The sequence below is a fragment of the Tauraco erythrolophus genome, chromosome 17 (genome assembly GCF_009769465.1).
Source record: "Tauraco erythrolophus isolate bTauEry1 chromosome 17, bTauEry1.pri, whole genome shotgun sequence".
Lineage (NCBI taxonomy): Eukaryota > Metazoa > Chordata > Aves > Musophagiformes > Musophagidae > Tauraco > Tauraco erythrolophus.
This window is the reverse complement of record NC_141481.1, coordinates 15,053,830-15,195,522: the sequence shown is the minus strand read 5'-3', so window position 1 is coordinate 15,195,522 and position 141,693 is coordinate 15,053,830. Positions and strand designations below refer to the sequence as shown.

Genomic DNA, 141,693 nt, shown 5'->3' with positions numbered 1-141,693 from the left:
ATGGGTTGAGATAACAACAATTTAATAACATAAAATCAAAAGTGATAATGATAAAATAATAATATTATTACATGAGTATATATACGAACAAGTGATGCACAGTATAATTGCTCACCACTCAGTGACCAATGCCTGTCCTGTCCCAGCAAACAATCCTGAAACAGATAAGTCCTGACATCACGATCCTGGACAAGTGAGAGGCCCAAAAAGACAGTATGAGAGAGAGAGAGAGAACTCCAAGAGACCGAGACTTTGAAAGACAGCCCTTGGAAGAGCATTCCAGAACTTCCTGGTCAGCCCTCATCTATATACCGGGCATGACAATGCATGATATGGGATATTCCATTGGCCAATTTGGCCCTCAATCCTAAATCTGAATTAAAATCACAAGGGGAGTTGTGGGCCCTTTGTCCCGGCCATGCCCCCCCCAGCCCGTTGCGCTCCTGCACACCGGCAAAACACGGGAAGCTGGAAGGTCCTTGATGTCTCAGCACCAACTCTAAACATCAGTGCACTATTAACATTCTTCTCACAATGAATTCCAGACTAAATCCAAAACCCAGAGCTCTTCTAGCTGCTAAAAAGAAAAACTAACTCTGTCCCAGCCGAAACCAGGACACTGCCCAGTCCTGAGAGTGTCAGGAAGCAGAGAAACATCGCTGCCGTCTTACAGTGAGTGGGAGATCTCCCCCGGGTTTATTGTAAAGAAAATTATCTGCCAGAATCCCTGGGGCACTAAATGCTGCGAGACGTGGCTTTCACCCCTCGCATTGTCTTCTGAGCTCTTTGCATTAACGCGCCGGTGGTGGAAGAGAAGAACCCCTTCGTTACAGCACAGCGTTCTGGCACATGGAAAACGCTTGTGCCTCCCCTGTCTTTGAAGGGAAGATCATGGCCTTGACGCAAAAGGAAGCAGTCATGACTTTTTCTAGGCTATAAAAGGGTAAAAAAAAAAAAAAAAAATAAAATCAAGTCCTTCAGCACACAGAGAAAATTCTCACCAGATAAATTAATTTTCAAACTTTCACGGCAGAAAAAACAGCAACTTTGGATTTTCAACCTTGCCACTTTTCTTTTAGAAAAACCTTGTCGTTTGATAGGTTGAGAGTTAGATGAATCTTTTGTCTAGAAAAGTGTTTCAGTACAGGAATGAAATGTCATTTCCCCACTGAAGATAAATCAGTAGAGCAGCTGGGTTGTTACTTTGACCTTTGTGTTACTGCCCAAGTTCTGGACCCCATATCTTGGTTCTTGACCTATGCCTCTTCCTTGGGATACGTAAGGCAGCCCCGGTTCCTCTCCAGCCCCACCACCCATCCTGTGGCATGCAGATGTTGAACGACTGGTGTGATCTCCACTGGCAGCTGTGCTGAGCTTCTGCCTTCGCGAGGACCTTCCCTGGGCAGGCGTAGGACAGGCTGGAGAGTCAGGCCATGGGCTTTGTCTACAGCAGGAGGAAGGATGGCTGGAACTGGGGATGAGAAGGGACATCCTCCCAGCCCTTGGAGCTGGGTGTTCCAGCCTGGTACTGCACTAAAGCTGCAGAGGGACAAGCACGTTTGGGCCCCTCACAGCTGTCGAGTTCGCCTGTGTGCAACAGAAATTGCCATAGATTTTTACAATTCTTAACTCTTGCTGCATATAGCACTTTCTTTTTGTGTCTCTCTTACAGGCATGCAATTTTACAGATGAAGCATCGAGGCCCTGCTTTTGCTATGTGACAGACTACTGAAAATGTAACTTTGCAAATTTGTGCAAATGGGTCTACTGGTTATTTCACAGCAGAGAATGGGAGACATTTAAACTACTTCCAGGAGAAGTCTTAGGTGGAATCTTAGCGCTGCCTTATGAATCAAGGTCAGCTGGCGTAAGCCGTGCAAATGTTCCAAGCCTCTGGAGCTTAGGAAGGAATTTAGGAGGCTTTGAAGTGCTCTTGATCTTCAGAAGGACATCTGCAGCTAATGGTCTGTACTAGCCCGCCACGAGCTGTAAGGTTACAGTGCTGCTGTCTGGAGCCTTCTCAGTCCCAGTGGGTTTCCAGGGCCCTTTAATGCAAGTTCAGAGAAAAGCAAGTTGTAAAAAATGCACTTTCAGGCCAACAGCTGATAATCTAGTGCTGGTTAAGTCAGGTGTAAAATGTCATACTAGGGTTTTAACTATGGTGTTTAAACGCGTGGTAAAGTACGGCACACGGTATTATAAGGATTTCAATGAAAAGTGAAGTAAGCAGAGTCCCCGCTACGCAACTAAAGGTTGGTTTTGTAATTGTATCCAAATGGACAAATATCTGTTTATTAGATGTGCAAAGCAGCACAATAGTTGGCCAGATTGTTTTAGTTCCAACCCTAATAAGCAGGAAAAAAAGCTTTGCTGTGAATTCAGGATTGATCCAGGTTTTCAGGAATAGCTTTTTCATCTGGCTCCCTTCTCTCATTAGCTGATGGTGCCAGGAAGTTCTTTGCTAATGAAAGGCTGCACAGTTCTGCAAGGCCTTCAGATTAAAACACCCGCAGAAGCGCGGCACAGGGTACGGTCACCTCTCAAAGTGCACCGCGTGATACCAGCCAAGACACAAAGGCTTTGCTTGGTTGGATTTGGCTCAGATCTGGGGCTGTGATCATCTCTTGGGGGTGGGAGAAGGTTCTGCCTTCAGTCCTGGAAGTTACGTGTCGGGCACCTGCTGAAGCTGCACTGAGGTCCTGGGTGGTGTCTCTGGGACACAGACGGGTCCATGACACAATCACCACCTTCACCCTCCGTCACAGTGTTGGGACAGGAGGAGAAGCCCTGTTTGCTGCTACCTCTTCTCCTGCTGCAGCTGTTGCTGAAGCTGCCCTGGGCAGCTCAGCAGTGGAGCAAAACATGTTGAAGCCAAGGTGGGGTCTGTCTGGCTCCAGACCTCCTGCCCTGCCCAGGGGGTGGTGGAGACTGTGCCCAGCTCTGGCTGAAGCAGGAGGTGCCTTTGTGTCTGGTCTCAGCAGGTCTCTTGAGCAGGCTGGAAGATGTTTTTGGCATGGAAGGTGGTTTTTGCACAGAGAGCCCAGCCAAGGCTGTGCCACTCTGTCCCTGTCCCATGGATGGCTCCCGCAAGGTGCCACAGCATGGCAGGGCATGCTGGGTGCCGAGGAGGGGGATGCGCTGTGACAGGGGCGACTTCTCAACCCTCTAAATTCCAAAGTGGTGCTTTATTAACTAAGGAGAGCGTTAAAGATGCGCCAGGGCACTGGGCTGAGCATCACGGCCCGTGACAAAGACAAATTGGACAGCTGATGGGCGATGCGAGTGTCACGTTTCGGTGACAAGCTGACAGTGTGACACCACGGCGTCAGTGTGAACGGATTGCTCGGTGGTTCCTGAAAGGTCACGTTGTCAGCGTCTCTGTGGGTGGGGGAGCGGCCGGTCGTCGCTGCCAGGTGGGAAGTGACGGGGGCTTCGCTACCCGGGTTGGTAGCGATGGGCTCTCCTGCGCGCCCCGAGCGCCCGTGTGAACTGTGAAGCTTCTCGGTGACGCTCCGAGCAGCTGCTCGTTGGTCAGAGTGGTGGCGAGTGCCGCGTGCTGGCACGAGGCATGGGCTGCGGCGGGGTCCCAGGCACGCGCGTGGCACTGCACGTGGTGGGCAAGCCCCGGGAATGTTCTGGGAGTGCAGAGAGGGGTTCTGCAAACAGTGGTGAGTGCCACGTCCTCGCACCTGGTGCCAGCTGCCACGTTCTGCCCAGTGTGCCAGCAAGCTGCTGCTTTTCGTTCAGATGGTAGCACTGGCCACGTGCAGCCGGGCAGGGAACAGGCCAGCGGGTCTGCGAGCTCCGGCTGCCTTGTCTCTGCCAGGACCTGCTGCAGGAGCCGAGCACAGCGCGCAGAGGCTGGCCTCTGCCCCGAAGAGCCCACGCGCCCCGTCCACCCGGCATCCTCCCCGTCGGACCGTGTCTGGCTGTCACGCACCGCGTCCAGGCAGCCGTTTTTGGTGGTGGCCCCGTGTCGCAGAGGGAGCAGCTGGTGGGAGCAGGACGTAGAGAGGGGTTTGGGCTGGCATGCAGAGCAGAGGGAGCCGGGGAGGCTGTTTGGCTGGAAACAGGAATGATTTGTGAAGAATAAGGTGCTGGAGGCCAGGGTTTAGTGCGAGGCCTTGATCCTGCCAAAACAGACGCAATGCCGTGGTTATCGGGCGCTCTGTGGCTGGTTTTGACTGGGGATTGTAAGCGAGGACAGCACGACCCAGCCGCCCTTTGGAAACTGCAACTGGGGAAGGGAATCACTTCCTGTAGGCAAGAAGCAGTTACAAAAACCGTGGCCTTTTGAGATGCCGCTTGGGAGCCTCCGCAGCATCCCCGGGCTGTGCGTGGCTCTCCGTGGGACACACCGCGTCTGCGGGAAGCCCGGCTCCGCGTCTCTGTGCTGCGCAGCCAGCAAGACCCGTAATTAGACTGTGTTTGCTCTGAGCCATCAAAACTTTAAAGCGGTTGTCTACTCTGTCTTGGGAAGTGCTGGTTTCTGTCCCACCTGGCCTGTTCATCTCACTGCCAAACTGATTTTCTCTCGGGAGGGACCAGTGCCATGCACAGGGCTATCCCAGGTCAGCACCGTTTGCCCTGGAGTCTTGGGGAACCGCCGGCTTCACCGCGCTTCCCCGGGTCCAGAGGAGGACAAGTCAGCTTGGTGGCTTCACAGCAGAGGTCCATCTGGAGTGTTGTGCCCATGGCATGGCAGAGCTGCCCCTCGGCCGATGGGCTGTGTCCCGCCGCGTGCCAGCGAGGCACTGGGGCTGTCCCTGCTCCACCGCCTCGGGAATGCTCATGCAGGGGACAGTCACCCGGGCTCAGAGCCACGTCCTCTCAGTGCCAGAAGAACGAACCTTGAAGCCACCTTTGTTTTCCCAGACAGAGCAGGGACCTGGCTTTCTTCGTATTGGAATGTTGCGAATGAGGACAATCTTCCTTCGAGCCATCGTCCAAATGAATGCGGAGTGTGCGGGCACGTGCGAAAGCTGGATCAAGTGCGCCGAGAGAAACCTGGCTGGGTGGGAGAGCTCAGAACTCTCTAGACTCTTAAGTTCTTGTCAAATGGTCACTGGAGGGTTAATGTAATTTTGGTTTTAATTACATAGCTGGAGGGCATACTTACCCAAGGGAAAAGACATAATTACCAAGACATTTTATTAAGATATTATTTAATTTTATTGATGTGTCACAAGCAAAGGCACAGCAATGTTCAAATCAATATATACTTACATCAATGTTTAATCTACTTTCAGCATTTTTGCCTGTTCTATTTATGCAGTTACTAGCTGATAAATTAACTTACTAGGAATATGTGGGAAATTAATGAATTTCCAGCAAAAGCACATCCTGTGTATTTGTTTCAGCAGGAAACCAGAACATGAACAGGCTTTCATCTTCTCTCAACAGAATTTTTCGACCTCTCTCCCTTGCAGTTCACCATTACTAGGTCATGTGTGCTCTGCTTTTTTTTCTTCATCATCTTTTTCAGAGCAGGTTTTTAGACCTTGCAGGTCAGGAGCCCCGGTGTGCAGGGCAGATTAGAGCTGGGCAGCACGTCATCCTGCTCCAGTCCATCAGCGAGGCCATTCATCCTCCGACGGTGCGGGTGGAGGCTCCGAGCTGCTCTGCTCTGCCAGGTGGGAAGGTGGCTCCAGCTGAGCTGCCTGGCCGGTGGCCCTCTCCCACCAGTGCTGTACAATAAACACAGTTCTGGGCATTTTGTGGAGCACCTGGGACTGAACTTCGCTGGCAGCAGAGAGGCATTTATGGGATGCGAGGATACAACTCCATTCGTCACATTCCAGCAGGCAAAGTCTGCTTAGATCTTACAGAGAAAACCCAGCCAGCCCAGGGAAGGGTTGCACAGGACCTGGCCCCTGAGCATCTCGTGGTGGTGTCTCCAGAGCGAGAGTGACGGGAACACGAAGCCACGAGACCTGGCAGTGGCAGAGATGCAGGACGGGGTTCAGAAGGAAAACTGAGCTCCTGGACAGCTTATGGACCAGGGTCCGGTACTGAATCCTGCTTGCTGTGCTCTTGATGCTGAGGCTGGTGCAGCACAAGGTTACGCTCAGATATAGACAAATTCAAGTTCATGATGGATTACAGAGCAGTGAAAATAAGAGCTTATTTTCACCCCATGTTTGCAGCCTGGGAGAAGAGTAAAAATAACCTGAGTGGTCAGAGATACATAGTCAGAAAGAAATGGATGTCTTCATCCCCATGTGGTTTCTGATCTTTTTCTCCAGCTTTTCTTTTTTTTTTTCTTCTTGAAGTCTGTCTTGTCTTCTCCAGTCCTAAGGCACAGGTTATGGAGAGCCAGCCCAAAGGAGGGACTCTGTACTAGGTCTGTCTGCCCTTCCTCTCCTTGCAAAGCAATCGCCCTTCTGCCTCTCCAGTCTTCTGGGACCTCACTCGTGGTTTTCCCGGGGCTGTGCTGCTCCTGTGCATGGTACCTGTCACACTTGTACCCTCTGGCACGGCACGTCTCCACTCATTGCCATCTGCATTCAATTGCCTCGTGGGTGAGAAATCTCTGATGTAATCTCTGATCCAGCCAGCTGCTGAATTACCCGGACTCCAAACGATTTGTCACCAGTGGAAGGATTGATGTTGGGAAGCGCTTTTCGAGATGCCTTTTATCTTCCCACATGCCCGGTGCCGCAGCACAATTCCTCTGTTGTCTTCATCTATCAGCTGCCCCAAGTATATATATTATCTACTGGTTCAGCTGCTCCTGCGCCCTGCACGAGAGCCTCCCGCTCCGCGCTGCTCTCCGGGGCACGCGGATGACGCTTGCAGTGACAGACTTGGTTTCAGCTTCCCTGTGCATGGGTGGGTGGGTGCTATGGGGGCTGATTTTCATTAATGCTTCCCAGGTGCCACCTTGTATGGTCAGTTTTGCGGGAATCCTGGCCGTGGCCCTTCCCTTGCTTTCCTGCTGAATTGAGCCATCTTTTTTCCCAGGCAGTAGCTGCCATCTGCACCAGAAGGTTAATTTGTTCCTCTTCCCCATAAGTGCATTTATCACATGGAAGTGGCTGTTGTGGAAAATATTGATCAAACACCGGCTGTTCCCTGGCTGGACTGAAAGGGAGTGTAACAGCTACTCAACTGCTGGGCATTTGCTCTGTGTGCGGGCAGCTGCAGAGTGTGTGTCCGTGTGCACACGTGTGCATGCGCGTGCACGGCATGTGCAGACCAGGCAGCCGCTGCTGCAGTCTCTGGTTCACTCTCCAGTGTTCCCAGCAGCGATTTGCTGGAGCTGGTGGTACGGCTGATCCCTTTGTGCGGAGCAGGTTTTTTCCAGTATCCAGCCGGAGCTTCTGGGCCGGCGGCGGCTGTGCCTGCAGAGCCCGCACACGCGGCCGGCAGGAGGGAGGGCGGCACTGGCGTGTTTAGAGGAAACGGGGTCCGGTGGTTGGGAGCAGAGGGCGGGGGTGTCTGTGCCTCAGCAGTGCACCCCGCTGCGTTCGAAGCCGTGCATTTCCGAAGGCGTTGGGACGTGTGTCCTGGCCAGCAGGAATGCTCTGGCTCACTCTGACGCTCAGCCCTTTGTTCCAGCCCGGTGCCTGTGGCAGCCCTGGGCCATCCTTCTCTCCGAGCTCTCTCTTGCTTCCCAGCACCACTGCAGACGATAGCTACCAGCCTGCGCACCGGAGCACACTTGTCTCTCTATTAAAGAAAAATACAATAATAACAACTCCTTGTGGCAGCTGCACAAATATATGCTGTTTTGACAGCACCTTATTTCAGCACAGTGCTCTGGCAGGCTTGTGGGAACGTTTCTTGCAGGCAGCTTCACGGTGGGAGAGCTGTGGCACAGCAAAAACACGAGTCACCCATTTAAAAATCAGCGTTTTTAGCACCGGGACCTGTCTGTGCTGCTGGCCGTCCGTCAGCGGCTGCTCTCGCCGGAGTGCTTTCCGGGCGTGCGTTTACCGAGGAGATAATGGCTGGGGGCCCCGGCCCTGTGGCACCCTCGGCAGCGCGCAGGAGGCGCCAGCCGCTCGCTTGCCACGACACGTCTGGGCAGGGGGCTGCGGCCGGGCCGGGCTGCGCGTGGCTCCGGGTCCCATCACGTCGCGAGGCGTCAGCGGCCTCATGTCGTGGCAGAAACAAAATGGGCAGCCAGGAGCGGTGAGCTCGTGCGCTGGGCTCCTGTTTGCGTCCCAGGGTGCGGAGCAGCACCAGGAGAGGCGGCAGCAGGTTTTTTTGGGGAGGCTAAGGCCAGTGCAGAGCCCTGGTCTGGCAAAGCGGGGGCGGGCGCGGGACCCCCAGCTCGGTGGGTCACGGCGAGAGGGAGGCCACGTGCTGTGCAGCGGGTGCTGCTGGGGCCGAAAAGGGAGCGTGAGACCGACTTCCTGACATGTGCCCAGGACACTGCAAACTGCTGCAAGGTGTTCACCTCCCTGCAGCAGGGTCAGCCGTCTGCCCGTTAAAAACACGCAGAGGAGCCCTCAGCAAGCGAAAGGAGCAGCACTAGGAAGAGAAAGCCCCTTGGCTGCAGGTGTAGCCTGTTAGCAAGCAATGGAGAACAAACTCAGATGCAAAGCTACTGCATCGGTGCGCACCCAGCAGACCAGTGCCCTGCTAACCATCAGCCAGGTCCCTGACTCCATCTCCTTCCTGTCCTTCAGATCCGCTCAGGAAAGCACCGTGCCGCCAGAGTCACGGGCTTCTCCTTACGTCTTTTTTCCTGATTGCAGTTTTGCTGTGCAGAGACTCAAACTCCCCAGGTGGTGCGTCCTTGTGCGGAAGCAAATGGCAGCTCTGGGGAGCTTGTTGCCGCGACCCCGCTGTGCCCTGGGACCCCGCTGTGCCACGGGACCCCGCTGTGCCGCGAGACCCCACCGTGCCGTGGGACTCCGCCGTGCCGCGAGACCCTGCACGCCAGCCGCGAGCAGACGCTGGTGGCCGCAGGCAGCTCGAAGCTGCTCTTTTTCTGCACAATCTGGCATACTGTCCAATACAGATTCACAGGAAGAGCTGTACTCTGCCAGTATATTAAAATTTAATTAGGCAGTAAATGCTTCTTGCTTCCAAGCCCTGAGGCTGAAGAAAGCCAGAATGTCTTTTGGTTTCTTAATGGGGCGACTGTCCCCTCCAATAGGCCGTAAATGGTTTTAGTGACCCTGGGCAGAGCCTACCTTCTGTTTTACCTTTGTGTAATTGCTGACACCCCCAGTTCACCTCCCCATGCAGCGGGTGTGCTGGGGGGCCCAGCTGGGTGGAGGTGGAGGGAAGGCTCTGGAGCCTCACCCTTCTCTGGCTTCAGCAGGCACAGATTTTCAATCCTGGCCACTGTGTACTCTACCCGCACTAAATTAGGCACGGTCCCTTCCTCAGAAAGCTCAGAGTCTGGAATAAATTATAATGCAAAATAACAGTCTCCTGTGATGGGGAGAGCACAGGTCTGCCAGAGTCCCAGCTCACACTGCCCGTGCTGCAGCTCGGGCAGAAACCTCTCCTGCCTTGAGTCTCCTTACCTGGAGACTTCTTGTTTGTAAATTCTGAGTGTTTTCACAAATTTACAAACAACTGGAGAGTTGTTTGTAAATTCTGACTATTGATTCTGAAACTGCAGTTCTGCCTTGTAATTTAAAGAAACGAAGAGATTCTTAAGCACTGAGAAAGCTCTCGGTCCTTTAAAACCCTTTCAGCTTAAAAGTATTAAAAAATGAAGCATTTTTTACACATCTTGGTGTCCCTTTGGGTGAGGGCAGGGGAGGATTGTGCACAGCCTTTCCGCAGGAACCTGAGGGATATGTGTGTGTATATATATAGTGGGAAACTCATTAAAACACATTTCCAGTATCAAAGGGCTGTTCTTAATCGCTCTGTGGCAACCTGCTGCTTCAAACAGCCTCTCCAGCCTCCCAGCTGGCGCGTTCGCTTCTGGGACATCTCCTGCCCCGTTCAGTGCTTGTTCTCCTCCCTCGTTGCGGGGCCACGTGTCATTTACATCTTGATCTGAAAGGCAGGAAGAGCTTCAGAAATAGATGTCGAGCAAAAGGCTAATTGCGAGCAGCGGGGGAGCTGCTGCCGCGGGCTGCACGAGTGCAGCGGCATCGCTGCACGGGGACGCGCCTGCTGCTGCTGCGGGCTGCGTGTGCGATGGGCTGGGTGTGCGATGGGCTGGGTGTGCGATGGGCTGGGTGTGTGATGGGCTGGGTGTGCGATGGGTTGGGTGTGTGATGGGCTGGGTGTGCGATGGGCTGCGTGTGCGATGGGCTGGGTGTGCAATGGGCTGGGTGTGCGGTGATGGGCTGGGTGTGCGATGGGCTGGGTGCTGTGGTGGGCTGGGTGTGCGATGGGCTGGGTGTGCGGTGATGGGCTGGGTGTGTGATGGGCTGGGTGTGCGATGGGCTGGGTGTGCGGTGATGGGCTGGGTGTGCGGTGGGCTGGGTGTGCGATGGGCTGGGTGCTGCGGTGGGCTGGGTGCTGCGATGGGCTGGGTGCTGCGGTGGGCTGGGTGTGCGATGGGCTGGGTGCTGCGATGGGCTGGGTGTGCGATGGGCTGGGTGCTGCGATGGGCTGGGTGCTGCGGTGGGCTGGGTGTGCGATGGGCTGGGTGTGCGATGGGCTGGGTGTGTGATGGGCTGGGTGCTGCGATGGGCTGGGTGTGCGGTGATGGGCTGGGTGTGCGGTGATGGGCTGGGTGTGCGGTGGGCTGGGTGTGCGATGGGCTGGGTGCTGCGGTGGGCTGGGTGTGCGATGGGCTGGGTGTGCGATGGGCTGGGTGTGCGATGGGCTGGGTGTGTGATGGGCTGGGTGTGCGATGGGCTGGGTGCTGCGGTGCGCTGGGTGTGTGATGGGCTGGGTGCTGCGGTGGGCTGGGTGCTGCGGTGGGCTGGCACTGGTGAGACCGTGCACTGGCCTGGGTGGGGAAGTGGAGTAAGAGGCGGGAGCTGCCAGACTGCCAGCTCAAAAATTGGCACTGTTTTCTTCTTTCATTGTAAAACAGAAAATATTGTGACATTGGGGCAGCTGGCGTGCGTTAGGGGTGTGCTGGCGAGGGGAGCCCGGGGGTGAGCGCTGCTCTGCATTCCGAGCACAGGCAGGAGCGGTTCCCAGCGGCCGCGCTCCCTGGACAACAGCATCTGCTCATGAACCTTCCTTCATCTTTGAATTAAGGGACCACGAGGAGCATCTGGGAAACCCTGTGCTCAGCTCTGACTATTCCCGGGCTGCTGAGGCTCTGCAGGTTGCTGCTGAGATCTCACTCCTTGCATCTGTTCCCGAGACTTCAAAAAGAGCCTCCCCCAGCTTTTACGATCAACATTTGAGACACTTGTCGCTTTAAGAAATGTATTCATTATTTTAAAATGAGGTTTTTGAGAGAAGCCGTTGTTATTTATAGATTTCTGTCTGCTATCAAAGCGCTTATCACTGTCATATCCCAGAGCCTCCTTGCAAATGCCGTGCTGATGGCCACTTTGGAGATGCAGCTGGACAGGGAGGGCAGTCGCTCCATGCCCCTTGCTGTGGGCTGCAGCTCCTGCCGCGCCGGGCTGGTGACACCCTGGGCTTTGGAGCTGCGCACTGGGAGACAGGGGTGCAGCCCGTGGTGCTTCCGTCGGGGTGAAAGCCCTGGGAGGCATCATGGCCACGTCAGCAGGGGTTGTGTTCGGGACCGCTGCTGTAACACGGCCCAGGACGTCTGCGCGGTGCGGTGTGTGGTGCTGCGCATGGTGCAGGCGGCTGTGCCAGTGGCCGGGGGTGCTGCTGGATGGCGGCTGCGGGCGCTGTGCCTGTGGCACTGAGAATGCTGGTGGGGACCCGCATGCCCGTGCCTGCGCCTGGTGCCCAGGGCTGGGTCCGATCCCCGGCGGGATGCTGGGGGCACCTCAGGTGTAGCCTGGGGTGGAGCTGGAGCCTGGGAGGGTGCGGGGTGCTGTGCTCGAGCAGCTGTTTTCCATCCAGAGACAATCAATTCTCTGTATGAAACAGCCTGTTCGTCACCCCGGGCTCCGACTGGCGCTCCGAAATTACCTGCCGGGAGAGCGACTGGGAGGGGTTTTGCTGCTGCGGTGCCTCTTGCGAGCGGGAGCCTGTGCCTGCATCTCATGGCCCGGTCTCCCCGGGAGTCCTTGTCTGGCCGTCTCGTACCGTGCGGAGCGTTAACGTATAAAAAGGAGCAATAAGCATCCACTGGCTATTAATTGCCATTTGCATGGTCAGCTGGAACAGACTTCAGCTCGGAGTAGGGTTTGATATGCCTATATTGATTTTCTTTATAGATTAGTGCGATTCAAGCAGTTATAAGGTTAATTTCAGATGATTAACTTCACCATATTGTAATATTTGATTTAGATTGGCTTTCAAACACTTTCCACTTATTGATTTTCAATATCGTACTTTTAGCACTGCAGCCAAATGTCATTTAAATACAAGGTTGACAGAGTAGAAAATATTCACAGCAGACCAGAAAATTCCACCACGCACCAGCCTGGACCTGCGCCGACACAGCCCGGGCGAGGAGCACAGTGCGGAGCCAAGCCCGGCCTCTGCTGAAGGCCCCCGGGGCGACGGGTCCCTCTGCCACAGCGGGGCATCGCTGGTCCTTGCCCGCCGCGGGGTTCGCTAGTGCTGCCCTGCACAGTCGCCACCCCCGTTCCCATCCCAGGAGCCGCGGCGACCCTGTGTCAGTGTTGTTGGCAGAGTTGTTGCTGCTTTGTTTGTGACATTAAAACTCCTTCCTGATAAAAATCGCACCATGGAATTGTTGGATATGAGGAGAAGCCTGACCTGCCAGTTTCTGCTCCTGGCTTCAGATAATCCTCCTGTCCTGGGGGGATGTGCCAGGGTCTGATGGCATAACCTGACTAAGAAGATTTTATTTGCATCAGCTGGAAGTGGCTGGGGATTTGGAGACTGTAGGAAAATTACACTTATGTGATATCATAGGGAGCTTCGTCCTAAAATATGCAAATGATGCATTAACATATTTTCTTGCCAAGGGATCCTCACTTCCTCACAAACCTCCTGGCCCAAGAGGGGTTCCCAGAGCTAAAGTTTCTGATAAAGGCACCAGAGATGTGAAATACGACCAGGCAGGACCCAGCTTCCAGCACCGCTGTTGGGCAGATGTTTCTGCTGCCGTTACTGGCATAGGGCCGTGGCGGGGCCGTCCTTCTCCCTGCAGAGAGCCGGGACCGGGCTTCCCCTGGGGGCAGCAGCCTCTGGAAAACACTCTTTTTTGTCTGATAATGTCGTGATCTAACGACCCATCAATGTCATGTGGATCTGGAGTCCGACCAGCCGGACATCTCACCACCAAGACCTGACACTCTCACGGCAGGTCGCCCCTTTCGCTGTGGCCGCGTTCCTCATCCTCGGCATTTGCAAGACTTCCAGCCAACTCTGCTTAAACAAAGAGGCTTTTTTGTGGAAAACCTCATCCTTGTGTGGTGGAGGATCTTCATCGTCCCATCCATGCCAAGTCGTGTTCCTGCTCCAACCTGCGGTCATGGGGACAGGGTGGGAAAGGCATTACTTCCAGTTGTCTTGGATGATGCTCCTCATTCTGACATCAGGTAAAGGAAAAGCTCTGTGATTCTTCACCGTTGAGCACGATGTGGTGCCCTTTATGTCCCTTGAGACCGGACTGTAAAAATAATAGAAAACTGACATTTAAACTTATCGGAGGCAAGCACTGGGGCTTTCTATATTAGATTGTTCTGAGCTAAAAAAATCACCAAAAATATGCTGCTTCTTGCCTATTTTACATGTCAGTATGGATGATACGTGCACATCTCAGAGCAGATGATGTTAATGTTTCTGAACATTGATGAGCCCAAACCCGCTAAGAGCTGCACACGGCAGCTCGGAGGTGTGGGAGCGACAGCGGCGCGGGGAAGTCGGAGCGCAGGAGCTGTTTGCTTGGTTCACGGCTCGCGTCTCCTCCTATCTCTCACTTTTATTTTCAGGGCCTGTTTTCTTCTTCACTTTTTGGAGACGTGCTGAATACAGATGAGGCACAAGGTACACAGAACTATTAGAATGACACACACTCGTTTTGTGGTTTTGGAAAAAAAATAACCCCCTGGTGGGGTTAGCCTGGCATGGCCTGACAACGATGCGAGACACCTGGCAAGCAACAGCCCCATAGCTGGTGGGAGCCCTGCTCCGCTGGCGAGCGCCTGTGCCAGGCAGTGCCAGTCCGGGCTCGGGCGCACCTGCGGGTCGCGGGTGCTGCAGGTTGGAGCTGAGCACCACGGCCGCGCGCGTTTGGCCGTGCCGGCCCACGGCCACTGTGGCTCCTGCCCCTGCGGCCGGGGCTGCCTTCGCTCCGGCAGCCTCTGGAATCCGCCCGCCCTGAGGCGCAGGAGTCTGACAATTTATGATCTGGCCGCTTCTCTCTGTGCCTGCGTGTCCTGAGGTGAAGTGATATTTCTTTCCATAAATTTCAGGGATTTCCATGTGTTCAGGGAACTCTTTACAGAGTGCCAGGCTGGCCACTGTGGTTCGGGCAGAGCCGATCAAATACTTATTTGTCACACGAATTGTCTGATTAATTTTGTCATTTCAAATGATTTATTTATAAGTTATCTGCAATAACAAATATTTATGTTGCCTCCTGATCAACAATTATTTGCCCTTCCTGATTATAAACTACTATACACCTGCGGCAGCTGATGCTCACGGTCTAAACTTTGGAACAATAATCCAAGAACGTGAAGATGCACGCTGTAATTCCCTCAGCAGTCTGCAGAACATTCGTATTATCTTCAGCTCTTTTCCAGAATTCTTCCACATACACTTTTTGACAAACAGAGACTGCACAGACCCCACGAAGGTCAAAGCTATTAAAAATCTTTTCAGTGAGCAGTGCTGCAGATCTCCAAACTCTTGCAGCTCTCCAGGGAAAGTCTGAACTTGCGTTTTTCACCTTCAGTTGTTCCAGTCCCATCCGGCACCCACCAAAAGAAACCAGTGTGGAAAATAACTTTCTGAAGCACCTGTGTCCGTCAAAGCAGGCTTGATGGAATAGCTGTTGTATGGTACCTGTTGAACCTTGAGAGGTAGATACATCTGTTCAAGTAATTTACGTGACTAAAAAAATATAGGGCATGCTAGATGCAAGACATTTTAAAATACAAAGGAATGTTTGTTCAATATTTTTTCAGGTATCTGTTGAATCTGTATCAATAAAGGAAGTCACGGGGCTCTAGTAGACCTCACAGTGGCTGCTCTAAGACTGCACGTATTTGGCAAGATTTCGTTGCTCACTATCTTGACCAGCCTTCACCTCACTTAGTGAGATGCCTCGGAAGCTGCCTTCAGGGCTGCCGGGTTTGAGTGATGTAAACAGCGGCGTCATCTGTGTGCTGTGCTGAATTCTCATTCTACCTGCTGCCTCACTCTTGGCACGAATGTTAAATGAAAGGAGCTCCCATACAAGTCAGGATGGCACCCTGCCTTTGTGCTGCGGACATCCGGGATCTATATCTGCTTTCTGCTCCTGCCTCCGCGGTCCCAGCCAGGGCTGGATCCGTAGGGATGCTGCAGAACTTTGCTGCGTATGACCAATAATGTCACCCTCATGCCTGTGATGTTTCAGAGAGATGATGTGAGAATGACATTGCCTGCAGCCTCTCTGTCTGAGCCAATTAAACAGAGAAATTAAACAATGTCTGAGTCAATTAAAAAGAGAAATTAAACAATGTGACAAACAGGAGACAATGGAGACAAAGCTCGCTGCTAAAGTTCACGTAAGGAAGGACACCAACTGCGTGTACAGCAGCCAGCGTCTGGCCACAGCCTCACGGTGCCTTCCCCAGGTCTTTGCCATTGTCTCACCGGACAGTGGGAATCGTCTCCCGGTGGGGGTGGCAGCTGTAACTGCTCTGAACCCACTTTTCAGGAGATGTCACCTCCTCGGTCTGGCCTCTCTCCCTGGCACTGTCTCTCCTGTGCTGGCAGTGGAGTCCAGCGAAGCCCTCTCCTTCTGGGGCACTTGGGCAGATGTCTTCTGGCCTCATGGGCCGGGTGCTTGGTGAGGAGCGCAGGGACTGCGTGGGGCTCGCGGAGCTGGCTCCGGCACGGCCGGCATCTCTCAGACTCGCAGCAGTGCATAGCCTGTCTGGAGCTCAGCGATGGTACAGACCAGCTCTGCAATCTGGAGCCACTGTGTATGGTCACAGACGCCATATCCAGCTTAATGCATGCCAGGAATCAATGAGAAATTCATCCAGTGAGCTCGTATGTTTGGTTAAGCGACAGCATTTCTCACTGAAAGATAACAATCCAAGACTGAAAACTTAAAAAAATCCTAAGTGTTCCTCACTGCTCCCCTCACCCTGTGAGCAGAAGGGAGAGGCTGTCTGGAGAGCAGGACAAGCCCCTTCTGGAGGCTTGAAAGGTTCAGCTGAAATGTGTTTTCCCAATAACCTTTGGGAAAATTATAAATCAGCATCGTAAATTCAGCTGTGCTTTGCTGGGTCAACACAGAGCAGCTAGTGCAGGTGCTTGGTGACACACTAGCAGGAGCAAAAGCCACTGTATTTCAAAAACCCCAACGCTTTCTCCACCTTGGGAAATGGTTACTGGAGCATCGAGAGCTCCGGCACTGTCACCAGTCTCACTTACAGGTTCACCCACGAGCCTTGGGAGGTCTCTGTCCGTGGTGCAGCTGGCCACACGCTGCCTCTGCGTGCGGGAGTGCAGCTCGGCAACGCGCTGCCACCGCGGCTCTCAGCGGGCAGGTGATGGGCAGGGGGCATCCCCGCGGCCCCCCAGCAGACCCTGTGCCATGCTGTGCCAGGAGCTGGGCTCCCACTCCGGGCTCCCCTGGGGCTCTCGGGACCTGCTGGAGGAGCCCCTTGGGTCTGCAGAACCACACAGACAAACGGGACTTATCCAGCTCGTTTCAACACAGCCCGAGGTGTGAATAGTGTTGAGAGTGTAACAGGCACAGAGAGGTGTGGAGTACCCTCAGGAAGGAAGGTCGATGGACAGACTGTCATGACTTCTCTCCCTGTCCACACTGTAAGCAATCAGGCTTTCCTGATTTTTTTCCTACGGTCTATCAAGTGACTTTTCTCTTTCAGAGCTGTTAACAGAAGCAACTAAGCCAGACTATGTCTTTGCTGTATCTAATTGGCACTTTCAACTGTAAGTAAAGTGATCTACTAATCATTTTGATCTCTCTTCAGTTCTTTGATCTAGCTGTTGTTCTCAGGTGCATGTAGTGACAGCACAATTAATTAATTGCAAGTTTATAATTGTGCAGCTGCAGCATGCTCTAATTCACACTCTGAGTTTTACTAGTTGAGTTGCCAGGGTTTGTCATTAATTCTGGCAAACAACAGTGATCCAAAATACCATTCCTTGACCTTTTAATTTTCTCTAAGTCCACCAGCAGAGAGTACACACCAGGGATGTGCTTCAGCTTCCTGCAAGGGTTCCCTGTGGCAGCACTTGGCACCCAGACCTGGCTGGGGGTGAGGGGCCCAGTTGCGGATCAGCGTTTCCTGGAGCTGTTTGATTATTTATTGGTAAGTGCTGTGTGAAGCACGGAATACAGCTTGCAGAAAAAGGGGAGAGAGCAGGAGAGCACTTAGGGGAATAACCCAGAGACCTTTGCTAGCATTAACTATTCTATATCCTTCAGTTTGAAAGGGAATTAATTAAACCTCCTGCTGCAGGGTTTTGATCAGCCCCTGCTGCAGGACAAGATGAGACCTAGCAGAGGAGCAGATACCCTCCGTTGTATGCTCTTCTCTGAAATGGCTGGCAGGGAAGTAAAGCAGATGCATCACAAATGTGATTTGTTTGTGCTGCTCCTTTGGCTCATCTGTTTTCCACACCAAAGAGGTGATGCTGCTCTTCTAACTCAGCACCAGAGCGGGTGGCATGACCTTGCGCTGTGGGCAGAGATCTACGCAGTACCTGAGGATAAGGTAGGTCACGTTGTGGGAAAGGGCCAGAGAACCTGTTTGCTGACGCTGGTGGCTGAGGGACCTGCAAGGAGCAAACTGCAGCCCTTTGGGGCTGGGCACGCTGCCGTCAGAGCCAGCTCTGCCACTGTCTTGTGCTCTGACAGGGCTTGTTCAGCTTTGATAGCCTCGTGCTCCATGAGCCGTCAAGTCTCTTTGCCAGGAGAGCCAGTGGACAAAAGAGCCTCATCTATATATTTTGCCTCCCTTAGAACAAGGCAAATATTTCAGTATCTGTTGAAGAGTATTTGCATTTTTATGGATAAATTCAAGAAAAAAGGCACCACGCAATCCCAATTTGCATCCCTTATTTCCATAGAAACTACAGGAGCCTTGATTGCTTTCATGTGCTTTTGATGAAAATTGAGTGGGGTATCTTTATCCTGCCATAAGGTGGGAAGAAAAATTGGCATTCACAATAATATCTAATGGTTCAAAGGATACTTTTGCAAAACAACTTGCTGTGATTTATTAAATAACTTGGTGTTTTTCAAATAATTGAAAAAAAAAACCAAAAACAAAAACTTTATAGAAAACTTGTTGCAAGCCTTTGCCAAGCTGCTGTGGATTAACGCCTGCTCGTGTGGAACGAGGATTGTTGCTGGTAGGCGAGTGCTGCTGGTGGAATTGAGATCGTTCAGCTCCTAATCAGAGCTCGGACCCCAGCAGGGAGCAGTAAGGAACTGGGATGCTCTAATCTGCGCCAAGTGCTGCTACACTGTAGGGGGGAGGCGGCTCCGCCGGAGGAGGGACGCGGCCCGACGGGGCGGGCACGGCCGCCGGTCGCTGTCCCGCCTCCTCCGAGCCGCCCTGCGCGCTGTGCGGGGCTGGTGATGGGGCTGTACAAACACTCGTTTGACCCTTTTTCGTTTACTTTTCGCCGGGCCGGTCGCTCTCCCCCGTGGCCGTTCCCAGCCGCCGTTACGCCCGGTGCCAGCGGGGAGGGTGGGGGGTCAGCGGGGCCGGGCCGCGCGGTGCCCGGGGCAGGGGGCTCGGGGGAGCCCGCGCTGCTCGCACACGGCTCGGCCCGATTGCCGGGTCCTGCTCGGGAACCTCTTGGAAGCGCTTTGGTGCCTGATCTCATTAGCGCGGTGCGAGCGCTGCGGTTCGTGTCTCCTGGAGCAGGGTGGCTCTGCCGTCCCTGTGCCGCCCGCCCTGACACAGGGCCATTTATATTTGATGGTGTTTGGATGAATTATGCACATAGCCACTAAGAGAAATTTAATGATGGGTTTCGTCGTCTTTTTTATAGATTTCAGCCTTTGAATTAAGCACCAGTTCACTCTCAGTGCTACAGGGGATAAAGGGAATATTCCAGTCCCTGCATCCATCACAGCTGCTCTGCCAAGCAAAGTTAACAAGTAAACAGTAATCACCCACAATTATTGCCCATTATGTGCTCTCTTCACCTGAGATCACACAACAAAGCATGAGTGTAGAGTCGCAGGAGGAGCTGGGTGGCAAGGAGCTGTCAAGATGAAATAACAGCAAAAAGACCTGTCAAACGCTGGCTCAGTGAAAGACCTAAATCCTCTCCTGATGGCCCCTCGGTGCAACGCACAAGAGCTACTTCTGTGTAATTATAAATTGTCTGCAGGGCTTATCTGAGAGGTTCAGAGTTGACATTACAATAATAGGGTGGGTGAGCTTTATTTAAGGGATAATGTTCCTGGCAGTGGTGTATACATGGCAATAAATGAGTGTGGCAGATGATTAACACCAGCACGGTGATTCCTGCTGCGTGGCCAGAGGCAAAGGGGCCTGGCAGCTCCCAGGGGTCCAGCCAGGCTCCGTGCGCGGTGGTCCGAGGGTGCCACAGGGCTGCACTGCGGCTGTGGGGCTGCATATCCAGCCGTGGGGTTCCACGCCTGACAAGGGGCTTCGTGCTGGGAGGGTTGAGGTGGATGCACAAGGGTCGGACAGGGTCCCATCAGGCGAGGCGAGAGGGAGGATTCATGTTGCCGAACTCTGGACGCATACCAGTGCCGCCTCTTGGTGAAAGCTGTCTGCCTGGACTCTCTTCATAGCTACGAGAGAGGGAAAGGCAATTTTTTTGGTGTGGTTTACCTAAGCTGCTTTAGATGCTTACTTTAGGATGAATTGAATTGTTCTCAGAATTGCCTTTTCTCTCCATTTGCTATAAAGAAGCAGAAGATGATGTGCTCAGATGTGAACCTGCAAGTCAGGAGGGATTGATCCTGTTAGAAATACCTTACTCTGGCCAATGTTTTCTCAGTGTGCTTCTCTGGTTCTACTTTATTTTAAGGATGAATTTTCTACAGTGTTTCCATAGAAGTGTAAGTTAGAAAGGGAGGGTGCAGAGAACAAGCCTTGCACCTGTGCATGCAAGATAATTTTTTTGTTTTCTTGAGCCAGATTTGCCCTGAAGGTAGACCCGAGCAATACTTGACCCCCTGCCATCCTTGGGCAGGGCGCTTTCTCCTGTCTCCTCACTCCCGCCCTGCAGAAAAGGCGCAGTAAAGCTGAGAACGGGGGGGCTGCTGCCAGTCCAGCTGCTGGCAGGGAGATCGAGGCAGTGCCTCGGCTGCCCGCAGCGTGACAGCAGTGGGATGGGGCCGGCTGCAGCCCTGCCTTAGCCCCACAGCCTGCATGCAGAACGCTTTGGCTTTGGACTCAATAGTTGAATCTGATGCTTTGTCTTAGGGCAAAAAGAAAAAAAAAATTAAAAATTGCAGATCCACAGTCTCTGGCGCAACTGTGTCTGAAGCGTCCGTGGGAGCTCAGTGCCGGGAGGCAGCTGTGATGCTCTTACAGCTGAGCACTGTGGGAGGGCAGCTCATCACTGGAGCTCTGTTTGGGGCAGCAGCCCCTGAAGTCTTCATGTGAACTGGTGGGTTGCAGTAAATTCCGGGGATCCATTACTATTTTAAGGGGAAAGGAAACGTCCCCACTCCGGAAGGCACCAGCGGTGAGGGGGCAGCGGGTACCTTTGGGATGAGTTCTCTGCGGAGGAGGCAGACTGCCCATCTGCGCCGCGCACTGGGAAGCAGGAAAAGGGCAACGTGCTCCTTCGGTGAGCCCTGATCCCATCACCAGTCAGAGACTGATTTAGATCGATGGAGCTGCCAGGCTGGTCCCACTCAGGAGAGTTAGTGGTGATATTAACCGGAGGAAATTCTACAGAGTAAGTATTAGCCTTGTGTTATGTAGAATTTTTAAGTGCTTCATTAATTTACAATTCCACTTTTTATTAAATTAATTTGCATTTTAATGAAAAAAATAAGTGGATCCAGCTCTCTTCTTGGAGTAGCAATGACATGCAGCTCGAGTGTGAATGAGTGTGCCTGAGCAGAGGGCGAGGCAGCTCTGCCTCCCCAGGTCCCAGGAGCTTCCACCCGTGCGAGGGGGCTGCCGCGCTCCCTCCCAGCGCCACGCGTCCCCTCTCCTCTCTGCGTCCTTGAGGAAGCCTCTGCGGTCGGTCTGGCTCCTGTGCAGGGGCTCTAATGCAGACTAGGGGCTCCACCAAAGCGCAGGGCTGAAGGCTCTAGGACAACACAGGAGCAGGATGCAACGATCCTGTCTCACCACGGGAAATGCCTCTCGCTGCAGCCGACGTGCAGCCTCGCCCCTCTCGACAGAGCCGTTGTGCATCCCAGCTCTCAGGCTCTTCTCTTCTCCTGCCCCAAGAAATAAGGGCAGTGACAGAGAAACACGTCAGGACTGAAGAGCCCCTCCATCCTCTCCTCTGGGCATGCTGGGCAAGTTGAAGAGTTTAGCCGAAGGTAATAAAAATTATAAATGTCATTGGGAGGCACCCTTTGAAACGTGCACCCAGTGCTCCCCTCTGACCTCATCAGCCAACGGCCCTGACAAACCCCCTCAAAAGTTGGGCGTCTGTTCCTGGTTGAGGATCATCGCTCTTCAGGGAGAACGACGTCAAGACCCCCCTTGACTGGCAGGTGTCAGTTCTGGAGTGATGCCGAGCGTGCTTTCGTAAAGCAAATAGCAGAGATCATTCTGAAATCACTCGTGTCGAGCAGCTTGGCTAGTATTTAACGTGTGACAAAGTGGCATTTTTCTTTGCAAGGGTGGTTTGGTTTTTTTACTAGAGAGAATTTCAGACACGGTTACAACCAGCAAAGTGAAAAAAAAAAAAATCTACCAGCCTCTTTGCCCCATGCCTCTGGCCCTCAGATCAATAGAAACGTCTCTGGTGCCTCCACAGACTCCTAAACTCTTTACTAACATACAAACATTTCCTTCAAGGTCCTTCTGCACTGCTTCAGAGAGTAATAATTTAATGATTCTATTCTTCAGGGCTTTACTAATATAAGTTGAGATGCTCTCCACCAAACTGTCTTTGCTTCCAATCTCTTTTATCATCAGATTTGCTGTTAATCTCCCCGGCTGCAATCCCACATGTTCCTTTTGCTTTTTAGACAGGTTAATATAATAAGCCTTTTAATGTGGTGTGTTGGTTTGGTTTTTTTTCCCCAATAGCATTCACATCTCTGCTAAGAGAACTCTGACTCTATTACCTCATGGCTTACGTGCTGCGATGGTTTCAGTAACTGTAAGCCACAAATGTGGATCTTCTTCTGACCTACGCAGCTGGTAGATGACAGGAGCTTCTGGACTCCAGGAGCCCACAAACTCCAGTTCCTTGCAGCTTAGCGGAGGAACACCAGGGGTATTGTGTGTGTGTTTGTAGAGTTTTTTTAGAAAGGAAAATTGAGCAATAAACATCCAGAGAAATGAGACATTTAAACATTCAAAGTAATTGATATCAGGAAAAAAATATGATAGGATGAAATCTGTTCCTGCAATAAACTGTCCATTAGTTGGGCCATCAGCATAACCCTAATCTAAAGTTACGAGGATCCATTACAGATATAATCAAATACAATTTTCTATATTCCATGAATCAAAAGCACCATATGTATTAAGAGCCTAGTTTGTCTTTTTGTTCCTGCCTTCTCCTGGAACAGCATATATCTGATTTCTTGTGTTATATTGCTCTGATGTCTGCTAAGGGCACCATGCCCTAGAAATTCACATTAAATAACTGAGAGTGAGCACTAGAAATGAAAAAAGTGAAATACTATCTAGACAGCTGGAAGTAAAAATATGAAAAGTGTTGCACTTACAGAAGGAAAAAAAGCCTATTTTTATGACTTGAATAGACAGTTTGGTATAAAGAGAAATTCCTCACCCGAGATCAGACATAGAGCTTAGCTGCAGCAGGCAGCTGAGATGTTGTAATCCGCACTGTGCCAAGGTGCAGTCCAGGTAGCAGCTTCAGCGAGCAGGCGAGGACGTGGGTACAGATGTGGAGCACGCAGAAGCACAGAGGTTCCCAGATGTGCGGGGCTGACAGCCGCTGCCATCCCAGGGCAAGTTTGGGCGTCACGCGCATGCGTGCATCTGCATCGGGCTTTTCACGGAGACACTACAGGGTCTGCAGCCAGATGTGGTCTGCAGCCTGCAGACATGTTCTCTCCGACACCAAAGGATGCTCCTTTCGTTCTCAGGGGCCCGACTTCCAGCTTGTCCTTTCTTTCCCTTTGGCAAATCTTTGCGTTTCTCGCCACCCACCAGCTTCCCTCCTGCAGCAGCCCACTCCCAGGTCCCTGCCTCGCTGGCCTGGCCTCTGCTCAGCGCAGGGTGTTTGTGTTTGGGCACATGACAATCCCATCCTGTTCAGCTCATGGACATGTCTTCAGTCTGACTGGAGTCTCAGGCTCTCAGTACCCACATCACACCAACTGTCATCTTTGGAACACGGAGAAATTCAGAGCTGGAGTGACTTCTGGAGTGGTTTCAGGGAGACCTGTGCTGTCCACCACTTTGGCATTGCCCTTGGCCCAGGACCCCCTGTCCTTCAGCTCCGCGTGCAGCAAGGTGACCCGCTGGACACACCATGCACCCTGATTTTTTTTCCTTCCAGGCACTGGTCAGGGGCTTTGCTTTGATGTGAAGTGTCTTTGCTGATGACAGAGAAACCAGTGGCCAGGGGACACTCTCAGAAAAGCCCGGAGGGAACTGTCTCAGTTTGTAAGGGCTCATGCTTGGCAATGGATTTAAACTGAAAGAGGGCAGATTTAGGTTAGATATAAGAAAGAAATTTTTCACTCTGAGAGTGGTGAGGCACTGGAACAGGTTGCCCAGAGAAGTTGTGGATGCCCCATCCCTGGCAGTGTTCAAGGCCAGGTTGGATGAGGCTTTGGGCAACCTGGTGTAGTGGAGGGTGTCCCTGCCCATGGCAGGGGGGTTGGAACTAGATGATCTTTAAGGTCCCTTCCAACCCAAACCATTCTGTGATTCTATGATTCTATGATTTTCTTGAGTGAAGCAGGAGCAGCAGTGGATCTTTCACACCAGCGTGGGGATGGGCTTTCAGGGCATGCTGTAGGCTTGCTGCTGGGTTCCAGGGCAAGGAGCAAAAGGTTATAGAAGGATAATATTCTCTTAGTAATTAGGACACGAGTTAGTGACCCTGTAATCAGCCTGAGTCAATTAATGGATGTGAGATGCTGAGAGAGTCCCACTGCAGGGGATGGGAAGGGAGAGCCCGCTGAGGGCATGGTGTGGAGAGGGATCGCATCCCGTGGCTGAGCGAGAAGCTGCCTGCAGCTGAGATGGGAGAGGGAGAGGCAAGAAGGAATGAAATCTGGTTTTGGATTTCTTTGCCTGGGAGCTGGGGATCAGCAGATAATGAGGCTGCAAGTTCTGAGGCAAAGGCAGAGCTGGGGACGTGGTTAGCTGCTCATTAGCAGCCAGAGACGTGTGAGCTCTCAGCACAGTCGCCAGCTCTTTGCTCCGGCCGAGCCTTTGAACGTCCCTGGAAGGAGGGCTGGTGCGCTGCTCCCTGCGGCCGCGGCTCCCGGCAGCCGCCGACCGCTCCAGAGCGGCACGACAGCAGCTCTGAAGCTGCTGTGCTAAAGGCTTGAGAAATTAATTTTGCCTGTCAGAGATTCAAATGTGCGTGTGTGAACTGCGGTTCGGTAGGCGAACCCGCCTGGCTGCGCTCCAGCGCCGGAACGCCGCTCACCGCGGGAAGGGAAGGCCAACAAGTACCTGCCTGTGTAAGCTGGTATTGTCTTCCACATAAAACATGCCCTTAATTAATAGCTAGCATGAACCTAAGCCACTATCTCTGTTATCAATTTGTGGATGTGGTTGGATCGTCTGTCTCCCAGGACAGTAATATCCCTTCATCTTATTGCAAATTGCTCGCAGCATCCTTCTATTACACAGGCTTAATGCTTGAAAAATAGAGATTTAATATTCCACCATATCAGACTAAGTGAGGTCAAAGCAATTCATATTCACGATCCCACAAAGCTCCTGATAGTGTTTCCTGGGAGAAACGCGGATGCGGCGCTGGGGAAGTGGGGAGGTCTTGCCCCTGCTCCCGGCTGCCCCGCACCAAGGGGGACCGCGGCGGCCCCCACGGCGCGAGCGCTGGGGCCGTGCCCCGGACAGCGAGTGGTGCGCTGGGTGCGCGGCCGCGGGGGACAGGGGGCTCCGGGCTGAGCCAGCCCCCGCCGTGCCCCTGCCCGTCCCCACGCTGCCACGGCCCCTGCCTGCCTTTTGCCGTGTTTTTCCGCAGCAGCACGTGTTTTCTGCGCGCGATGCAGCCAGGGTGTGCAGCGCGTGTGTCCAGGGCGCTGGCCGTTCCCGGGTGTTGGGTGGTTGATGTGTTTTTAATAAGCGGTTTGTAAGTCGCCTGCGAGTTTCCTGCAAGCTGTGAAGGTGTCACCTTGCCTCCTGAACACAAAGCCTGGGAGTAACACATCCTGTATGTGCATGCTTATTTTCATCCTGAAATGTATATATTTGGGGAGAAATTAACAGCTGGTGTGTGCCAGCCTTGAGGGTTTCCTCCCCAGCCAGAAAAGATTTATCTCCAGGGATGACGTGTATATTGCCAGGACACATTCCTCCTGCATTTGCTTTTATGTGTGTGCCAGGACATGGATTTCACCTGTAACTCATGAGGAAATATCTAAGCACATAAAATAAATACGAATTTTAGGTTCAGAGGGATTTATGTGCAGAAATTAAACACAGGTTAGGAGAAATATCCCTTTGCCTTGCACAAAACCAATGTAACAGACAGAATTCTCCTGGTGTGAGCTGAACGGACCTGGAGCTGCCTCCTTCCCAAACTGCAGGATGCTCTGGGGCTGATGCACAGTCTCACCGGCTGCACCCCGCGCTTCGGAGGGTCTCACCTGAAGGTTGGGGTATGGGAAACAGCCTTTGGTGGCACAACCAGGGTGGTCTCTGACAGCGTGACGGCTGTTTGTGACCTTCCACGGGATGGAGGTGCAGCGGTTGCTGCCAGGCCGTTGGGCCAAGGTGGCCACCCAGGGTATGAGACATCAGTCTCCTGAGAGGGGACAGGAGGCAGAGCCCAGAGGTACCCGGGGGCAGCAGGGGGGTGAAGGACTGTCCTGGGAGAGGGGAGGATTTTGTTTGTGTTTTTCCATTGCTGTGTCTAAGGACTGTTGCAGTCAGGGGCTTCTGATGACCGGACCCATCCCAAGGCTCCTGCCATCCGCGGGACGCTGGATGCTCTGCAGGAGGGTTGTTTGCAGAGATGCTGGGAGCTGCTGGCAGTAGCAGGGTCCACCATGGCTCATCCCCGTCCGCTGGCTGTGGTGCTGTCGTGTCATGCTAGAGGCGGTACTGCAGAGGCTCCGAGCCTCTTTCCTGGCCTTAAGAAGGTTCCTCTAAGGGAAATTGCCTCTGACCTTGAGAATAGGGACCTCTGACGTGTGACTCTTCGTTAGTGGACAACAGAGGGAAGGTTTGTATCCCTGTCTCCAAGATCTGCAGGAGTTCTAGGAATCCTTTAAGAGAAAGAAACTAAAGATGATCTGATCATAGACTATATTTTACTTGGACAAAAACCATAGGCTATGTAGAAAGACTACTACTTTGCTTTGACACTGAAAAAGTAGGATTTTGGAATCCTGGAGGTAATGAGACTGTGATAGGGCTGCACTGGAGGACTGTCACGAGAAGACGCGACCGGAACTTTCATCAGCAAGACGCCGGACGGGGAGCACGGCTGTGTCTGCTCCGCCTCAGAAGAACACGTCCCACTGGGGAGCAGCAGCACTGCCGTGCCGGGGTGGCTGCCTTTCTGCTGGCTTCGGCACAGAGAGGGCTTGGTGTCACCACGTCACTAAAACACTACTGGTCACAAAAAAGGATTGTTTTTAAGTCTGAGGAATTCTTAGAATGAAACTACTGGACTGAAAGTAACTGGCTCAGCTTGCAGTGAGGTCTACAAAAACACCTTGATTACAGGAGGAGAAGTGGCTGCAGAAAGCCACCGAGGTGTCCCTGCCGGGACCGGTCTGCTGGTGACCATGGGTTACGCCGACACGATGGTGAGCGGCACCTCTGCAGCAGACGCTCCCGGCGAGGCGGCTGCCAGGAGCGCGCGGTCTCATCTGCAGCAGCTAGGGAAATTGGGTGATAGTACTGGACTTGGAGCACTCGTCTTCTGGAGACGTTGCTGCTGCAAACGTGCAAGCCTGCAGCAATTCGTTCCTTCCAGGAGCAGATGTGTGTTTGCTCAGTGCACGTGGCTGCATGCGCACGGGTAAAGCCACGCGTCTGTCTGAGCAGAGCGTTTGCAGCAAGCGTGCGCGTGAGCGTACGTGTTTGATAGCAAAGTGTTCCTGCATTAGCACCACAGCAACATCTTCTGTTAACTGTCTGCTTTCCCTCCGGAGTGATGTAACTCTGCTCCATGCAGCAGAGATGGGTCCAATTACTCGGATGGATAAAAGTGGTTAATGCACCTTGGAGAAGCGTAATTTAATTGGAAATGATTATGACATGCCGCTCCGATGTAAAGAGTGTGAGAATCGGCACTAATGGCTCCGTTACGAACATGACTTGTAATTGCTGCCTGGTTCTGTGATTTAAGCCTCTTTCTGGGTTTGCTTTTGTTTCCCAGGGATTTCAGGTGGGATGCTGATTGCAACGGCACACTGGGGACATGCACGGCACATCCCAGTGAGTTGGGGCTGTCAGTCCTGTTTGTGCTGAGCCTTAGGTGGAACTAGAATCGCTGATTTGCCTTTGAAATCTGCAGGATGGGCTGTTCGCAGCATGCCAAGGGCTCCTGGAGGCACCAGCCCACACCCTGCCTCCTTCCTCGCTGCCGATTCCCCATCTGGCTGAGGTTTGCTCTCCAGCAGGTATGCCCAGCGAGGCAGAAGCTGTTCTCTGCCACGTTGTTTGCCCTGCGGTTTGGCGTTGCCTTTCTCACCACGTCTCTGCTGATTCAAATGTAATTTGTAGGACGTTGCTGCTTCCCTCGCGGTGCGCAAACCGCGCTGGGGGCGGTGCAGGCAGGTAGGCTGTGCCGAGCAGCACGTGCGCCGCGGGCAGCTCTTTGTTACACCCACGTAGGCTGCGGATGCCGTGGGATTAAAGCTGGTGACGTTGGTGGTAGTAACTAAGCTCCTGTGCGTCCCCCTGCCATAGTACAGATTGTGTTCAGGGATGTTCACCCGCGGAGCTAATGAGCAACAACTGGATGAGAGATGGATAATTAAGCCTGTATAACCTGCAAAGACGACAGCCAGCTGAGGAAGGGAAACTTTCTCCCTGGCAAAGCGGTGGAACGCTCCCAGCTCACAGCCAGCTGTGGCATCTTCTGCAGCCCCTGGGGCTTTGCTGCAGCGCAGGAATGGTGCTTACCCAGATGGTGCAGGTGCGTTTTTGTAAAGGCATGGAAAATGTCTGTGAGTAGACATCAGGCTGTCACCAGCACAGAGGTATCTGTGCATTGTTTTCCTATTTTGCAGACTCCCAAGCAAGTGCCGCTACAACCAACAATTTTCCTGTCCTTTTTTCCTTTGCTTTTACAAGTGTCTTAAACCAAACCTCACCTTCCCAGCGGGAACAGAATGTGTTGCTGAGTATAGAATAAAAAAATCAGGATTTTGAAGCCATCAGGGAGAAACAGGGGAAAAAGTTTCTGTTGGACGTAAACCCAACCAGTGCCCACTGATCTCCCTGCGTCCCCCTGACCGGCCTCTGCCCCACACCAGGGAGCCAGGGGTGCCCGTTCTCCCTAACCCTGGAGAAGGAGCAGCCTGGGCCCACAGCACTGTGCCCCTGGCTGGGCCCAGCTCTGCCATGCCAAGCTCTGGGCAAAAGCGAAGTGGGGAGTGAACGTGCGATAGGACCTCACTGCCCTTTCCCTCTTGCATGGGATGGAGTCCCCTGCAGGGATTACATTGACCCTGACTGCTGCGGGCTGAGCGCAGGTCGTGGCCAGAGCACGTGGCCGGTGCTGGGAACTACGTCCGATGACTTCGTCCTCTCCCTCTTTCTGTCTCCTCCGCCTGCGGGTGAGGTGGCAGATCTGCTGGAGCCGGAGGAGCGCGGGCAGACTGCCTGTCCCTGGGGTGCACGTGCAGGGTGGACCCATCCGGTGGTGACCATGGTGTGACGGACTTTACCCAGTTGTCTGGCTGGACCATTTTTTTGGAACGAAACACATTCAGAAGTGTGTCTGTGTCAGCGGCACGGGTGCATCAGCAGAGCGAACCTTGCGTGTTGCCTGGCTGCACTGCAGATGCTCGGGTCTAGTGCCCTTGTGCCCCCGTTTAGGAGCACTAAATTTGTTCACAAATCTGAAAGGAAACAAAAGGTGCTCTTTTAAAGTAAAAATGCCATTCACAAGTTCTGTAATACGTATTCTATTTGAACTTACTTTAAAAAGTGACCTTTAAGCATTTAGTTCACTCACTTTGATGTTAGATACAATTTTCTCCAATAAATCTCATTTTAGCTGTCGCTTTAAATTAAGTAAATTCTCCACCTGCAGCGCTGGTAACCAGCGGCCACATCTTCCACAGATTTTCCAGTTGTTCGGTGGAAGTGCAATGTGCAGATCCGTGAGTATCGTTCACCAGCCCTGAGCCTGGCTCAGGGAGAGGACTGGCACCAGCGTGGTGGTTCTGCTTTTATCCTGAGTGTAGAGGGGAGAGGGAGGGACAGAGGGGGCGGCGGATGTGAAGCGGTCCGCAGCTCTGTGTTTTTGCCACCTCTGGGGCCATTCCCAGGCTGGCGTGTCCCTTCCACCGCTCAAGGACCTGTCAAAGGAGTTGGGAAAGGCACAACCTGTAACTAATGAAGCCCAAGACACTGTATGTAAATTTAAGCACAAAAGGAGACAGCCTGTGCGGGCGCAGCGCCTGCCTTGGCTTTGCTTTCACTTGGCACCTTGAATTTCACAACGGTTGTTTTCCTCGCTCGCCGTGATGTACGGCAGAGGCGGAGCGCGCGGCTCGGCGGGATCACAGGCAGCCCCCAAAGCACCGTCTTTGCCATGCAGGATCAAACCCAGCTCTCGTTATTTATTCACCACAGAGAGCAAGGGACTCCTGAACCACGGCGAGGAGGAAGAAGGGGGTGCGCGTGTGTGCGCGGCGCGGGAAGGGCACCCCACAGCCGCGCGGCTGGGACCCTCACACGTCAGTCCTGGAGCGTGCCAAGCCCGCCAGCGCCGACAGGAGCCCGGGCAGTCCCCGGGCTCTGCCCTCCCCTCCCCTGTGCAGCCCGCGCTCCAGCCTGAGGAGCTGATTGTTTGTTGAAGTGCATCCGAAGCGTGCGCAGGAAGTCCCCCCGGACCCGCGGCATCTTGGCGGGCTGGTGCCTGGGGGGTCCCAGCCGAGGACGGTGGGGGCTCTGCCCAGGCGCGGGAGGGTGTGCGGGACAGTTGTGCCTCCCGGCAGGGCACTGCCCTCGCCTGCTCCCGTTCCCGCTAGGGCGGCATGGGCGATGCTGAGGGGCATGTCCTGCTCCCGGGCAGCCCTCCCTTCCAGAGGGCTCCGGGGGGGCTGGGCTGTGATGCTGCCAGCACATCCTCTGCCCCTGTATTTCCATATTTTTGCTTTTGGCTTAGGCTGACGCCAGGGATTGGTGATGCACGTGAAAACCAAACGAGCCGCCCTGCAGAGACATCGCCTGAGCCAACGGGTCTCATCTTCCCAGTGCTGCTTTTCATTGTGCTCGTCATCTGCTGCCCGAGGCGGAACCATTTCTGGAGCTGCCCCAGGTGCGAGGGAGGGCTCTGGGCTCCGGGCCCTTCATCACGCTCATGGGAGGAGGCACGGATGCTGCCAGCCCCTGGCTGTGGTCCAAGGCTGAGCCATGTGGATGCCCACTCTCCTCGCGCCTCCGAAGATGGAAAGGTGGCGGAGACGGGCCCGGCCTGAGCGATCCGATGTGTTTCCCGCAGCAGGTCAAAGTAAGCATTGGGCTCCAGCTGCAGGCACATCGATCCGCCTCCCTCGGGACCATGTGCCGATACCGACGGGAGGGAAGGCGGTGGCTGCGGAGCATGCTTCCGTCCTGTCCTCGCAGCCGCGGGGGGCGGACGGCGGGTGGGCCAGGTGGGCATGGTCGTTGTGTCTCCACATCTGTCTCTTCGCCAGCGGGTGCTCAGAGCTTTCCAACCACACTCTCCGTCAGCAGAGATTCCTTTTAAAACAGCAGGGGAGCTGTGAGCCCGGGCACTGCACGTCTGTCCTTCTGCAGGCGGGACAGGCTCGGCCCTGGGGCTGGACCGGGGCGGCAGTGGGATGCAGGGGTCCCACCCGCTGCTGCCAGCCGATGGGGCAGGGACCCGCCGTGCCGCTCCTCTGAGCGCGCTTGCGAGCTGAGCTGATTTAATAAACAACAGGAGTGTTTTCCCAGACCACATGCTGAGCTGTATTCAAAATACATTTGTACGAACATCAATTTTTAATGCAATTTATGCCAAATGTTGTTGCAAAAAGCAGCCGTTAACATGACATTAATTCAATCACTGGAAATACAGTACGTGCTGCTAAATGAAAACACGTTATTAGTCAATTAGATTAACTGGATGTAACTCCTCCAAAAGCAATGTATTACGGTTTCTACATGGTTAATTACGTTGTACAAATTACCTGGCAATAAGGCTTAGCACTGGACACACACATGCAATTAATACATAAGCAGAAAAAACAGATTGCAATTCACAGTTGCACTCTGTAAAAATTATTTGAAATATAAATATCTTGCAAGCTTGAAATAAAGAGACAGAATTATGCTGATATTATAGTGGGAACAGGGCAATTTCTAAAAGAGCCAGGAAAGTCTTTGCTGTGAGATCACAGATGTTCATGGTTGCTTTCAAAACGAGTTTTAATCTGCTTTAAAAAGACCATTTTCATTTTAAACAGGAATACTCCTGGCCCTGGTGGAGTCCCTCTCTGTGCAAGAATCTCTCGGTGCCCACGCAAGCGACGACTTTGCTGCCTCCTCCTTTGTTTGTGTTTGAGGATGAATTTGTGCCCACTCGCGGGGAATCGTGCCAGACTTTGGCACCGGGAGCGGGCATCGTGCCTGGCAGCCGCGCGACATGCCGCAGGCACCACAAACCCACCGCATGGCATATGTGTCACCGCAAACAGCGGCGGGGCTGGTGGCAGGCGGCCGGCACGGGCTGCAGCGTGCTGCATGCGTCGGGGGATCCCTGGGCGGGGGGGGTCCACAGCACCCACCCGAGGGGCCCTGGGAAGAGGAGGTTGTCCCGGGGCCTGGGAAGGGACGTGGTGGCTGGGAGGGCAGCTGCAGCCCGGTGAGCCGGACGCCGCAGGAGGCAGCCCCGCGTCCCCGGTTTGTGGGAAGGGGCTGCGCCACCCAGCCGGAGCTGCCCGCGGACCCCTGCCCGGGGGGTGGCTCTGCACCACTCAGGTCCCAGCAGAAGGTCGCTGACATCCTGGGAAGAGCAGAGTGCCCGCAGCCTCCCAGATGCGCCAGAATCCCAGATCTCTCCAGAACCCTGGGGAAACCCCGCGCGAAGAGGAGAGCCGGTTCAGCAGAGCAGCGCGCAAAGCGGAGACACGGCTACCACGGAGCGCTGCAGACCGCGAACGCCGTGGCAGCTCCCGCGGGCTGACACGTACCTGCGCGGTCCCTCGGCCAGGGGCAGGGAGCCCTCGCCAGGGCCGGGCGCTCCCCTCCCTGGGTCCCGTCCCAGACGCTTCCCTGCGTTTCTCCTGCCGCTTCCCTGCGCAGCCCCTCTGGCTTAACTGGCAGCGTGCTCTGTGCCGAACCCGCCCGCAGGGGCCAGTTCCCCCTCGCCTGCTGTCACGAGGGAGGTGCCCCCCCGCCCCTCTGCCAGCCCCGTCCGCCTTCCTGGGGGGCTCCTCTGCACTCGCAGGGGCTGGTAAGTGTGCTCCAGGCTGTTGTCCATGGGGATGTGGGCCATGGGCTGGCAGCTCCCCATCCCTGGGACCCTTGGGACACTGTGCTGCAAAAGGACCCAACTGCACATCGTCCTGCTGACGGGCACGAGCAAGCAGGTGGTAGAGCTCTGGAAATGCGTTTTTATTGTTATTGTTGCAGTAATTATCACAGTTCATGGAAATGTGACTCTTTTCTCCTTAGATATTCCATCAGTAACCTCAACAGCGATGCTCGAAGGGCAGGAGAGCCATGGCCAGCTGCACCAGGAGCGTGCTCTGCCCAGTGCCGGTGCCTCTGCGTCGCAGAAACAGCCCCACGGCCGCGGGGCTGGACGGGATGTGACCAGCAGCGTGAGGGGGGAAGGAGAAGCAGAGTGATGATGGTGAAACACCAGGCGCAGCCGGAGCAGGCTGTGCTCGCGGGCTGCAGGGGGGGAGCAGCACCAGCTGGGAGGACGGGCCGGCCCCACTCACAGCTCTGGGTGCCGGTGCGGAGATGAGGTGTCGGGCAAAGCCGAGGAGGAGCTGTGCGGAGCACGGGGCAGGGCAGGCACTGGGGTGCTATGGGACGTGATGGGCAAAGCCTTTCAGCAGCGCCTGTGCCAACAGACGTGTGCCGAGAGCAGTTTTTGCATCGTGGCACGTGGCCAGCAGGGCTGGCTGGCGCAGGAACGCACGGTCACCGGAAGGTGTGCGGAGAAACTGCTTCACCTTGGCATGAGCCAGGGCACGGCCGTGCACGCAGCCCCCGGAGCAGCAGCGCCTGTGCTCCTCGAGCCCCTGCGCTGGCGCTGCCAGAGGCAGCTGGGCTGGGAGGCGATCCGAGCCAGGGTTGGCACCGCTGACCTGCGGCTCCCCACGGCCCCCGGCCCTGCCACAGGGGTTTTTGGGTGCTGAACTGGCAGCTGCAGCCCCAGCTCCTGTGGCACCCACCCCAGCTCCAGGGATGCCCGGGAGTGTGCGCAGATATTGGCAGTCTGCTGGTGATGGGCTGAGGTTTAATTTGACATAACTGGGGGGTGCGGATCGGGAGCGAGTGGATGCAGTGGAGTATGGCTTATTGGTTTCACTGGGAGCGGAGAGTGATTGGAGCAACCTCTGCACCGCCGGCCCAGACACACACCACCGCACTGTTGACTTAGCAGCCGCTGCTGACAGAGAGAAGTGATAAAGCTCTTGGAGATATTCCTGTCTCATCTGTCTCGGGTAAATCAGAGGAAGGCTGGAAACATCAGAGGAGGCAAAATGCAAAAGCAATAAAAAACTCCTGACTCTCACTGAAGGCTGAAGCTGGTCCGACATGACCACTGGCAACAGAAAGATTTCACATGATCAGGGGGTTGCGTACTTGAGGAATTGTGGATTATTTAGTGGCTGCTTAAGGGGCTGGGGGAAAAAAAAATCAAAGCTCCTGCTGTTGGCAGGTTGATGAAAGGACTGCGTGCTGCCCCTCTGCAGCCCTTGTTTACCACCAGCCTTACCTGCTCGGAATAGCTGCAGAGGTTCCTGCCTGCTCGGAAAGAAAAGGAGCCCGGGAATCAATCATTTGTTTACATTGTATAACTTGTTGAAAATCAATTGGCTCCACATGTTGCAGATCTGATTGCATTTTGTTAGCGGTCACAGGGAATGGTTTTCCCTTGACATGCCTGTGTTCGTGGTCTCTCCAATGCATCAATTGTACCGAGCTTTTAGGATAATTGAGACCGAGCAACAATCCCCTTTATAAATATTAACTCTGATATGCTTGGGAAACTCTGCCTCTCTTGGATGAATTTTTAACTAGCTTTTTAATCTATTGCTTCTTGTTAGAAAAGCAGGAGCGTTTCTTGGTGCCTGTTTCTGTCTCCGCGGCTCTAGGAGAGCACCGTCCCTGCACCAGCTCCCACTCCCGGGGCCCGGAGCCCCTCCTGCCCTGCCCAGCCGGGACCGCTCCGCAGAGCCGGTGGGCTGCTGTGCGCAGGGGAGGGGAGAGGGCTGATGCTCACAGCCCTCACCACCCCCTGTCCCACCACCTGGGCCAGGGGTGCCCCAGAGGGGACACACTGCCTTTGACATGGGCACGTGCCTGTGCCCGCACTGTGCCTGTGCCCGTGCTGTGCCCACGCCCGCACCGTGCCTGCTGTCCTCCCTTGGCCCCTCTCCTCTCCTGCTCCCCCATCTCCACGTGGTGAGCCAGGACACCTTTCTGCAGACCTGCTGGGCTGCGAGCAAGGGGCGAGTAGCACAAAGCACCTTATGGCCAGTGCTGACCTGGGCACGGGGCTCGGGGGGCCGGGAGGCTGCGTGCCGCGGGCACGTCTCTCCCTGGCAGGGGCTGGAGCTGCAGCGCAGGACCAGGACCCGCGCAGCCCTTCTGTTCGTCGGCGCTTGCCCGGCAGGTTCTGCAGAGCAGCGGGTCAGAGTCCAACAGCTCTAACTCGTCCCGATTAAACTGCTTTTCCCCCACAATCAGATGTCGCCCTCTTTAATATCATCTGCAAGTCTGTCAAACTGTGTATATTCTTGTGAAACCTCAGTACAGAGTGAGACAAAAGGAATCAGGGATGCAGTTAAAATGAAAGCCCTACTTTACATTTCAAATATTTTAACAGATTCTCCTCTTGTTTTTTTTTCTTGGATCTTTAATAAAAGCTTTTGAAAGACTTTTTTTAATGGCGATTGCGTGCCAAGGGACGTGTCTCTGAGGGTGTGAGCGAGACGGTGCAGTCAGAGGTTGCACAAGTCACTGCCCCAAACTAGGCTCGACTTTCTGGGCCGGTGCTCGCCTGTTCCGGCTGAGCGCTGCCCGCCTCTCGGCGGGGCAGGCGGATGGATTGCCTGGATGGATTGCCTGGATGGATTGCCTGGATGGATTGCCTGCAGAGCCCCGGCATCCGCTGCCAGCATTTGCCTAATAGGCTCCTCGGAACTGCATCCTGGGAGCTGTGCCTCTGAGCAGCAGCTGTTTCTCTCCAGTAAGTATGTAAATCCATCCATTCCCAAGTGCAGGAGGTTGCTGTCGGGCTCCGGAGGCTGCACGCTGCCACGGGGGCTGGGGGACCCCCGGGTAAACTGCGGTGCATTGTGGTATGAGCAGCATCGGGTGAAATAACTGTTCTTGGGCGCTTGCTTGTCCTACAAGGTAATACTTTTTTTTAAACAATCTGTATAATTCCATGAATATTACTAAAATGTTCTACCACTCAGTAGAAGTGCAGCTTACTGAAGAGCATGCAGAAATTTAAGTACAAGAAATACATTTGATGTTCTCACAGACCACGCTGGGGAGACCAGCGTTTATTCTATGCGGAGAAACAGACCCTGGCACAGCTTTGCCCCCCATCCGTGCTGTCTGCCACTGCCCAGGGGATGTGAGCGGCAGCCAGGAGCTACAGATGCTGTGTGAGGGGCGCACGCTGTGTCCCACTCACTGTGCTTGCTTGACTCCCAGTGTGGGGGTAACCGGCTGCCGTTGGGGTGCTCCACGGCCGTCCCCGGCTGTCCGCGGCACACTGCGGGCTGGAAAACCTTCACAGCCTCAGGGATGCTCTGAGCCCCTCTGCCCGTTGCCCCAGCTGGCAGCGAGCGTGGGGGCACCTCCCTTGCAAGTAGGAAAATGAAATTCCTGACGGAACAATGACTGCAGAGCTGTCTGGGAGCCATTCCTGGGCGCAGCGCCGGCCGGGGGAGCTGCTCGCTGGCTGTCGTGCCCGCAGCCTTACCCATATTTCAGCGCTCGGGGAGGGCAGGTTATTTCCCGGCTACTTGGCGTGGCTGCAAAATTTAGTGGAAAAGCTAAAACAAACAGACTGTGGAGTGTCACATTTTGTTAGTGCTACGCGGAGAAGGATTGTCAAACTGCAAACAAGACACAGGAAAAGTTTGGAATCGGCACAAAAGCTGACGTCTGTCTCCAGTGAAAGTGCTCCGCTGCGAGCGGCCGTGGAAGCAGGGGCTGGGGCACCTTCGCTCGCTGCCAAACTTGTGCTGGGGTCTGGAGCACCAACCAAAGCTGATGGAAGTGCATTTATTGAAATTGCCAGGATAAATTAACTTTTAGAGCCACAGTGAAAAAGTCTTAAAAGTCTGTGCTGCAAATCAGGGGCATGAATATTCAGGCACATGCACTCATTGAATTAGTTTGTTGCAAACATATTTGGAGGCAGCTGTTCATTTAATAATCGGGGATAATCACAGAAATAGACGACCGGTTACTCCATCTAAATTGCATGGTTAAAATTATAATTTTATAACTTTATCTCAGCAATTAGATTTAATAGCTATGAAAATCCAGCAAAACCCAGTTGAGGGAAAGCTGTTACTCTTTTAATGCAGAGAAGCCAAGGTCAGGCTGGGGCTGCCCCTACATCTGACCAGCAGCAGCATCTCCAGTGTCCGGGTTGTTCCCGACGCCGACCAAAGTGCGGAGGTGAGACTTCTGGGCCAAACAGTCCAATGCTAAAACCGGTCCAGGCGGGGGTTAATTTTCTTGGCATTTCCTGTCTTCATTACAATATTTGTCCCAAGAACAGATTAATTCCTCTCATTCTTTTTGCCTTTCCAGCCTTTTGTCATGGGAATGCATTTCACGGGACCGTAATGTTTGATACTTGCTCTGAGTTATAGCTGTGCCGTACGCTGTAAAAGTTTGACTCTCTCAGTATTGTACATTTTGATTCTACCCCTGCAGGCTATAAACAACCCAAATTACCTCTTTCTTTAGCTTCCAAGAGGACTAATCCCCTGTCTAGTGCTTTATCAGTCAGTTGAGAAAGAGTGAGACCAACCTGCCAATCCAAACAGAATATATTGAAAAAATCATATTACCACAATGCAGAACCTGCCGTAACTCACCCAGCAGCTCAGCCTGCAGAAGCCCGACGCCGCGGCCGCCTCCGCTGCGGTAATGAGACCCGCGGCAGATGCACCACCCGCCGCCCGTCCATCCTTCACGCGCCCTCAGCCTCTCCTAAGGCCCCGCACGGAGCAGGGAGGGGCAGCGGGCGGCAGGGGCGGCAGCGGGGTAGGAGCATCACAAACCCCGTTCCGATGATGGGTGCTGTGCTCTGGCGGGCGCCCGTGGCCCCTCCACCCCTGGCTGGGGTTGAGCCCACCGTGGGCTGCAGGAGCGTGGGCTGGAGTGGGCGGTGGGGCTGCACAGGGGATGCGCCGTCCGTGGGGCCGGGAGCTGCGTCCCGCTTGTTGCTCCGTCCTGGTCAGGTCCTGCTGGGTGGGTCTGGGGGGTCCTCCTGCATGTCCTCCTCGACGCCTTTAGCACTCCCCCAGCTGGCAGGTGGGCTGTTGCTGAACGGCGTCCCGCGATGCCCCTGCTCAGCACCACCCTGGCTTGTGCTCAGACGAGCCCTGCCCAGGCGAGCTGACCACCCCCAGCCCCTTGCTGAGCCGGGGGGCTGACCGGAGCGGTGCTGGGGGCCTGGGCTGCTTGTCCCGAAATCGCCACCCCAGCACCCCTGGCAGCCCAGCTGGGGTGCAGCGCTGCCGCGGATGGGCAGGGGGTGCCTCTGCCTGGGGAGGGGGCTCTCCTTGGAAAGGGAAGCCAGAATTCGTCAGAGCTGCTGCGGGAAGGGCTGCGCTGGCCCGTAATGGTGCCCTCCAGCCCGCGGCAAGCGGCTCATCGGCTCAGCTGAGACTCCTCTCGTCGGGAGCACCGAGGGCAGTGCGGGTTGCTCCAAGGTTTAACGCTTTATTAGAAAATGAGAGGTTAGAGCATGTTCCAGAGGAGAAGGAAATTTATTGTTGCCCTGGCCCTGCAGCAAAGCAAAACTCAAATAACCCAGGTGCAGGGAGGACTATAAATCCCCCGATGGCAATCACACTGCTAAAAGGATGGTGACAGCCACAGCAAAGTTTGGCCAGTTAATATTTCTCATATCTGAGTGAGAAAAATACCAATATTTAAACCGATATCTCTGCTGAATTATGCAAGGATAAAGAAAGCAAGCTGCCAGCCCTTCTCAACACTCTGCCACAGGAGGTGCAGGTTTGCAGAGAGCTCCCGGGAGCAGCGCAGGGTCCCGGGGGTCTCCTCCCCATCGCCCTCCTGTGCCGCAGGGCCCCTCTGCTGCCTGCAGGCAGCCCCGGGCAGGGGAAGCCGCCCTGCTCAGCCCACCCCGCGGGGTTCCTGCCTTGCGCTGGGTGAGGCTGACTCAGCCGGTCTGATCCGTTGTGAACCGGAGAGCACCATGAGCAGAGAGGATGAGGGGAGAGACACGGGGAAGGAGCGAGGGCTGCGGCAGGCACGGGGCAGGTGGATAACGCACTCCAGGGGTGCGGGAAGGTGGTGTCACTGGTGTGCTCAGGGCAGCGACTGCCTGGAGCCTTCCTCGCCCTGGCGCCTTCCTCGCCCTGGCGCCTTCCTCGCCCTGGAGTCTTCCTCGCCCTGCAGCCTTCCTCGCCACCCAGACGGCTGTCGGGTGAGCCAGCACCAGCTCAGCCGGCGCGCCGCAGGGACAGGTATGAGGAGGGGCTGCTGCAGGTGCAGTTCTTTCCAGCTCTGGCCGGTACCTCTGCAGCGGGATGGAGAGCATCGCCATCATCCTCAGAGCTCTAACTCTTTATTCCATTTAAAAGCTTTATTATGAGAAACTTTTACTTTCTAATTTTTATTTCCAGGCAGTCATTGTTCTGAAGTCATACTTGTCCACAGATTACAGGTCCTCAGCTGATGGTCCTGGGAACCACAGGGAACACGGAGCTAAGGAAGCATTTTGGCTTGATAGACCCTATAAATTTCCAGCGTGTGTTTTTGTTTTATGCTCCAGGTAGAGGGAGCAGAAGTCACCAGTTCTCCCTCCTGGCTGACCGTGAGCTGCTCACGTGTGGGCAGGCCAGGCAGCATCTGGCTGAGACACCCTGATGAGGATGGAGGTCAGTGAAGATCCTGGGCTGGTTTGGTCTGACAGGTTTGCCTTTAAAAAATTATTTTCTGTAGGCAGAAAATGCAAGCTGCCGAGGGCATGCCAGGAGGGGATATGTGGACCTTTCTGGTCTGACATCTGAAATAACTCGCCGTTAGCCTTAGGAACGCCCCGGCACAGGTGTCGGCGTTGGCTCCCCCTGGCACAGCCACCCGCTCTCCCCGCAGCCACACGATTCATGAGCTTTCACTGCACCGTCATTAGCCCGTTAATCCAACACCTTGCTCCAGCTTCGCACCACGGTGAGGATTTATGGTTCTTACAGACCAATTTCATTATCCCGGGGGGAAAATCAGCATCTTGTTATGGATAAAATGACAATAAATGAAACGGCCATTAATTTGCGATCTTGCCACACAGTGGCACTCAAACAGATTCCCATTAATGGCGTGTTATTATCACCTCCCATACAGGGCTAATAACAGTGCACGGGAAAACCACACCTGAGCCCGGGGAAGGCACTGGCTGCCATGTGTGCGGGACCCCCGGCCTCGTCCCGCAGTGGCAGCGCGGCCCCCAGCCCCGCGCCGCGGCCGGCAGGAGCTGGGGAGAGGCTGGACGCCCGTCCCGCCGCCTCGGTGGGAAAGCAGCAGCCAGTGCCTGCTCTGAGGCCGGGGAACCCACGGGCTTTCTGGAAGAAGAGACATCTCAGCAACAGATGCTGATGCCGTCCCTGCCCATGGGAATTTTAACTCAGAGCCGTTTTTTGCAAAGGCGAATGAAAAGCGCAGCTGGGCCGGCTGCATCCTGCTGGGAACGGAGGGACCGGAGGCACATGGGTGCGGGGCTGTGCTGGGTGGGGAGGGACATCGTTCCGCTCCTTCCCTGCGCAGTGCGAAGAGTCCCGGGCAGTTACTGCCTGCGAACCAGTCGCTCCCGCGGGCAGCCATTTGACTTTCAGTGCATTTTAATCCCACTCGTGGCAAATGGCTTTGTGGACTACGGCGGGCTGAGGGAAGCGGGATCCCGCCCGGGTGACGGACGCGGCGATGGGATCCTTGCAGTCCCCTGGAGCCCGGCCCGGCTGTTGGCATCAGGCAGTGGGAGGGGAGCTGGAGATGGATCGGCCGGGATGGAGGCTGTCGTACAGAAAAGCTGCCAGCTGGGAGGGCGTCCAGGGGAGTGGTGTAAAAAGCTGATTTTTCTGTTTGCTTGTGGCTCAGAAAACCCAGGATCATTGGCTTGGCATGAAACAACTTTGCAAAAACTTCAGCAAAGTGAAAAGCACTGTAAATATGAAACAAAGGGTAACCTTTCTATGTGGTCGAAGTACTTAGTTTAGTCCAAAATGAAGGACCTAGTTTCCTTACTGAATTTGTACTTTTTAAGAACATTAAATGGCATCAGATGGAAACCCCCCAAACTTCTGCTTGAAATATTGTCCTTTTAAAGCCAAATAACCAAACTCAAACTCAACCTGTGAGAAGTTTCAGCGTCATCAGATTTGCTTTTTGCCACAAAACGTTTCATTTGAAGAACTTCCTGGCGGATCTGTCACGCCTGTGTGGTCCATCCGTGTGCGGGGACCACGCAGCCGCACGCCAGGACGTGATGCTGCCGGAGCCGCGGCCCCCGGGTTCTGCTGCAGCTCCCGCCCCGCTGCCAGGGGGGCGGCTGGAGGGGGCACTGCCAGGGACGGGATGGGGGCAGCGGGGTCTGCACCGCCGCGCTCTGACAGCCGAATCCCTGCTGCTGCTCCGGGTAAATTACGTTTAATGTGTGTTTTGCTAAACACATTTTTTGCATGAGAAGTAAACACGCTAGGAGTTGCTCTTCATACACACGTTTTTACAGTAGTATAGCAGTATAAATAAATGCTCCCAGTGTCACTTTTATTTACATTTTAAGTGACCTGTTATTGCTGACCCCTCTGCCATAAACGCCTAATTGAGAGGAGGCCACTGAGCAAGCAGGGCCCATGTGAGAGTGCATCATGCTAAATAATTCATAACGAGTTGTGGTTGTTGCAGTGATATATGTAAATAGGGGATCCTTATTTTTTAACTTGCAGTCTGTGTTGGTTTATGAATTTTAAAACGAGAAAGTCTTCATTCTCCAGTGCAGAACTGAAGAGAGGTTCTTGTTCCCCGAAGTCCCATCCCCAGCGGCAGCTTCACAGGACCGACTGTGATGGGAAGAACGTGCTCAGCGACCTCCTCCTGTGTTACCGCACTTTGAATCCGCTTCTGCCTGTGTTTTACCTGTGGCTTGGGGACTCCCCGTGGGTGCCACCTGCAGACCCAGGGGACAGAAACTGGCACCCGGCGGTGGGAGCACAGCATCCGCATATTGGGCACCAGCAGAGGACTGTTCGCTGGTGTCCAGCTGTAGAGACCTCAGCCCTCGAAACCCGAGTCCAAGTTTTCTCCAGCTCGGTGAAGATGCCTCTCCTGCAGGGAGGGAGGCCTAAGGGAGCCAGTTTGCAGCCTGGGCAGAAGCCGTGCGGGGTTCCCAGGCTCTTCCTCTGCAGCCCTGGGCTTGAAGCACTTTGCACTTGCTGGGCAGGGCAGAGCACCCCGGTGCTGAGATTGAGGGACTTGTTACCGCTCACAGGAGAAAAGCATTTCCCTTTATGCCACCTTTTAATTCAACATCGTGTTTTCTCTTCCTTTGTTATGAGAGTGGGATGAGAGGAGCTCCCAGACTGTCTCTTCAAGACCATTTATTATTTATTCATTCTGTTTCTACCTTGTTTTTCTGTCTCTCCTTATTTGAGAATTTTTCCAGTCCTTGATATTATTCTTGTCCCTCTCTAGTTCTCATCTATTCCTACAATACCCTCTAGAGATAGGGTAATCACTCCAAGAAAATTGACTTACATTCAATGGCAAAAAGCTTCATTAAAACCCAGTTAAGGTTCCCAAAGGTACCTTCTGTTCGTCAGAAATATTCAGCAAAACTCATACTTCCAACAACGCGAACTGAGGAGTTTCGGTACCACCAGGCAAGGCTGCAACAGCGAGTGGGCTCCTCTGCCCTCTGCACCAGCGTGCACGTGGAGCGAGCTCTGCACATGAGCGCTGCTTGGGCAACCACCCTCTGTAAACGTGGTGGTCATTTTGCTTCCCCAGAGCTCAGGATGCTGCCTGCGAGCCTGGGGGCTTTGCTCCAGGAGACCCTCTGGGAGTCCTCTGGATCCTCCCCCTGACTGCATCTGACGGGGCATTTAGCAACTCTGCCTCCTGGCCAGGAACGCATCGCAGCTGCGGGCACAGCGCTGCTGGACACACCTCGCGGTCCTGCAGTGGGACTCAGCCCGCCCTGCCCGTGCTGGGGTCATGGTGGGGCGTGCTGCCAGATGCCCGGACATCTGCAGGAGCCAGGGTGATCTCCAGACCTTTGCAGGGTCTGCACACACACGATCAGTCTCAGGGGGCAAAACGGAGCTGCTGTGGAGGGGGAAAGGAAGGAGGAACTGGGAAAGAGAGTTTCCCCTCTGCTTTGGCTGTTCTTAATGGTACCAGATCGTTCTCCTGGGGTTTGAGTGCCACTCACTTGGGTCCCTGTGCCACTCACTCGGGTCCCTGCAAGCAGGGCAAAGCAACCGTGATGACGATCAGAGCGTGCATCATTTAGATACAGCAAAAGTCTTAAAAACGTCGTTAACAGCGTGACCCAAGTGTCCAGCCCGGCCCCTCCGGTTTCTGCTCGGCTTTTGGAAGGCCGACGCGGGGTGGGCAGCCGGCGGAGCAGTGGCACAGCTCAGCCGGAGCCGGGGGCTGCCCCACGGGGGGGCTGCCCCACGGAGGGGCCGCAGCTGCTGCCCATCAGGTCTCCCCGGAGCAGCTGCTGGGCTCGGCTTACAGAAGGGGGAGGGAGCGCTCCCGGCTGCTGCCGACGGGCTGCTCGCTCCCGCTCGCCCGACGGCCGGTGCTGCGGGGGACTCGCTCGCCAGGTAGGACGCTGCGTGCGTGGGCGCCCGCCGGGCTGTTCCCGGCACGGTGAAGGGGTCCCGCTTGCCGGGGGGCTCAGCGGGAGCCGTGTCCTGCCAGGGCCCCCGGGGGTTGCCGGGCTGCGCAGCTCGCTTGCCGTGTTCCGAAACAGCCAAAGCTGGCAGCGCCTGGAACAGTGTGGGCTCTGCAGGCGATGCTTCCCAAACCCTGAGCTGAGGGTGCTTCAGGAAGAATAACTTGTGCTCGTGTAGTGTTGCCCAAGAAGGATGAGGCTGGAAAACTCGCCTTAAAATAACATGGAAAGTCAGTCTCTTTCTTCCTGCAGCAGAGGAGTAATTACCACTTTGTAAAGCTTTTAATTTTTTTAACATTGCATATAAATACTGCTGCTCAAGAGTTCAGAGGCAGGGATTTTAAATCTAATCCACATTTAACAAGGCTATTAAAGAAAATGTTTAAGCTGCCAGAATTTAACTGATTACAATATTTAATAAATCTTACCCGAAAAAAGACGTCTGGAGAAAAAGAAAAAAAGCTGCAAGGAGCCAAGATCACATGGCTTTTATATATGCACTACTGAGAATGCTTTAATGGGAAATGGAAACCCAAAAGATGCAATAATCCTGCCAAAAGGCCCAAATGTATTATAAAAATGTTTAAAGCTCCATTTGAGTTTTTCTAATTAACTTGATAATGACACCAGCATCCTCTCTCTATCAGTCTCCTGGAACATCAGATGCTTCTCGATTGTTAGAGCAATAGTGAGAGTGTCAGGAAAAGCACGGGGTTTTTCCCTTTCCCTGGGTGGTCAGGGCATTGCTGTGGCTCTGGGGCTGTGCTTGGATCGGGCTGGAAATGTGCACTCCAGGGAGGAGCTGGCCCCGTCGGGGCCGCCCGAGTGAGGGATGTGCCTCCCCTGCCCCGTGCCCACCACAGCGGTTCTTTCTGCTGGCAGTCAGGGAAAGGCAATGGGCAAAAGCTGCCGCTTCCCTGGAGTACTGGGCAGGAGCCAGCAGTGCTGGGTGCTGTTCCCTGGCTCCCTGGGAGGCTGCGGTGTGCCAAGAGCTCTGCTGATGCGGGTGTGCGGCCGTCTCCCCTCCTGCCCAGCAGTGCCCGCTGGCACCCGTGGCGGAACAAGGTGCGCGGCAGCCCAGGCACTGTGCCTGCTCCACTTGAGGGGCTCACTCTGGGCTCCTCTCCCCTCCGGGCGGTGAGGAGGCTGTCAAGCTGCTGGCACAGAGGTGCCAGAGGAGAGCGTCCCAGCGTGCGGCGGTGTGTGTCCCAGACAAACGTGCCCTTCGAGGGCCAGTTTCTGCAGACGGAGCAGGAGGAAGAGCCGTGTATGGAGCCAGAGGGATGCTGGGGTGAACTGGGAGCGAGGGCAGCTGGGCTGTGGGATCAGCCTTTCCTGGAGCCATCTGGGACCTGGTTCGTGGTGAGTGCGATGTCTGCAGCATCGCCTGTGGCTCATGGAACAAGTCCCATCCCAGGGGATCTCTGAAAGGAGCAGGACCCCACCAGGCAGCCCCACATGAGCTGGAGCTGCTTGTCCCTTTTCTGCAGGTCCTGTCCTGTTCTCAGACAGTGCAGTGTTCCTCCGGGCAGGCATAGACTCTGACAGGGCGTCAGTGCCTGGGTGGGCTGGTGGGGACAATCCCAGCGTGCCAATGCGGGCAGGGGGAACCGGGTATCTGCAGGGAGTGTCAGCCCCGACGTGTCCTCCAAACACAAAGGTGTGCAAACAGGCCCTGTGCCAGGCGCAGGAGAGGACCCTCACTGGAGCCCTCCCTGCAGCAAGCAAGCATCTGGTCGTGGTGCTGAGGCTGCTCTGAAAAGGGGCAAAGGCACGCCAGGGAATCAGCAGAGATCGGCGTTTTGAGATGGCACTTCTTGTTGGCTGAGTCAGAGAAATGCCCCTGAGCTGCAGTGTATGTTCTGTGGGAGACGTTAACTGCAGAAAATCTGAGGTCAAGGTAGAGTCGTACAATTTCATGGTTGAAGACTCTGGGCTGCAGCAGAAACTGTGCTGATAAGGTGTTGGGTGCGGTACGGGAAACGTCACCAAGGGAGCGCTGGATGCGCTCGGGGCAGAGGCTCAGCCCGAACACCCAGGTGCGTGTCCTGAGCTCCGAGAGCAGCGGGGACGGACCCGCCGCTGCTCCAAGGATCCCCTCGGGAGAAATGCTCTGGGGGTCACAGTTCTCTGTGTCCTGGCTGGCCCACGCTGGGTGCCTGCTCCTCCTGATGCTAGTGCCAGGGCAGCTCTGCTCTTGCTGTCAGCCTGGGCAGGAAAGGGTGGTGCCGAAGCCGTGCCGAATCTCCAGACGTCCACCAGAATGGACCCGAGATCACGAGCTGGGCTACCCGGTGTGTCCCGTGCAGCGGGACTGCCTGGTGCGTCTGTGCCGGTGACACGGCTGGGCAGTGTCCAGCCCGTGCTCGGCCCTGAGGGGCCCAGATGGCTGTTGCCTTCCTCCCATCTGTGTGGGCACCTGTACTTCCAGTTGCCTCCTCTGCCTCCCTGGGAGACAGCAGAAGCCTTTTAACCAAAATTGTTGGTTTCTGCCTCTCCAGTCACCCGCCAGCTGCTCAGGCGCAGCCAGACTGGGGCTGTGGAGGGTGAGGGGGTGACACGGGGCACTGGGACCAGGCGTCCTCACCGCGGAGACGGCGCATCGCTTGCGTACGTCAGGTATTTCCATAAAGTGCCTGCAGCCCGCGGGGGATGTGCCCGTAACAGCTGTGGGGCATGCCCGGTGTCGGTCACAGCGCTCCTTTGCAGGTCTTTAGTGACAAGTGCGCAGACACAGTCTCGTACTGTACAAATTGTCTGACGCTTGGAGCTGTCAGACACAAATTCGTTGGCCCGGTATGTGCTGAAGATACCATCTCCAGGAGCCAGCAGTGCTGCCTGCAGCCTGACAGCAGCGGCACCAGCATCTTGGGGCTCTGCTGGCTGCTGCCCCCCTCACCCTGCGCCTCCTGCGCCCCCTCACCCCACACACCCTCGCCCCGCACTCCTTCACTCCGTGCCCCCCTTGCCCACCTCGGGGCTCCCGCACAGCAGCAGCCCCCCCCTGCCCTGTGCTGTTGCCTCGCAATAGGGTTTTATTTCTCTGCTTTCTCCTCCAGCTCGGTGAAATTTGATTTGCTCTGCCACATCTCTCAGCAGTGTTAATCTGCATTATTAAAACAGAGATTTACTACTACTTAAAGTTTTAATTCAGAAGCTTTTTCTAGGGCTGCAGATCTGTTTCCTTTCAGTGTTTCAGCACTTCAAGCTGTGCCCAGGGCTCGGGGCAGGTTTGGTCCTAATCAGACTCTCCTTGCCCTTCCTCAAAGAGCGGGTTTGTGCGATGTGCAGGCTGGCACAGCTCGGAGTGGGGAAGGGTCTGCCGGCCCGGCAGTGTCCGGGCGCTGGGTGTTTCTGACGTGGGTCGGAGGCAGCTTTGCAGCATCTCTGCAGCCATTTGACAAGTGCTGCCAAAGAGAGCCCAGGAAAATGGCTCTGGGTCTGCAGCACGTGTTCGGGTAGGCTCTGGGAGAGGCACAGGCAGAGCAGGGTCAGCGCTGAAAGCAGCGGAGAAGATGACTGCTATTTATGAGCATCTGCTGTCTCTGTCTGGGCGATGTAAAGCAGCTCTGACAGCACGTGGCTGACTTGACAGCCATGGAGGTGTTCACCCAGTGCAGCGGTTCCACAGCTTCAGCAGGGTTTGTACGACGTGCCTCGACATTCCCTGAATCGTTGCAGCAGCACACGGAACCCCGCAGCGGCCGGGGGCGCGGGCATTCCCCTCACGGTAATAACTGTCTTTCCGAAGCGTGTCTCCCGCCGCGCTGCGCAGGGCCCAGCGTGGACCTTTTCCAAAGTAAAACCTGCCGAGGAGCGTGCTGCACCCCGTGCCCCGTGCCTGCCAGACCTGGGGAGCGGGGCCAACCTGAGCTGCAGGAGGACACCTTGTCCCGTGGCACTGCCCGCGTGCCCGGAGCGGGGCTGTGCGCGGCAGCGGCGTGATGGGAGGAGGGTGGGAGCTGGGGGAGCGCAGTTCCTGTGTGCGGGGAGGTTCCTGCCCGGGCACCCCCTCCCTGCCCAGCACCCCCACCTGCCCGCCTGCCAGAGCTGAGCGGCTCAGTGCCCCCGGGAGCAACCTGGGGCAGCGGTGCCACTGGTGAGACAACACCTCTGCCACCGGCTCTCCTGCTGTGGCTGCTGCATCCCATCAGGGAGAGAAAAGCCCCGTTAACCGTTCCTCCTGGAGGAGAAATAAGCCTTTTTAGGGATCTGTAAAACGATGTCGTTTTGTGAAGTGGGGATGGTGAAGCTGCTGTGTACTGTCTTGCCCTACGCTGGTACTGGTGCCCTGGAAGCAGCAAGTCGTGGCATGTAAAGGGCTTTTCTGCTGGGGGTCAGCACAGGAGTTGGGAAATGAATGGACTGTGTTCCCTTCCTGGGGATATGTGAGATCTGCTGCTGCTGGCTCTGCTGTCGCTGCTGCGGGTTAATCACTCAGCAGCAGCACCTCGCTGCTCTGAGACAAAGATTTGACTTGTGCTGAGAAACAATAAAAGACCAACAGAGGAAAGCGACTTTGAGAACAGTAGGCAAAGGAAAATGCTAGCAGTTTTGCATTTAAAAAACCAAACCGTTTTTTACTGAGTTCTGATATCTGTCTGTGGAAAATGACCGTGGAAGCTGTGGTTTCTTTGTTCTGAATTTTGCCTTGAATAAAATCAAGCAAATATTGCAGGAAGTTTAAAAGCAAAAAGCTTTTCTAAAAAGCAGAGGTTTTTAAACCAGAATGTCACTGCCAGTGCCACCTCCTGTGCAGGGGTGGGCGGGACCTGTGGCTGGATGTGGGTCCTGCTCCCTCTGCACATCTGCACCCCGGGCAGCGGCCACGTCTCAGCTCTGTGTCCGGATGCGCTCCAGGGGGCCGGCATCTCTGCTGGGCTGAGCACCCCCAGGGCTTTCCCTGTGGCTGTGGGAGAGCGGGGCGCTCCCCTCGCTGGGACGTGCTCTGGGGGCCTCCAGCCCCCTGGACCCGGCGGTGAACCGTTGCCTCCCAGACCCGCCTGTGGCATTCCCCACCCCGGCGTTACCTCCTGGGGGGTTCCAGACCGTGCTCGTGCGTGTTGAAGAGGCTTCACGTGTTGTACAGGGATAGCTATTTTGAAAAACAAGATATTGATGCGAGTGTTGAGCCACTTTATTGGCTCGTTCACTTATTAGCGGACGTGACTCCCTTCCTGCTGTTTGTGCTCAGAATGGATTTTTATTGCTTAATTCTCTGTAAGCAAGTGCTAGCAAATTGTAAAATCCTATTGCTTAACATGTAGCATTAAGTATTGAACTAGCAAAAGAATCAATTACAGGTTTGGTCACTGATTAGCTTGACTTTTTATGGAATTTAACGTCAAGTCTCATTATAATTCTGCTCTTTAATTCAGGAAATAAAGCACGTGTTGGGGGGTAATGGCTGTGAATGGCTTCGTTCCAGCTCTCCTGCTGCTGGGATGCTCAGCACCATGCTGGCAGGAGGACCTGCAGAGCCAGCGCTGCTCTGGAGCCCGCTCCCCCCTCCCCATCAGGACAGGGCCAGCCCTGGGTCTCTTTTGGGGTCTCCCAGTCCTGCAGGAGAGTCCCTGAGAGTTCAACTCTGTTTCTCTGCCCTCGTGTTCTTGCCTGTGGCAGTACCAGGGGTCAGCTGTGCGGTTCAGGACAGGGGCTGCCCCGTGGGGCAATGCACCTTCCCACTGCTCGCCTCGCGATTCCCTGCGGGCTGGTTCCTCGCTGAGCAGCTGAAGAACCAGCTCCCCAAGCATGGGGCAGCGTCCCACCTTGGACCTGGGGACCGCTCGCCTCGTGGGCTTTGCCATCTGACTTTCAACATTTCATTACTCCCAAAGGCTGGGTGTAAAGTAGCTTACGTTTGGCATCTGCAATAGGGATGAGTCTTCCGAGCCTCCTGCCTTGGGGGAAGTGGGGTAGGAAACGGCTCTAAGTGGTTTGCAGGAGCCTTCCAGCAAAGGGCCGAGCCAGTGCCGTGCGACAGAAGACTTGAGTCTTGGTCGGATCACTGGAGTCCATCAAGGACCTTACAAAACTCTGTCTGGCTTCTGGTAAAATATCAATGTAATGACTCAGGGCAAGTGAAATATGAGGAGGTATCTGAGCCCAAGTTAAAAATCCAAGCAGAAATGTTTAAATCAATTGTAATCAGTGTCTGGTCTCTCCTGGAACACCTCCAAGGAAGGAGGTGCAGGGAAAGCCCTGCTTTTCTCTGGGAGACAGGGTACCGGTGTAGTGTCCCAGCAGACCTGACGGGGATGAGCCGTGCAGGGCTGTGGGGGCAGCGCACGTGTCCCTTCCTGCATCGCCCGGTGCTGCCTGCGAAGGTGGGGAGGGCTTGTGCCAAGCTGCTTCCCCCTCCCTGCTCTGACTGCTGGCAGCACTGGTCCTGCACGTGGCTCCCGTGTCAGTGCCAGTCAGTGTAAAACCCCTCTGGGAAAAGGGCATGGACCACAGCTGGGTAAAGAGGCTTTGCACTGTCCTGGGGCTCCTCCTGCCCCGCATGGGCTGGGGTCCCATGGGGCTGAGCCCCCCCCTCCCCTGCCCTGGCGCTGTGGGCTTGGATCTCCCGCAGCCTCCCGGCTCCCCTCGCCAGTCACTGCCTTTACTGATGGACAAGTGCAATTGGATTTTCAAATTACACCAGCTTGGATTAGATTCAATATCCCTTTTCTCCAGCCAGACAACCCTTTAATTCCTTTTCTTTCGATTGCGTGGGGACCCTTCCGTGCATCTCAGACCCTTCGGCAGGAAATCTTTGCTGCACAGAGGCTGCCGTGTGCTGCCGCTGCAATAAACCGGAGACACGGAGCTCCAGCACAAATAGCGGGAGACCAGCGAGTTTTCCCTTCCAGCACTGAGATTTCTGGAGGCTCCTTCTTGTCTGGCTGAGCTTATCCCCCTTCTAGGAGAAGCTCTGCCAGCATACTAATTTATAGTGTACTTGAGCAGTCTCCCTACGTCCTGAGCAAGGATGGTTTGGGAAATTAAAGTTTGTAGGAAATGCATCAAAAATCTGATGTCCTCAAGCAAGACATCTGTTTTTCAGGCACCAAAAGGGAGGCTGTAACTAGTGGCAGCGACTCGGGGTCGGCAGAGATGGGAGGGGGGGAGAAGCACACTGCCTGGGCTCGGGGCGGGGGGATGTGGTGATTGCGTCCTGGCGAGGGGAGCTTTGGTCAGTGCCCGGGGTGTGTTGGCACGGGGTGCACGCCTGGAAGCCGTGTTACGCTGTGCCGTGTTGGGCATGTTCCTGGTGCTGGCGAATAATAAATAACGATAATGATTATGAAAGCGCTGTGCATGTGCCCCTGGGGCTCTGCAAAAAAACTTTTACATCAAAATCCAACCGGAACGTTTTCCCCCTTGTCTAATTCATAAAATATGCCCATAAAAACAATAATTTATCTGTACAAGGGCAATTCTCCAGGTATTTAAACAAAGATTGATAGCTGCTGACTGTATCCCCTCCTAGCAGAGAGTGAGACCCAGTGGAATTCCCCGGGACTTTGCGCAAATGCAGCAGTGTTTTGGGTTTGCATATTCAAAAATCATTAAATGACATGATATTTACTACTTGGGATTAAACTCTGGGATAGGTCTGGTCCCACCCCCAGCTGTGTCTCCTAACTTGCTCATGATGTCCCTGGCCTCTGGGCCTGGCTCAGCTCCGTTTTTCAGGAAAGGAGCTGAGAGCAAGTGCTTCTTCCTGTCTCCAGCTTTGACTTTCATATCATGGCTTTTCAACGCACTTAAATCTGCGTGGTGTTTAAAATTCAGCTATGTTGTCGGAATTCAATTACCCCTGAAGATTACACAAAGATTATCAAAGTTGTAAACAGCAGAATATGCTCAGAGATCAATGAAGCGCAACAAAGACCATATTTAACAGGAGAAATAAAAGTAGGAGCGTGCTGGCAAACTCTGACAGCGGAGCGTAATGTCGCATCATCGCGCTGAAGGTTGGAAAGTAATTGAAATCTGTTATGGCACAATATATCCCCGCACCGATTTGCAGTCACGGAACACAATTCCAGCTCTAGTGCCCGAGCAGTTCGTTTGGTTTAAGCAGACCCGGGTGTTCTCATTAAGCATCGGTGCGGAGCACCCGCAGAGGCTGCACGGTGGCAGCGGTGCTGCTGCCCACGCGCGGCCCCTCCGCCCTGCACCCTCTCCCGGCAGCCCGCCGGCAGCAGCAGCCCTTCACCAGCGGGAATCTGCGGTTTGGGGGACAGGAGAATCGTCCTTAACACAAATGAAGCATCTTGCTGGTTTTGTTTGGGTTTTTTGGTAGGAAGGTATTCTCATCTCTGCAGCCACATCCACGGGGCATCGCTGGGGCAGGCACTGGGCTCAGAGATGTGCTGGCTGCCACTGCGGTGTGTGGGCACGGCTGATCCCTGTGCTGGCAGAGCTGCCCTGCTCCGGGGCAGTGCCCTGTCCTGGGGTAGTGCCCTGCCCTGGGACGGTGCCCTGCCCTGGGATGATGAGCTCGAGGTGGCTGAGGAGCAGCAGGAGGGACTAAGGATGCCAGGTCCTGACCCCCAGCCCCTTGGCCCGGCATGCAGCTGTCCCCTCCATGCAGAAGGGCTCCATTTGCTGCAGGGCAGTGGGCAGTGCCCCATGGGACTCCCTCCCCACGAGCACCATAGCTGGCCACCACGGCTGCCTCGCAGTGCCCCGGCAGAGCTCTCCCCCGGCCAGCCGCATCTCCATCATGTTTTGTGGTTTTCCATTGTCATTCCGGAGGCAACGCAGCCAGCTGATTTTTCTTCTCTGTAATATATTGCCACTATAATACCAAGTCTAGCAGAACAATGAACTCTGGAGGATGGAGATACCTTCCTCCTCTTTTGCAAACTAAACATAATTTTTATTTGTGCTCAGATTTGCGGCTGCTGCAGAGGGCAGCGCGGGGCAGGGAGGGGGGGTGATGCAGGTGGGGGCCAGTGCTCCATCCCAGGGTCCTGTCCCGGAACAGAGCACTCCTGCTCTTGGTCCCCACGGGTCCCCGGCAGCATTGAGATTCAGAGGAGGATGCCTCCTTTTGTCAGACACCGCGGGGGTTTCAGAAGAAACCCTTCAACCCAGATTAATTACTGTTATCTGTACCCACTGGGGCCCGGTCCACCTGCCTGTCTGCTGCAGCCAGAATGGGCTGAAATTCTCATTCCCTTTCTGCCTTTCTTTCTCTCTCTCTTTTTTTTCCCTTTTCCTATTTACTTCTGCTTTAATCTGCATATTATCATCAGTGCAAAGACCTCTGAAATAACATCTGACAAATGATGCCTATTAAAAAAAAACTCTGCACTGTCCTCTTTCACCGCCTTCCAATTTGGACTAGGACTATAACTATGCATCAATAGACAAGCAATATTATGTTAAGAACATGATAAAATACCAGCAGCTTCATAATGGCAGCAGCCAAATGGTAATTTCTGCTTCAGAAATTGGTCATTTATTTTGCTGGTGTGTTCTTATGTTCAAATTAGATGAAGTTTAATATACTGTAAAATTGAATGTATTCTATCCTTTTCAACAAATATGGCATGTATGAAATGATTTATGGGTCTTACAAACCTTAAAATGTTAAATAATCTCCTTTTTCCTGTGCCTTAAGTCAGTGGTGCCAAATAGTTTAAGTACAGAGAAGCAAAACTTTATTAGCTCCCATCCTGATCATCACTTTATTTTGCTGCATTTACAGAGGCAGGAACAGTATTTAACATATTAGACTGAGTTTTAGAAGAAGCCGTATTAATTGGTACATTAATTTTACCCTATTAACTGTAATTGGTAGGAAAGCGATTCTTCCCTGGTGAATGTCGTAATTTGTGTTTTAAATTTTTAATAAAGTCATGATGGCACTGCAGATGCCTAAACGAAGGTGCTCTTTGCGGCTTGAACCTCCGGCCGCCACTGGGCCCCCCGGCCGGCACATCGCGGGGCTGCCCCGTGGTGTCCGGGAGCACCGCCCGCGGCTTCGTCTGTGCCCCACAGCGTCCCCAGCCTCTGGCTCTGCCCCCCGCCCACGGTACCCTTGGCATAACCCTCGCGGGGACGTGCCTCCCTCTGTGCATCCCCTGCGAGCAGCCGCCGTGCGGGGCGCGAGGGGCTGGGTGGGCGTGAGGGTGCTGCAGGGCTTCCCCTTGACCGGCTGCTTGCGGATCTTTCCGAGGTTTGCCCCGGTGGGATGTCCAGCCCTGACAGAAGCAGACGTGCCAGCTGCTCCTTGCACACACGCAGCCTTTGCTCCAGCCCCCGCTGCCGCCCTGTGCAGGACCTGTCCCACTGCTGTAGCTCTGCACACTTGGGGCTGCTCCAGGAGCTGGCAGAGCTTCTTGCAACACCTTCCAGCTTTGCACGCATGTGCGTGCCACGTGGCAGAGTGGGCAATGAGACCCTCCTGCAGTGATTTGGATGCAGCAGCCCTTAGAGAAATCCTCGCGTTCCCTGGAGGTAGGAAGTTTGAGTCTGAGCTGAGTCTGATCTACAAGTGTCTTCCAGTGCAGACAAGGATATCCGCTCCGTAACGGCGTAAGGAGAAGGGAGACAACCTCACCCTGGCTGACATTGCCCTTCACAAGTGCTGCCCCTGGGCTCCCTGCCAGCCCCCGGGCAAAGCCAGCTTGCACAGCCCCTGTGTCTGTGATCTGCCTTGGAGGCAGGAGCACGAGGTGCCTCCGTCCCTGCGGAGCCAAACCAAGCAGGGCTCTGGCCCTCCCTGCCCTGGGCGGGCTGCTCCGCGTGGGAGATGCGGAGGAGCAAGGATTGGCATTCTGGATGGGTACCCTAAAAATTACTGACATGTGCAAATCCCACCTTGATCTGCGAATCGGCGTTTATACCTGTTAAATTCAAAGTTTTCGAGCGTCTCGTGGCGTCCAAAGCTTGCAGCAGTAGCGCGGGTGTATTCCGCTTCCTGCGGGGCTGGTGCAGCAGCTCCCGCAAGGTGCGGGGAGGGTGATTGCTGGAGGCTGCCTTCCCCCCAGGGGATCTGCTTGGCTACGGGTCAGGAGACAACTCCCCTTCCCCAGCCCGACGGCACATTAAACCCTCTCCTAAGGTCTGGCCCCAGATCCCAGGGAAATCGCTGGGGCGACTGCCCTGGCTGCGGGGTGGGGTGATGGATGATGCAGGATCAGCCGAGGAGCAGAACGAGGGTGACTCCCTCCTGGCTCGTAGTTATTTAAAAACAACTTGTCTCCTTGCCCTTAGCCCTTGCGCTGTTTCCTGATCTGCAGCTTGTCCCTGAGGATAAGCCTCAGAGCAGCACAATCTCCTGCAGTCCCCTGGAGCTGCAGCCCTGTGCGCCAGGATAATAGAGGAGCCTTTTATTCTGTTTATTTGCTCTATATAATTTTTCCTGCTCTTGCTGACCCTTCTGGGAAGCGTTCCACCCTTCAATCTCTCTGCTGGGTGCCAGAATTGTTGAGCTTAGGCTATATTTGCATTTCATATCCTAGTTAAACCAACATCATCAAGGTCAGAACACACTGTTGAATTGGAATAGGCTCCAGGACAGCGTCCCCCTTCATGGCACAGGGGAAACCAGACCCCCACCCCTGGGAGCACCCGTCCCTGCCCCAGCCCTGCGCCTGGAGGGGTCTGGGTAGGGGCTGCTTCGCGTTGTGTCCTCAGGGTCCACTCGTGGGCGGGCGCTTGGCAGGGGCAGGGGCTCAGCGCTGGGTTCGCTGCTCCGGCTCGAAGGGCAGAGCCCTTCGGTCAGCACCCCCTAGATGGGGTGCAGGGGGGATGTGGGGGTCTTAGGGAAGTGCTGGGGGACAGACTGCCTGGCTCTCCCCTGGGCAAGGCCAGCTGCTCCAACAGTGTCCCCTGTCTCTGGGGGTCTCCCGGGCACTCGGGGGCTCAGTCGGATGGTCCTGGCCAGCTCTGAGTTCCCTGGGGGAGCACCCACACCTCACTCCCTCCCCTCCGCCCCGCTGCTTGGCCTCCACAGTTCCCAGTTCCCATCAGAGGGTCCGCTGGGAGGTTTCGCTGCTGGGGCTGCCCTGGCTCAGAGCAGCCCACCCTGCCAGCCCACGGCGCGGTGCGGCCACGCGTGACGGTCCCCGCGGACACGGCACAGCGCCCACGTTTGAACACTCCTGCAAAAGCGTGTGAGGAGAAACAGGCAGAACGAGAAGAAAATTCAAGAAACGTAAGAAGTAACCCTCCTGCTCCCCGAAGGCAGCTGGGATCTGTGCCCCGTTTTGGAGCGTGACCTTGATGTAGAGATGCTGATGTGCCTCTCCATGTGTGCATGTGTGTTCATACAAACAGGCTTTAAAAGAGCCGCTGTGCAGAGCACAGAGCTACACCATAATGATTTTTACATCCATGCACTCAGTCTGTCTTTCCTTTCATTAAGGAACATTTCTTATGGAAAAGCAGCTGGATTTCTGATGTGAAAAAACAATTCTGCTCAAGACTGAGAGCTGTTTAGAATAAACGCCAGACACTGTGTGATGGAGACATTGCATGGAGACTTAATGCTGGTCACATCTCTCTTCTCTGCCAGTAAGTCAAGGATGTGTCTTTGCTATTGTATTTGGTGACTCATCTTTCAAATAATCATCTCTGGAAGAATTTTGTGCCAAGATGAAAAAATGCCTGGATCCCAGAAGTGTGTGTGCCTTTCCGTGAGCACAGCCTAGGAAGGAGCTGCAGGGCAGCTCTGCTCGTCCTCCCCCATGGGGCCGGGGCGGCAGGCACGGGCTGGCACGGTCCACGTGCCAGGGCAGCGCCCGCTTCGGGCACGGCGTGGGGAGAGAAGAGTGCCAGTTCTGGCAGGAGGTAGTGCTGCCTCATGTGGGTCCCACTTCCGTGGTCTGGCTGGAGAACAGGGTCTGGCAGGCACCCCCAGGCCACCGGTAAGCCCATGGTGTGGGGCAGCCGGTGGCACTCCGCCACGCCTGCACGTGCCCACCTGCCTCGGGGCTGGAGCCTCGACCGCCGAGCATCCTACCAGCATCTGGGGGGTTCCCTCATCCTTGGAGCGAAATATGCAGATTAGCTGAGTAAGTGAAGTGCTGTATGCTAATTAATCCAACAGACTCACTGTTCCATAACATCAAACCTACACAAGGAGGATGTGCTGGAATTAGCTTCCCCTGGAAAACATTTCCTCTCCGCTTAACAAAAAGTTACAGAAACTTATTAAACACTTCACAAGAAGGTGAACACCAGAGAAGCTGTGGGTGCTGCGTGGGGTAAATCCGAGCAGCTGTGTCCACAGAGAGCACAGGATTCCTCAGTGGCACCGGGAAGGCTCCGGCAGCAGGTGTGCGCCTGGTGATGCCAAAACGCGCCAACAGCATTTTATTTGTAACCCAAAAGAAACTCAGAGTGTAAAAGGCCCAGGAACCAGCACAGCTGGCACCGCGGATGGCGGGCACCACCTCCGTCCGCTCCGCGTCTCGTCGGAGTGGCAGCCCCGTGCGCAGCACCGTCGGTTGGCTCACGGGGTGATGGAGCTGTTCTTCTCCAGGGAGCTTGAAAAGCGAGTCTGCAACCTGCTGCTCCCAACGTGCGTGCCAGGGCAACGTATGCCCACAGCTGAGCTGAAACCAGCCCGGACCGTGTCTGCTTGGGCTGCTCCGTGGTTTAGCAGGGATAAAGCAGCCCTTAATGCGAGACAGGAGCTGACACCGTGTGTCTTCGTTGGCAGTGGGAGCACCATCCCGGGACATCGCTTCCCTCTGCCACCTTCCAGCTGTGTGTGCGGCTCCTCCTGCTCCTCCTGTCCTGGGACATGGGCTGACACCTCCAGGGCACGCAGATGTGTCTGGACCCAGACCGTCCAGTGCTTGCCAAGGGAATCCAAAGGGAAGTGCGGGTATCACCCGAGAGCACTACCAAAATAACTGGCGGGGCTGCGGGTGCTCACCAGGACACAGAACAGCAAAGCCGTGCAGCAGCAGCGTCTGCAACCACCCAGGCACAGCTGGGAAGCGTGGATGGAAGAGACGGCTTCAAAAGCGAGGAGGAAAAGGCTTTAGCAGAAAGGGTTTGACAGCTGCAATCAGGCCAGGGACTGAAGGAGCTGAGGAAAGACAGACGCAGTTGGGTGGAGGAGGAAGGGCAGCAGGCAGAGCACGGCTCCGAAGGCATCCTCGGCACGAGCACACGCGTTCCAGTCTCCAGAAGCCCTGCGCTCCTGCAGAGATCGCTCGGCCAGCATGAGCACAGGGCTGTGAGGCTATTATTTGGCTCTTTGCTTATATTTTGAAATGCAGAAATCCTTTCCCACCTGAAAAGGGGAATTCCACCCAACTGGGGCCAATGGTGCAGCTCTGCATAGAGGGGCCATGGGTTCCCACTCCGGCTGTGCAGCACACGGCGTGGATGGGCACACAGGAACGGCCGAAAAAATTTTCTTCCTAGTAGCTGGTATGGGGCTGGTTTGGATTTGTGCTGGAAACAGCTTTGACAACTCCGGGATGTTTTGTTACTGCGGAGCTGGGCTCACACAGCCCCAGGGCCTCCTCTGCTCCTCACCACCCCCACACCAGTGAGCAGGCTGGGGGGGGCACACGGACCTGGGAGGGGGCACCACCGGGACAGCTGACCCTGACTGACCCAAGGGATATTCCAGATCATATGACGTCATGTCAGCATGCAGAGCTGGGGGAAGGAGGGGAACGGGGGATGTTCGGAGTGATGGCGTTTGTCTTCCCAAGTCACGGTTACGTGTGATGGAGCCCGGCTGTCCTGGAGCTGGCTGCATGCCCGCCTGCCCATGGGAAGTGGGGAAGGAATTCCTCGGTTTGCTTTGCTTGTGCATGCGGCTTTGGCATTACCTATTAGGCTGTCTTTATCTCAACCCATGAGTTTTCTCACTTCTACTTTTTTGATTCTCTCCCCCACCCCACGGGGATGGGTGGGCTTGGCTGCCAGCTGAGGTTAAACCACGACAGCATCCAGCACCAACGCCCGACCTGTGTGTGTTACGGTCATGATTTCGGCTTATATTGCTGTGCAGCTCTTGTTTTCTGTGTTTAAAATAAAAAAGTGGATGCTCAATTTTTGACAGGACTTTTTGGTTTGAGAGCTCTACTGCTGCAAACAGAGCAAAACAGATGGATGAGCCAGTGGCATATGCCATTCCCTCTCTGAATTGCATGAAAAGACATTTTTCCCTGATAGAATGAGTTTAAAACTCTCAGTTCTCAGGGCATTAGAGTATTTCTAATGTATGTCTCTGGGAACACGGGCTTGGGTTTAGGTTTTTTCTTTCCTTTCTGAGAGTAATTCTCTTACTGTAAATCTAACAAATCTACTTTGCCACATAAGTTGTCATACCTGGAAGGAAAACACCAGACTTACGATTTTATTATTAAATCTTGCTAGAAGACAATGTTAGTTAAACTATTTTTCTTTCTTACCCTGTGGGGATGGGCCCTGACCAAATGGACGAGATGTGTTTGCTGCTGTGTACACACTCCAGCTCAGGAGCTGCAGCTCCAGACGCTGCAAAGCCCCTCTCAGCAGGACCTGCCCTTGTGTGCGCTCGGACAGCTTGTGTGAACTGGAACGTGGCCAAATTGCAGCCCGGGTAAAGAGAGCCGTTCTGCACAGCCACTAACGAACTGTCTTTGCAGACTGGCATCGCGCGCGGCGGAGGCTGTCGTGGTGCCAGTGCTCAAGATTAAGAAATTTCCACAGGTGGCTCCGGAGGCGCAGTGGGCTTTTAAGACAGAGCAAACTCCCGGACAGTGAACCTTTGCTGGACAAATCGGTCAGCCCACAAAGGGCAGCCAAAATCCTTGGTGCCAGGGCAAAACATGGTAAAGTGCCCAACCTCCTTCCAGGAGATCATCTGCAGAGAGTGGTTCATCCTCGCCTGGGGCCGTGTAGTCACGTACTCCAGCAGCGCCTCTGCCCACGAGTGCTTTCGAAGCCACGGGACAGCGCGGAGCAGACGGTCGCAGTGCTGAGAAGCTGGATGAAATTAGCCGGAATTAGCCGTGATGAGACACTTCTTTCCAGGTAAACTGGGAACACCGAGGAAGCAGGGCACTTCTCCGTTCTCTACCATAGTGCTGGACCAGGGGAGAGATTTCCCATGCTGGCACATCATCCAGCCCGGAGCGGGGCTGAAGTCTGACCCCCGCACTGAGTTCTGTCCCCCAGCTCGCACTGGCTGAGCGGGGGGAGCTGGCGGCAGCGCAGCCCCTGGCGCTTTCTCAGCTTCTGCACCTGCCATCCCGCAGGGTCCGTCCTGCAGGGTCCGTCCCCACAGGGTTCATCCCGCAGGGTCTGGCTGGGAGGGCTGCAGCAGCCCCGCTCGGCACTGCGGGCAGAGGGGCTGCGCAGTGCCCTGCCCCGGGCAGGAGCGAGGTGTCACAGCGAGCCCGGGGTCGCTGCACCCTCCGCGTCCCCAACATGCGCTGGGCTTGGGACACGGCAGAAGCAGAGCGGGCAGAACGCCCAGGTGCAGTGGAGCCCCTTCTTGCCAGTCTGCACGCATGGCATGGTCCCTGCTGTGAGCAGCCTGTCTCTGCCTGAGCCCGGGCCATGGGCATCGCTTCCCAGAGTCCTGGGAGACAGGAAGCACGGCCGGGCTCTGGCCAGTGAAACTAAAAGCCGCAGGTCACAGACACAGTGAGAAACCTTAAAACTACTTCTCAGAGGGACCAATGTCCAGAGAATTGTCACGGGAATAGAAAGATTCCCTGGAAAAGGCTGAATTTGTCAGAGGACTTGCTCTCAGCTGCTTATTCTGCTCAGACAAAATCCTGCAAGAGGGGAGTGCAGCCGCCCTCCATGACCTGTGTATTCCTCTCTCCTTTGATTAACCACAACTTATTCTGCGGGTAGGTTTCAAAGATAAAGGCAAAAATCATCCATGAGCTTTCCCTTGTTAAAGTAGGGCTGAACCCCAGCTGAGCCTGTCTGCCTGGCAAGGCTGGGCGCTGCCAGGGACCGTGGGGAGGGGGAAGGATGTCAGTCCCCAGGGAGGGACACCGGAGCGGCGGCTGACCTGCCAGGGGCTGCGCCGGTGGTGACTGCGGCAGCCTGACCGGCGCCCAGCGGGGTGACATGGGTGCTGCCCGGTGCGCTTGTGGCTTCGTAACCCCTCGTCTCCTCCTGGGAAGTGCCTCCCTCTGCCACTGCCGTGCTTCATTTCCCCAGCTCTAACCAGGGGCCGCGAGCCCGGCAGCTCTGTCGTACCCGCTGCTCAAGCGCCCAGCACCAGCCCTCGCTGCACGCTGACCCCACCGCCTCTCAAGACGAGCTTTGAAGGATGCTGACACTATTAATGGGGTATATTTATAACTGTTTATCTCTGTCAGTTGGGTGGAAAATTGCCAGATGTGTTGCTTGCCTTCATTACACAGACATCTCCCGCGTTATCTGGATCAATGCTTCCAGCAGTGACACTACCAGGGAAAAGCTCATTTCTTCTGCATGGTGTCGTTTGTGGGATCTGCCGTAGAGCGTATGGAGAGCAACACCCTGCAGGAGAGTGTCCGGACGGGACGGAGCTCCGTCCTCCGCTGCTCTGGATGTTAGTCCCATGGAAGGAAAAGGGAGCAGCAGGGCCGGGAGCCTCCCAGCCAGGGTCGCCTGGGACGGGCACTGCAGCCTTGGCAGCGGAACCCTGCCCCTCGGGCTGGCTTGCCAGGCCAGCTGTGGGCTGGCTCTGTGCCGTGGGGCCCAGCTGGCTCTGGGCAAACGCTGGCAGGTGTGGGAGATGGGTGGAGCGGCCGGCACAGAGCGGGGCTGGCGCAGCTGGGCTCGGCTGGCCAGACAACGGTTGCCCCTTTCCAGGGCTGTGTGCCCTGCCATCACCATGCCAGTGCCTCAGGGCAGGGACCCTCCTGGGCTGCGTCCTGTGCTCGAACCTCCATGCTTCAGCGGCGTCAGGAAACCCACTGGACAGGGGATCCTGGAGAGCACAGGGGTCCCATGTGCAGGAGGGGTAACACAGAGTCCCAACACAGAACAAGGGAGAAAGGTAAGAATGGCTTAAATAGAAAGAAATTGTCTCCAAATAAAATGTTTTTCCTTGTTCCCATGATACAGTGAAATTTCTTCACGGACAGATAGTCAAGAGTCGAGTCCATTACACTCCACGCTTTTTGCCTTGAAACATAAATAGCTACATATCATGTAAGTGTTTGTTATGAGGAAATGTGTATGCTGGAAAAAGTCAGACATTAAATCATTACTTCATGCAGAAAGACATTGCTAAAGGGAGAGGATTACTTACTATATTAATTCTGTCCTTCAGCTACCCGTACATCTCTCTGCACATAATGACTTTAGTCACAAAATGTATTGTTGAAACAATCCCAGTTCCTCTCAACTCCGATTTCCTCGGAGACTGCACCCAGAGTGCCCCCTCCCTCCCAGCCCGTGCCTAGGGCAGCGCGGGGGGCAGCCCACCTCCTGGGCAGCCCACCCCGGACAACGTGAGGAGGGGGGGTCTGCAAGAGGGCCCTCCATCCTGCCTCTGCCGACGGGGCGAGGGGAGGGGGTCCCGCGGGTGCCGACCCTTTCCTTCCCCGCACAGCTGCTGGCCTACGGGGGCAGCCCCCGCTCGAGGGGCTCCTCAGCCGCGCACCCCAACTGTGAGCCGACAAACCACCCTCCTCCGGCTGCACAGCTGTGCTGCAGCACGTGTCAGCAGCAGATAAACGTCGTCTTCCCAGTGGCTGAGGTCTCAGCCGTGCGCAGCCCCCGCGGCCCCCATGGACCCCACCGCGCCACGGTCCCGCGAGGTTCCCAGACCCCCCCGAGTGCCTTTGCTGGGAGGTCAGGTGGATCCTCTTTGACATGGTGAGATGTGTCCTGTCCCACTCAGAGCAGCTGTGGGGCCAGGCGCTGGCGGCATGGGGAGTGCTCTGCATTATTCTGCAAAGCCCCAGTGTCTTTCTCCTCTGCCATCCCAGAGCATCACTGGGTTAGAGCAGAAATTCCTGTCAATCTGTAGGTAGACCCTTGCATGGAGAAACCTTCTGATCTGGCAGCCTCTGTCCTTGCATGGGGTGCATATGGGCAAATGCTGATATCTATTGGGCTATTAGGCCTTGCGTTGCACTTCAAAATTTCCAAAATATCCCTGTTGGTGCTATAAAGTACTAGTGAAGTGACGCTCAAATTATTTCTTCTGATTTTAAGTCTTTTACTTGAAGTCGGAAGAGCTTCTTAAAAGGCATCACAAATTTTCTAATCAGACTTTTTTCCAGCAAGTGACTCATAGAGGGATGGTTTCTGAGGCCAGCAAAAACAAAAAAAAATCCAAGGAAAAGGCATCAAGCAAAGCTGGGGAGGTGAGAGCATCCATTTGTTTTGATGTCTTTGCCTGGAACAACCAGGATGTCACAGCCGGTTGGCACAGGGCACAAAAGCCACCGCACTGCACTGCACAGGGTCACGGGCACCGGCACCACGCCGAGGGCAGCGGCAGAGAGCAGGGGCTGGAAAAGGAGTTTATTGGTGCTGAGAAAGCTGTAACGGGTCACTGCGGGTTTGCAACCTGGCCAGCTAAGCAATCTCTGGGTTGCTCTCCTCCAAGGCCAGGCGGCAGAGAGAAGCTCTTTGTTCCAGCACGCGAAAGCTGATGGCGGGAGCTCTTGCCGGATGCTCCGGTTTCCTGTATTTGCTGACGTTGGTGCAGAAAGCTCAGTGCTGCCCACAGGACAGGGACGAGCAGTGAGCAACGGGGTCTTATATCACCATCTAGTATGTCATCCTTCAATGGGCTCTGTTTGAAACCTGGCAGCGGCGTATACGGAACATGTTGCATCTTCGCTGGTACCTCTTCAATCTGGTTTGCAAGACGTCCTGGAGGACGTGACCTTGGAAGGCAGGCGGAATATTGAACCTGCATAGTAAGAGCATCTCCGCATCAGCGGCAGCCTGTTGGGCACAGGGCAGTTAATAAATAATGAGGATGTCAAAGATAACAGCAGGAAAGTGGGAGCAGGTAACAGCTTTGCAGCCAGCCTTCTGACAGCCGCCTGGCAACGCCAATTGAGCGGCGCGCGCCGCGGTTCAGCCCAGCGCCGAGCGCGTCCGACGCCGGGAGCGGGGCCGTCGTGGTGCCGGCACTGGGGCAGGCTGCAGCGCACGCGCCCGAAGGCGGAGGGCAAACGCTTCGCGGAGCTGTGCGGGTCTTCTGGGGAGCAAATCTGGCGGCACCGAAAGGCGCCCGGCTGCGGCGCTGGACAGACAGAAGGGCAGCGGGATGCCGGAATGAGCGACGGTCGCTGGCTCGACACCAAGGGGTGTGCAGAGGGTGTGAAGCCCTGCCTGGAGCCAGGGAAAGAGACGTTGGAGACAGTCGGATCAGCTGCAAGCGGGACTCGCTTTCTCGGGGCTCGCGAGAGGGGAGCGCATCGGCCCCTGCCCTGTGCCAAGGTGCGGGCACTGCGGGGGCAGCTCCTTGGGATTACAGTCCCTGCTTACACAGGTGTTTGTTTCAAGGGTTGAATTATATCATGTCACAACTCGAATATTAGGAATCTGACAACATTTGAGGTGTAATTGATCTTCCAATGACTTTTTAAACATTTGATAAGAGGGGACAGCTTTCCAAACAGCAAAATCTACACCAAAATGGTCTTGATTTGAATAGTAAGTATTCCATCCTTGTTTGGTAAATATACCCAGTGTTAATGGTGCTTAATGGTGCCTGTAATTGGTGTCTAAAGTTATTTAAAAGTAAATTTACTAGAAAATAATTAGCAATTTTATAGTTCACTACTTCCTAATTTTGTTGATAAAAGTTTTTCAGTGGTTTTATCAGATGACACAATAGGGCCGTGCTGTGAAATAGCTTTTTTCAAACTAGCAGGAAATTGCACACACAAAATAAGATAAAAAAATTTTCCCCCTAATTTCTTTGCCTGGCAGCCAGCCCTCCCTCTCCTTTTATTAGCCACTGATTTATCCCTGATCAGCAGCAAGTTAAACCTCCCAGGCATTGCTCGGGGATTTGTTCTTTGTGACCTTGGGCGATGCACCCTGAGCAGCAAGGCCAGCGAGGAGGGCTGTCCCCCACCGCAAGGACCATCCTGCTGTGCCCCACTGCAAGGACCATCCTGCTGTGCCTCACCACAGGGACCATCCCACTGTCCCCCACTGCAAGGACCATCCCACTGTCCCCCACCGCAGGGACCATCGCGCTGTGCCCCACTGTGGGGACATGTCTCACTGTCCCCCCATCACAGGGACCATCCTGTGGTTCCCCCACCACAGGGACAATCCCAGCTGAGGCAGTGCTGGCTCTGGGGCTGGTGGCCAGTCCCTGCCTGCAGAGGAGAGCGGAGATCATCCTCTCTGTGGTTCCCTGACCTGATCCCATGGGAGGCATCTCCGGTGACGCTGCCCAACAATCGGGAAGCCCCGGTGCCCGGGACCTGGCAGGCTGGCTGCTGGCCCAGGCAGTCCTGGTCCCGATCCTGGTCCTGGCTGCGACACGCACTTCCCCGCGGCCACGTTTGCCCCGGCGGGGCTGTGTGCCGCAGAGCGGGTCAGGGCGGCCGCTCGGGGCCGGAGTGGCTGATGGTGGGTCACGGCTGCGGGTCTGCCCTCACGGGGGGGGGGTCTGTGCCGCTGTTTGGGCGAGGAGAAACGGAGCAGAGAAATGCAGCTGCTACAGCATTTTATTGTTTAGTGCTGTGGGTTTGAGTGTCCCGTTCGGGATTTCCATATTGTTCAGGTACAGAGTGACACCGACAGACAGAGACGCGTTCGGGAGGAGGCGACGATGCAGCAGTTTGGTTTCAGAAAGGACTAACTCCCCGTTTCCAGTCTCTGAACCATAAAGTACCAGCTTTTCCAGAACAATGAATCACCCGGTCTGTGAATAAAATTAAATATAATTTATGCTCTGCTAATTGAAATCAAATACAAAATTCAATTTCCTGTGTATTTGAATGCTGACATTTGAATAGTTTAAAAAAAGAAGTGTTATTACCCGCCTCCCGCTCGGCAGGCAGCTCTCCGGCCAGGCAGAACGCGGTTCCGCTGTCGCGGCCCGGCATTGCCACGGCAGACGCCTGCAGCCGCGCACGCGGCAGGAGGGGACACCGGCTGCTTTCCAAAACCAGAACAACCCCCCAGAGCCCCCTGGGCCCCGGCCCACCGCTGGGGTGGCTGCTGTGTCCCCGCACGGGGGGGGGGGTCCCATCCCACCACGATGGGGTGGTCGGTGCCCGCGGGGCAGCCCCTCGGGGCGGAGGAGCGGGGCCGCCTCTCCTGCCAGGCGCTCAGCAGCTGCTCCCGAGCTGGAGGGTGCAGCCAATATAAAAAATAAACCTCTCAGTATATGGCGGAAAGAATGGGACCACCAGCTCCACTTCTGCAAACCATTGCGTGGCCCCTCCTGCGCCCTGTGCTCCTGCTCCGGAGCGCTCCTCCGGGACCCCTCCTCCGGGATCCCTCCTCCGGGATCCCTCCTCCGGGACCCCTCCTCTGGGACCCCTCCTCCGGGACCCCTCCTCGGGGAGCCCTGCTCAGGGAGCCCTGCCCTTCTTCCAGCAGCGGGACTGAGCCCCGGCTGCGACTGTGCTTCGTCCCAGTGCAGGATGGACACGTCCGCCCAGCCTGGCCACACACCAGGACGTCCCTAACATGGTGCTCCATTGGGTTGCAGTTCTCAGACAAAAACATGGTTTTGGATCTCCTGTCGCTCCAGCGATGAGCACGATGAGAAGAATGAGGGTGGTTTGATGGCAGTCGGGGGCCAGATGCTCCTCCCGGGAGAAGGTGGCCTGAGCTGCCCCAGGAAACGTGGGGCAGCACTCGGATCAGAGCGGACCAAGGCTGAGGTGTGCAGGGAGACCTGCTGGGTGGGGACAGGGGGGTCTCAGGGGCTCTTTCAAGCTCACGGAGACATTGTTCAGAGAAAAACTGCTCCTGGTTCAGCTGGGGATGGAGGCTGCGAGAGGCCAAGCTTTGGCCGTGGAGATGATGCACGGTGCAGCCAGCGGCTGTAACAACCACGGTCACGAGTGGTCACCAGCCAGCTGGGTCCTGGGGATGCCATGATCTGGGACGGCATCTCCCCCACAGATGAGCTCCTCTGGCAGCAGCCGGGGGTGCCGGTCCCACCGGCTCCACTCTTAGGCTCCGCTCACCCGCCATGGCATCGGGGCTGCAGCCACTAAGAACAGGGAAAAATTTCTGGATATCTCTCCACTGAGGAGCCTGGACACCGGGCGTTGAGGAGCCCCTCGTCCTGCAACTGAGTCCATCGAACAACTTGCACCAAATTGTGTAACAACAGTTTTCACTTAGGAGCTGATCTGACATTTTAATAACGTGAGAAACAGTGCAAAATTATGCCTATTACATACTTCCACTTTTCATGTAATAATTTGGGGATTTGCGGGTCTGTGAAAAACTGCGTTACATCAGGAGCTGGTTTTAAATCGGATCAGGCTAACAGGAGCTGACAGGACGTGAGCAGGGACCTCGTGGTGCCCCTCCAGCATGTAAATTTTCCAAATGACTTTGGCTCTTTTTTGGCCCAATCCAAGGCACCAGCACCACGTCACGGTGTAACAAACCACGCGACAGGCCACAAAACCCAGAGCAGGTTCAGCTTGTTATGCAGCGCAGCAGCACTTTCCTTTGGTTACTGGGATCAGTAGGGATTTCTTGCCACCTTCATCACAACTGAGGCTTGGCCCTCCCACAGCCATCCCACTGCGTGGCTGGGGCTGTCCCACAGCCGGGGGGACCCGGCACCCGACAGGCGATGGGGGACTCGCACCCAGTGATGCTCCACACCGGTGGCATCTCACCCCTCGTTAAAACAAAGCAAGCAGCCAGCAATATCCGAGTGCCCTTGCAGATCACCCATGTGAAGAGAATGTTTCAGCCACGGTAGCTATGCGTTTCTCCCTTCGTCCCCTCCCTTCCTGTTGTCCTCCCAGTAACGGAGACAGAAGCAGTGTCGCTGAGCCAAAGCGCTGCTCTCCCACTCTCCGCTGGTTCCAGTGTGCAGCTCTCGTCGTGTTGCTGGACGATCCAGATGGGAAATGGGTTTATTCTACAGTTTCCACCAGGATTTGCAAATTTGCTTGACTTGGTCACTTCCACAGGACAGCGCAGAGCAGTGCTCACCCCAGGAATTAACTGGGTTTTTGTAATTCTGAAGTAAAGCCGAAGGCTGGTCCCCCCTTCGCAAACCCGTCTGTCCATAGCGAGCAGCAGGGATCTCATTTTCAAGGTGCAAGTGAAGGGCCGTGCCAGGGACCCGGCGGTCAGCCCTGCCCAGACCCTCAGCTGGGGCTGCCCCCATGCCTCTGCCCCGCAGCCGCCCCCTCGGTGCCCCCAGGAACGCCTGGCTCCAAACCGCGGAGCAGGGCACAGCGCAGCCTTGCCAGGAGGTGCTTCCCGGGCACGCGTGGCTCCGCATCCTGTCGCAGCAGCCCGGTCAGGCAGCGAGACCCGGGAACGGTCCTCGGTACAGCTTCCCGGAGGAGCAGGGGGGGCTCTGATCCCACTGAGCATCCCACTAATGCAGCTACGACTCTCTTCCAACAGCGGCATTGTACCCATCCGTTGGAGGAGAATCGGGCCCAGGTGTTTTGTGGCACTTGGTAAATATTAGTTTTAGTGCAACGAGCAATTGAAGCGTCTGGTGCAAATGAAGTTTCTGTACATAGCTCCTTTGCAGCATAACTGGCTTTATTCCTTCCACACACGAATGCCAGTGCGCGTGGGAACGCACGTCTCCTGAACTTACCCGATCTGATGCTGCTGTTTGGGCCAAACTAAAAGCCAGGGCATGAGAAATCAAATCTGCGGCTTGTCTCAATGCTGCTGGGATTTGTGACCACTCTCCTGCCCAGGTAGCCGCAGCGGGACATGCTGGTCCTGCCTGGCTGCGAGGGGGACACCAGTAGCAAAAGGTGGACACGAAGCACCCCCTCACCCTGGGAATCCCTGCTCCCTGCGCCACCCTCTCCTCCCACCGCCCCCCGATCCCTCGGCATCACCGCGGGGAGAGCCCAGGGCAACCCGAGGTGACATCCCACTATGGTTTCAGAGCCGGCAACGTGGGGCGGCTTTGGCTGCAGCCCTGACAGCGCGAGTCCTGCGCTCGCAGGGCTGAGCCTCCGGCCTCAAGTGAGCTTTGGGTCTCTAATGGTGATTTGCATCTCAAAAGAAAAGAGCTTATTTTCCTGATTTCATGGTTCTACTTATCACTTTCTTCCTGCTCCCACTGGAAATCTTGGCCCGTCATTTGGTTAAAACATGACATTGAAGGGTTTGTAAAACTTCCGCAGTCTGTGGATGACGTCTGGGTCTATTTTGGGGTGAGTTCGACCCTTGGACTTGCCCAAGCACCGGGGAGCACTGCTGTCCTCTGGCTTCTTTAGACAAGGGAACCCCTTGGTTTTATTAAAATAAAAATGTTTCTCTGTCACAAGCCTCTTGAGGCCTAAGAAGTCCTGGACCTTGGCCATTTCCCCGGCCGGGTCAGTGATGAGCCTCTCGCCACTGACAAAAAGGATTTGGGAGAGGGGGAAGTACTGGAGCCAGTTCTCCAAGTGCAGGGCGTAGATCCCGATGCGGATCGCGCTCCAGGAGGCGTCGATGAGCCCCAGGGTCCGGTTCTTGAAGGCCAGCACCTCGAAGGTGGGGATCTCCGGCTTCTTGGAGAGCGTCTGCGTGTAGTCCGAGATGGCCCGGGTGACCGGGTTTCTCACCACCACGATCAGCTTCGTGTCCTTGGCCATGGAGTGAATGCGCCTGGGGGCCTCGTTGGTCACGAAGTAGCTGGGGGTCTTCTCCATGGTGATCTGGCCATCCAGCGTCTTGGGCATCACGTTCCTGCGCAGAACCAGAGGAGGGGTGGTTAGCGAGGGCCTGGCACGGGCGGACACCTCGGTGTCCCTCCTGCCCCAGGCAGATGTTGGTGGGACGTTCAGGAGGAGGGACGCTGGGGATGCTGCCACACCTACGGGCCGGGGGACCAAAGCACTTCTGGCTTTGTTTCTTCCGGGACCCTGGGCACGGTGGGCACCCGCAGTGTTAGATCAGCCTGGGTAACCCATTATCCAGTCAATTCGCCATAGGCACATGTAGACAAAAGTTAATTGGCAATAAACCCGCACAATACCTGTCTGTTCAGCGTGCCATCTGCTTCCATTTGCTCAATTAAGCCTATTCACTTCAGAGCCGCGTACGAGTGGCGCAGTCAGGATTACACAAGACCTTTTTGTTATGATGACATGCTTTTAAATGTCTCAGCTAATAAAACTTAATACAGAATAAGATCCCTTGCTTCTAGTACAATAATTAAATTTATTTACTATCTTGTGTGTGAGAAAGAATGACTTTTCTTTTATCTCTAATTCACATGCTCTGTCAATAATTAATTGCTGCTGGGTTTTGAGCTTCCTGCGCAAGCACTTTTATTAGCCAAAAGGAATTTGCCTACTGGATAAATTAGCACGTAGCAAGACTTTCCTGGATAGCGTATTACCGTATTGTCAAGCGACACTGCAGCGAGATAGCGGCTATGTCTAAGAAAATGAAGAGGCAAACGCTTGTCGCAGCTGCCCCGGTGAAAGATTATCACGGCAAGCTGGAAGGTGTTAAACCGCGGCCCCGGCAAGAGCCTTTCAGCCTCTTTCCCACCTCCTCAGCCGCCGGTGCCGGAGAGGCCGGAGGGCAGTGCCACGAGCACCTGCTGCATGTGCCGCGGCCACGGGCAGCCCCAGCCCCGCCGCCGTGCCCACTGCTCCACCGGGCTCTGCTCCGGCACCCGCTGCGTCATCCACAATAAAGATGCCCGAGTGGGAAACTGGCTGGATCCCGCAAGCCGTGACATGCCCACCGGCAGGGACCCGCGCAGCGCGGAGGGAGCGCTGCCAGCCCCCGCCGCCCTTCCCAGTGGTCTCTGCACCGACCCAGCGAGGCTGTGCCTGCCGCAGCGCTCCTGCACACAAGTGCCCGCACCTGCAAGGTACCCGCTGGAAGCTTCTACAAGCACAGCATCGTGAGGCTGCTCTAACCATGTTTTTATCTTAAGCCTTTCAAATACTCGTGCCTGGGCACGCCTACACGAAGCGTAGTTTGTTTAACCTGTTGCTGGCTAATATGACCCGAAGACACGCGGTGCCTGATGGTGCCACTGCCTGGGAGGCACGAGGCGGAGCGGTGTCCCTGCTCCTGGGATGCACTCGCAGCATGGCCAAGGCTCCTGCAGCAGACACGGAGCACAGGGAGGCGCAGGGCCTTGCAGGATTATCCCTTCACATTGCGACTATTTTTAGCACAAACATATGGTGAGGAAACAACGTGAATAGGCTGGAAATGGTTCCGTAAGAGCACCTTGGGCACCAGCGACCGCAGTGATGCTGACGTCAAACCACTGAGCCCCAGGAAACAGCCATCTCAGGAATTACGCAGCTCAAGCAGGAGCTCTTCGGGGCAGGGACTGTGGCTCAGTCTGGGTGCAGTGCCCATCCCAGCAGGGCTGGGCCAGCTCAGATGCTCCCTTGGCGAGCTCTCCACAGGAATACTGAAGGTCTCAGTTCACAGCAGGTTCTCCAGAAGCATCCCCTCCAGGCCAGAGGCATGTTTGATCCTGAGCTGATAATGCAGTGATGCTCTGGGGAGGCTGACCTGGAGCGGTTGTTACCGCTTCTGGGCACTTGGATCAGCGCTTTGAGAGGGCCAAACAGGACCAAGGGGATGGCAGTGAACCTGTGGCATGTAGCACCATGGGGAATGGGAAGAGGTGACTCTGATTTTTGAGTGGAGAGGGCATCAGCTGCGACAGCAGCAGCCTGGATAACAGAAGTAGCAGAGTGTGAGCCCTTCTACCTTGCAAACGGTGCCAGGCTGCCAGGCAAGCACCAAACACCATGACCCAGTGGTGCTCAGCTGGCCTGCCCGTGCCGTGGCACTGCCCACTTGTTTGCGCTGTCTCAGACAGGATATGCAGTTTTCCTGTGCGACTGCCTGAGCAGAAGGAGGGCCCGGCACAGGCAGAACTGGCTGGTGCACGCTGCTCCCAGTCAGACACCCTGGCGGCAGCAGCAGGCTGTCAAATGTCAAAATGTGGTGATTATGAGATGCTAAAAGCTCTGCTGGACCACGAGCGATGGGCTCCCAGACAACAGGGCTCGAGGGGACCACTGCTGTCGTCAGCTCTGACCCTCTGCATCGCACAGCAGAGACCCAGCCCGGGGTGAGCTGGAGCGCCGCCTGCACCAGCATGTCTGCTCTGGAGCAAAGAGCTCGGGGCAGCAGGGGCTGCGGGGAGCTCCCAGGGTTCCCTAACACCCCTCGCTGCTCCCTAGCACCTCAGCTGTGGTGCGAACTGGTCTAGCCACAGCCACTAGCTTACTGTTTTTTTGTAAAACATCCTTGTACCTGGTCTCTCTCCCAGCTGACTCAAACTGAAAGCTCAGAGCAGGTGGGGGCTGGGCCCCTGCCCCTTGTGCTGATGCTCTGGATGTGCAGTCAGACCAGAGGGTGTTACTGGAGGTATTGGTGCTGCATTTGCTCCTGCTCTCCCAAGCAGCATCTCCCCGGCACTGCGAGCCGCCCGCAGCCCCTGGGACAGTTGGGCAGGTTCCCAAGGACCCGGTGCTTGCACAAGCCTTCGTTTGCTTTGTATTATGGATTGTGTCTGCGATTTGTGGGGTTTTAGATGGCGATGCTTTAAGAGATGAGAATTACTCAGAATTCAGAGGAAGTACTGCTGCTCTCCCTCACCCACGCTGCCACTCCGGCCCGTCCCACCACAGGCAGGGCTGGGTGACAGCCCGGAGCAGAGTCCCTGCCCCTCCATGCCATGGCAATGGCCCCTTCACTGACAGTTCTGTAAACAAGGATCTTGGTCCCCTCCGCTCTAGGGTCAGGGCAAGACAATTGTCTTGCCTTTAATATGATGCTTACTTAGTTTTTACTTTAAGTTATGGTTTCAATAAGCTTTTAAGAAAAACATCCCCAGTCCTCTGAGCCTTTTCTCCTCGATGGGGACGCTTCAGACAATGCACTGAGAGCAAGTTGTAGTGACTGATGTTCAAGTATAAAACAAACACACCAGGGGTTTATAAAAGAAGCACGAACAAAGTATTAATTACAACGGCCCCTTCAGACGATGTTATCACAATAAACAGGAGCCAAGAAATTGCAGAGCTAATAATCTGAAAGTGTTGCCACATTTAAGGACTGCGCTTAATTCCGTGCACAATAAAGACAAACGGTACATAGGCTGGCACCGAGGAGAGACAGCAGGGAAGCGGCGATCAAGGAAAAACAGAGGAAAAGCAGACTCAGCTTCTGCTGTACAGTTTTAAGGATAACGTTAGGAGCTGCAGTGTGTCCTGGAGACACCCCTGGCCCTGCAGAGCACTGGGACTACTGCAGCTCTGGGATGCACGTGCAGAAATGCTTTTTCCCCAACCCTGCCTCGTTTCAGTTACTTTCTCGGTGCTGCCTTTCCTGGGCAGGCACACGGACCGCCTCGCCGAGCTCCCACCCTGCAGAGGCAGCTGGGGGGGAGGCTCCAGCCCGGCAGCCCCCAGAGCCAGCGCGTCCTGCACGCGTCCTGCTGTACCCCGTAGCTGCTGCCAAGTGTGCAGCAGAGAATAAAGCATGGCACCACTGACTCCTGTTGCTGAGAATAACAAGGTGTTAAACCTGGAGCAGCCAAGTCTTTGGCACGGCAGGAATACTCCTCGGAGCAGGTAACCTTCACGGAGCTGCTGCCATGGGCTCTGCCCTAATTGCACGTGCTGACAGAACGCTGACCACTCTGTGCACTCAGGTGGGATACGATGCTCTGGATCACTCTTCTCCAGTGGCTGCTGCAGAGCTGTGTCGTGCTGTGCTGGGGCTTTGCTCCCGGAGAGGACTGCCTAGCCTCGTGGACACGCTTTGGCTTTTCTTGCAGCATTTGTTTCCCTTTCCATGCCAGGCATGGCCACATTGCTGGCACCTCCGCAGAGCGGCCCAGGAGATGAAGCACTGGAGTGGGACACGTCTACTCTTGGCTTTGCCACGGGACTCTGCTCAGCTCCCGCCCCTCCTCTGCCTTCATCACTACCCACCTGAAAAACAGGGGCAACGACAACAAGCCCCTTCCCCCTGGAAGGAGCTTCACTGCCATATGGCATTAATGACTTCTTCATCACGGGGATGGGCGTTGTTCCTTCTCACTGGCTGGTAGCAGCATCCCTGCACTGTGCAATGTCAAAATGAAACTTTTATTGCTGTTCCTGGGCTTGGATCCAGGAATTCCCTGGTCATCCCAGCAGAGGATCAAACGTGTGTTACTGGGTGCTTGTTTGGGCTTTTCATGTTTCTCTCCTTTCCTACTCATTCCCCAGTGCTACAGCCTGGAGGCTGAGGAGGTCCCGGCCACCCTGCGTGCCCCCAGCACCCCCAGTGCTCCTGCAGCTCCCCAGGCAGACGGGGGCCCTGCTGCCATCGCTTCTCAAGCTTTTTGCTCTGGGCACAAGAGCGGTCACAGCTGCTGTGCGGTGCCAGGCAGGACATCTGGCCCCGGGCTCCCCCAGTTTGTGGCAAAGGCCAGCGATAAGCCCTCATTGGGAAAATGTGGTGTAGTGATTGTTCTTAACTGCTGGCTTCAGACAAGCTCTTTATTTTCAAAGGATACATTTTATAAATTTGTGAATTTGCATGTTGCCAAAATCCCCTTGTGGTTATTTAAATCCAGATTATCTTGTTTATTCCTTCAGTCACAGCTGTCATTTATCTCTGTGTAGGCAGCTTGTTCACAATGCTGCAGGTTTCCTGCAAACCCACTCAAAAGAGTCTTTGTTAACTGTATTTTCATGTTCTCAACAAGAGAAAAAAGTTCACAGCAACTCCCGGGGCTTGGAGAACCACAGAGGAGGACACAGATTTGCACGATTGCTGTCCCAAAGAGGCGATGGCCAAGTGCTGCAAGTGTCACCTGCCCGTGGAGCTCATCTCTGCTGCTCCTCAGTGTGGAGCAAACACCTGCTTTTGTCTTCTGAAAAGACAAACATGAAGTCGTTTTCCTTTTTATTATTAACACATTCCAGTATAATTGCTTGAGCTGTCAACTGTGACCTGCCAGTAATTCAGCAGGCGTGGGACTTTCAAGGGGAGAACGGCATTGCAACTGAAGACTGCAATATGCATTAAAAGCAGAACCTATTTGCTGTAAGCCCCCAAGTCAAATCTCTTGTTGAATTTGTTCAAACATAAATTTACAGCTGAATTTACATAGGTTTAATGTTTTATAATCTTTTTGGTCTGTGAATCTATATTCAAGACTGAGTGCATTAGCTTAGAAATATTGTGCTTAACGCTGAAAATAATTTTAATCTCTCCAAAGTCCAATCCTTTGCACATCACTAAACCTCAGAATCCAATCCCTTCTAATAAGAGACACAAAACTTGCATCTGTCGCTGCCTAATAGATTCATACTGCTCCAATTCAAACAGTTCGCACATGTCTGTTAAAAAACATTAAACGCAAATTGTAAAGCGCTTTCGGAAAAGCGGGTGCCAGTTCAGACCGGGGCTAAAGCGAAACAAATCTGCCCCGGGAGACTCACGGAAACGGTTTCGCCATTTGGAAGCTGCCGTGACTCTGCGGCTGCGGGAGAAGGGCCTGCGCCAGCCTCGCCGTGCGTGACGCGGGCTCCGCTCCTGCGGGACGGTGCCCAGCGCCGAGCGCTGCCCAGGACCGGCGGTTTCCCTCTCCACCACCAGCAGCTTTCCTGCGTCCCAGATGTGCAAAGCCGCTCAGTGCCCACGCGAAACCCTCCAGAGGGGCCGTCTGAGATCACAGGGACGCTGCCCCTCTCCGTGCCCCCCACCTCCCTGCCGAGCTCCGCAGTCCAGACACCACCTTCGGGGCCGTGGAGCGGGACCCGACCGTGCCCCCGCGCCCGGAGGCAGGCGCGGCATTGCCATGGCAACGCGGGTGCCAACGAGCATCCTGCCGAGCCACCGGCGGGCGTCAAGTTGCTGCGGCAACCGAAATGCCGAAATGGGAATCATGTCCTTAGCGAAGTTACCCAGGGAGGGGGGGGCAAATGCACGCAGGGGCACTGGGCTCGAGTCCGGCGGCAGCCCCAGTGGGCCCCCCTGCCCCGGCCATCCAGAGCTGGTGAAGCAGCTCGGGACCCCATGGAGGCTTGGCTGCGTCCTAGGACCTCCATTTCATGGGGCAGGCTCCCCTACTCCCTCCCTCTCCAGCTCCTCCACCTCCGCTCTCCTCACAGACGTGACTGCAGAGGTCTGCGTCTCTCGTTGCAACAAACGCCCCAGGACAGGGCTCCACAGCGGCAGCCCAGGCTTGCAGGGCACTGCCAGCACCGGCTGGGCACATGCCTGGAGGAAGGATGCCACCCGTGAGCATCCTTCAAGCCACTCTCCCAGATGCTGAGGAAAATGCCTTTGGAGTACAGTCTATTTCTAATGTGATTTTTCATCATCTCTCCCAGTCTAGAGTCCAACAATTGCAACGAAAGGGATTCTGTGTCTCCACAAAATGCAAAATCTTTAACAGCTCATCGGCATGTGCTCAAGTTGCCCTGGATAAGAAGTTTCTCCTGAGAGCCCGCTATTGATTCTGTCAGGGATTCAGAGGTTTTATAGGCATCGCTCAGGATCTCTTTAGTACTTGTACCTTCTTAATGGCTCTCATCGCCAATAGAACTGAAAACATCCCTCTGTGCACTGGGAAGCGGCTGAATCCATGCCAAGACCAGTGCTGCGCTGCTGCCTCGGGAGCGAGGCTGCCCTCCGCAGCCAGCTGGGCAAGGCCCCCAGGCAGCCCCGGGGAGAGAACCCTTCCACGATTCCTCCGATGCGTTTTAGGAGCTGGGGGAGATACTAAGGCTAGGGAAAGGGGTGGGTGAACTTCACCCAGGAAGGCTCCTCTCCTACCACTGTGCAACAAAATCAGCGGGCAGCTGGCTGAGTAGCAGACAAAAATATAAATATGCTCTGATTTCACCGGGACCATCTGGCTCATGCATGATAGGCGGGTAAGAATGCTATAATCATGGAGCAGAGAACTAAGCTGATCCATTAAAGTCTTTTAGCAGAAGCAACTACGGAACCTGTATTAATCCAGCGATGCTTTGTGAACAGACTTCACAAGGTTAGATCCATTCAGTTGCAATTAAAAATAACCCTCTCTGTTCAGGCTGGCTTGGATAGCTATTACAGCACTGTGTTCCCCACAGACTTGCATGTATAGAGATTGTTGATGCTTACACAATGCAATCTGAAATTATGATCTTAATGCTAAATCTTGCTTTCTTCTGTTCTTTCCTCAAGTGGATCACCTCTGGGATATGGCTGTTGCCTTGTGTAGAAATCCCTCACCCGCATGACTGCACAGCTCACACACAAATTGGACAGTCTCAGATTAGACAGTGCTGCTATGATTTCACTGGCTTCCTAATGGGGGGTGCCCTCAACCACCACCTTCCTCACCAGCAGCCATGGTGAATGCGCAGGGGTGTGCCAGCTCCCAAGCTGCCCAGCCTGGCCCAGCAGCTCACCTAGAAACAGCCCCCAGCGAGCTCCTGGCATGGCTGGAAGCGCTCAGCACGGCTGTGCTGGCACACACCGTCTCGGGTGGCTCACAAACACAGCCCCCGGCACCACTCGGCTTTGCCTGTGCAAAGCAATCTCAGTCCTGTGGATGGAGAAGCATGTTCAGCCTGACATCGTTTTACCAGGGATAAATTTGGCCTGATCTCTCCAATTTTAGTGTAAGATTTATTGTTGGTCAGCACTCAGCCATGAAACAGGTTGTAAAAAAGGCTGGAAATGCATATTTCTAACCCCGCTGCAGTCAAAATTGTTTTGACTATGCCTCACTACCATTCCCTACAGCAGCACTGCGATGTTATTCACTGGGAAGATCTCAGTGTCGTCTACCAGATTTAATTACTATATTAATCACAGTTATAGAGAAGCAGCACCAGTCTGAGTGCCTGGCCTCTCACACATGCTGGAACAGGGACCTGCTGACAGAGTCCTGCCTCCTTTGACCAAGGACATTCAAGTTGAGGTAGTCTGTTCCAAGTCCAGGTTTCCCTTCAACGCACAGGTACAAGTCCCTCGAGTGCTTGCTTATTCATTTTCCACTGTCATCGGAGAAAGGGAAAAGCCCTGGACATCCATGACTCGTAAATCCTAAGGCTGAGGAAGCAGGCAGTCGACCCAGCCAGGAGCATGTCTACCCTGACGACTGTGTGTAACCACAGTGAGCCCCACACTTGACAGAGGCTTGGCCTTGCAAAAGAGGTTCAGACATTTTAGGGGCAAAATGCAGCAGAAAAGAACAGCTATATATTGAGTAAATAACTATAAAATAGCTATGGAAAACGTGGGGTGCCCCAGTACCAGTGTCTCAGTCATGGGCAGCTTGGCAGGTCCTCTGGAGATGCTCCTGCTCCTCCTCACTCCTGTTCCCCCACCCGCTCAGAAGATGCGGTCAAGCCAAGGGTGTCACCTGCACCTCCAGCCTCTGGCGATGCATGTGCCAATGCTCCAACAGAAAATCCTCTCCAAAACACTAGATCCAGTGCACTTTGCTGGCAGCAGGCCATCACAGACCCTCCCTTCCCACTTGCTTGGGAAGACCTATTCCTGAGGTGGGATCTCGCCTTGCACATGTGGCGGCAGGACAAGCCCCAGCACAGCTGGCTGCATCCTCCTGCCCTGAACACAGCTGGCACGAGTCTCTTTTGAGACTGTGAATAATATCAATATTGCAGGCTAAGGCTCCTGGAAAAGCCAGTTTGATATGGAAGAGATAGAACTGAGGAAGAACGTGCCATATGCACAGCCCAGTCCACTTCAGATACTGACCTGACTCAACTGGGCAGTTCAAACCACCCCTGTTTTCCAAAGATGGGCCCTTCCTGAGAAGGAAGGCCATGAAAATAGAATATTAAAATGTAGTAGTGTGGAGCTATACATCGTCAGGAGTCCTTTTTCATCTGCTGGAAAAGTTACTTCTATCAGGAAAAAAAAATCCTGACAATAATGGCTGCTTAAGTGAAAGCACCGCTGTTGTATCATGCTAAAAGCTTTTCAGGGAAAAACAGTAAATAAATTCCACTCTTCAGACGTATCTGGATGTCATCCTAACGCAGCCAGAGTAATGGGCGAGCCATCAGCAGCTGAAACGCGGGGAAATCGTTACGGAAGGACAACAGAGGAGCGATATCTGCAGAATAGGGTGAATAACAAAAGTAATTGTCCAGCCGCCGCGCTGAGCCCCGGCACGGCCGCAGCCGGGGGCCCCCCCAGGCAGAGAGGCTCGGCACCAAGGGGCCGGTGCCAGCGGAGCCGAGGAACGGCCCTTCCACGGCTCCGGCCCCGCAATTCCGAGTTTGATCTGCAGCGGTGGGCGAGGCGGGTCAGCGCGGGCAGAGGCTAAAGGCGGGGGCAGGTGAGGAGGAGGAGGATGGGGCTGAGGAAGGCTCCTGCTGGGAGGTGACCGGCCCTCGGGGATGCTGGGGTCACACAGCCAGCCTCAAATCCCCCCCGCAGAGACAGCAAGTGCCCAGATCTTCCCACAACAGTCTCACTTTTAGCCCATACACGGGGCAGCATTTGCATCCAGCCCCCGGAGCCCAGCACATGCCCTGGGCAGGGCCCCACTGCCAGGCAGCAAACCCCACCACCCCAGCCCTCCTCTCTGCCTCTGCCCCACTTGGCACTAGAGGCAAGGTGGCTGCATCAGTCCAAGTCCCCAGGGCACCCTCAAGCCATTGAGAGGTGACACAGCAGCACCTCAGTCCCAGCATCAGACAAGCCCACAGTGGCCAAGGCATCCTCCAAAGTGACTGCCAAGGACTGCGGATGGGAGGCTCCTCCATTCCCATCCAGGAGCTGCTCTTCTGCCCCTGGAGGAAGCAATGGCAACCAGGCTGTTGCTGAGGGCACAGCTATTTATTATCTGCTTCTGTCGATTATTTTGGGGTTTAAGTTCATTTATTATGTATGCAAAAATGGTAATACACTGGCATCTGAATGTCTTTTAGGCATACAATATCCTTATTATTCAAAATGTTCTTTCCCCTCCATAATTGAATGGTTTACCTTATTATTACTTTATGTTAATGACCAAGCATTTCCATTTTTCTATAGGATGCTTAATTGTAAGCAAAGTGCAATCAGAATCAGAGATACCATCTGTAATTGACAGCATCATAATAGCAGCCAGCATCACAGGAACAAAGTACCAAAATAAATGACTGTGGTGAGAAAGACGCCTCTGAAAATACCCAGGAAGCTGTTCTGGGCTGGGACAGAGCCCCGTCCACACAGGATCCTCTCCCCAAGCAGTGACAGTTTGGGCATTAACACAGATAGAGTGCTATTTATATCAGTTTGTACATTTAATCAGTTTTTTTTGCAGTTTTCAGCAAGATGTGAACTATATCCCTGTCCAAGGCATTTGGTTCAAATCAGCTGAGACAGAGAATAATCAAGATTTATGACTCTCATTCTGACTCGGATCACACAGTCAGTGCAATCGGTACCGCAGAGCTTCCTCTCCGAGCCCGAGCGACATCCCTTCACTCTCCCTCGCAGAAGTGATTTAACATCCATCTCGGGAACTGTCAGAATGCTGCTGCAGCTCCAGATAACAGCAAATCTGGGCTTCCCCCCATCCCCAAACTGCACACAGCCACGTGCTCCCCTCTCGGGGGTGACACCGGAGGGGCACCACGACTGAGTTGGAGGGCGTTCCGCAGAAATCAATGAAATAGCACTTTACAAAACAAAAGGGGTTTCATCTTGTTCTGCCTCTCAGTACGGCTTAGAGCAGCAGGAGCAGCCTGCACTGCACCTGACCTTCCCTACACAGAGAATCTTTGCTGTGGGAACAGCGTTCAACATCGCAGGTTCTGCTCATGCCACCGGTGTGAGTCACACCTGCCCCGCTGCAAGGGGAAGGGGCATGGGAACAGAGCAAGCACCGGGTCTGCAGCACGGAGGGAGCCTGGGAACGGCTCAGGAGGCAGCTTGCAGCAGCAGAAAGGGTTGTCAGCGCTTCCAGCAGACAGCTCTATTTCCAGGGCTCAGCGCTGGTCCAGGAAGCCAGAGCTGCGCTCTCCAAGACCTCAGCTGGGAAGCAAATGTTTAGATAAAAATTAAATGATCCAAAAGCAATTCTATTAAGAGAGCCAGGTGACAGGAACATAGCAGTGGCAAGGCTGTTTCCAAGCCATTTCGAAGGCAGCCGTGCCACATGGGCAGGCTGGCCGCGTGTGCCGGTGTTGGCTCTTGGGATGCTCTGGCAGGCTCTTCCCTGGGCATCTGCTCCCACCAGCGCGGGACAGACCAAGCCCAGGCCAGGCGGCTCAGTACGACTGTGGAGGCACTTCTGGCACATCAAATGCTTTTGCACCCGGGAGAGGCCCCACAGGCTGTGTCTGCACCACCAGCAGACCCGGGCAGGACCCCTCCTTGGCCGTGCAGTGGGGTCGGTCTCTCGAGTCTCAGCGGATAAACCCGATCTCCAGGGTCTGGTTCATGACCAAGGAATGCTGTGACCCCGCGACCAAGGCTCGGCAGGGCGGGGGGTTCATCCAGCGAACAGGGCAACGGGAGCTCTGTCCTGACCGTCGCAGGTGTGAGCTGGGGAGGGAGCACCAGTGCATCTGCCCTTGTGCACACCCTCGAAAGGAAGGCAGAGAAATACACCTGCCACGAAGGGAAGACAAACACTGTTTGTTTGTGATACTGAGGTCTCCACACAGTGACTTTGTCAGTGCCGGTGCCTGTTAATGTTTTGTTTTCTTCAGGGTTTGTTTTGCCATCCTTTCCCATACACACACCCCCCATGTGCAGCACAGCTCAGGTTTAGCCAGGACTCTGTCAGACTCACAGATGTGGTATAACATTCAAGGAAGTGAAAAAAAACAGACTGATTCCACTCCAGTCAATAGAGTAAACAGTTCCTGGTTTGGATAAACAGAATTACTAGTGCTGAAGAGCCCTGGGCAGCACTGCACACTCTGATTAGTGTAAATGCTAAACACAAACCAATTAACACTCTCCAAGTCCGCTTATCTCATGTCACTTAGTGCTAAAATAAAGCCTAACACTAAATACACATATTGATTCAGCCATTAAATCTAGCATCACTCAAAATAGCTCATTATATCACTGAGAAACAAATAAAGTCACCTTAATTTTCAGAACCCACTGTATTATGAACAACAACTTAATTGCTCCATCCAACACCAAGGAGTTACTACCAATACTGAGAACAAGCTGGTATTGCTCAGCCTAAAAATTAAACCTAGAAGGACCACAGGGAGAGGCAGAAAGAGAACATCTCTGTGCCACCTCGGGGAGCTTCACTGCAGAAACACTCCGCACCCCGGCCTGGTGCTGTGCCCTCACAGAGCCAGGACAGAAAGCCATCACTGAGAAGACTATTGCTCTGCTGCTACCAGACACAAGTCACAGGCATCAATCAGCTCCTCTGAGGAAGAGGTCAAGACTTACCACATGGTCCTGGCAAACTCCTCTGACTGATGGTGCCCCTTTCCCAAAGCAGTGACAAAACACCAGTCCCACTCCTTGAAGAACCAAAGCAAGCTGTGGTTTGATCCGATTTTATAGAGCTGTTAATTTAGAAAGTATTGGAAGCTGGTGTGTGGGAAGTTGATGATGGGAAGAGCCCGGCTGGAGGTATCCCGCCCTAACGAGCACTGGGAGAAGGCAGGGATGGGACATGTGGGTGTTAGCAGGCAGTGTGCGATGTTTACATTCCTAATTACAAGAGCTAATTCTTCAGTTTGGCCAGGTGTCCCTTCTGCAGACAAGGTTAATGGGATGTGAGAGGCCACAGCTGCTGCAGCACCAAGTGAAGAGGACAGGCAAGGGACAGCAGAATTAATCAGCTAGGAGCAATGCAAAAATGGTTATCTCAAGCTGTTTGGAGGCACGGATTAAAAATAAATCTCCCTGAGTTTAATATTCTGCCAGTCAGCTCCTTTTTGTAGGTGGAATCTATTAAAAAATTATCTTTCTGCTAAAATGCTAAAGTATTTTTGACATTTAACAGCTTGCTTCAAGCAAAAAAGTGCAATAAATACATGGGAGAGCTAATTGGCTCCAGTACACCCAACATCCAGTCCATCATGAATAAGCAATGCAGTGCCAGGTCACTGATGGCTCCGGCAGACCCCATGTGCCTCCTCTCGAGCCATGGCACATCTGCTCCAGTCTGCCCTGTTCGCCCAGGGAAACTGGGACGTTCCCGCCATCATCCAGCAGCAGAACAAAACCAGCCGCAAACTGAACGCTCAGACCCGAGGGTACTGGGGGCAGGGGGGCACGCGCTGTAACCTGTTCGTACCAAAGTCTGTACTTTGAGGTATTTAGTCACTGTAAGATGCAGAAGGAGCTGCTTGGCAATGTAGTCTTCTCAATAAAAATTAATGCTTTAACAAGAAGCCAAATAGCTACAGCTAATGTACTTCTGAATGAGATCTAAATTTTATTCATAAGCATCAGTGTCAGGACTAAAATAACAGTTTTATGGACACTATGAGCATAAACAGCTCCGCTGATTCAAAAACAGAAACTGCACTTCTGAATGAGTCAACTCATTCATTTGGAACAAAAGCATCATTTTAAATACATGCCTCAAATAAAAGAGAAAGCCAGAGACAATATTCTTCTCGTGAGCCTGCTTCCAAGAAACGCACTGCAGAGGAGAAGGGAGGCCAGGTCCTGGCGAGGGGACGGTGCTGGGAACGTGCTGGGGAAAAGGAGCAGAGATCAGTCAGAAGCTGCCTGGGACATGGCTGGAGGTGGAGTGGGATGGCGTTCCCACCTTCTGCATCATCTATGGGTGGAAAAGAATCCCAGATGGGAAAGAAGAGTGCTACAGTGCTGCGGAAACCCCTGCTGAGCTCCAGCATTCAGGACGTGCTGGCGCTGGTGCCTGTTGAAATGGCCTTTGTTTATTTGGGACGGATTGCACCACGTTTAGATATATTTCTAGACTCCGGAGTACCAGGTATTGAGCAATCAGAAGGAATTTAACGAAAAAAAAAATCTCAGCTCTGTGGACATCACTCACTGATGTGTGGAGGATGCACAGAGCCTCTGAATGTCCTTCCACATGGATTTGCATAGATGCAAAAGCATTTGCATGGCCGGTATCCATGCAGCCATCGTATGGGATGCAGCAGCATATGACATGGCAGCAGCTACACAAAACTTGTGTCTCTGGAGAAAAATAACACAAAGGAGATGACTCTGTTTCTTGCTGATGTTTCCAGCTGTTGCTGGTTCCTGGTTATTATGCTCTACCTCTGCCTGTGCCATTTTCCTCACTCTCTCCCAGTGTAACACGCTGAGGTGGGTCCCAGGAGCTGCTGGTGGCAGCACCCGGAGCTGCTGGCTGTGGCATGCTCCGGAGGCAGGGCAGCTCGGCACGTGCCTCAGTTCGGCACCCTTAGCACTGCCTTGCCGCCATTTCCCGACGTGCTTTAACTGGTGGTGGCCTGGGAAGGGCCCGTGGTACATTGCACGAAGGCTTCTCTGGAAGCTTAGTCTGGATCTCGATGTGAATATTGATAACACACAGATATCCATTGCCAGCTCAACAAAGCAGTTACAAACGCAAGTTAAAAACCGCGATAAAATTGGAAAATGTGGAGAGCTGTATAGATAACAACTAACTGATAAAAGATTTTTGGAAAAGTACATCTTGGAGAGCGCACTCGTTACAGACAGAAAAGTCAGATAGACGGCAGGAAACACTCTGGTGTAAAGCAAACTGTACAGACATGGATGACAGGATGAGAACATGACAGTCGTCCGGACTGGCAGCAATTTTTGTGGCTCACGGCCCGAAACGAGGAGCGGAGCAACACGGCTGGTTGCACTGAGCAAGGGCTCGGGCTGCCGCAGGGCACGGCCGATGCCCAGAGCTGCAGAGATGGGCAGCAGGGAGGTTTGGCTGGGCAAGGGAGACCGAGCAGGGATGGTGGCACAGGAGACGGGCTCACTGGGAAGCTGAAGCCCTGAGCCTGCTCTGCCCACCCCCGTGCCGTGCCTCTCACCGGCACCTTTGCGGCACAGGGCTCCTCCCAGCCGCTTTCCCCAAACCCCACTGGAGACAGGCGCCAGGTCCCATCTCCTGACGGAGCCTTTGTGGAGCACGCGAGCGCACCTGCTCCCACCGGCACACCACGTGCCACGCGTGCGCCGGCCGTGGCGTCACCGTGGCAGCCAGAGAGGCTCCAGCGCACGGCCAGAACTGGGCTGAGAAACACATCGTGCATTCAGTGGCGGGTCTGTCAAGTTGTCTGGCTGCTAATGGAACCCTCACAGGGTCTGGACAGTTCGTTTACTCTACAAGGCCAGTTAGGGCCCATGTGAGAGGAAAACCGCCAGCCCCCAGCTCCCCCTGCTCTCACACGCCTTCTGCAAGTGGAAATGGGACGGAGCAGTTGCCGTCAATACTGGAACAGCCCAGGCCAGGCGATCCCCATCAGCCCTGAGCAGCCGCAGCTCCTGGCTGGGACTCGGCCACGCTGCCCCCCGCCCCGGGCAGCCCCCCCGCCCTGGGCAGCTCCTGGTTTCCTGACAGACCCCCCGGCAGCTCGAGGCTCTCCCGGTGCCGGTGCTGGGGGCACGGGCAGCCCGGCTCTACCACTGCCGCGCTTCCTGTAACTGGGGTAATATATCTGCGGCCACAAATGAAAGATCAATATTTATTTAAACGCACACACACACTACCCTTTAGAGGCCCTTAATTGTAAATTAATCATCATTAACTGACAGTAATTGAACATGCTGAAAGCTACGATCACGGTGTTCCCCCGCAGCGGGAGGCCCTGGTGCGGCCGCGTGGTGGGAGGACAGCGGGATGGAGCGGGAGGCGGGAGAGGGACGCGGCAGATGGCACCGCAGCCCCGCATGCCCGCCGTGCCCGGCTGCTCCGGGAGGTGGCCACCCAGACAGCCGATGCTTTGCTCAGCAAGCAGCAACCCTGTGCCAGAGGGCCAGGGCTCTGCGGGGTGGGGGACCCTCGCCAGGCTGTGCCAAAAGCGGGTGGCAACCCCAGGAGCTGGTGGGCACCTCTCACCCTGCCGCAGCCCCAGAGCCTCGGCCAGACACACTCCTGCTTTCTCCCGGTCTCACCTCCCACGGGGAAAGGCAGTGGCCTCCAGATGGGTCACCCCCCCGGCCGTGTGTCCAGCACGGGGGGCTGAGAAAGGAAACGTGAGGAGCGGAGGGACGGTGGCAGGAGAAGGGCACGTGGCTGCGCTGTGCCTGCCCAGGGGCTGCCGAGGGCCCCAGGCTGGGCCAGCACCCCGGTCGCCCCGGCTCACCGCCCGCCCGCGGGTGGCACAGCTGGTGACAGGCTCTGCGCCCGGGGAAATACTCGCCGGAAGGGCGAGTGCCGGCTCTCCCTGCCTCGGCTCCCGGGCAGATCGGGCGAGAGCCTGCGCGGGGTGGTCGGGAGAGCGGCCGGGGGGACGCGCGGTCACCATCCGCCGCGCTCCAGGGAGCGCCGCTGCTTCGACAGCCCAGCACAAGGGAGCGCCCCGGGGGTGCCAGCGTGCGCTCCGGTCTGGGGTTGGCGCAGCTCTGCCCCGCACTGCTGGTGTTACGGTGGTTGAGCAACAAAACGTACCTCGGTCCTCGGTGGGGAGCGCGGGAGTGCGGCCGGTCTCCAGCGCCAGCGGCTGTGCCGAGCGAGCTGGCAGAAGGAAATGCAAATTCCCTTTCTGTGAGGATGACAGTGGCACGAAGGCTGACTTTATTAAAATGCAGAATTATTTCAGGGCCCTTTGTTTAGCTCAGAGCCTGGAGGTAATTTATGCGCAAGGATGGAGCAGTGAGGGCTGTGCTCAGCTGCTGGCGCTGGCAGCATTTCTTGGCTCGTGCTGTCGGTGCGAAGGCTTTCCAGCTCTGGGAGGAAGGTCTGGAAAGCCCACAGTCTCCCTGCTTGTTCTCACTAAAGAAGTTGTCCTGTCCCCACAGCTCCTACGCACAGCTCCTGGGGACTGGGCCTTTAACATGGAGGCTAATTAAGTGCTCACTTTTCAAGCAGGCTGGTCTCCTGCTCCTCTGTGCCTGAGCCTTTCCCTCTCTGCAGCCTGGAAAACAGCAGCCTGGTTGCACTCAGGGCCTGACGGCTGCTGCACAGGAAGTGCCAGCCCTAGATGCTGGTGCATGGCATCCCCATGTGCCTTCCCTGCGGTTCCCTCGGGAGCGAGATGGGAGCATCACCCTCCTGCAGCCTGGCAAAGAAGCCGCTGGAGTCGCAGGCAGCGAGAAGGAGACCGGCTCCCTGCCCTGCTGCTGGCTGCGGCTCTGCCACGCCGCAGGGTGTGAGCTGCACATCCCGGGAAGCACAGGAGTGCTGACCCCTGCAGCCACTGGGCTCGGCATCACCACTGGACCCGCCTCAAGTGCCCCAGTAGACAGTTCATGGACTTGGCAGCCCGTGAATTCTGTTTGGATTTGGAGATTCGTAGTGGCAATCTGAGCAACTGCACGCTCTGATCAAAATTTGGGGCTTGGTTGGCTCTTCCACAGCTTTGGCCTCTGCGTTGAAGGGAAGTGGGCGGGATTTGGCAGAAGAAATCCCAGAATCTGGCACAGAGATGACAATTAGTTTCTTGTGATGAAGTACTAAAACTCTGAGGGACGCGGTTCGTTCGCCCAAGTCAGGACTCCCGCATGGCTCAGGGTAAACGTCCCGGTGCGCAGCAGACAGTGGGGCGGGTTCGGAAGGAACCTGGAGTTTCCCACAAGCCACACGAGGAGGCCAGGAGAGAGGGAGATGCTGCCTGAGGTCTCCGAAGGCCAGCAGCGAGCTGCTTGTTTATGACCACAGTCCTGGGAGAGGGTCCAGCCAAGTCAGGCCAGTGCATCTCGGAGGAGCAGGTTGGGCTGGGGGTGCCAGGGCGAAGCAGCCCAGCCCAGGGGCGCAGAGGGACGGCGCGGCAGCGGCAGGGGCTGGGTGCTGCCGAGGCAGCGCAGTGGAGACGCTGTCGGGTACGGGGACCGACGCCAACCAAACACTTCACCTCTGCCTGAACATCATCGCTAAGGCAAACAAATGCTCCTGGAGCTTGTTGACAGGGAGGTTTATTGAGATGAAATCGTTGCGTCAGGTTATGTGTTCTTGTTTTGAGGAGCTTAAACTATATCCAAGATCAGGCTAGATTAAATCCTTGACTTCCACTGCCGTCCAGGAAGCCTCATCTAGGCCGATTTGCATTTGCATCTGCATACTAATGCAGGGCTTATGATCAGCAAGAAAACCTTCCCAGCTCATCGGTCCAAAGGTAAACGTCTGCAACAGAAAGTAAAGAGCGGGGACAGCTCCGCCGCTGCGCTGCTCCGGCAGAACCCCCTGTGCCCCCTGTGCCCACGTCCGGGATTTGCCGTATCCTGACTGAAGGGATGTCAGGGGCTCTGCCGCCTGATCCCGAGAGCTGCCGTGGGCGTTAGGATGGTGCCAGAGCTGTGCCCGGGACATCACAGCGCGTCTGACACAGGATCTGGCTCCACTGAGCCGGGTTCATCTCCGATAAAAGCTGCCCCCAGACATCACAGGCTCTGCGAAGAGCAGGGAATAAACCCAGGGCTGCTCCTCTCATGCAGGTGGGTGCAGGTTTAGGTTGAGGGAGAAGAACAGAGCTCTGTGTGACTCCTAAATGACACCAAGGCCCTGCGTCCATCCATCGCCAGCAGCTGGGAACACGCCGCAGGTTTGCCAGAGTCGGGAGGAGGGAGGGGGGTGCTGGGAGCGCAAGAAGCTGGAGGCTGGAACCAGCTGCCTCCGGGGGAGAGACTATTCTTAGGTGGGTATTTGGACACGGTTCAGAGGAACCTGCCTTGTCACATTTAGATTCCTCTCCCCGTGGTGGCACGGTGACAGAAGCCTTCCCGTATGGCGCCGTGGGAGGGAGCGCTTCCGCCCGCCATTGTCTGTGCGGATCCCGACGGGCGCGCTGGGCGCCTGCCACAGGCAGCAGGCTGGTGGCTGCGCGGGTCCGGACCCAGAATAGGGGTGGCTGCTCGGCGGGCAGCAAGAAGCCCCATCCCCACCTCCCCCCAGCCAGGAGAGCACAGGGAGCGTCACCGGCATCACGGGGGCCGTCACTGCAGACCCTCGTGTCAAGGCACGTACACGCACCACTGAACCCCCCCGGGCGCTCTGCTCCACCGAACCTCTTCACTTCCAGTTTCTCCGCATTTTGATCTCCTCACCACACATGCTGCCAATTACTATGCAAAATAATCACATTAATTTCCAACTCCGTTAGCAAACAGCCAATAAAATCTCCGGCGCTTGCCAAGAGCTGGGGCCGCGGTGGTGGGAGTGCGAGTGGTGCTGCCTGCGGAGAGGAGAAGGAAGCAGGAGAAGCCCTATGTTGCATGGAAGGAAAACGGCCACGGCCTCTGCAGCAAATGGGTCCTGTGCTGTGAGCAGCCTCACTCCAACTGGCAGTGCCACGATGTGCCGCAGGAGCGCCGGCCTGTGCCCTGTCCTGCCCCGCAGGAGTGCCAGCCTGTGCCCTGTCCTGCCCCGCAGAAGTGCCAGCCCGTGCCCTGTCCTGCCCCGCAGAAGTGCCAGCCCGTGCCCTGTCCTGCCCCGCAGGAGTGCCAGCCCGTGCCCTGTCCTGCCCCACAGGAGTGCCAGCCCGTGCCCTGTCCTGCCCCGCAGGAGTGCCAGCCCGTGCCCTGTCCTGCCCCACAGGAGTGCCAGCCCATGCCCTGTCCTGCCCGAGGCAGCCGTCCCGGCACACCGCGGCTCTCATGCTGCCATCCCAGGGCCAACCTGAGCTCATGCCTGCCCCAGTTCCCCGCTGCCAGGGACAAGGTCCACAGGGCTGGTCCCGAAAGCGGGCACTGCATTCCCACAAACTTTCCAAGAGGAAACATTTGTCCTTCGGTACTTGAAAGTTTCCTGAAAGTTCCCAGCAAACTGGGGTTTCAGTAAAGCAGACTTGGGGTCAGCCCGTCCTGCAGCAGAGGCAGACGCAGCCCACCGCGGCACGCAGCGGTACGAGGGAAGTAATCGTCGTGGCTCAGCTCCTTCACTGCCACCATGTCACAGCTCATTAAGTGGAGAGAGCCTTCCTCGCACCCGGCCGGGCCGCGGCCGTTGCAGATACAACAGAGCCTGGATCAGCGCTGTCTGACCGGCGATGTGCTCCCAGACAGCCTCTCCACGGGGCCTCGGGGCGCTGCTGGCCATGTGCAGTGCCCTGACCACCGAGTGGGCAATGGGGCATGTGCCCCAGGGAGGGCTCCTGCCCAGCAAGGAGAGTGTCTTCCCGGAGCCGAAGGACCCAAACGTCCCTGGTGCGCTGGGTGGGGGGGATGTCTCCAGCGCGCTGGGGCTGGTGCAGCTCCACGCTGCCCTGCTCGCACGGCTTATCATAGAATCATAGAACACCAGCTTGGAAGGGAGCTCAAGGATCATCTGGTCCAACCTTTCTCGGCAAAAGCCCGGTCTGGACAGGCTGGCCCAGCACCCTGGGCAGCTGAAACTTAAACGCATTCAATGTTGAGGAATCACCACCCACCCGCACTGCTCTCCCCGTGCAGCTTCTGCGGGGAAGGCGCCAGCCTCCCTGGGGAACTTGTTCACATTACCAGGAATGATGACCCCGACACTGTCCCAGCCCTTCCGAAAGACCACTCTTCTGTCAGACTCCGTCTCTGCCCACCAAGAGGCTGTGCCACAGAGGACTCTTGGTGGCTCTGCCCTTTCGTCACTGCACTTAGCACAGGACAAAGCCGCCCGCACGTGTAACGCTCAGGGCACAGCAGGTAATCCCGTTAGACGTTTCCGTGTTATCTGACCAGTCACAAACACTTTGCTCTGAGGAAGAACTGGCTCTGCCCACTCCAAGTATTTGCTGCACCTTCTGCAGCTCGCAGGGATGGGCGGCACTTGCTGGAGGCAGTGGGACAACTTCCCTGCCTGGGCCAGAGCTCTGGCAGGGCATGCTCCATCAGCTCCATCAGCTCCGACCTGCTCGGCTGCTGGGCACCGTACGGACGCATTTCAGACAAAACACAGCTCCAGTTCGAGAGCACTTGGGGACCAGCAGTGATGGATGGCAGTGGTGGCTGCCCTGGGCAACCTCAGGCTCGTATGGAGAGATGTCTCCTTGTCGGAGAAGAAAAAAGCCATAATCCACCCTAACTGCTGCTGTGATTTTCTTATCCATCAAACTGGCAGCTTATTCCTACCTGCCCGGGACCCGTTGCTGCTTTGGCAGTGGAGGAGCATCAGTGGGGCAGCCGGCAGGAAAGCAGCGGGAGCACCTGATGGGCATCTCCCACTCCCTGTCGCTGCATGAGTCCTGCTGATGAGTCCCACTGATCAAAGGCAGAGGCAGGCGCCTGCGGGAGAGGCCCCCGCTGCCCCAGGGAGGGGGCACAGCACCAGCCAGTGCACCCCTGCGGTGTTGGGAGCCCCAGGTGTGTTCCAAGAGTGGTAGGGTGGATCTGGGGAGTTGTCACGGCCACAGCATCACTGACATGCTGGGACAGCCCGGAAGGGTATGCCAGGGCAGGATGGGGGCTGCCAGGGCAGGGTGGGGGCTGCCGGGGCAGGGTGGGGGCTGCTTGCTCTCCGTGCTTGCCAGGAGTGGTGCAGGATGCGGGCAGGTATCAGCACCAGGGTCAGGAGAGGCCAAGGTGAGCAAGGGGAGGTCTGCACCACTGCGCAGCCCTGCTGCACCCCAGGGCACACAAACTAAACTCCACCACAATTCTTCCCTTCTTTGGTAATCAAACCAGGGGACAGCACGTCTCTGAATCCAATGCCTTCCTCGGGATTAGCTCCAGAGCGTGCCGTACCGCCTTTGGGAATGTGCAATGTTTTCCTGTAAATCCACAAATCCGTGTTTGTCAGCGAGCGCCGTGACCAGCAGCGCCGTGCTCAGCGCGCTCAGCGGACAGCGTCTCTGCGTGCTGTCTTCATCGCATCTCCTGGGGGGTCAAACTGCAACCCGAGGCTGGGAAGTGGTGCCTGTGAGGCACGGTCTGAGGAGCTGAGCCTGGATCCTGGGATGGCTGTGGGGATGGGGGATGCCAAACACGCTGTCAGGCTCCAAGAGATACGCACGGGGAGACACGTCACCGCAAAAGAGCAGTGAACGGTTTTGATATTGGGCTGAAGGTTTAGAATCCTCATTTTGCAGGAGAGGAAAGTGTTCCTGTGTGTGTTTGCACGTCTGTGTCTCTGTCTCTGACAACAGAGCAAACAGTCCAGCAGCGGCGGTTGCTGGAAGATGCACGTAGCGAGAGCGTTCCCGAAGGAGCGTATCCCGCTCAGGAGGAGCCTCTCCCTGCGCCCCAATTCCTGCCCACGCCCTGGCCTGGCACGTGCAGAGCCGCAGCCGCCCTCTGCTCTCGCCGCTGGCAGTGAGATGGGTGGCCCTGCGCGCCCCGGGCAGCAGGACCTTTGGTGCACCGGGTTGCCTTTATGCACCCAGTTAATCCGGCTGGCTCCGAGCGCGGCTGACCCGCCGGCCTGGGTCTGTGCTGGAGCTAGGGGTCCCCTGGGGGTCTCCAGGCTCTGCTGCTCCGGGCTCCAGCAGGGCTGAGGCGTCTCTGGCAGTCGGTGGCTCGTCCCTGCCCCAACACCGCCCATCAGTGCAGCCCCCGGCAGGTTCCCAGCACGGCTCCCGGCAGCGCCCGCAGCCGGGCACCCACGACGGGTGACGGACGCACCGTCGCTGCGCGGAGCAAACCTTCAGCGGGAGAAGGATCCGCCTGCGCAGGCCAGTTACCCGCGACGCCTCCTACACATCTCCTCTCTATTTACAGACATAAATCCTCGGCATATCACAGGAAAAGGTTCAGCTTTGCCAGCCAGACTTGTAAACCACTTTGCAGTAGCCCACGACTGACACAGACGTTTTCCCGTGGCACCGTTTGTGCGCTGAAGCTTCGCCTGAGTCAGCAATTGCCACGTGCAGCCCCTGTTCCTCCAGCACGGGTTCAGCTCCCCGTCCCCCCGATGCAGCGGGGGGGTCGCAGCTGCCCTGGCTCAGGACTCCTGGCCAAGCCTCGGATCTGGCCCGAGCTCTCCCCAAGCACGGGCCATGTCGGCGGGAGCAGCCGAGAGAAGCTCAAGGGGCTCTCGCCCTGCCCAGGGAAGGGAAATAGCAACTTTTAAAAAGTCAATTAGCTCTCTGTCAATTAGCTTACGCTGAAGAAGGTAATTACCTTATCACAGCACTCCTGTGCTCCTGAAGCCAAACGCTCCTCCTCCCTGCCTGGCACCTCTGATCCCCGCACTTAACGGCCAGCCTCACCGCCCCATCCCTGCGGGCACCAGCGCTGCTGATTTCGGTGTCCCTGGCCGCGGGCTGCCCTGGGCACAGCATCAACGCGCCCCGACCCACACGGTTCCCCAGCAGGTCAGGCTTTCGGTGCTTGCAAGGATCAGGAAAAGAGTGAAAACCAGAACCGCAGCATGCTGCCCGCTCTGCTCCATGGCACAGCACCAGCCCCGCCGGCTGCCGGCGAGCGGGGCTCACGGCAGGTCAGGCCTGGGCACAGACTGTGCTGAGCCTCTTGCTCCGTGCCTGGCTCTGCTCTGTGTCCGCACTCGTTTCTCTCCTGCTTTTCTCCAGGTGCTTCTCCGCACCCCTCCAACGGCTGCTGCCCCGCAGCCTGCGGCTGAACGGGCTCAGGGTGAGGAGAGGGATGTGCTGGGTGCTCCCGAGTCCCAGCAGATGCAGTGCCATATCCTGGCCGGCCGTGCCTGCTGAGCTCTTCTTTGGTGTGTGGCAAACGCCGCTGCTTGCCGGGCCGCTCCCCGCAGCGATGGCATGGCAGGCTCCCCGCAGACACGGCCCCGAGCTCCTGAGCCCCATCTCCGGAGGAAGCTGTTCTCCCGGTGGCTTCCCTTGCAACGCATGCGGCCACGCGGCATGTCGCAGGCGTGTCAGGATAGGAAATCTCCATTAAAAATTTCCATAAAAAATAAAGCAAAATAAAAAGGTTCCATTGTAATCCTATTAATGCATCTCCACAGAGGTTGGTATCTCCTGAAGAACACTTCCCATTAAAGAAATCAATTTAGTATTCGGCTTTCTTCCTGTGGTGCATATTGAAGTGGGATTTGACAATGATGGAAAACAGATTTGTGTTAAATACTGCCAATAATGTCTCATAGCTCAAGGTTACAGCTTCTTGTGAGCGACAGATGCTCGTAATCCAACGCGTTGAAAATACTGCACTCCACTATCAATTATCTGGAGTTATTAGGTTTTAAAACAAACTGCACATCCGGACTTCAGGCCACACGTTTGTTTTACATTTTCCTTGCAGTTGCTTCACCCTATTCCAGGCTTTCTGAGGCCATTTGCCACCCGCCCTTGGGAAGCACAGGGTCCGGCTCCAGCTGCAGACCCTCCCCAGCCCCCGGCCCAGGAGCCCGCTCGGCGCAGAGGCTGCGTCCTCGGTGCGCCCGCGTTTCAGACCTGGACGCAGCTCCAGGCTTACAGCAGACAGGTGACTTCTTGAGCCTCTGCTGTTCAGTGAAACCCAAACTGCAGGTTTGGATTCACCAGTTTGGTTGGGAATTTCAAACAACTGTTTTTCTTCCTCTGGTTTCTCAGGAGCCCACAGCAAAGCAGTTTCCTTTGTGTCCTAAATCCTGGCTTTGATGCCTGACAAAAGCTTCCTTTTCTTTGATAAACAGAAATGAAGCTAAACACTAATGGATCCTTTTCTTCTCACTCGAGAAGGCAGGGGAGCCTTGCAGGGAGCCAGAAGACCTTTTGGAGAATCTCTTTATTTTGAGGCTGATGAAGCACCAGCCGAGCCGGCGTCTGCCCCTGTGAGCTCCCTCTGCCAAGGAGATGCCCTGGCAGAGGCACAAAGTGACCCCAATCTCGCGGCGGGCAGGTGCCAGCACGGCACATCTGCTGCCCAGGGGTGTGCAGGGAGCCTGCTTCAGCGAGGCCGCAAGGAAAAATGGGACAATCTGGGAAACGCACAGTGGGCTGGATTTCAGCCCCTGCGTGGGGATGCACAGTGTTACCCGTCTGCAGAGGACGTACCACCAAGTGCCAGGGAGCAAAACCAGCCAGAGCTGGGGAAACAGAGATGTAACTGAGAGGTTCATCTGACGGGCAGGAAGTGCAAAACGCACACACACTCGGGCAGAGGGGCCGAGGAACTGGGACCCCTGTGCACGCACTGCTGGGCATCCTCCCAGTGAGTTTCTACCCTAATTTGAAAGTCAGTACAGCCATACTGGAGCCCTGTCCCATTTTTGGATTGCATTTTTGAAGCAGTGTTCCCTGGGAAAAGGAGTCTGTGGCACGAGTCCTTAGCGACATCGCTTTGCCCAAGCAACAGCAGCAAAGTCAACCGGCTACGGAAGAGACTGCAAGGGCGAGCAGAAGGCTGGAGCGAGCCCAGTCTGGCTACGAGCGGATCATTAACCGGGCACGGCCCAATCTTTTGCAGACCACAGACACATTCATTGGTCCTACAGTGGATGTTCTTGATTCCTGTCTATCGGCACTTCATTAAGCAATTACAGATCTGCAGACATTTCTCTTCTACAAAGTGTTCCTGCATCAATGGCAACAGCCTGCAAATATTCTAGAGGCATAAACAGAGTAATTAATCAGGGTGCTGTAATGGCAAGAAATTAACATAAGGAAAACACAGACTGAATATCGGAGAGAGTTTTCTGGCAGCAAACCATGTTAATCAGAGAATTGCCATCCCCAGGAAAAGGGGAAACTCCACGGCACGACACAGGTCAGAGATCTCTGGCAAACATCCCAGAGGGAATGCACAATGCTGGCTCGTGAGATGGACAGGATGACCCAATATATGACTTGCTTTTCCTGATATCAATCACTGAGTGATTTCTAACGACGATTCACTGCTCTGGGTAAAGGCGTGTTCATTCACAGCTCGCCTGACAGAGCAGCAACGTGCTCACCCCGGTCTCCCTCCCCCTTGGGGAGAGCATTTGCCACCCAGGTCTCTCTGCGCGCGTTCTGCTGCCCTGCCACAGGCTGGGCTTTGCAGCGGGTGATCCCTTTGCAGCAGGTGATCCCTTTGCAGTGGGTGATCCCTTTGCAGCGGGTGATCCCTTTGCAGTGGGTGATCCCTTTGCAGCGGGTGATCCCTTTGCAGTGGGTGATCCCTTTGCAGCGGGTGATCCCTTTGCAGTGGGTGATCCCTTTGCAGCAGGTGATCCCTTTGCAGTGGGTGATCCCTTTGCAGCAGGTGATCCCTTTGCAGCGGGTGATCCCTTTGCAGCAGGTGATTCCCCTGCAGCGCACAGTCCTTGTGCACATGCCGTCAACCTGCGGACCCCGCAGGTAGGCAGGAGCGGCTCAGAGCCCGTTGGCCACTGTTTGCCAGTCCCAAGAGGAGCAAGGCGCTGCCAGCACTGGTTTTGGGTGGGCTGGCTGCTCCCGGGCTGGGCACGGCAAATGCTGCCTGTAGCTGAGCGCTGGAGCTGGCACCCACCGCAGCCCCCTCGCCCGGGATACAGCCCCTGTGCAGGCGCAGCGAGCACTGCGGCAGACTGCAGCACAGGGAGCTTCCTGGGACGGCACTGGAGCCGGCTCTACCGGCTCCTAGGAATTGCCAGTCCCACAGAAAAAAAAAAACAGTTGAATAGTTTGGATTGCTCTTTGTACGTATGTCGATATGTCAGGGCGGAATCAGGGGTAATTGCAATTCTATGGAGGAGTCACAGCTGCAGCCTTGTCGGGGAGCGGCGGCTCACAGCGAGCGCGGTGGGACAGGACCGGTTCCAGCCAAACCGCGCGTCTGCCTGACAGCTATCCGGAGCATCCCACACCTCCGCAGCAGACCCGCTCCTCCGTGGCAGCTGCGAGCAGGAGCACTGGGCTCTAGCCAGCCTTTGAAAGAGCAAAACCCGCAAGATGAAGGAATAAAATTACCCCAAGTCATAAATTCTCATTTTATAGCAGCTTTTTTGGAAGTCTAGGCACACTGCAGTGAGTGCAGGAACGCCATGTACCTGCACTGACCCCCCTCCTGGGAGATCCCTGTGGCACAGGGGACCCCATCGCTGACCTCACAGACCTCGGCTGAGGTTGACACCCACCGCTCGTGGTACCCCCCTCCTCCCTGCTCTGACCGTGCTGTGCAAAGCCTGGTCACCACGTGCCACCATGTGCTTTGTGCGTTTTCCAAGATGACGAAATGTGCCCCGTGCTCCTCCCAGCCTTCCTGCAACCATGGGGACTCCTCTGTCCTGTGCCACGATGCCCGTATGTGGGAGGGCCAGAGCCCCCCACTTCCAGATGTGCTCTGCGATGAGGGAAACCAAAAGAGCTCTCTATAGCTGTGGCAAAGAATTTAATCCAAAGGGTTGGGACACACTCAGCTGCCGGCGACTGCTCCCTCAATGCCCCGGAAGGCTGTGCCCTGCTGTCCTGGCGCGGGAGGTCGACAGCAGAGAGACACCGGCTGATTTCACAGCACATGCCAGAACTCGGTGTAGGAACAAGTGTCGCTGACACAGTCTTGGAGTGCGACTTGTGCAGCTGCAACGGATGGCAAGGTTACCTCCGCCTGCCACGCCGGCGAGGCGGCCGCGTGTAGGACGTGTCCCCTTGAACACTGACAGATCGTTTGCTCCGTGCGTCCTGTTGCAAACAGATGTCTCTGTGCAACAGAGCAGCCACCCGAATGCTAAAGCAGTTTGTTCCCGATGCTCCATAAAGATGTTATATTTGTTCCCAGAAGTTAATCTTAGAACTAGCAGGGACTGTGAGGATGAACCACCGCCCACTGTACTTGAAGACCAGGTTCGAGAACATCTGAGGAACTTGAAGGTGCACAAGTCCATGGGACCTGATGAGATCCATCCGCGGGTCCTGAAGGAACTGGCGGATGAAGTTGCCAAGCCACTGGCTATTGTATTCGAGAAGTCGTGGCGGTCTGGCGAGGTCCCCGATGACTGGAAGAGAGGGAACATAACCCCCATTTTTAAAAAGGGGAACAAGGAGGACCCGGGCAACTACAGACCGGTCAGCCTCACCTCTGTGCCTGGCAAGGTCATGGAGCAGATTCTCCTGGGAACCATGCTAAGGCACATGGAGAGCAAGGAGGTGGTGGGTGACAGCCAACATGGCTTCACCAAAGGCAGATCGTGCCTGACCAACTTGGTGGCCTTTTACGATGGGGTGACAACATCGGTGGACAAGGGTCGACCAACGGATGTCATCTACTTGGACTTGTGCAAAGCTTTTGACACTGTCCCGCACGACATTCTTCTCTCTAAACTAGAGAGTCATGGGTTTGATGGATGGACCACTCGGTGGATAAGGAATTGGCTCAATGGCCGCACTCAGAGAGTAGTGGTCAACGGCTCAATGTCCAAGTGGAGACCGGTCACGAGTGGCGTCCCTCAGGGGTCCGTGTTGGGCCCGGCCCTCTTCAACATCTTTGTCGGTGACGTGGACAGTGGCATGGAGTGCACCCTCAGCAAGTTCGCCGATGACACCAAGCTGTGTGGTGCCGTCGACACGCTGGAAGGGAGGGATGCCATCCAGAGGGACCTCGACAGGCTGGAGAGGTGGGCCCGTACCAACCTCATGAAGTTTAACCAGGCCAAATGCAAGGTCCTACATCTGGGTCATGGCAATCCCAGGCATAAATACAGACTGGGTGGTGATTGGATCGACAGCAGCCCTGAGGAGAAGGACTTGGGAGTACTGGTGGACGAGAAGCTCAATATGAGCCGGCAATGTGCTCTTGCGGCCCAGAAGGCCAACCGCGTCCTGGGCTGCATCAAGAGGAGCGTGGCCAGCAGGTCGAGGGAGGTGATTCTCCCCCTCTACTCTGCCCTCGTGAGACCTCACTTGGAGTACTGCGTCCAGTTCTGGAGTCCCCAACGTAAGAAGGACATGGACCAGTTGGAGAGGGTCCAGAGGAGGGCCACGAAGATGATAAGAGGGCTGGAGCACCTTTCCTATGAGGACAGGCTGAAAGAGTTGGGGCTGTTCAGCCTGGAGAAGAGGAGGCTCCGGGGTGACCTTATAGCGGTCTTCCAGTACCTCAAGGGGGCCTACAGGAAAGATGGGGAGAGGCTGTTCAGGAGGGCCAGTTATGATAGGACAAGGGGTAACGGTTTTAAAATAGAGGGAGGTAGGTTCAGGTTGGATATTAGGAAAAAATTTTTTACCATGAGAGTGGTAGAACACTGGAACAGGTTGCCCAGAGAGGTGGTGAATGCTCCATCCCTGGAGACGTTCAAGGCCAGGTTGGACAAGGCCCTGAGCAACCTGATCTAGTTGGAGATATCCCTGTTCCTTGCAGGGGGGTTGGACTAGATGACCTTTGAAGGTCCCTTCCAGCCCTAACCATTCTATGATTCTATGATTCTATGATCTTTAAAGATTTTCAGAGCGATCAATAAGCAGTGGGTGTATGCAGAGCAGTCTGGAGTGGCATCCAGGAGCGCCTCCCAGTGCAGCGAGCACCGGTGCTGAGCACCGTGCTGGGCAGTGGTGACCATCCTCCACATCCCAGGACTGGGGGGCACCACGGCACCAGAGGGCTTGGGGGGCTGGGACGCTGAGCCCCACAGCATGGCGGGCACGACGTGCCCGTCACTGCAGCACGTGGCGCTCGGAGAAAGGCAGGACATAAGCCTTCCAGGAAAACACCCCAAGTCCCAGCAAACCCCCTTCCACCCTCTGAGAAGAATTTCCATATTCATGAGCCTTATCACTCCCCTCAAGCTGCTGCGTGAACGCGAGCCATTCAAAACGCAGCGCACACAAAGGCAGGCTTGGAAGCCGTCGGGGAATCAGCAATACAGTTCCTCAAAGCCTCACTCGCCCTGCGCCCGTCCTCCCGATTTCCGCTCCCATTCCAGCACCGCTAGTCCCAGGGTGGTGGCATGGTCCCATGGGTCCACGCAGGACGGGTCCTCACGCTCCCTGCAGAGTGGGGTGCTCTGACCGAGCACCGGCACCGCACCGGCACCGCACCGGCACCGCGCACGCGACGGCCGGCTCCTTGCTAGAGGCAGGGTAGGAGCGGGCTCCTGGAGAGGTGCTGGAGGCAACAGGTGCCAGGGTGTGCGCCTGCTGGGGCAGAGCCGGGGGGGCCTTCAGGCCACCACATCTGTGCTGTGACCAGCTGGAAGCCGGTGGAACGAGCTGGCCCGTGGCTGCCCTGCCCGGGCAGCGCTCCCAGGCTGGGACGGCCGTGCAGCCTTTGCTGGCTGCTGCTTTCGGCCCTGCCCGAGCGTTGCATTTAGCATTTTATTAAGCACAGCCATTATCATTTGAAAAAACATTCCAGACTTTGTCAGTGCTTATCCTTGTCTGACTCGGCAAAGCTTGTTCACACTTTTATCTCCTGCAGACTAGATTACAGTAATGCCTTGCAGCTTGCCAGCTTGCCAAGGACTGATTACCAGCCCTCAGCCACGCAGGGCAGTGCCACAGCCACGCATGGAGCATGGCCACCACCAACCCAGCGCCTCACCCCGGGGCTGGTCCCAGGCTGTTGTCCCTCTTGGAAAGTTCTTGGAAGAGGAGTGCTCCAGGTCACCAGCTTTAATGAGTGCACGGCACAATTAGTGCTCCTGTGCCCCGTCGCCCTGGCCATGAGGCGCTGCCAGGGCTCTGCAGCCATCACTGCACTCATTCGGGGTTTGTGCCGCCAGCGGAGGCGCCTTTGGTGTTTCATCGGCTGCCCTTCCGCCGTGCCAGGAGGGCGGCTGCTCTTACCGGCGTCCCGGTGGTCTCACCGCCCGCCCCTCGCTGCAGACAGCCGTCGCGTCTGCCACTGCAGGGTAAAACTGTTCTGGCATTCGTGGGGCCAAACACGTCTGTTAATGCTCCACTGGACTGGTGTAAAACCGCCTGGGAAGCGACTGCCAGAAACCTCCTCCTCCCAGGAAAGGTCCAAAATGCCACTTACACCTTCAGGCAACAATCGAAGCCAGGGGTACCGGGGCTGGCCATGCTGCCTGGCCCCTCTCCTGCTCATGTCCACTGAGAAATGAATGTGCCGGGCACCACACTGCACCATCGCACCTGCCATGCACAGCCTGGTGCCCCCCTGGGGCCACCCAACCGCCACGCACACCAGACGTGCAGCCGGCACCCGCCAGAGAGCGGGCGGTGGTGCGGCTGGAGCGCTGGGCTGGCCGGGTACAGGCAGGGGGCGGGGGGGGGGGGGGGGGGGGCAGGACTGCGGGGGCGCAGGGCTGCCAGCGAAACCTGCACTCCCGGCGCCTCTGCTCGCAGTGCTGCCCGCTTCCCGTCCCGTCGCGTGCCAGCTCCTGCACAAACAGCCACGCTGCTCTCCCTGCACTGTTCTGCTGCAGGCTACATTAATTATTTCTAATAAACCCGTGTTTAAATTACAGAACCAGGCAGAGGCAGCCGATTTGAAGGGTTTTTGCTCCATCAGCCTTACTGCAGGCAGCCATGGGCCAGGCGCAGCCCTCAACAGCGTCCCCGCCATCGGCCGGGACGGGCCCCGCAGGCCCCCTGCTCTGCCGGGTGGGCGCTCACACCAGCGGGTCTTGGGCTGGGGGCCAGCCCGGGGTGGCCATCACATGCCCCATCGCACACCTCAGCTCTGGGAGACCAGGAGCGAAGAGCTCACCTGGTGCGTGCCAGTGACGGAGCTGTCCCAGGCGACACGGAGAGGAGCCGGCAGCCCTCGGGTCAGGGACTGCAGCTCCTGCTCGGGGGAAAGCGCACCCATAACACACCCTAAGCAAAGGGAACTTACAGCCAGTGCTGCTTAATGAGCAGGTGTTTCCAACAGGCAGCCACAGTCAGCAGATTGGCAGAGGCAGGTGCTGGGACAGGGGATGCGCTGCGGGGCACGAGGCTGAAGCACCGGGGGCAGGACCACCCTGCCCCATCCCGGGGCATCGCGGCTTCGTCGCCTGGACCCGGGGCACACAGCAGAAGCACTCGCAGGCAGCGGGTCCATTTCAGCGCGCCGTGCTCTGAGCTTGTCGGCTCCCCCACGACTTATCTGAACTCTTCCCAGATGGCTTTTATCTTTAAACTACTGTACAGCAATACAGAAAAGACAACAATAATTTAAGATCCTCTTTGACTGCAGGCTAATACCAATTCACTCTGCCGAAGGATGGTACTTTCCCTGCTTTATATAGCCTCCGTGATTTTCTCAGCGTATGCAGATAATCTCATGCTCCTCATAAACGCAGCCATAAACTCTCCTCCCTCTGCCCCCTCGGAAGTGCATAAAACCTGTAGGATAACTGGCATCACCCCAGGAGGCCTCTTTGAGGAGGCAACAGCCAAACAGGGCAGCAGCAGCCGGCAGGTCCTGGGGGAGCTCCCAGAACCCGGCACCCGCCACTCGCCCCCTCCGCCAGCCCCAGCAGAGGAGGGGGGCGAGGGCAGAGCGGGGAGCCCACGCTCGGGCACGTCAAAGCTGCTCTCCACAGCTGCAGCCACTGTCCGGGAAGGTCTCCATGGGCAACACTCCCGGCTGGGCACAGCCAGGCAGCACGGGACCCCCGGGCACAGAGGGCTGCCCGGCTCCACATCAGCTCCTGCTCTGGCGATTTTGGAGCCCGCCCGGTTCGTACGGACACTGCTCGGGGCTGTCTGGCAGCAAGTCCAGCTCATGGACCAGCCAGGAACGGTTCTCTTCTCCTGGAGAGGTTTTGCAACATCAAAAGCTCTTCCCATATGGATGAAAGATCGATGTCTTGGGAAAGGTTATGATCTTTCAGGGAATTGTTTGGGGTCTACAGAAATGCAGCCTTCCCAGATTTCAGCCCTATTAGTTTTGGTTTTTTTTTTTTCACATCTCAGGTCTGAATCAATTAAGCCTCAAATTCTGACTCATTTTCAAACCTGTTCACTAGAGCAGCTGAAAGAAGGTGTTCTGTCAACAACGGAACTTTTCCCCCAAACGCTTTAAAATCTGAAGGTTTATCAAAACCAACTTTAGTTTGCAAACTGTTTAGGTTTTCACTTAGCAGCTTTTTTGTGGCAAAAAGAACGGTTAAGAAACGCTCCCAGGCATCTCTGCTGCAGATTCTGGGAGAGCAAAGGGGGCTGGCACAGATCTCTGGGCCTCAGCCAATTTCTCCAGCACCGGATTATAAGCATCCTTCTTCCTCTTGCTGGAGCGCAGACAAAAACTGCATGTTCTTGTAAAAGCCTCCAGCCATAAAGAAGACAAAATGGTGTAACATTTAACAGAGCTGGGTGTCTCCTGGCTGTGGCTGTGGCTTAGGGCTACTCACTGGCCGCTGCTGGCCCCCGCCACGCTCAGGTACCCAGGTGTGGGAGCGCAGCTCTGGCTGAGCGGTGGGAAGATGCCACCGTGGGCATCGGGGTGCATCATCCCCAGACACCGAGCAGACCTTTCCATGTGGGCGCAATGACAAAAGCCCAAAAGCCCCTTCCCTGGCAGCAGAGACCTCCCGCCTCTCCGCTTGCTCTTTCTCAGTCCTTCATTGAGAGCAAGAATGAAAACGAGCGCTTGCATTTGCCCGTGGCCTCTGATGCTGAAACCACCAGAAGCCACCGGCACCCCGCACTGCCAGGAAATGGCACCGACACACAGCAGGCTGGGCTCAGAGCCCACCCAGCGCCAGGGTGCCCGCTTGGCTCCAACAGCGAGACCCCAGGCTCCCCAAGTTCTCTCGCAAACGTGAGGCCTGACCGTCCCTGTCCCAGGGATCGCCCGGGATCTGCAGGTCCGGTGCTGCACGCGCAGCTCCTGCAGCAAACAGTTCCCAGTTTGCTCCCCCCCAGGAAGCAGCATTTAGTTTTTCCAGGAGTCGTCCTGCTGATCGCAGGTGCCTCTGTCCTGCAGATGACAAATCATTCCCTGAACGTACGGGCTGCACAGCATGTCTCCGGTTGAGTCGAGATTTCACCCAGAACCACATCCCCAAGAGTTATTATCAGTTTCATTAGATTAATGATTGCAGAGCCACCAGCAGCATAGCAGATGAGGCGTTTACTTTTGCATTCGCGTACAGTAGCAACCAGTTGCATGGTTTTGCTTAAATCAGGCCAAGAGACTGACTGGAGACTGACACAGTGAGCCGTGATTTCTTGCTGGCTTTAGCAGCGAGGAGACAGATTTATGATGCTTAAAAAATACAGACTGGACTGGGAAACGGACAGAAATCTTCTTCGTCTGTGCATAATGACACGCAAAACTTTAACCCCTTGCCTACTATAAACTTCCTCCCAGCCTGTGCTCAGATGAGGCTGGTGGCAGACCCCCCCAGTATAGCGGGGTGAGGAAAGCAAATTAGAAAACATCCTCTCGCTGCCTGGTCTGTCATCTGTGCTGCTAATAGTCATGAGTAGACCACATGGTGGGCATGCTGAGATAAAAGGAAGCTAAGAGATTGTTTGTACCGTTAATACATCTCATGATAAATGATGTGTAAAGTTTTACTGCAAGGGCTTAAGGAGGCTGTGAGCAGGGAACACCAGCTGAGGGAACGCTGATTTGGGGGAAGGATCGGAAGGCAAATCCAGGGAGGCTGGGGAAGGGCTGGAAGCAGCCTGAGCCCAGAGGAGAGGGGCAGGGAAGCTTTATCCCGTCTCCTCCCGGTCCGTGCGATACCCCAAAGCCAGACACGAGGTGCTGAGATGCCAGGTCTAATGGGGGCCGAACGAGGGCAGTCGGGGCATCACATCCACACCGGGACAGTGAAGTTGGAGACTCCCACGACAGCTGAAACACTGAGGCAGCCAAGGCTGATCCCAGTGGCTAAATGTGCTCTTAGTGGGCTTCCTTGCTTTGTCTTTCTATTTTTTTTCCTATGCTATGACCCAGTGTTAAATGGAATGAAATTATTTTTCATCCTGAAACCTTCCCTGAGATCTCTGGACCTTCCTTCCCTCTAGGAGCAGAGAATTATTAAGGAGGTTGCAATCAGCAAAGTCCAGGGGGCCGTTCAGAGCACAAGCTCCAGAGATCCCTACGGCGCAGGCGTGGGCAGGGTGGGCTCCCTGGACCACTCACACCGCGACTCCTGGAGCACCATCCTTTGGAAACGACTTAGCTTCTCCTCAGCAGACACCTGCGAAACTCAGGGCCGTTACCGGTGTTTGCCAAAGCTTCCTTGAAGCAGCAGCTCTGCAGCAGCCGGAGAGATGCCGGCACAGTCTGCGCTTTCTGTGCTCGTCCGGGCTAACTCTTTTGGAGCTTCGTCCTTGGCTCATGGCAGCTGAGAAGCAAACGGTAGGTCACCGTGCCCCAGTGCCCTGGCGAGATGGAGCGAGCTGGTCTCTGTGCCTCCGGCTGGAGCCCATGTTTGAGCCACTCGGCACCGCTCCCGGAACAAACCTGAGGGTCCCTGGGGAGCTGCCACCCCCCTACATCTGCTTGTCCGTGCTGCACCTATCGGCACGAGGTCCCACCGTGTGGATCCCGATGTCGGCAGGGAGACCCGTGGCTGGCGGCACGGCGAGCCCCGCTCCTCAGCTGGGGCTTGTGAGAGCCCCGAGGCCGAGGATTAATGCTGTGGCTGTCTCATAAATGCCAGGCAAAGACGAAAAGAATTGAGCAAATGATAAAATGGAGATGAATTTTTGGGAGCAGAGAGATTGGATAAAGAAACAAGGCATCAAAATACGCATTTTATGCACAGGAAAGATATATCTTGACAAGGACTAATATTTTATGTGGAGCAAATAACTCCCTAGTAACAGATACACACATTTAAAAATGTGGTATTAAGAAGAAAGTCCTGGTTTCCCCTACTTCTTGTCAGAGTCCCTGACAAGTACAAGCTCCTCACCCTGCACTCAGCATCGTCTTGTACTTAAACAGCCTCCTCTTCCCTGCCCTTCTCCCTCCCTGGCGACTCCGCTCTCCTGGCTGGCACCTGGCGTGCTGAGGCAGGATGGTTGCTCCAGCTCCGCGGCGCGGAGGAGTGCTGTCGCTTTCTCCTGATGACGGACAGAGCCAAGGCTGTGCGTAGACTTTAGGTGCAGAAGTGCCCGACTCAGGCGCCCCATCTCCCCATCGCGCCCAATGCTGCCCGTGCCCACCGGTCCTCCCGTGCCCACCACTCCCTGCACCGAGGGCATTTCTCTCTGCATGGGGGATGCTCTCCAGCTCGGCTGCGGTCGTTGTTCGTGCTGGGGTGGTTACCGTGCACCGAGACTGTTTGAGCCCACCCCAGAGGAAGACGACGTGCTGAGGGACTTGGGAAAACAGTGATGGATGAGGGTGGGACCCAGCCCACGGCGTGGCCGGGAGTCGGGACTCCTGTTCCGCTCACCTTCACGTCTGAAGGCAAAGGACTGTGCCGCAGGGCGCCTTTGGAAAGCGTGCGCTAGCAGGCTCCTGGCGCGCTTTCTGTGCCAGACCATCTGTCTGTGCTCCCCATCTCTCCCTGCCACAGCCAGAGATTTGCACAATCGAGCACATTTAGCTGTCACTGGAATCTTCCTACCTGGCGCGAGGGCCGTAAGCCTTATCTGCATTTAGGAATTGCGCTAAGCCAGCAGATCTCCTGCATATTTGCTCTTTGAAACCAGGCTCTGAAGAGCTCTGGCAGGAGGGCCACATCAAGGGAAAGCCCTACATCTCCAGCCTACAGATAAAGCTTTGCACCATACAAGACATTTTGATATTTTATGCTAGAATTTGGCATTGCTCCAGAAGAGCTCTGAGTTATCTTAAGCCCCATAAATGCAGAGCCAAAGCATTAGCAGGGGAATCGCTCCTAAGTCAAGGGTTAGAGGCGCACAGCAAAAAGGGTTCTTACGGGGTACTCTCCCACTGGCTTTGGGGGGATAAGTGCGTATTTACACGCCCCCACCCTGGGGAAGCCGCAACACACTCCCCAGCGCTAAGCTGAAGGGCTTACTGAAAAAGTACAGCCAACCAGCTCGTCCAAGCTCCTAAGTACATAAAAGCACCAAAAAGTAAAAATGTGTTTTGAACCACGGTAATTAATTGGGATGATGGATGGGGACACAAATCTGGTTACGTTGCGTCCTTTGCACAGATGCAGAAGCTGTTCTGAGCGGAGGAATCCGGGATGTTCAGAGCAAGATGTTGCCCTGGACGGTCGCGGCTCACACAGCCGCGGAGAACGGCAGGACGTGAGACCGCGGCTGCCGAAAACGTGGGCGCCATCGTGTCTGCCAGAGCACAGCTAGAAAGGTGCCAGTGAATCAGGTCTGCCTGCGTGCCCACCCTGGATTGCCCATTTTTGGAGGAGTGGATGGTAGGAGCCGAACGGCGAAAACAGGCGGTCTTGAAATAATCTCGAAGGAGAGAAGCGAGGCAGCTGCTCAAAGGCGTGCGCCAGCCCGGAGCCGAGTCTCGCTCCGGGAAAGGTGCCGCAGCAAAGGAGACCCCGCGTCTGATCAGGAAGCTCCGTCAAGAGCTGGAGCGTTTAAACGGCGATAGCAAAGGAACTGGGAAACAGAAAACAGGAAAGAGCAAACGGCTTCTAAACAGTGGGAATGTTCTGCTCTGGAGGAGGAGGAGGACTGAAGAGGGAGGATTAGCCATCTATAAATACAAGCAGCACTGAGTTAAAAGGCTAATTAGAATAGCAAAAAGAAATACAGCAGCACATTTCAGAGACTATTTCAACTAACAAAGAGTTTGTCAAATCTGCTTGCAGGAGTGAATACGAAAGAGAAAATTGGATCCCTATGAAACGATTTCAAGAATTGGAGGAGGAAAAAGGTAATGGCAGGTCTCTTGAACAGCCAGTCAAGCGCCCTGACGTCTTCATCTGTTGCAAAGGTAGAGGGAAAGTCGACGGGCTCCAGTTTTCATGTCTTGGGAGGAAAAAAGAGCCGGTAACAAAGGACGGGTTTGTGAAGAGACGAGGCACAAAGGGAAAGGCCAAGTGTTCTTCCTCAGACAGCCCGGAGAGAAGCAGCAATCTGATTAATTCAGGCTGAACTGGACGGGCCTGAGCCCCCGCGCTCCGGGGCTGGGCTCTGCGACGGCCCCGCGACGCTGTGGCACTGCCTCCCACCGCAGCCCCGCTGCCACCCCCGGGGACGGCTGCGGGTCCAGAGGCCGCCCAGCCATACAAGAGGCAGCTTGTACGGGGCATCAGAGCCAGCACAGAGCAAACCCACCGTCCGTGGAAGTGAATCAGCGAGCCCTTGGTGATGATTCCTTCAGCCTCAGCATATGCCAGAAATGGCTTTTAGCTTCCCCAAAAGCTGGAACAGATGGTCCTCAAGTTCCGAACCTGCTAAATACACACGTACACACACACACGTACATACATGTACATATATAAACACCCACACACCCCGACCTGCCTCGTCCTGCCAACACGCGCGGCTGCGCTGGACCACACACAGCAGCGCCCTGAGCTGCTGCGTTCCCCGGTGACGAACACCCTTTCTCCTCCCCGTGCACGCTGGTGTAAACGCTTCTTGACCCGACGCACGTTGGGCGCGGGAGCTGTGCGCTGGGCTGGCCCCAGCCTCGTCAGCAGCCCTCGTCCCGCTCCGGTTTTCTGGCAAAAATTGTGATCCACATGCGATACATCCTGCAGCTCTTCCCGGACTCAGGGCAATGCCAGAGGGGCTGTGAGGAAGGACGTCTCTCCCTATTGCCCAGTACACTCTGATTTGCTCCAGTCTTTGGGACACAGGAGCATCTCAGCCCTACAGTGAGCTTGGAGCCAGCCTGAGACAGTTTGTCCCACATATCTGCTGGCAGCACAGAAAAGGGAGATGAAAATGCTCTTGTGACTGGAGCATAGGTTAGTTTGGATTCACATCCTTCATCTGGGCTCTCAGTAGTCCGGGCTGTAGTATGAGCGCGTCATCCAGACCTCTCTGCAGCTGGAGAACAGGGATTGGCATCCCCAGAGCTCACACCAAGGTACGCAGCTGAGGATAAACGGGATGACTTTTATTCTTCATCTGTTCATGATATCACTGGTGGCTGCTGTGACCAGAGCTGCAGGTCACGATGACATCAGGCTGTTAATGGGACATGGGACAAAAGGGTGGCAAGTGGGGATGATTCAAGCAGGCGGGACAGGGCAGAGGGGGAGAGGAGGTCACTAGGAGCAGACACAAAGTGCCGCTGTCTCCTCCCTGGCCGACAGCGCCCGGCTCTCCTGTCGCAGATTGAGTTTGGTTAACTGAATCCTTTTAACTGTATTCTTTTGTCTGCATAGTCTTTGCACTGTCGAGAACTGCTAGAGCCGTGTTTGGCATTCGTAGCTGGGCATGCTGAGGCCTTGGGCTGCCAACCCGCACCTAGAAAAGTTGAACTTATCTTCAGTTGTTGCCTGGTGACATGGAGGGAGGCCCTGAGACCAGGGCGAGCTGGAAGACAAGGGGGCCATGACTGTCGGCAGGAGCTGAACTCATCCAGATGAGAAACAGCCAACAGCCCGCCTGGAGACAGGAACAAAGAAGACCCCAGACCAAAAATTACCATTAGACCGAGAGGCACGTGCAAGGCACGTGAAGAACCAGTGCACAGACTGAGGGTATAGATGCCAGGGATTTGTTCACGGTCCCTCCCTGGAGGCACCCAGCCTGAACTGCTCCTATTGCTGTACCACTCCACTAAATTATTTATTTTTACCTGGAATCTGACGTCTGAGACTCTGCTGCGGGAATCCTAGGACAAAGAATTTCCTTAAGACTCGGTGAACGTGCACATGACAGCGTGCAGCCAGGGACAGCGCAGCGGCTGGGGAAAGGGCTGGCTGGCTGGGAACTTTCTGAAATTAAACTAATTGCATTGCCTAGCAAATCGCAACAGCAGCTATGATACTGTGCTCTTCTCCAAGGATGCAGAGTGGCTTTATGAGTGTTAATTAACTCAGACTCATCCAACACGCCCGTGAGGCAGGTACAATTAGATCCATGGAGGGGGGAAGCCAGCCCTGGGTCCCACGGCGTGGCGGCACAGGGGCAGCGCACACAACCCAGGAGATCTCGCAGTACCCACAGGACCACCTTCCTCCCCAGGGTGTGATTACAGCCCAGGAGTTCCCACTCCCAGGACTCCACTCTAATTACCCATCCCAGCTCCCTGCACACTCCCATCCATATTCATTGTGGCTTCCTAGAACAAACATAAGGCAAAACCATGAGGAGAAGTTTTTCTAATGAAAAGCCACCAGCTGCAGCCCTCTGTCCCACCCAGGTCCAGCAGAGTCCATCTGCCCCCCTCTCCCACCTCCCTCGCTGTGCCCATGTGCTCCTGCCTGGTGCACCCACCCTGAGCAGCCCATGGGGCCTCGTAGCTCCACATCAGACTGTTCCCAGCACCCGGCACGCGCGCTGGGCATGAGGCAGCCTCGCAGAGGTAGGAGATAGCGCGCAGGTCCCAGATGCTCTGTGTGCTTGGCTCTGCATCCCTGTCCTCTCCCCACTAAGGGCCAGGGGACTCTCCCCAGCAAGGTGCCCGCACCCCAGGCAGTGCTCTCTGTGGTACGGGGCGAGGGGGAGAGAAGCAGAAAAATTCACAGCCATGTACCTAAATAAAATATTTTTAGGTTCGTTTCCCATGAGGTTTCAGCAGCTCTTTAGTTTTACACTGCCTTTGCTGGCTGATCATGTCATCGCTCCAGCTGGTGGGGAGAGCGGCTGCCAGCTGCCGACAGGAAAAGGAAGATGGCAACGTCTCCTCTCGCCTGGGAGACCTGCACTGGCTCATCCTCGAGCACCGCTCTCGACTCTGCAAAAGAACAGCTTCTGGAACGGGTAGGAGGATGGTGGCAAGAGGGTCAGCAGCAAAGGTGTGCAGCCACAGATGGCTGCCCTGTCCCCTACGGGGAGTGGAGCAGCAGGTGCCAGCCATGGGGTACACAGGATTTTGCTCTAGAAACGAAGAGCTTTGTTGGTCTCAAAGAGGTGGAACTGGATGCAGCCTCCTGCATCGCGCCACCCCTCCAGCCCTGCCCCGCTGGTGGGTGGGATGGCTGCTCTGTCCCGGGAGATCTCTCCCTTCCTCCAGCAGCCAGCGAAGGATAAAGCGGCGCAGCTGCACCCAGGCCCGTGCTGGGTGTGTAACTGGCCTCTGTCCTAGTCCTGGGGCTGAGAACGTTTGAGGTTCTTAGGGAGAAATACCTTACATATTAGGGAGCAACATCTTACACACAGGGGGATGCCCTGTCCTGCGTCCCTGGGCATCCACTGGTGGTCCCCATCAGAAGGCAGGACACTGGGCACGCTGACCTGCCCCCACAATGGCAGTCCTGCCCTCCCACCGCTCCCGTCACGGTGGCCGCTCCGGCAGGTGGGAGGTTTTTGTACGGAGCGGGGATGACTGCTACGAACGTCAGCTTTAATAGCAGACTTCACCTTAGCTGGTCAAAAAAGCTCTTTGCCCTGTGGCAAAGCCAATGCAGCTGAGCTGCACAAACTCACCAGGTCAAATCTGGCCGTTTGCAATTTGCACCTTCTTAGCATGGGGAAGAAATAGTTATTTCCCCTAATTACAAGTTAAATGCCAAATAAATGCCCTACCCTGTATGGTAATTGCAATGTCACTGAGTGATTAATTCCCGCTCTACAAGCTGAGAATCTGCACAACGTTTGCAAACTGCAATAACCCAGCTCCCCAAGTCACCGAGCTCTGCGTGGCCTTTCTGTCACTGGTCATTTGCCGGGCTCTGGTGAGCCAACACAAAGGTTTGCCAGAACACGTCTGCAGCAGGACACCAGCTGACAAAGAACGACTGTTCTGCACCAGTGTCAAGAGCTGTGCCTGACTCGCACCCCAGCCCGAAAGCTGCCCCCAGTTGCGGTGCACTGGAGCGGGCGGCTGAGCTGCACTGGCAGGGTGCTTCCCACAGCACCGGCTGCCTGGCCCCGGCTGCAGCAAGACATGGGAGCGTGCAGGGATGGCCCCGCTCCCCGCATCCCTGCAGGGAGCCCTGGCTGGTCCCTGGGAGCTGGAGCAGAGAGCTCTGCATGGGCTCCCAGTGCGGTGCCAGACCTCCTCAGCCCAGTCCTGGCAGCTCCGTGTCCCTGGGGCATGCAGGCGCCTGCGTCCGTCCCAGAGCGGAGGCTCCTTGAAGCTGCTCGTGCCAGAGCCAAGCGACCCATCATGGCGCTGATCGATACGAGGCTGAACGTTAAAATTGATTCTCCAGCCGATCTCGCGTTCCAGTAGCGAGCGGTGCCCTCCTCCCATTGATTCCTGCAGACTTGCCATTATTGTTTGTACCCAACGACACGGCGTGTGAACGGAGGGGTCTGGCCCCATCACACCCCACCAGCCAGTGCCAGGCTGCTGCGGCAGGAGGCCAGGGCTGAGCCGCGCTCCCTCGCCTGCAGCCGCTCCCGCGAGGGTGGCAGTCGGAAGAAGGAAAGGCTTTCAAGTTTAGTTCCGTATGTATATGAGGGTCTCAAACAGTGACACTTGCTAATTGCATTTTAGAAAATAACAAAAGGAAATTCTAGAGAAAAGCTCAGCATTTAGTCTTCCTCCCCACCACACACAGGTTTTTTTCCCTTTTTCAAAGAAATAATCTTTTAAACATTAAAAAACTCCCCAGTGCTGCTGGTACAAATGCAGTGTAACCTTGAATTATATGTAGCAGGGCTGGCTTTCATTATTTATTAGCAAGATCAATTAGAATATTCTGTTTGCAGAAGAATATAATCCAATATGTACTTCAAGCACTAACAGCTAAATATATGCTTATTTAAAAATCAATCTAAAAGTCAAGGTTTCCTTTGTAAATCCTTACTACAGATTAAAAAAAAAAAGCTTTGAGTGTTACCACCTGCTGAATGCCGTAGTCTCAAGGAGACAGTTATACATTTTAAAACATCTCAAATGGGAATTGATTGTAAAAGGCAAATAATCACCAAAGGCCCCAGCACAGAGGGCTCCCGTGGGTGGGCACCCCAGGGCGAGCACCTCCCGCCCGGGCAGCCACCCGCCTCCCCGCACACCGGGGGAGGCACCGGAGGGTGCCAGCCATGCCCTGTGACCTGCCACCAACTCGCCGTGTCCCGGCAGGGGCTGCTTTGTCATTGACTCGCCGGGCTGACACGGAGCCAACGTGCCCGCCTGCCAGCCCGGCCCGCGATCCGCAGTGTCCTCGCCCTTCTCCCGCGAGTCGCAGGCTTCTAAGATTAATTGTCATGTATTATTTATTGACCTCAGCCGCGACCTTGGCCTGCCATGGTTTCCTTCCCGAGCGCCTCCGCACCGCGGCGGCAGCAGCGACGGATGGCGACCCGGGCAGCTCTGTGGCGCGGGGCGGCCGGTGCTCCTGGCCCTGGCACTGCCCCAGGGCTGCCCGACGGCCCGGAGATGTCCCTGCTGCTCCGTTCCCATCCCGCATGGCCATTCCCCGGCTGTGCCCCTGCTCCCCTTAATCCCTCCACTGCCACAAGCCGGGCCCGGGCAGCTCAGCGAGCTTCCAGGTTCCCCTTCTTCCTTAAGCTCTCTGTCTTTCGTCTTTCATTTTTAAATCTCATCTCCAGGTAAAGAGGGTATTTGACGGGATCAAAAGACGACCTTTAACAAGGTGAGCAGAGCCTCAAACGATATCCCTGCGAGTTCCTGCACACTGGAGCGCTGAAGGGAGCGGTTCTCTGATCTCCCGTTCCTCGGTGGAAGAGTCGTTTCACAGAGCTCTCTGCCAAAAGTCCGTGCAGCGAGCTGAGAAAACGTTCTCAAAACCCAACACCTGGAGTTAGGCACAGGTCGTCCTCCAGAAAGTGATTGCTAAAAACTTCTCGAGTGTTTCTTTCTCTGTTCGGGTTCCTGGTCTCTTGCCAATTCCCTGGGTCTAACAGATTCCCGACTATCCTCCAGCTTTCACTTGGCTAAATAAAATGGCTTTCGAGGAGAAGCATCCCCGCGGTGGAGGGAGGTCAGGCAGAGCAATGGGAGTGATTAGAGAGCGATTAGCGGGCTGGAAACGCACCCGAGCGGAGCGGGGCCGGGGCCCTGCGCTGTCGCCGGGCAGAGGTGCCGCCGTGGCGGTGCCCGGGGCCCCTCCGGCCCCTCGCACTGGGGCTCCCAACACCCCCCGGCACCGTCTGTCCCGCACGGGGCTGAGCTCCGCCCGGCCACGGCGGGAGAGACGCGAGAGGGACCGGCAGCAGGAGCTGGGGGGTGGCAGATCCCTCCCCGAGGGGACCGGGCTGTTGGACCGAGGAGCCGGGTCGCTCCAGCCTCGGCCAGGACCCGGCCTGCACACCTCTTCCGAGCACCTTGCCGGTAAATTCCAGGCAGGAGAAGACCAGGCTGGGCTAAGGGACGCGGCGGGCACGCGGTGGCACGGCTCCGGGGCTGCTACCGCGCTGCGGGCACACCGGCTGCCGCGCCGCGTCCCGCCGGGGCCCGGGAAGCCGCGGAGGGAGCAGGGAGGGCGGGAGGCCGGGCTGTGGCGGGTCGGGGGGGCAGCCCCTGCCTCCTGGCAGCAGCCCCTGCCTCCTGGCAGCAGCCCCTGCCTCCTGGCAGCAGCCGGGAGCCGGCCCTGGCCGTGACGGGACCCCGCGGAACAGACGGGAGCGGGCGGGCGGCGGGGATGGTACCGGCGTCCCTCGTTTCCGTGGCACCCTGCGGGAAGGCGGCAGCGCAGCCCGCGCCGCTCCGCTGCCAAGCGCAGGACGGAGGCGCAGGCGGCCGGCTCTGCCCAAAGGCTGCCCGTGCAGCGCAGCCACCCCCCTGCAGCGCCGCTGGAGAGCGGGGCCCTCCGTGCCCGCTCCGCATCCCCGCGCCTCCAGGGAGAGGGCCGAGAGGTGCCGGCACTGGGTGCTCTGGGACGGGATGCACTGGGCCGCGCTCCCACCTCCAGCCTCCTCACAGCACCTCGCTGCAGGGATGGCAATCCCCCCCCAGACAGGCCAGCAGCCGAGGGGTTAAAGTGCCTTGTTATTCCCTTCATACCGGGGCTCCACTTGTTTGCAGACTGAATTTCCCAGAAGCCGAGGCTTTCTACTAGTGGATCTGCTGTAGAACCATGTTATTATAGATTGCAAGTTCCTTAAAGGTCAGATAACACAATGCAATTGAATCATATTAGTGAGCATAGCCACTTGGTATTTTACTAAGAAAACCCATAAAGCAGATTGTTTGTTGCAGAGAAACATACGTTGCGTAATAAAGTCGGTGTAATTGTCTCCAGAAACAAACAATCAGTTTATGGGAAAAAAACTCCCGTAATTGTGGGTCCTCGGAGCAGCCGCCGTCGGGGCCAGGCACTGGCAGGGTGGCGAGTGCAGATACTGCAAGTCTGTATTTCACAATTTAGGTTACAGTACCCAAAAGCATTGCAGAAGACCTAGTAGGGAAATAAACAATTTCCAAGTGTATCGCTGAGAGACAAATATTCAATACTGCATTTAATGTATGGTCTGCAGTTAGCGGTTAATCTAAGACAAGGCAGAGCGAGCCGTGTTTCGCACTGCTATTAAGGAAATGCAGAATTGATTGTGAGAATGATTGAAGATTTCTGAAGAGCACAATTCCCAAGTCCATGATGACCCCTCCTTTTTTTTTTTTTCTAATTTGCCTGTAATCTACTCAGACAAATCCTTTTATCACGTTTATTTCCTTTCAAAGTAACAACTGGTGTGATTAATTACTTAACTTTGCAGTCCTGCTTGCCCTGCTGTACACTCTAATTTTTCTTCCTTTTAAAATGCTTCTCCATCTCAAATAGACATATTTCCTTTTTAAGCTCCTTTACTCTCTCCCAGTAAAACTCGCTGTCCATAACCGATTCCACTGGTGAAAGGTTCCCCAGGACCAGCCCAGCAGCCGCCCGTCCCGCCCCAGTTTGGCTGTTCCTTCTGGAGGCAGCGGGCACCATCAGCTGCTGCGGTGGGCTTGGGCCTCTTCCGTGGGGAGAGGAAAAGCACAAACCTCTTTCTCTGAAACGTCGGGCACTTGTCAGAGCCAGGGGGTTGCAGCCGCTTGCCAGCCTGGAAATTCTCGTTTGGTTCTAGATTTAATCTCATAATGGAAAAGGAATTGGAACCAGCGCAACTGTTTTAACCTTCCCTAGTCACAGAAAGTGAAGGAAAAGTAATTTAAAAAAAAAAAAAATCAAATACACAAAGCCACGTCTCCTCTCATCCACCTTTAACACCTGTGTTGACTGTTCGCCGTCCGGGGGGAGCAGAGGAGGAACGCCACACAGCTCCCACCCCCTGCCCCGTGCCAGCTCCTGGTCCGCAGCGTGCCACGGTGTCTCAGCCACAGAGCGGCGAAACACACGCAGAAAAGCAATTAGATTTAAATCTAGTTTCCTCTTTCTGCCTTGCCATCCTCTTTTCTCTACTTAGATGCTCTTCAGTGTTGTAACTAATATGATTTGTGTTTAGCACAGCGTGAAACAAGAATGATTTATGGCTCTGTTAGTGTGACACGGCTACCTGATGCTGTCTCAGCCCCCCGAAAGGGCACCCCAAGAGCAGACTGACGAGAGAGTTCTGGCATTACATGTAATTATTTGTATACCCTGCTCACATAATGACTGTTACTCTGCTCTCACAATGGCTGTGTGCTGTCCCCTCGCCACGCTGGGCTCTGCCTTGGGAGAAAAGAGGACCAGGACCCTCGCCCAGCTCCAGCCCTTGGTGCCACGCACTGGCCGCTGCCCACGCCATTTCCATGAACTGATCTGCTGGCTTTAAATTGATGTTTCAGCTTAGATGAACTCGTGCCTTAGCTAAAACAAACACGGGCTCAGTCTCTGCATTTCATTACCAAGCTAATGCAAAGGCTCCGTGGGCTTGGGCACCGATCAGACCCAGCTCCTCGAACGCGTCCGGAAGCCCAGTGTGTTGAAGGCTATCTCAGGGACTCGGGTGCCAAAGTCCTACTGAAAATCTCTGGGATCGGTCAAGTTTCATCCGTGGCTTCCAGAGCAGCTCTGCCTGAGGATCCTGTGCCTCTGCGCCAGCAACTGCCCTTCATTAATTCTTAACGCTGCCCCAAGTACATCCAGTGTCCTCCTCACTTGGCAGCTCACCCCTGCGGAGCGGGGCAGATACTGGGCAGAGCCCCCTCCCTTCCCCTCAACATGTAACGAGAAGCCAAATGAAATAATGAAAGAAACTCATTTTAATGCCACGGAGGGAATTGTTTTATTGCTAAAGCAGCAAATAGAACTAATTGAATCCACTGGAAAAAAAAAGAAAGAGGAGCAGAGGAGAGGAAAGGATAGGTGCAGTGCACAGACAGAAAGGGCGAACCGGAGCCTGAATATTCATGGGCCTGGAAACTGCAAATCCCGGAATGCAAAATGTCTTCATAACTGATAATACTGCCAACGGCGACGCATGCACCGTGCTCGGAGAGAAAGAGTCGGGAATGTTTGCATTTACAATATATTTTTTTAAAGTAATACTATGGAACAAATTCTCTGGTTCATTAAGCTGCTTTTCACCTCCCTGGTAGAACAGACCAGCCTGGGAGTGAGCACTGTGGCCGGCGCCAGTTCCCACCCACAGCCAAGCGCAGGGCCAGGCTGGGCAGGGCGAGGTGCCCGCGCTGCCCGCGTCCTGCCCGCATGGCCCCAACAGCCCCCGCGGCAGACACCTGCAGGCAGCGGGCACCCTGGGACAGTTTTGCTGCCAGCGGGGATGGGCAGGTGACCAGGATCAGGGGGCTTGTGACCCTCCGACCATGCCGTGGGCTGGGCACAGCCCTGCGTGGCTGCAGAGCTGGGGCACGTCATCCCAAATCGCTTCCCATTTCACATGCCGCCAGTTACACCCGCCACAAGCTTTTAAATGCACTGTTTTCAGTGCACCTTAATTTTCAGTGGCAATATATACATTAACGTAAGGGGCTGCATTTTAATTAAGGCAGCATCCGTGTTCTTCACTACGATACTAAGTCATCCAGCAAGAAACACCAAGGATATAAATCCCGTTAATGAAGGAGCTGCATATTCTGCGCTGTACGTTTAAGCACAGAGGCACCAACGTACAAAATGACCGTGACATGAAGTGCAAGGGGGTGCTCCAGGACAAAAAAATGGATTAGAAATGCAATTTATACTCTGAAGGGCCACACAACGTCCGTTTGGCACCACCGCAACTGTAGGCGCTGCACGTGCATCTCCCCGGCGCAGCCAACAGCCGTGGTACCTCCATCTACCCTTTTCCCCCCAGGAAAAACCAAGGCACGACCAGGCTGCCTGGGGCTGCCGGTGGCATTGCGCGGTGCCCCGGCTCCTCCCGGCTCCCGACGTCCGTGGGCAGGAGGAAGGTCTGTGGCAGAGACCCTCTGCAGGCAGGGGCCAGCGTGGCCGTGGGATGGGGGTCTCCTCCCCCCAGCTCCTGCCGAGCGCTGCGTGCCGGCGTCGGTGGTGACTCAGGCTGAGCTCTCCCCAGGCTCGCTGGAGGACAGAGCCACAGGATGAAACCCGCCTCCCCGCAGAGCCCCCCCAGCCCCTCCCTCTGCCTACACCCCGGATCCTCACCCTCCGGGCGCAGAAAGGAACTTGATGCTCTCCCCCTCTGGTGCACCCCGAGCGTTAGCAAACATTCCTGGGGGCACAGGCAGAGCCGCGCTGGGACATGCCTTGCCAGGTCACCTGGGGAAGGACCTCGAACTGGGCAGCGGAAGACTGGCATCCAGCACGGTGCCCTGCAGTGACATGGGCCAGCAGGAATCCCCGCTCCCAAATACATTTCCCTGACTGCAGTCAGCAGCTTTGAACCTAAACGTTCATAAAGGAGCTCCTTAAACACCCCGGCAATGGGAAGGCACTTTCTCACCATCACCTACCACAAAAAATGCCTGAAGAATTTCTGTGCAGGTTTTCCAAACGAGCCAGTCCGTGGCAGAGACACGATGGGCTCCCACAGAGACAACCGCATGGCAAGACGAGAGCATTTCAGAATATTATGTGCAAGAGGGTAATAATAAAACACCTTGATGTAACTTTACCAGCAGTGGCTCTAGCAGAAAAGCCTGTAATGATCTAATAACACGTTTCCCCTGCTGCCACTCCAGCCTCGAGAAATCCAGGCTAGTTTGAGCCTTAAATCCATCCCAGCTCTTCCTTTGTCATTAATTGTCAGGCTATTTGTATTACATGTTTTACATACCAAATAGACTCCAATTTCATGGTGGGCTAGACTGCAGAAATGCCTCTTTTAATCTTTTTAATTCTAAAGTAGTATAAAACTTTAATATTTTCTAATGGAGTATACATTTACTCACATCTAACAATATCACTACAATTTAGGAGCAATAAAAGTCAAGCTCCCGTCTGTACGATAAGCTTGCAGCTTTATTTCCAGAGTTCAATCAGTTAACCTAGGAGAGCAATAGCTCCCCTACAATGAGTAACGACGCAGAATAATATTTAGATAGAGATAAACTCTTTTTGCATAGGAAATTGCATTACGATTTGCCGGGTCTCAGAAATTCTCAGCGAGATGCGTTAGTTTACCAATGAAGTTATTGCCTCAGGCATTTTTCCACGGTGCTCTGATTTTTTCGGGGGTTTCTAGAGGATTTTGAGCTGAGTAAGGAACCTTTATTGTTCCTGATCCAGGCACGCATAGCAGACCCAGCGGCGCCGCCCGCGCACCCAACTCCCACGCTGACACGCGGGCAGTGCTGACGGGGCAGCAGTGGGTGGAAGAGCATCCTGAAGAGTGGCTGTGGGAAAGGACCAGACTCCCAGACTGGGCGGGTGGGCACTGCCTGCACTGCGGGATGGTGACTTCTAGGGCTCCCCCGTAGCATTTGCCAGGTCAGGCCAAGCTCCTGGGGAGATGCCCAGGGTTACAACAGCAATCGCAGCAGATGCCTGGCTAGCTTGGATTGCTCTCTTTTGGCCCGATGCTTTAATTTCCCTCGGGCGGCCATTAGTGATGACCAGCGAGCAGGAACGCTGGCAGGTGCTTCCCCTGCAGCGCCGGGCACTGGCTGGGTTCAGTTTCTCCCTGCCCATGGCAGGGGTCAGCACCCACACCAGCCACCGCACCGGCATCGTCCTTCGCACCAGCTACAGCACCTTCCCTGGCACAGCGCCCAGCTGCCCCGGCCCCTCTCCAGCCCGTGCCCAGCTGTTGATGGCAGCAGTTTGCCTTTCGGTAGGTTTTTAATGGCTCAGGTGAAAAAAGCAGCACCCTTTCTGGGGGTACCTCTGCCCCCCACGCATCGCCCAGCTCCGCAGGCCCCCAGCGCCGCGGAGCAGCAGAGCAGGGGCGGCGGCCGGTGATTTGCAAATAGCCAAGAAATCAGCTCGGAGGCGCCAGTGCTGACGGTGCAGGCGAGCGGCAGCGGGATCGATGCTGGTGCTCCCGGGGGGACAGAGCAAGTGGGGATGAACCAAAGGCCAATTAATGACCTCGAGCAGCAACGGCTTCAGGATCCACGGTCTGCCACCGGCATCGCGCGAGTCAGCGCTTTGGGCGTCAAAGGGTCGGTTTGTTTCTGAAGCAGCGGGACTGGAGCTGAGCCCTCCGCAGTCAACAGCCCGCCGAGGGGCGCAGCCCCGTCCGCCCCCCGGTGAGCCCCGAGCGCCTCCTGCCCACGCGTCTGGGGGCTCGAGGTGGGTCCTGAATGTGGGGGGCACCCGGAGGGGCCTCAGAGCCCCTGGAGCCAGTGCCTCCTTGCAGTTGGTGTTACTCAGATCCGTGGGTTTGTCTTCCCCTTGGCTGGGTGCTGGCAGCTCGTGCTGGCAGCTGCTGAATCCAAATGTGAATTTAACACACGCTTCCGACGCTGACGTTAGCTCTCCACGAGCGTGCCCGCTGCTCAGCTTAATTATATGAATGTCCATCAAGAACAAATACAGAAAGGGCAGAGCTGAGGCTGAAATAAAGTTATTTGCAGATGCGGATGAACACTAATAGAAAGTATATTATATTACTGTGCCCGTCTCAATGAGAGATGAAAGGAAATATGCTCTAAAAGAAAAGAGAGCTGCAAATTCGGGCTACGAGAATTTGCTCTGCTCGGATCCAAAATGATTACCCGCTAATAAAGGAGGGGCCAAGTCCACTCCAGCCTGGCTCTGGAGGGAACGGAAATCAGATTTCGGCTTGAAACGTGTTACAGCAATCTCCGTAATACAAAATAAAGTCTGGCAGATGGAGTTATTTTTATCCAAAGCCCATTCTGTTTAGTAGGTCCGCGGCTATAACTGATGTCCCTTTGCTATTTCCTCTTCCCTCCGGTTCCCCTGCCTCAGTTTCTCCAAGGCACTGACGAAACTGGAACAGACAACTGCTGGTATATTTTAGGAGGATCCTACATTACTTAGCTGTAAAAATCAATTGTGAATTTTGCATCCACCCTCAGCATTTGGCCTGTTTATATTGCCAAATAAATTCTTTAAAGAAGTACTGTACTTCACAGGAGAGCTTGTCAAGGTAAATACCTTCATTTACATAAAATGTGACTAGCAATTGAAATGTTAAAGCCATAAAGAGCAAGTTTATGATCCATCCTTGATGCTTGGATGTATAATATGACAAGGGGGAAAATAGTGCGCCTTGCAACATTTACTAAATTGGCGTGTTGACTCTGGGGATGGAAACAGGAGATTTGAAAAAACAGGTTGGAGGGGTTTTTTGAATTTTTTTTATTTTTTTTTTCCATAAATATAAATCCTTTCCCCAGCCTTCAAACAGTTGGCTTTTAAATACTCTCCTTCAGCTGGGAAACAGCAGATAGCTAAATAAACACAGAGACGCGGGGCAGGGTCTGCGTGGGCAGGAGCTACGTGGCACGTGGGGCTCCCCAGGGGATGCTCCTGGGGGTCACGGGGGGAACTGTGGCAGGACTCTGGCAGGGAGGGGCGCCCTGGCCGTGTACTCCTGCACCCCCGTGTCCCCGACACCCCCAGAAAGGCAGAAGCGGCGAGCGGTGCCCACGTGCCGTCACGTGTACGTGACCTCCGGCAGCCCCGTGGCTCAGGGCTGGCTCTGCTGCCAGTGATGAGGCTGGCGCCGGGCTGAGCCGCTCCGGGATCCAGGGTCGCTCTGCTGGGTCAGGGGGCCTGATCCTGCCCAGGCCTCTCTACCTCCCGCACCCCAGGAGCAGAGGCAACGCCCCATGCCTTGCTGGGGCTGACCCAGCCTTTGATCGAAACAAGAATTTCTCACTGTGGTTGAAAAGACTCTTATAATTCAGAGTTTTCTTTTAAACTTTTTAAAAGGGAGGGGAAACCAATTTACACCACTTTGAATCCTAAATAATACTTTTTAAAAAGTGAATAAAAGTGATAAAATGGACTGCTGCCTACATACATACCACAGCGAAATTATAACATCCACAGTTAATGCTCTGGAAAGTTTGATAGTGCATGTTCCTCACCTGAACCCAGCATGAACGTTTCAACCATTCATTCATACTCGTACCCTTCTCAATTCATTGAAACCACTTCAAGCAAAAATCATTTGAAAGAAATTACCTCTGTGTATTACACCACAAGCAGTGAGAAACGTCCCACATGAGCCTCTCCAGCCCCCAAAGCAATAAAATTTCTGCTGAAGTGGAGGATATAATGACTCAGGGAAAAGAAGTCCCCATGACAACAAGAGGTAAGAGAAATCCATGAAAAGCAAAAGACTCCGACCTCTCTAGATACAAGGTGTCACCAATTTGTGCTGGAATTTTCACTTTGAAAATCAAAAGCCTTTGTCTGTAACTTTCTTTGAGAACCTGTTGTTCCTTCTTTGCTAGTCTGGGCTTCGAGCAGAGCAGGACAAGCCTCGCTGAATCAGAAACTGAGCAGGGGTCAGGCTCGTCATTTAAACCCACGAACGCAGCCAACTGACTTTCTCTTTTCCAAGGGGGCTCTTTTTCCCCAGGCTGATTTTTGAGGTTTTTTTGTAGCATCTACGTGCTTGAGCACTACTGCACTCGCACACAGAGCGAAGTTCACAAACACTGACACCACAAACGGCACTTAAACCATTAGCAGCAAAGCACTGCTGTGTTTACTTAGTGGATTGTTGAGCAAAATCCTAGAGAAAGTGTTCATGAAAGTACAGTGCAACGGTCAGATTGTTTCAGGCCTGGCAACGCATGACCATTCCCTACGTGCTCCAAGGGATGCTCCAAAAGTCATGGGAAGAGGCCTCTCCGCCCGGCTCGGCTGGTCTCTGAGCCCTGGGTTCACAGCCCTCCCAAGCACTTCTGCTGGGAGCTGCTGGGCTGCTGCCATCCGCGGGGCCCGGGCACACACACAGCTGGGTGCAGTGCTGGGACGTGGCCATGGTGCATCCTCCCTCCGTCCTGCCAGGGCGGAGCGGGGCAGGCGTATGGGGGCTGAGCACGCGGCCGCGCAGCCTCCCCCCTGGCCCGGGCTCCCTCTGCACGACGTGCCCACCATCGACTGCAAACACACACTTCTCACCCAGAGACAGACGCAGCGACCAGCTCGGCGGGCGCTCGGAGCGTCCCCGCCAGCCGCAGTCCCTCGCACTCCTCTCACCCTCTTTGCAAGAGGAGCACGCACGGTGCGGGGGGGCTGCAGGTGCTGAAAGCAGCTGCCATTCCCATGGCTACAATCGAGCAGCCTGTGGATAACCATCATCAGGTGATAAAACACTGCAAAGAGGCTCGATTCGTTCCTGCACCCCATCCCTCCAGCTGAAACTGAGTGGAAGGGCAGGAGAAGACTGCTGCCCAGAAAAGGTGCAGGGTGGGCTCCCCCTGCCCAGCACGCAGGGCAAGGGCAGAGGTCTGGAGACCCCCAGCTCTGGCACAGAGTGGGTTGACTCTGGTAGCAGAAGAAAATCCACACCTGATGCTGGAGTGGCCTCTCTCCAGCCCCCAGATGGGTGAAACACAGAGACTGACCAGCGAGGAGCCTGGCCCCCTGCCCACAGCTCCCAGCCTAGCTCAGCCCAGACCCTCTGCCAGCTTCACTGAGAGCTGGGCCCTGGCACAGGTGGGAGGACGGTGCTGCACACGTGCGCTCGCTCTGCGTGGAAGACTCGGTCTAGAAAACACAGGGCACACGGAGGGTCTAACCCAGACCTAAGAGCTTAGGAAAGGCGAAGGGGACAAGGTATTGAAAGCACTATGTTACATGGAAATACTTGTACAGCCCTCAGCCCAGATTAATCCCAATGCCTTGGATCCCCGGAGGAGGGAGGGCAGCTGAGTCACTACATTTCAGCAAAAGCCAACTCACAGCAGGTCCCAGAAAGCAAAAATCAATACACTTTCCCTGAGCTACCAGAAGCGGGGAGGGCACAGTGCGCTGGGAAGGCCTTTTGCAGAGAAATACAGCAGCTACCAGGCGCTGCAGCGGTGCCCGTCATTAGCAGCAGACCCCGATCTATCTGCCCACTGTAGGTGTTCCTGCAGTGCCCATCAGCACAGACTCACGGCGCTGATGGAAGTGGTTTGATTTTCTGAATATCCTGAGCCGATCGGAGAGGCACAGGCACAACCCAGCAACGCAATTACCGCTCACAGCGAGGGTCGTGCCGTGCGGGACCGAGCCTGGAACGGCCCCGAGCTATGGCTGCCCAACAGCTGTTCAGAGACGCTGCAGGGGGGTCTCACCGCACACCCTCGGACACGACCGGCACCGTTTCTGCCCGCAGCCGCGGTGGCGAGAGCTGGGCGCTCCGAGGCACCATCAGCCCCAGTGCACACGGGGACGGCCCCGCCAGCCCCCCAGTCAGCACAGTGGGAGGGCAGGAGAGGCGGCGCACAGCCCCCCGGAGGGGCAGAGCCCGTTACAGCGATAACGGCGCGTGGCAGCCGCTTGCCCGGTACAGACAAGTCAAATGTCCACAGGGACACGACCGAGAGCGTCGGCTCCCAGCCACAGCTGCTCCTTGGAACCGCTGGCTGGAGAGCACGTGCTTGTTACTGGAGAAGAGCCCCCTGTCACAGCATTATTCATTATTTGTACGAGGGCAGCAGCTCGCAGAATAACACACAGGCCTGGCTGTTAGGGAGAACGCTCCAAAAAAACAGACAGGCGGTGAAAATAGCATTAGACATGCAAACGTTTCATTGCCTGTCATGGTGACTGCTCCCTGCGGCGGCGGCTCCACGCATAAAGCTACGCCCCGGTGTAAGTGCTTAATATGTGGAGGCCCAGGGCAGAGCGGGAGGAACGTGGTCTAATTACGGAGCCATCACTGCAGCCTCTCCGTGGAGGCTCCACCGAGAGGGAGGCAAGGAGTAAAGCGATGTGCACGTACATGTAGAATTTAACTCCTGATTATTCGGAATAATCTCCAAATGAGTGAACTTTAAAACTCCACAATTTAAGTTCACCACTATCAGATACTCTCTTTGCATTGTGGAGATCATATTTTTGTTAAAACTTCACATTTGTTTTTGAAATACTGTTACGAATCCTCACTTTTCTGCTAAACACAGCATGTCAAGACAGCATTGAAAGCGTGCAGCACAGATGAAAGTGAAGCACCTCACCACGCTGAGCCTGCAGGCAGCTGGGAACGGTGGACTGGGAGCACTGGGCATTTCTGCTCAGCTCGGAGAGCTACCGAGATGCTGAAGTGCCACTCAGCTGAAGCTGTCCCGGCGCTGAGAGCCCCTGCTCTCTTCACACGACCACCCAAGAGCACGTCTGCTCCGACAGCTCCAGAGCCATCACCAGCAGCGTCTGAGCATCCGGAGGCGTCAGCATCTGCACACATGAAATCGTCCCACCGCTGAACCCACTGGCGAGGGGCAACGTGGCAGCTGTGCCACGCCAACGGGATCGCCCCCCCTTCCCCGCTGGCCGCATAAAGCCGCCGCAACCGCACCGAAGCCAGGGCTCTGCTGCAGACCCCAGCCCCAGCCCTCCAGCATGTGGCCTCTCCAGCGGCCATCGCAGCAGGCACCAAACCGAGGCCTCCAGCACTGCAAGGTGACAACCTTGTCCAGGCATCGGACACCGCGGGCTGTTTGCAGTTCCCATCATCCACAAAATCCTCTCATGTCCATGCATCCTTGTTTCATGCCCAGACAAGGAACTCGGGCATATCCCAGGAGCTGCTTCTGTTTGTGCTGGTAACGAGCATTTGTGGATGGAAGCTGAACTCCTCCAGCGCTCAGGGGCCTCCAAAGCGTCCCCATCGCTCTGCTGTCCTTGCTGCACTCTCAAAAAGGCTCACGTAAATCATTTCCAGCCGCAGGATAGCTCAGGGCAGAGCCCATGGCATGGGCCATGCCCACTGAGGCATGAGCATGGCGTGAGAGAGAGCACATCACCCAGGCAAACACCCCAGGGGCCGTGTGAGGGGGGGTACCTGTGCCCAGGCTGAGCGGGCAGCAAGAGCTGCCCTGGGTGTGAGGGAGCAGAGGGATGCTCGGGCACTAAGAATCAGCAGCTGTTCCTACAGGGAACAACTGCATGTCCTGTGGTTTAGAAGGAATGAGCAGGTGAAAGAGCTGTCAGCGACTTCCAGAGGAAAAGGCAGATGCCTGCTCCTTGCCACAGCCCGCGTCCGCGGTGGGACCAAGTTCTGGCGTATTATAAGGGACGAAGTCGGCAAAGCTCATTACCAGAGATAATATTTACTGCCAGGTATCAGCGTCCTGGACTTACGAGAGAAAGCTGAAGATGTGCAAGTGATAGATACACCAGAGAGAAGTATTGCCACACTGTTAACAGAAGGAAAGGTTAGAAGTCACTTCCCGCTCAGCCTCTAACACACTGTTTAATAGTGTCAAGTGACATTCTACATTATGGAAAAAAAAAAAGCAAGCTCAGAAATTTATCAACCAAAGTTAATGTACATGAGGGTATTAAGCACAGTTAAAGGAAAGCTGTATCATTGAACTTGTCCTTCAGACAGCCCAACATCAGGATGCACGGAATCACAAACTACAATTACACAATTCTGTCAGCATAACACTAACCGACCGAAACGAGCCTTCGGCCCGGTTTGCCTCAGGACGTGTGCGGGGACGCCTCAGTTTGGCAATTTCTGCACGAACTTTTACTGCAGAGCGAGAGTGACCAGGCAGCCTGGCTTTCCCCGACGGTTACCCGGCAAACCGAGCAGACCGCGGCACGCCGTGCCGGCCAGCGGGCAGAAAGCGGCGTTGGCACTAACCTCAGCCTCCGACTGCCGTCCCGATCCAGCAGCCGGACCCAGCGCCTGTAGCTGGCCGACCTCGCGGCAGCAGAGACGCCAAGAACGCAGCACAGGGACACACGAACCAAATGGTAGCGTTAGGTACTGTCTCCATCTTACAGGTGGAGAAACTAAGGTGGGGAAAGGCTGTGCCCTACAGCTCCGCGGGACTGGAAGATATTCTCAGTACTGAATGACAAAGCAAGGAGTCCCGAGGGTCTGCTCTTTCCTTATTTCACTGCATAAGAAAACACTTGACAGTATTAGAAGCTAACAGTTCATAATGCATCAAAAGAAGTGTTACATCCAAATATAAACAAGCGATAGAAGTCACTGTAAGGAGATGCTGGTACAAACATTTCAATAGCTGCTTCTTTGCTTAAAGAAAATTGACATGTCTGTGGATAGGAAAAATCTCCGATTACCTGGGACACAGGCACACTCAATCAGGTCATCTCGGAGCAGGTCAGGAAGAAATAGCTGCTGGTGTGGATGGCGACCTTTCCCCCTCTCCATGTTTGCTTACTATTTGCAGAGCACCAAGCACGCCAGCCTCCTGCTCCGTGACAATGGCACAGCACTGGCACAGCCCTGTGGCTCCCGGTGCGGATGGCCAACGCTCTGCGACCCGCTGTCCTGTCCCAGCAAGGCTGAAAACTTGCAAGGAGGAAGGAGAAGCAAGCTGTTTGGGTTGGGTAGGAGTGAAAATGGCTTTAAGTTAAACAACCAGGGCATGTCCTCAGGGCAGCGATGCCAATTAAGCAGCGGTGCAATTTATTTATCCCATGACCAGAGAATCCATCCCCCAGCCTACCCTGCCCAGGACCCTGACAGATCAGCTCTAACCCACCCTTTCCTTCTCCCACCTCTCTACCAGTGCAGCACAGCACCAGTGCCAGAAATCAGCCAAACCAACCCCAGAGCTGCTGCAAGGACAAACAATTTCAAAACGCATTCTGCGAATGAAAACCTACCTGTGCCTTTTACTCCACGAGAGGAGTTACACCCACTCTCTAGCCCTTTTCTTGTAGCATGACTTTAAAGATGAAAAAGCAGCTGCTTGCCATATTCAATGCTTGATCTTCTTCTGCCTATTTTGAATCAAACTAAACCTTTCTACGTGCCACTTTCTAGCCTCTCCCAGCAAGTTTCTAAGCTTATGTTTCAAGGCAAGTGTTTCCTGCAGGAAAATTCACTAAAATATGATACTACATCTGAAATAATGTATATACACAATAACCACAGTCAGTCCTTTATTCCTTCCCCATGTTGGTACAGCATGCTGCAAACACTCTCTGAGACAAAGGCGCTTCCCCAGTGATCTCCACTTACTGGAGTCCCTCAAGAAAATCCCTCAGCATTTTAACAAAGCCAAGTGGATGCTACACCAAACAAGTGTTACGAAGACTTCGATTCCACAATTGCCACAGAAAATTGCCTGGAGCTCCTCACATTTAAATGCCATTGACATGAAGACCGTGTACCCTGTTTTAATAAAGAGCCACCAGATAATCCAAGTAATAGCTAACTTGCCGCCTCTATTTATTTTTTCCTTCATTTTCAGAGCGCTAAACAACTACTATACTAAGCACAAGAAAAAAGACACAACTTTCTGAGCTTAGCTGCAGACTATTTCTTATACAGAAACTAATATAGGTTGCTTTATAACTGTAAAGTAAAGAACTACTAGTAATTTGCCAGTTCCATTGATGTAATGAATTCTTTTTAGTTTTGAGCTTTCTAAAGAAAGAGAGAAACTCTGAGCCATCACAACTCATTGATTTGCTAAACCTGCCAAGGCACTTAACACTTCATTACTGCAGTCCGGTATTTCCTAATAATCAGAACTTTCAGCACAAGATTACCCCGAAACATTACCGCTATGTCAGACAACAACATTGAGAGACTTCTTCATGAATAAAATCAGATCTTATCAATGGAAAAAAACTTTCTGATGTGGAACTTGTTGAATAAAGAGTAAATCTTATTTGTGAGGTGGACCCTGCAGCTTGTACGAAAGCAAGCCTCCTCCTTCGCTTCAAAGCCCCTAGCATCACCTGCAACAACTTGCAATCTCGTTTATTTCAGTAATTACTAATTACTGACCTAGTGAGACGTGTTTCACGCCAAGCGCAGCTGAACTGCTACAGTCTGCTCAAGCGCTCTGTGCACGGAGTTCCAGACGAGGGGTGTTGTCACACGTTTCCTGCCTTCTCCCATCGGAACGCCGCGTCTCGGATCACCGCAGCTGCCGGGCGAGGCACCAGCGCGGGCCCCCGGCCGGCCCTGGCTGCGCGCTCCGCGCCGACTCCGCGCGGGGGGGTCCCCGGGACCCACCGCCCAGCCACGTACCGGGGCCACCCGGGGGGGGCCGGGGACCCCCCGCCCCGGCGTGCATGGACACCGCCTCACCCCCCCGCCCCACGGTCGGGACGGCCGCGCGCCGCCCCGCGGGTCGCGCCCGGTGCCCCCGCGCCCTCACCTGTACCACTCCAGCCCCTTCTCGTAGTTCCTGTCGAAGAAGTGGGGCTCGGTGCCCACGGCGCGCACGTCGGGGTGCGCCCGGATGGCCTCCAGCAGCGCCCGCGTCCCCCCCTTCTTCACCCCGATGATGAGGGCTTGCGGCAGCCGCTTCTCCCCGTAGTCCGGCGTGGTGCTGCCGCCGCCGCGGCTCCCCGGGCTGCCGGCCCGGCTCAGCTCCTCGTCCGTGGTGCTCGACTCCTGCGGGTCCCTCTCGAAGGCTCCGCTCTGCGCCGTGATCACCTCCCCGGGGGCCAGCGGCGTCCGCAGCCAGGCGCCCGCCGCCCCTTCCCGGCTGCCGTTGGAGGCCCGCGTCGGAGCCGCGGAGGGGGCCGGGGCGCCGGAGCTGCCCGGCAGGCTGGCGGGGGAGCGCGGGGCCGCCGTGCCGAGGAGCGCGGCGGGGGAGCGCGGGGCCCCGGGGACCACCGTGCCGAGGAGCGCGGCGGGGGAGCGCGGGGCCGCCGTGCCGGGGAGCGCGGCCGGGGAGCGCAGGGCGGCCGGGCCGGTGCCCCCCATGAGGCTGTAGCACAGGTAGGTGAGGCAGAGGGAGAGGCTGCACATGCAGAGGAGCTTCCGCGCCGGGGGCACCTTAGAGCCGCGCCCGCCCGGCACCCCCGGCTGGGCGGAGGGGCACATGGCTGCTCCCCGCTCCGCGCCCCGGGCACCGGGCGCACATGGTGTCAGCCGCCGCCCGGCCGCCCCAGCCGCATGGGGCGCCGCTGCCCTCCCGCCCCGCCGCCGCCGGGGGGGGGCCCCGCATGGCACGGTCGCCGCCGGCCCCCGCCGGGCACCGGGGCGCCTGGGCTCAGCGCGGCCGCGCTCCGGTGCCGCCGGCTCCGCACTGTTGCCGCCCGACTTCCTGCCGCTAAACTTTGTGCCGGGTGGGAGGCGGGAGCGCGCTCCCGGCGCGGGGAGGGCCCGCCCCCGCCGCCGCGGAGAGCGCGGGGAGCGCGCCGGGCCCCGCCGAGCGCCGCGCCGGCACCGCCGGGCCGGGCGGGGGCAGCGCCGGGCGGAGCGGGGCAGCACCGCGGGCAGCACCGCGGGCAGCGCCGGGCGGCACCGCGGGCAGCACCGCGGGTAGCGGCGGGCGGCGCGGCGGGCTGCGGCGGGCGGCACCGCGGGCAGCACCCCGGGCAGCGGCGGGCGGTGCCGGGGGGAGCTCGGAGCCCCGCGGGGGCTGCGCTGGCCGGGCCCCCCCCAGTGGCTGCAGCCCCGCCGGCCCCATCCTCTCCCCGGTTCCCCCCGCGGTGCCACATCCACCCCCTGTCAACGCCCACGGCCGCAGGGAGGGCAGGAGGCAGCGCCACCCCCCCTCTGCAGACCCTTCTCCTTTCCCTCAGCAGAAATCACCACGCCACAGCTCCTCGACCCCTTGTCGCACCCTGCTCCCCTCCGCTCCCCCCAAAGCACGTTCTGTATTGTCGCCCTTTTGCCCTCCTGCCCGCAGCCCACAGCTCCTTTTGCCCCCCAGCCCACGGCTCCTGCCCACATCCTCCAGCTCCCCAAGAGGAACATGGACAGGTCCTCCGGGAGAGCCCCATGCAGCAGGGCTGGGGTCCCCCGCCTCCAGCCCTCTGAGGGTCTGGAGCAGAGTGGATAGGTTCACAGGGCAGGCTGCCGTCTCCTGGGAGCTTGAGCAGAGGTGGCAGACTGTGGGCAGGGGCAGGCAGTAGCTTCTTTGCTGGTACAGTGGAGCCAAGGTCTGTTTGGAGCATGGAGGGTTCATAGTTTAGGTGCCAGGAGCTGAACTAGTAGGTGAGGCCAATTACACCAGGAACTCTGTCCCCAGCCTTGGTGGAGCATGCTGAGCCTCCCTCCTCACAGTTTTTCTGGAGCAGCCACCACCTCTTCCCAGCTCTGCATTTTGGCACTTCCCACCTACAGTTCTCAGCTTTGGCTTTAGCAAGGATTTTGTGAGGGGAAGAAACACTTTAGTGTCTGTCAACTTCCTCCTGTTCCTCATTCCGGGGTCTCCCAGGACTCTTCCCCTTGTAGATGTCGCCCTATGGCATTGGGGCACATCGCAGCTCTTGGCATCCTGGCCACCAAGGTCCCCCTCAGCAGAACAGTGCTGGCGTTGCCCAGTAGAGATGAATTGAGGAACACAGTCATTAGCTAAAGCCCTTGCAGGTTTAGGATTGCTAAAGCAGCAATCCAACCTTTTGCACCTGAACTGCTACCTCCAAACCACCAGCACCACCTGAATGCTGCAGATCTCCCAGAGAGCCAGCACCGGACCTGGGCAGCAAAAGCTGCAGAGCAGCTGCATGTTGACATGTGCGAGGGCCACAGCCGGGCTCCTGAGCAAGCGCTGGAGAAGCACAGAGTCCATTTCCAGCCTCGTGTGGCCATGCCTCGCCCTGCGCACGACAGAAGGAGTGTTTGGAGGCAGTGACCCTTCTTCACCAGCCCCCACTTTGGGCACTGCAGAGCCGTGCATCCACCACGCACGGGTGCTCTGGGTGAGGGCCGGGTGGGAGGCAGCAGGCAGAGCTCCATCACGCTCCCCCGGCTGATGAGCCACGGCCTAGATTTTATAGGGGAAGTCCAGGGATTGCGCCAAATTTTGCTGTTACTGTGTGAAGCTCAGCAGGGAACATCTCAAAGCAACACGCTGTTCGAGTCTCAGCGATGCTTGCTCTCATGGCAAAAGCAACATTTGAAAAAAAATTAAGTGCCAGTATTAACTGGATACCCAGAGCTGAGAAAAACATTCATCGAGAAGAGGAAGAGCACAGACTTTTCCCATAATGAACAAAAGCTCAATGCTGCTCTCAGCTGGACATGTGTTCTCTCTGTGCAGCTCCAGTTCTGATAGAGATTATTCCTTCATAATATATTTTTTATGGTACACATGAGACCTCTGAAATGCAGTGTCTTGTGTCCTGTAAATCATTTCCTGTAACTCGCGGATTCCTTTTCAACTGCATTACGGTAACGTGAACGTTAAGGGACTAACGTGAACTGACAGCAGCGCGGCCTCGCGCCCCTCGCTCGCAGCGCCCTGCCCCGCTGCGCGGGGAGCTGGCACAGCCCTTGCCCGGGCAGCAGGCGCTGGGCCTGGGGTGTCCCCTCCGGCTCTGCGCAGCCCCAGGGATGGCACGTGGTCTCCACCCCACACAGGCAGAGCGCACAGAAAGGTTGCTGCAAATTTAGCCATCAGACTCAAGCCTTGACTGAAAATCCTGAGTAGGTGCACTTTGGGTGATGGTGGAGGGGAGCACACGCTGCAGCCCCGGGGGCAGGGTGATGTTCTCGGGAGGTCCCGCGCAGAGTGGGTTTGCTCGTGTATATGTATATATATAACATAACTATTGTAGTAGTATAGAGCTGCCTTGAGAGAGATGAATCCTCCTCATCCATGGAGATACATTTATTACAAGTTGGAGAACCCATAGAGTCTGTTGGCATCAGCGAGCCTGCTCATGAGTTTCCCAGTATCACACAAAAAAATAATAATATTGTTTTCAGTTCCAAAAATATAAGATACACCTCAAAACAGACACCATTTAATGAAGAGTCGCAGTGCTTTGGTCTTTCTTATACTGAGCACACATCTAAACCGCAGTGCTTAGCGAAATGCCCCAGTTTGACATCCTCGTGTCTCTTCTCCTGTGATGTGCTGCACAGAAGACTAATAGGATTTGCAGGCAAATCATACATAATGGAAAGACTATTTCTTCTCGGGCACCAGCTTCCAGCCCAGAGGAAATTTTAAAACTGGAATGTAAAACCCTTTGAAACAAATGGTTTAGCCTTAAATGCCTGCTGCCTGGGCTCTGACTCTTTATTCATCATGGAATGTGTGTTTCTCCTGCATGGATGTCAAACGCATCCATGAGCAGATCTAAGTGTTATCCAAGCGCCTGGTGGTGTTCAGCCAGCGGATGCAATAGGAGCTGCTGTAACACTTGCTTTGACAGTTCTGCTTTTAAAGGCTCGTGTATTTATGCTGCATACCTGCACACTTCCATTCACTTTAATTAGCAGTAAGAGACCTTCCCAAGCATTCAGTAGGTGCCCGGTACTGTCAGCCCTGCGTGGGAACTGCCAGCATAGGTCAGTCTGGTGGATCATCTAGTTCACTCCCTCGATTTTTTCAGGGAGCAAGACCAATCGCTTTGGAGAAAGGTGGAGGAAAGCTGTAGTGGGCAGCCATGGAGCAGCTGCCCCTCGGATGAAGTTTCTTCTAAGTCCCCATCATTTAGTATGACTTGTGGCTCTTCCAGCCCGGGGGACATGCCTGTGCTGCCCGCATCTCCAGAGGGACAGCAGCGTTGGGATTTGTGACAAACTTGGTTACAGGGACGTGTGACAGTAAGTCATGGCAGGCAGCTGGGAGCCCTTCCCTGCACCAGCTGGTAGGGCCTGACTGCGTGTACTAAAGGCAAGACTTTAATTAGAGCCGTTTTTTCCACAGGATAGACTGAAAGCCCTTTCTGAGATGTTGCTGCACCTCCAAGCAGCACAAGGGTCTCCTGCCCCTGGTTGGTGCCATGGGAAGGCTGGTGGCCCAGCTGGTGAAGGGGAAACAGAACTCGGCTCCAAGGCAGGGAGGGGTGAGGGTTGGCTCGTTCACTGCTGAGACATGGGAACGTCCACCATTCCTCTGCTCCAGGAACATCAACTGGGAGAGGAATGGGGACAGAGCCAGGCTCCAAGGACAACTTCCAGACTGAAGAGCCTGTCTGAGGGGACCTGGGGGTATTTAGCCAAGCAAGAGGAGGATAGGATCCAGGATCATAGCCCTGCTCCTAAAGGCACAAGCAGACGAGCACCAAGGAAGGAGGAAAACGGGCTCGGATAACAGGCAGTGCTGGCGCAAAAACAAAGAGGTATGAATTGGCACAAATATATTTTGGCTGGAAGTCAGATGGTTTCTAACTGTGGGAGAAATGTTGTTCTGGAACAGGTTCCTGAGAGGAGTATTGGGGGCAAGGCATGCAATTAGTTTAAGATTGAGTTTGAAATGGACTTTGTAACATGGCTGCCAGCAATTGCAGGGAAATGGGATGTGATGGCCCAAGCTGTCCCTTCCAGCTCATCGCTCCTGCTGTGATTCACAAGCACCAATCTGAGAAGAAGACCTCTGACAGCAAAGGGCTCTTTAATCTATCAAAGGCTTAACAAGACCCATTGATGGGAAGCTGGAATTAGACACATTCGAGTGAAATGAAAAGTGTGTATTTTAGCAGGGGCAGTAATTTCCTTTTGTAATAATTTGTGAAGGGATACGGCAGGTGACCTCTCCTGGAAGGCTTTACACTGCGACTGGAAGTCTTTTGAAAGAAACGGTCCTGCTGGGCCAAGATCTAAGCCGGGATGCAGTCCCCGCAGGCGAGGCTCTGGTCTGTGAATTTCCAGGTCCCACTATCCCAGTTATTGCTTCTGCTAAGAAGTAAGCTTCCAGATTATCATCTTGATTTCCTGACTTTTGCAAACACTAGAAATGTATTTTTCAGAAAACTTCAGAGGTTAACCTCCCATAATTCCTCCTCATTATTTACTTGTCATCAAAAGCACTGAAACATCTTGAAAAGAGGCGGATGAACTCACACGGTGCTCTACCTCCTTCAGGGAATGAATGAAGTTTGTAAATATACACTGAATAGAAAACAAACAGTAAAAATGCAGCAACATTTAGACTCTAGTCCAAGAAGGCACTCAAGATGTTTCCCAGTGGCGTTCCACACTGTCAAAGCATTTTCCCATTCATGGAAACAGCTTCTGGGTTAGAATCAGTGTTCGTTCTGATGGCTTTTAGTAGTGGCTGCTGTGAGCTGAACTGCACAGCCGAGGAACTGACATCCGTCTTCCTGGCCTACCACTAACAAGGTGGAAGAAGAGCATCCCTGGGCAAACTGCTCAGAAACCAAACCCCGTGTTTCACTGACGCGTTGTTCACAGTTGCTGTAAAAAAGGGAACAGCTCTTAGACTTGGAAAGTGTATGTGCACAAATATGTTGTGGCACATGATTTATACAGTGAATAATCCTGAAAACGTAGCCAGAGGGAAAGCCATTCGTCTGAGAGGCACACACCGGCAGAGGCAACAGAAGAGGCCAGACAAGGGGCAGTCACAGGTGGCACAGGCACAGGAACAGATAGATGGTCCCTCCAGGTCTCACCAGCCCTTACAGTCTGTTTCTGTAAAGGCCCCTCGCTCCAACCGTGTGAGCTATCGGAGAGGTTGTGGCAAACGCTGGGGGAAGCCGGAGCCAGCCTCCCAGCTCCAGCTCGGGCAGCTGCTGATGGCACGTGAGTGCTCCTCGTGTGCTACCGCAGCCGTCGGCCGGGCTGCCTGATGTGGGAACGGCCAGCCCAGGCTCTGCAGCCCCGTGTCCAAGGGGATGCAGCTCCCCCCGAGCCCCAGCCTCCCCGAGCGCCAGCCCAGAGCCCTACCAGTCAAGACACTCTCCCCCTCCATCACACACTGACGCTTGGGCCACAGAGCAAAGACACTGTCATCTCACTCGCTCATCCCTTCTCTGCAGAAGACCTTCTGGAAGCCAGCGATGCTGCCAGTCTAATCCGTTAAATTAGAGCTGACAGACCTGTGCTGGCATCGGGACCTGCTTCTGCATCACAACCCGCAATTCCCCAGCAGCGCCCCGGACACGGCTCAGCACCTGGTGTCTCTGATCTCCGAGTGTGCAATAGCCACAGAGGCCTCCTGGCACCTGCTGCTCATTGCTGCGTGCCACAGCGCTGGCGGTAGCGGGTGCTCAGCCGAGAGGGCTTTCACCTGCTGCCACGGTGCAGAGCTGCCCCCCACCTGCCCGAACCAGCACCAGGTTTTCCAGGGACTCAGCAGCAAGGCTTCCCAGGACCTGCCCGTGATCTGCAGGAGCAGTGCCCGGTGTGAGCCTTTGCAAATCACCCATTCCCACTCGTCCTTCCCTTTCCCCGCACAGTTCCTCCTCCCCTCCTCACTTGCCACTCAGCCAAGCCCTGCCAATTTCAGTAATTTAATCTCTGTTCATTAGATGGATCCTCCACCTCCATCATCATTTCTGCAGCTCTTCTGTGAGCTGCCTAATTTATCACTCTCTGCCTGGTAACGAGGTACCAGCATCCTCCCGCTAAGATTTATTCTTCAGGAACTCCCGTGCCACCTACTCTGCGGGGCTCTGCTCTCTTGGCTGCTTAGGGATTCTTTCTTTTAGGATTTTGAATGATTTTACTTGGGATTAAAATAGGATTAATATGTGATCACGACCATTCATTTACTAGATTTTGATTCCGCATCTGCCTTCCTTGGTTCTGGTGTCTTCTATAGCCCAGCAAAAGTAACTTCTGCTGATGTGTCCCTAACCGCTGTGACACAAATGATACCCGAATTTCAAGTGGGGAAATGAACTGTGCTCCACGCCTTACACGACCAACTAGACAGCGGCTCTGAGCAAGACAGCAGTTAATGTAGCCTGGGATGGCATTTAGCGAAGTCTGAACTCACTTCTTCTCTATGAAAAATGAGAAGTTCTTGTTCTCTCATGTTAGAAACATCGTTGAGATGTTACATTTCACAACTGTCTGTTGTGTCACCGTCATCCAGCTACCAGCCAGCTGTCGGCATGGGCTGCGAGCCTGGAAGCACTGCAGGCACAGCCCGAGAGCCCCGGGAGCCGCTGCGGCGCGGGGCCGGTCCCCGTCACCGCTCCTCACCGGCTGCAGACCGAGGAGGAGCGAGTGACACGGCCAGTGCTGCCGAAATCGGTGGCGGGACGCAATCCTGCCCCCACCCGGCACGTCCCCGGAGGCGGAAGGCAGCGGCAGCCGCCGTACGTCCCCACGGGTGTCTCTGAGCAGCTGAGGCTTTGGTAGAGGCAACAGAGGAGAGAGGGAGTGGGGCGGGAGCCAGAGCTTTTCGGATAGTTCAGTTCGAATGAAACCCCTGTTGCCCACAGGGCTCCTGCCTCTGAACGCGTCCGCTGGCCGTGACAACTGATATCCCACAGCCGCAAACGATGGGGCAGTTCTGCTCTGGAGTGCAGAACATCAGGGGACTGAGAAAAAGCCCAGGGAACAAAACGGGTTCCGCCATTCACCAATCTGCACGCAACCCTCTCTGATAAATTTTGCAACCCGAGCTCGTCCTCTGCTGTGCCAGAACACAATAAATGTATTCAGCCCCTAATTTAGTCCAGCTGTAGGTGTGATTTCTAGGTAGAACTGACTCTTGTAAAACATTTGGCTTCATTTGGGAGCAGAAAACTCCTGCAATGTGCCAAGTGACAGCCTTTTGCGAGCTTGTGTCGTCGCGTGTCAGGACAGGGCACCGTCTGCAGCCGAAGCACAGAGCTCCCAGGAGACAGCCTGTGCTTCCCCAGATCACCTCCTCCTGCAGCTGGCAGGGACCGCAGCAGGGCTGCCCTTGCAGCTCCTGCACTGCTGCACTTCGACCATGCTCTTCTCTGCACCTTCTTCTCCCTTGGTACCCCTGGGCTTGGAACACCGGGGCTCAGCCTCGGAGCTGGCGCTCCCCGGGTACCCCTGGGGAGGCAGCGGCAGGAGCAGGCTGGCAGCACCCACTGCCCACCTCCGGCAGACCTGTCACCCAGCTGTGCCTCCAGCCCTTCCCTCCAACAACCGCTATGGAGGTGACCAGTATGGTCCAGTGCTGCTCTTGCTGTGTCACTAGCTCAGCTCCCAGGGTCTCTCAAATCTGCAGGGTGGATGTCGGGGCGCTCCCGGGCTGGAGGCAGTGACTGAGAAGGAAAAGCTGCTGCCTCCTGCCAGGGCCGTGGCAGGGAAAGGCTGGAGGATGGAGCTGGCGATGCCTACGCGGCAATCATCGGACTCTGTGGTCTCCTCGTCCCCATCGTGTGGATGGCAGGAACGGTGCTGGTGCCCAGCACTTGCCTTCGCACCCCCTCCCTCCTCCCCCACTTCCAGGTTTCCAGCTGTGCAGGTTTCTGTCGCTGCCGAGCAACACGACCAGTCCTGGCTGGGTTCGGTTTGTCTTTCGTGATGCGAGAAGCGACAGCTCATAAACTTGAAAGAGTATCTGAAATGTTTGAGGAAAGGAATAGCAAAAAAATCCCACAATGCCAAAGCAAAGGGACTGGGTCTGGATATCTGGGATTTTGTGATTCAGAAATCCACTGTGCAGCGAACTGAAAACAAAGCGGCTGCCTAACGAGCTGCTTAAACAAACTTCAGATTCATCCGAGCAGAGCTTCTAAAGACTGGGATGTAAAGGTCAAACAGTCCTTGCCAGCCCGTGAGCCTCTTTTACAGAGAAGAATCAACTATGGCCCTTGTTATGGAAAACAGTCAAAATAATACAGCGATGCTACCTCCGAGAGAAAATAGATAGCGCGAGTTATTCCATCTCCCCTTTCAGCGATATCAGTTTAGAAAAAGCCAGGCTATTTACAGAGACCATTTTGCTTCCAGTACTTTTGAAGTAAGTGAATTTTGAATTAGTTTAAGTGCAGGATAAATCAGTGAAATAGGAAGATCTTTACACTCCAATGAGATGCTATTACTCATAAGCATATTGCACTCCAGCTTGTGGACTAAAACTACCGGTGCATGACAGGACACCAAGGGCATGAAACACAGGGGATCCATGAAAATTAGCAAAGCACCTTCTATACAAAGAGGTAATTTGGGATGTTGACTGGTGATGATGGCAGTCCATCGCTGGGACAATCTGGCCAGATCCTGTGATCCTGGGTGCTCCAGACTGCTGTGAAAGCTCTGACAGCCCTTCCAAGAGCAATCTATATTTCCTTGGATTTCACACCAGGGGCTGAAGCAGGAACGCAGAATTAAACATTGTGCTGCTGTTAAGGACACTGTGTCCACTGTCACTCTTGTTTATCACATCTGTCACGCTGGCACGGAAGAACCACGGGCAGGAGCTGGGCCCCTCGCCGGGCACGCCAAACACGTGGCTGCTGGCGAGGCTGCTGTAAGGAGTCTTTAACCCAGGTGGGAGCAGTGGGCACAGGGTGGCAAACGCAGAGATGGAGAGGACAGCTGGGGCAGAGGCGGTGCAGGGGAAGCCGGAGCATCACCGCAGGATGTTTGAGGAAATGATAATTTTTCTTTTTTACATCTATGACCTCACCGAGTGTGGACGCCCGCTACATGGGTCGCTCTGCCCGTGGGATGACACCGGGGCATGCCCTGCTCCTGGCACAGCACGGAGCTCCTGGTGTCAGTCTTTGAGGCACAAGTGTGACGAGCAGGCAGACAGGCGGAGCTGGAGGCCCCGGGGACGGCCGGACACGACACACGGACACACCGCGCTGCACGAACACTGTCAGCCCCGAGCAAGACACACGGCAGAGACGGCCCTTTCTGGCCCTTATCTTTGGACACCTCTCCAGGGAGGGAGCCTCCGCGGGCTGCAAGTCCAGACAGAAGCTGGTCAGAGAGGAACGATGCGGAGTCTTCGTCATCCACAGCCCCGGCTGGTTTCAAGCATGAAAACCAGAGGGTGAAGAGCAGAAATGGCTCTGCAGTTTCCACCATTCCTCTCCTCCTCCTTACAATGGGGAAGGAGAATCTGAGGTGAAGGCACTTCCATGGCTTGGGGCAGTGCTTCCTCCTCGTGACCCAAAGGAGCATGCTGATGGATTTTGTGCCAAGACATCCAGTGGGTTCCCAGCTGCTTTCCGAAGACTAGCCGGGTGACCTTCTCACGGGCTTCCATCTGGCTCTTGTCATTCCAGCTCTGCAGCCGAGGTGCCAGAGACCCTTGTGAGAAATGAAACAGCCCTGCACGGGACACAGAGAGGCACGGAGAATCTCTCCCTGCTCCCTTGACATCTTTCACCCTACTCCTCACAAGCTGCTTGGATTTTGTGTCAAGAGGGTGATTCTGCAAATTAAATCCGTTCTTGTCTCCTCTTCGTTGGCATGGCAACCCGGGAGGATGGATGGCACAGCCTCGCTGCAGCTCTCATGGCTCTTGTCCCACCGCATGCAGCGTGGCTTGGCTGGAGACACATCCCAGCTCCTCCGTGCCCATCCGCCCGCTGGTGTAGGCAGACGGTGCAAAAGTCCCAAACAGCGACTCCGTGGGCAACACGGGGCCCAGCTCCCGGGATGGCTGCCTGGCACCCACTCCGGGATTCCCTTTGGCTGAGGGGCCGAGCTCAGCTCAGGGCGAGGCAGGAGCAAACCCTGCGGCAGGAAGCGGGTGCCCGGGGCCGGCAGCACCTCCGGAGCCCCCGCACACAACCGCAGCAAAAGCTGCACAGCAGCACGGTCACCTCCCGGCTCTCGGATCTCCCAGTCCTTGGCAGGGATCCGCTTTTCCCTGCTGTCTCAATAAATGAATTTAAGCATTTTCCAGCTCAGCAACTAGAGCCTTTGCTAGTCTTGCATTTGTGTTTGATTAATGAGATAGCCAGTAATTTAAACATCTCTTGAGGTCTCTGTCTTCCCTGAGTAATTCTGAAGTTATTGCTGTTTACATAGAAGAGAATCATCTTGCCTTGCAGAGAGCGTTACGGTGGTGATAAGAGTAGAAATTGATCCTCAAGGAGCAGAGGTGATGGCACCTCCCGGAGCATCAGTGAGCGCTCATCATCTCCTGGGAGAGAAAAACACCTTCCGCAGGCGGAGCGCTGCCCACCCAAAACCCGGGAGAGGCCGGGGCCATTCCTGCCCCACGGATCTAAAGTGCCTGAGGCCGTTTGATCCCACCAGCCAGCCAAGGGGCTGGGACTCGCCATTGTAAAAGCCCCAATATTGTGGATTCCTCCAGGCTGGGTTGGCAGGATTAATTTCCACGAGCAGACCAGTTGTCAGACCCACTTGAGATAAATCCGTTTGCAAAATTATCATGTTAAAAGGTTTTAATTATGAGGGACACATTAGGAAGGCAGCTGGGATTTGCCTTCTGTTGTTCCCACCAGGCCTGATCAGTCCTGGTTTTTCTCACATCCCAGCATAAATCTGGAATAATCCTCCAGGCTGGAGGAATCCAGCTGCTGTCAAGGCAAAACCCACTCTGGGAGGAGAGAGCAGACAGTGACGATTTGGGGGATGCTCCTGCAAAACCAGGACTTGTCCCGGAGCAGCGCACGTGGGATTGCTGCTGCCGCGAAGCCACGCAGGTTCCTGCACGTGTGACCTCAAAGCTGCTTTGCCTGCGAGCAGGGAGCGCTGCAGCCCGGCG

At 55.4% G+C, this 141,693-nt stretch overlaps 1 protein-coding gene across 1 annotated transcript; it reads right to left on the bottom strand.

The window, feature by feature from the left end:
• Positions 1-69,205: 69,205 nt before the first annotated feature.
• Positions 69,206-130,190, bottom strand: HS3ST4 (heparan sulfate-glucosamine 3-sulfotransferase 4). The gene is given in 3 exon segments (XM_086622355.1): positions 69,206-69,262; positions 69,264-69,843; positions 129,517-130,190. Coding segments are annotated over 3 exon segments (1,311 nt in total).
• Between the last annotated feature and the right edge of the window lie 11,503 nt (positions 130,191-141,693).